Consider the following 101,651-nt stretch of genomic DNA (forward strand, 5'->3'; position numbering starts at 1 on the left):
TCTTAAAACTGCTTCGCACAACAGAGGTGGCCAGATAGATGGCCATCCATCATTCAGGGGTAGCCGTGGCCACCCATGGCCACCGTGTAGCTACGCCCCTGCTCCAGAATACTACAGATTTTATCAAACGCTCTCGCAACATGTTTTCTGAAACATCTGCTTTCCAAGCTTTCCTGCTCTGAACATGTAGTCACCAGCATTGTTGTTATGCAGAGGTTGTATTCAGATTGTGAAAGGGAGCATGGAGGGGAATCTTGAGCGAGTGGCCCACTCTGACATAAGCACACCCGCTGCCTTTATTACAATCCTAATGACATACTTCGCACTCTGCATGCTGGGAGCTCGACTTCAGGGGGTCCATCTCAAACGGCTGCAGGAACCAGCGACGTGTCATCAATGCGCATCAATCGCCGGCACAACACGAAATCCTTCCCCTTCAAAAAAAGAAAAAATGGATAGACGAAAGAAAGAAACAGCCCTTCAGATAATGTCTTTCATGGTTCAGTGGCCTTACAGGGGTTCCTTCTGCATGGCCCTGAAATGGGCAAATTAATAGTTGCTTTGGAACAAATTGGAATTACACCCCTCGATGCATTAATGTCAAGATGCAGGCCAGATTCCCTGACAGGGTGAGGAGAAGAGAAGCCTTGTGAGGCAATGAGATACTAAGATAAAACAGCATCTACAGTCTTTTTCTCGCCCCTGTGGTGTGTGAGAATGGTTAAATGACATGATGTGCACTGTGAGTAAAGGACACAGCAGAGCTGAATATAGAGAGCGTTATGTTAAGAGTGCCCACCGGCGAGGGCACTCTCTCATGCTGAAGACATGAGAATCACATCTACAACACATCTATCATCTGAGAGATGACTGTAATGTTTTCATTATCAAATCATTACGCTCAGTAACATTTAAAAACAATGACTTATCACTCAAAATTGAAAATCTGTTATCATTTATACCCACCATGGATCCACTTTCATTACATAGAAAAGAGCAACTTGGGAATTCTGCCAAATATCTTGGTGGACATGTTAGGTACAGCATCAATGACAAACATAATTCTTAAAAAAAAAACATCACAAGTCATGTTTATTACGAATGTCATGTTTTTAAAGTACCTAAATACAGACTCTTCTTGAATTCAAAGTGAGGCAGATGAATTGTTCCAACATTTTAACACACACAGCACATACATGACAGTCTCACAGAGATGTGAACGCATACGGTTGGATGATAACACTGTCAATGATAAAAGGATGGGTTGAGCTATACTTCAGTTATAAAAATGAGATTTGTAAAAAATGATAAAATAGACTTTGCTCTTACCATTAATATGTAATGAATTATCAATATACCACGAGAAACAAATCCTGCCAATATAATTCCAAGTCTGTGAAGACGTATAATGCACTGGTGTTCAAAAACAAAAAACAGATTTTAATGTGAGAGGACAGACATCGATACAGTACAATCTCAGCATAGAAAAATATGTGAAACATTGCTTGGAGAAAATCTGGACACGCGAGACCAGTAAGATTTTATATCACGAAGGATATTCAGGTCCAGGTTGCGCAATAGAAAATGTCAATTAGTGTGCGAAAATAACCTTTAAAAATAAGGGGCTTTCACCGGGCACGAATTGCAAGCCAAAGAAAGCAAATCTAATGAAGGAAGAAACAGGGCTCATATGCAGATCAAGGAACAGATGTGTCTTCAGGTAATGCTGCAATACTTCAAAGATCATTTCCTTTGGTTGAGCTCTGATATCCAGAATCCACTCATGAGATCTCAAGCTGATTGACTTGACTTACTGCTGAGTCTATACAGTTTCATGTATATTTTGTAAATATATAGAGATCATGGAGTTGATTTTAGGCAAAAGATTTAGGCTGGTACAGAAGTGGCAGTCTGTTTCATATGTGAACGTCATTTTGCTTCCTGCTATTCAGCGGGAAATGCGGTGATGCCATTGACTGTGTAGACAAGAGGTGAGGTAATGCTGAGAATTACTCAGTTCAGGATCTCTCGCTCTTTAATTTCCTCTTTCACAGGCTCTGCCTCGACATCTCGTGGTTCCTCCTCCTCCTGCAAAATAAAGGGATGTAAATCAAACGCATATTAAAAAGCATATTTTGAACATATAAAACACTTTCTTAATATGCTTTTAAATGCTTCAGTTTGAGTCTGAGGCGTAGCAACCGTTAGAACATTCATTGCTTAGAGCAGTCATCGTCAACTGGCGGACCGTGGGCCGGATCCGGACCTTTGCTTCGTTTCATCCGAGACATTTAAAATTTGGACTCTTTCAGTTGTTTAAATTGAGCCGCGTGTCTACACAACGGAGAATCACATCACGCGTACTCTCAGGAACATTTATGTAATTGATCTTTTGTCGCTATATCCTGTGATATCTCTTAGCTATTAACGAGCTTCATTTGAACCCTTTCCGCTCCGCGTGCGCTGCTTTTCTCCCTCCAAAGACGCGCCGCATGAAGAGCAGCAGACACTATTTTAACCACACTAGTGCAGACACGCAGAGCAGATAATTGGAGACACAACAGTAAACAAAATGCAGCAATATTAAAGTATTTGTTTCTGTCAGTCTGTTTACTGTTTGCTATATGTCTCCAACCTTTCAACCAGATTTGCGATATTTTATGAACCATAACGTTTTTATCTAGCCTGCATTTATCATTAGCATTATTGATCAGCATGTAAACATTTGTGTCCCTGTGAAAACCCAGGCTAAATTCTCATAAACGAATTAATTATTAAATAACAAGCATCAAAGATTAATTTCAAGCATTAACTAAAATTTTGATCTTTGAAATGGCATTATTCAGTCAATATTGAAGATATTGTTGTTATATTTTCACAGAATATTCTGTAGGATGATTTTATGTAGAAAACAGTAAAAAGACTCGCTGGGTTTTCACAAGCAGGATCACATTTTGTTCTAAAGATAGAAGTAGTTCTGGTATGAAAGGCATGGAAAGGATAATTTAGTAAGTAACTTTGTTTTCTGTTTATGATGAGAGCAATTTAATTCTTACATTAAATTTGTTGTTTATAGCTTTTTTATTTACAAATATTAATGATCAGACTTAAGAGGGCATTCCCCTAAAGCCACAGAGCCTACAATACATACATACTGTGGATATCAAAATATAAAATAAATGGCCTGATAAAAGATCATACCTTTTATATATATATATAAAAGTGGGCTAAGTGGGCTAAATTGATTAAATATTTACTTTTTGTTATTTAAAAAAAACATATTGTCCGGACCTCCGTTTGGAAGAAAGTATAAAGACTGGACCTCTTGGAACTTTAATTGAATACCCCTGGCTTAGAGGTTGCTCTTCCATATTTCTTAGTGATTTTATAGAGTTCTCAGCTGTGTTTTATTTAAGCATCAACAAGAAGAAATAAAAATAGAACCAAATGAGATCATTTTCAAATACATTTAGAGTATGGAGTTGTAAAATGATTGTAGATTGTCCAGGTAAAATAATCTGAATTTGGGTAAAAGTGATGAGACCGTTTCTGTTCATAATGAAATCTTCCATAATATTGACTTCAGATTGCAAATGTGGCATATCTGATCTTAGTTTGTGACATTCTGACAATCTCTTCTGAAACTGATTTCAAGACGTGAGATTTTTGGTACTGTATCTGAGAGGCATGAGACTTAAACAAAAGTTCTCACATCTTACATCCTTATAATAAAACATAAATTGAACAAACAATAAAAAATCCAATAGTGTAGTCTAGGCTTAAGTTGAAAACCTGCTAATTTTAGCATGCCTGCCACAGAGAACAGAGAGCAAACGTCATGCCAGAGTCACTTACAGACACTGCAGATTTAGAGGGCACGACAAACAGGAAATGACGGCCATCTCAGCTTTTAAGTGAGTCTGACAGATGCAATTATCCCCTCCTCCAAAGGTTAATAAACACATCTACGCACAGCAATGTGTGGTGTCCTGACCACACACTACACGCCAAACAGCCGAGAAACGCATGATGATTCATGCCTTTACTTACAGACCAGGTCAAGAGCACGCACACACATCGAGAAATCTCATGAAAGCATCTATTGTTTCTTTACTTAAAGCTCTTTATACATTAACAGAAACTAAATCCATGTAAAGTAATAACCTAGTAGTTAAATAGTAATTACACGGTAATAAAGCGTGACCGTATTGTAAGTACACCTAATATAGACCTTCAATTTTCTATGAAATTTAACATCGGGATTGTGATACACGAGGGGTAAATGTTGGCTTCAGCAGCTGTCTCAGCAGTTAATCTGAAGAGACAGCTTTGCCTTATTCAGCAATGTCTCTCCCATATGGGTCTTGTCTCTGTCTGCGGATGACTTTTGATATGCGGCTAGACCTTTATGAAAAATGAGTTACTTTTTCCTGAACTCTGGGTACTTTGCCGTTGCCGGCCTGTGGGGGGATATAAATCTCACGGCGGGACGACGCCTCATGAACCTCGCTGCCGGATCGGCCCGTGACATCCACCAAATCTCTCTGACAAGCCGGCCAATTTTCCAATTATTTTTGGTGCCATACGTTATCATCAGGCCAGTCAGCACTTAAACGGGATGCTAACAATCTCGTAGCGCCTTGATTGAGCTTTTTCACACTCTCATGGACACACATGGACATGACTTCACACACTTGGACCCACAAGTCATTGGCGGTCTGTGATTAATAGTGTTTATCCCCGAGGACAGGGTGCTGGACATGGCGTGTTACGACTGGTGGATTACTGCATAAACTTAGTTCCTATGAACTGCTAACACATTCTGATGCACTACAGATACACGAGGAGCTTGGCAGCTGGGAGAAAGCACGTCCTTTAGGGTCATGCATGTGGTACATTAAACAGTCATGTTGATCTAAGCGAAAAAAAACCACAAATGTGAAAAGGGGGAGAAAAAGCAAAAACGTGAGTTGTTTTGACCAAATACGTAATTTAATATATTTAGACAACATTTGGTGTTATTGTATTAATTACCATAATAAAAATAATATTGCATCAGATATTAAGTAATTAATAACAAATAATACAGAAATAATAAATAATTAACTGCAAAAAAGTATACAAAACTTCAAGACACACAAGACAACCTGCCTCAGTCTGACAATACCTTTATAATATTACCATTGTCTGCTAATGTTTAGGCAACAGTTATTACAAACATAATGATATTTCATGTTAGGATAGTGCTTATAAGTAAAAAAAATAATTAACATGATATTAATTTAACTCCCTTTTCAACTGAAAGTTATGCACAAAAAACAAGTAATTGGACTTTTGACTCGGTCCCTTAGTTACTATACAGTAGCCTATTAGCCTACTTCCTTTTGTGACAACTAGCCCCTGTCTCCTTTATCTGTTCACCTGCTCAGCCTGAGGACACTTAATAAAGAACAACACTCCCACAATACGTCCATGCCCAGTAAGATAAAACGCTTTCCTGAAAAATAGTGATATGTACTTGTCAAAATAAGAATAATTCCAAAATGTGAAGTTCCTCTCCATTCTGTAGAGCTCCCATTTCAATATTTTTAAACAGGGTGCTCATTTTGCTGACAGTGTGACATTTGCTTTGTGAGGCAGAGACATCGTGGATAGGCTGGCCCTCTGAGGGCCCGATCATGCTGACAGGCAGCAGCTTTGTGGGATATCTCCATCACTCTCCTCTGGGGAAAGCTGGAGCCTTCATTTCTGCCATTCACTCTCCATGCAGCAGCCAGCCCTCTGGCTACGACTTATACATGTATGATAATGAGATGCCACATTCTAATTGCATTTTTGATTTTAAAAGGGCAAAAAAAACGTTGCTAAAGCGAAATGGTGTGAGCGGCAGCGTGAGGGAGAGTTTAAGCGAGCAAAGATGAAAGCAAGCGCGTGGTCCGGACCCTAGGTGGCAACAAAGGCCTGCGGTGTGTTAATGCATCTGAGTCAAAGACCCCAGCGGCACAATAAACCCCCCCTTTCTCTTATCCTTGCCACCCACACAACATGCAGCAAACTTCATAAAGTGGGATTAAAATAAAGCTGTGTTTAAAAAAATGATATATAAAGAATTAAAAATGTACGACGCCGCGTTTACTTTAATAAGCTTTAGCATCCTTTATCAAGCTGGCACAGTCCTCAAAGAATTAGCGGGCTAATTAGCATGACTTCTTTCTTTATTGTGTTTTCTGCTTTCATTGTATTTATTTGTGCGCGTGTAAAATGTGCAGAGCGCTGCCTTTATGTGACGGAGGGAAAGAAACAGCTTTTCGGTCTCCCGCCTGATAGGTGCTGGCGTGAGCCTGCAATCCCGCTTGCTCCGCGGAAGATGGATTGATGTCCCACAACGATGATGAAAACACGCAGCATGTAAGGACGCTGGAGCAACATCTACAGAAAATGAAGCACCTTGGTATAAACCAATGGGTGTTTTTAGGATGTAGAGGAAGGGATGGAAGAGAGAAAGAGAGCGCTATCAGACCCCGGATTATTCATGACCCCTCCGAACCATCTCTCTTCATAGAAACGAAGGAAAAAAACATTTGCTAGGAAAAAATAAGCGAAATTAAACTTTTTCTTGAAAAAAGTGGGGTCCAAAAGTTTTAAACAGATTCAATATATTCTGCACTATTTGTAGGTCACTAAATAAATGAATGAATACATTTAAAATAGCCTAAATCCAAATAAACTTGTCATTGTTGGCAATTTGGTGATTCAAATGGAAGCAAGAAAATCTAAGCTTTTGTCAAAGATGTACGAATGATGCACATCCCTGCTGAAAAAAACCCCCAGTAGAAACCATTAAAGGGGTTGTGTTGGTTTTAACGGTTTAAAGGGGTATTGGAAACCATTAGAATTTCTGTGATGGTTTCTATTGGGTTTTTACGGTAATCCAATAGAAACCATCACAGAAATTCTGAAAAACCCATTAGCTTTTTTCATTAAAACCACTACAAAATTCCTTTTTGTACCCTACTGAAAAAAACAATAGAAACCCAACAGAAACCATTAGAGAAATTCTAATGGTTTCCATTAAAATACCATTATGAACCATGGGCTTTTCCAGTAAAACCATTACAAAATTATTTTTTGTAGCGTGTTTTGGGCATTATTCCAATAAGATTTACACATACCAGTAGAACCATTATAGTTTCCAATAAAACCAGTACAAATCCCTTACAAAGCATTAAAACCATTATAACATCTTTAATGGTTTCTATTGTTTTTTTCAGCAGGGTAGTGTTTTGGGGCATTATTCCAGTAGAATTTACCATCCCACCGATAGAATCCATCACATACCATTACAGTTTCCATTAAAGTCAATACAAATCCCTTTAAAACCAAAACAACTTCTTTAATGGTTTCTATTGTTCTTTTTCATCAGGGAACCCCCCTGCTCAATAGAAACCATTAAAGAAGTTATAATGGTTTTATTGGTTTTAAAGGGATTTGTATTGGTTTAAATGGAAACTGTAATGGTTCTACTGGTATGTGATGGATTCTATTGGTGGGATGTTAAATCCTACTGGAACTATATTCCCAAAATACACTACAAAAAGGCATTTTGTAATGGTTTTAATGGAAAAAGCTAATGGTTCATAATGGTATTTTATTGTAAACCATTAGAATTTCTGTAATGGTTTCTGTTGGGGTTCTATTGTTTTTTTCAGCAGGGCCTTCCCAAAATGGATTTAATGGTTATAATGGGAATTGTATTGGATTTAATGGAAACTATAACGGTTTCGGATGGTATGTGATGGATTATATTAGTGGGATATTATCTGGGAGACGGGAACCAATAGAACACCATTAATGCTATTAAAATAATGTTTAGTAATGGTTTTAATGGAAAACGCTAATGGTTCATAAATGGTATTTTAATGATGGTTTCTATTGTTTTTAAGCATGCAGGGACACTAAAAAGTTATGCATGCATAATTTCCAACCAAATGTTCATGCTAATAATTTTATAATGGAATAGCAGTTTTACTAGGGTTCCCATGCCTTTGTATATCCCAATCTTGTCCGTTTGGGAGTTGTATAGAGAGCTGACAGATATTTACACGAGTAAACAACTTGACTGCAATGGTCTACGAGCACATATGCAAGGTGTGCGTTTGTGTACGCGTTTCACTGTAGTGGAAATGACACGATCGCATTCGGTCATAAACACTTGCTTCATTAGGCAGCCGAGGCTGTGTGTTACGCGCTACATTGAACCACCTCTGGCCCCATGGTCTTGTTCTCTCACACACCCTCTCCCAGCAAAACCCAATCACCAGAAAGCACAATTAAATTTCATGACTATGCATATTTGCGCTTCACATTTTCATTTATTACAAAGGGCATTCATTAATCTACCTTTTTTCCCAGAGAATGGATTTTCATTTTAGTGAGGTGTGACAGATATTGAGGTGAACTTACCGAGAGTTGGCTAATTAAATGAACAGTAAAATGCGCAAGCCTGAGATTTTTCCTTTTTAATTTTTTATTCACATCTGATAAGAGCCGGCGCTGCGAGGAGGTGTGGCACATGGAGAGATTGGTACTTTCTCTCTGTTTCCAATTTCAGCTGTTTCAGGTAAATTATTAAATCACGAATAAATGGAAGTGCTCAAACTCAGTGAGAAAACTGGTCGCTGTGAACGGGGGCTCTTAAATGGACATACAGCAGCTGAAAACTAAACAACATCTAGCATAAAAGCAGATGCAATAAAGAGGGCACTAATAAAGTAGTACTAAAACACGGACTCGCGGGCGAAAACAAATGAGCCGCATCTGAGACTGCAGCGTGGTGAGTAATGTTAAGCACGCGCGGTGAACCCCAAGTGCACCCAAGGTAAGGTAGGGTTTTTTTTAAGTGGAAGACAAAATTAGAAAAAATCCAGAGTTCAAAACAGCTGTTTTAAAAAAATAATAATAAGTAATATTTCTCCTCCATATCAACGGAGGTAAAAGGGCACATTTGGTTGCATTTTAGAGCGCGCTCTGTGGCAAAAGTTCACAGAGGTGACACGCGCAGACGTCCTCAATGTGCAGGAAACACAGAGCCAACAGCCCAAATGGAGACAGTATGTGGATCAATCAAATAATACAATGGAACATCGACAAGCCTTTTCTGTATGATACACTCGAGTCAACAAAACACTATTCTACATTAATTTACCCCCTGTCCTCACCTGTGTAAGGAACCTGGAACGCTCAGGCTGACTAAATCACCTTACCGACCTACGGAAAGTCTTTTCGAACCAGTCACAGAAAAGAATGGAGAGCTCAAGAGGGGCCTGACTATGTGTGTGTGGCCTTCCTGTTATGAACAGCATGCAGTTTGCTGATCCCCATTAATGTGATTTATAGCATCACAGGGTAATGCTCCTCTAAGGCTGCATTTGTTAAACAGTGTGCAGGTCTGTACGTGTGCATATGGGAGTGTGCGAGAATCCATTCTGGAACAGATGTGTTAGTATGTGTGAAGACATCCCCATGTACGAGCATTTCCCTTTGTCAGCAGATACCGGGGAAAATCCTATCAAATATAGGTAAATTAAATAAGGCCCTACATCGTCTCTTCACTATTCTGAGCAGCACTGAGGTCAGAGGTTTATACACACTCTTGTCATGTCCAGTGTCACCTTTGAGGGGTGTGATTAGGTAATTCCTGGTTCTTTATTAATAATGCATGCAGAGGCAACAGTCTCTCTACCCTCCTCACTACATTCTCGTTGTCGCCCGGTGGACTGACAAGCTCGTATTTATGTCATGTTTTTTTTATGAATGGAGGCAGTAAAACCTTCTGTTATTTGATTTCTTGAAACTAATTTGGATTAAAGACTGAGTGAAGTGCCTTGAAATGCGCAGCTTTGTTAGATGACTTGACATAATTTCCACCGAAACAGGAATTTAGGGCTGGGACATATTGAGTGGCTTCTCTACCCCGATAGCAAAGGTACGTCTGTAAAATGTCTGCTAAAGATCTGGAAAACATCTGCTAAACGTCTTAGAAAAGGCAGTTTTGCCTACGTTCTAAATCATAAACATCTTACAGACATCTTCTATGACAGCAGACGTCTCGGAGACCTTTTGCAGATGAGCCAACAGACATCTTCCAGAAGTAAATGCAGGCATCAATGTCTGCCAGATATATGTGTGCTATTAGGGAGGTGGAGCAAAACTACTTGCAAAACAACTACATTGACCCCCAAATATCTTCCGCAGTGTTCTCAGTACCCTCGCTCTTTCAAAGCGGTCAACAACAAGATCTCAAAGCAGATAACATACCAAGTTCAACTATAAAAATGACCAATGAACTAGACTGCAGGTGCTTCAAAAGATGGCCTCTCTGGGTTGGTGGATCTTAAAGGTTCATAGCTTCTGTGGTAAATTGGATCATTTTTACCAAAACATTACAAAAGCCTTTGACCGGTCCACCCTGTTACCAGGTTGTGCCATAGAGGTGCATTGAGCGAGTTATTAAAACCCAGTAAGTACTGAGAGAAAGTGACCAACGGGACAGCTGGAATTTGCCATGTCATCTCCAGGGTCCTGTTTACTCAGTAAATTGGCCCCTGAGAGGGCAGGAGGTGTCCGGCTTGCCTAGTTAAAGTGATGGACGTGACTCTAGTGCATTGATTTTCCCTTTGTCACTACACTCTCTCCATCTCGCGAGCAGGAAACACAGAGATAACTTCTCTCAGGACCCCGCTACTCTTTCCCGAACCCCAACCTTTGGTGGTACACAACTACAATAGCTCACCCTACTTGACCTTGGCTATCAGACGTCCATTAAACACTTTTTTAGTTTGCCTTAAAAAATGTGTGTGGCTGATGTGTATGAGGTGATCTAGAGGAGGTCGGCTATGAACTTTTCTATTAGACTGTTACGAAATGTACTAGTAAGGTTTTTGCCCTTGATTCTGTCAGGTGGCAATCAAACGTCATCCAGTCTGATGAATAATGATCTCAATTTTCCATTACAAATTTCATTCCATGGTAAAGCAGGCAGAGTGAGGGACTTCATTATGTTCATTAGCCAAACTTAATTAAGGCTGTTTAGCGGGTCGGTCTGTCAAGGCTTTGACTGATGGCTGCGCTTGTAAAGGTAATCGTCTCCAGAACCAAAGCTTAACAGCAAATCAAATATTAACAGGCCCACAAATAACCGCATACTACTTTACAGCATGTGTTCATGATTGTAAAGTGCTTTACGGATAAAAAAACACAAAATAAATTAAAACAGCCCCTAAGTAAACCTCAAGGTCAAGAAGTGGCCTTTTTGTTGTGCTTGCACTTCATCTCGGGCGACAGAAATACATTCGTCTAAGTGTTATAATTGCCGCAGTAAGAAGGTTGACCCAAAGTCTAGATAGAAAATCAAATTAATTAACAACCCCCAAAAGCCGTCCTAAGGCATGTTCTAAGCGGGGTGCGCCCCGTGGCATTTCAAACTCACCACCATGCATCTGCCGGGACGTTTTATCACGAGGGTGAGCTGCGGTGACACGCGGGTGTAAATAAAGCTCAAACAAGCCCCTCTCCACCACCTATCGGGTTCTCGAACTAAAGGCCATCCGTATATTATGACAGGACTGTCATTTTATTACCCAAATCAATTCGGCGGGGCTTTGAGGTGACAGCGGAGGGATGTGGCCTTCGTTGGCCTGGGGGTTATCTAACGTGCGCAGGCAGGAAAATACACAGCCCGCGTAATGAACTCATCTCAAGCTAATAAAGACTTTATTGCGGATGAACTGATAGTAGCGCCAGCCCTGTATGCCTGCGTGCTCGTAACTAATGAAAATGAGCTTTTTCTTGTCACCCTTTTTTAGGTGGGGAAAGCGAGGCAAACGTAATTAAGTGATTTAATAACGCAAACGTCTTGATGCAACAAATCATCCACCAAGAATCAAGTTAAACAACATTTTTTATTAATCAAGACCTCAGAGGCAAAAACCCATTTATGGTGACCTTTAAAAAAGGCAACGAATGCGAGAATTTCACAGAGAGACAGATAACCACACGGCAAGCTCGGGAGTATCTCGTACCCTTCAATCAACAACCGCGACACCCACGGATCGGCCTCACGTATAACGGTCTGCAGTATACGGCGAGTCGAGAGCCTGTCGGTTTTGATTGAGAGGCTGAAAAGAAAGATGGTTGGATCCTCTCGCTTCTTTCTCTCCCCCACTCACGCAAGGCTGGAAGGGATAACAGATCGCCTCTTTAGTCGCACGCTGCCGTTCTGTGGTGGCAAACCAAAGCATCGTTCCCCTTTAATGTCGACCCCCCACAATCGTGCGTAGGAGGAGAAATGCAGATGAAGCTGGCTGCATTTTAAGATGGCATTTCAAAAAACATCAGGACCGACTACAGGTAAAGAGGTCTCAACAGCAGATTACTGAACTTACAGTACTTAAACACAGCGCTCATCTCCGGAGAGCTCTTTGGTGCCCATAATGGAATCAATTATGTTTCAAATGGCAGCCACAGTCAAAATCATTGGCACAGTCATTGCAATTTTAGCTGTGATGGGTCAGATGTGTCTGTATTTAAAGGCAAACAAGTGCAGAACAAGCTCCATATATTTACTTTATCACTCATTTAGGATACAAATTATTACAATTAATTAAGACATTTTCAGTTTAAAATAAAATAGTTATTTTTTAATTATTATTAAAAATAATAAAGAAAAATATCGCTGGTGTCCATCTAAAACCTCGTATCTCCATATTTCGTATTTTTATTTTTTGCCATAATTCATTATTATGTTAATTAAGTCATCCTTTATGTTTGTCACTGGGTTTTGCATCAAAAAGTATTAAAACCTGCTTGTCAACTTTGAAAACACAGTATTTAATCATTTAAAAAGTAAAGTGTTTTTTCTATTTCCTGAAAAATGAATTTGGACATACAAGGTTTCAGAAGGACAGCAACGGTAAAATACAATGTAATCTATAAAAAAATCTTAAATCAAAATTTTGTCTAAATATCTAAAATAATAGTATCTGCCAAATAAATGTAACTGCCCCTGCAAAACAACAGACACAGAATTTGACATTTTCAATTTAATCCTGAATACTTTCATACCCGTAAATTATTGGATGCACAGCACATTTTTTTGTGACTTTGATGTAGACGTTTAGTTTTGAATTAGTTTTGCCCTCTACCTTGTGCAACCATCTGCTTGCAGTAAAAATAGAAGAAATCCTTTATGTTTGTTACCCAGTGATTATGAAAGATAGGTTACTCCTTATGGATTTTTTTATACTGATGTTTTGTTTTTTGTATTATGTGTTTTGTGTTATGTGTGTTATTGTGTTTTTAATAAGAAGCTAAAGACACATTTCCACAGTAGTGGACAATAAAGATTAAACTAAATAACTAACTAACTAAATTGTTCTTTTGCCCATCCTGTCATCACTCCTTTAAGTCTTACTTTTAGAAAGAACATAAAACGACGACATTAGAAGCAACCAGAAAAATCAAAGCAGGACAGCAGGACAGCAGAAACCAGGCGGCGAGAATGAGATAAGACAACAGGTCCAACTAAAATCACACACAGCATGTGTTAGAGAGAGAGAGGTAGAGATGTGTGTGGCCTGGATTTCATGGGGAATGTGTGTGTGCGTCTGTGATTAAACAGGATTGCGTCTGGTCTCTGAAAGTCCCCGGAGAGATGCTGGTCTCACGGCTGGCTGTCACCGAACGCATTCTAAAGGCAAAGACTTGTTTAATCCCTGTGGCCCTGGTGCACCTCCCACTGTCTAAAGCTCTTTTCTCTGTCACCACTCGCTTTCCTTCCATCGCTTTTGTTCTGAACTGCAAAGCTCTCATTTTGCAGCAGCAGGTTACCGATCTGCAGCTTTTCTTCTACGCCTTTGACTTACAATAGCACTATTTACAAGAGATACACAGCGCACACAAAGGGGGTCTCGCTGCCAGAACGTAATTCTTCAACGGTCGATTTTATGAGCGAGAGATTAGGCCGTTTTAAATGTATTAGAAACAAATGTGTTCAGCGTCAAAAGAGCCTTTTATCTGCGAAACTTTAAAAAAAGACTAAAGATAGTTTAATGTTTAATTCATATTTTAGCAAATATTAGACAATTAGAATGGTTCAATCATTACATTACAGTCAAGACAGTTGCATGACTTGCCAAATAGTGTTGTGATCGTCTCTACGGTAAGCGTAGAGTGCAGATACTAAGATACAGTAAATGGCAACCATCCGCCAATGTTTGCATTCAATCACGCTCTCTGCTTTAACCTTTTAATTTGAATCCTGAGCAATAATTCCACTTTCCGCCATGCAGTCAGACCTCCGTCATTTTTCGTCTTTTATTTTCTCTTCGGCAAACATCAATTAACCCCCATTTTCCATGCCGCTAAAGTCTGGCTAGGCTGGACTGCCCATTTAAAGATAAATTGAAAAGCAGATGCATTTATTAACTTAATTAGGTTTCCAAGAAGACACATACCGCTTTTTATTGCACTGTAATTCAATAAGAAACAGACATTAAATGTTTGGGAGAACAAGAACGCGCTTGCTATTTTGTAAAAGTAATATCAAAATATCAATGAAGGTCTACATCAACTGTGACTAAGGTAAGAAAACAGCTGAGAAGAAAGGTTACAAAGAATATAAAGAAATAGTAAACCAAGAAATGAAAATTACTCCAAAATGTACTCACCCTTTTGCCATACTAAGTTTATATGATCTCCTTTCTTTAGCCAAACGCAGTCAAAGTGTTAAATAACATCCTGGCTACTCCTAGCTTAGTAATACTACTATGTAGGTCCAAGGTTTTGAAGCTCCAAAACACGCATCCATCCATAATAAGTAATCCATAGAGTCAAGTGAATAAAAAAATGCCTAGGGTGTACCCCTAGAATGACTGTGAGTAAATGACAGGCTAATTTATATTTTCTGGTGAACTAATACTTTAAAACAGTGAGACTATCTGAACAAATGTGGAAAAAAACCTTTTTTTGGTGTTCTAGGATAGTTTTCTCACAAAAGATACGCTTGAGAATTTGGCCTAAATTGCATATGAAGAGGCAACATTGCCTGCAATTTAAAACAACCTTCACATCAGGTGTGTGCCTATGATGTCCTATGATGTCAGCTCGCTGTTTTAGAACATATCTATTATTTTAAAGCTCAAAAATAAATGTTCTAAAACCAACTTAACTTCCGCACACATCCACAAAGAATAGAGTCCCTATAGATTATTTCTTAAAGCGGCCGTGCAACGGTGTTTCATGCATTCTGAGTTATTTACAATGTTAAACGTGTTGTCATCTCATGCTTGACATGGTCAACTTGTCAAAAAACGAGTTGGACGTATGGCGTAGTATTTCTGTGCTCGATACACCTCCCCAGCGTTCGTACAGGTTTCGGAAAGTTTTTTTCGAACACGAAAATCCGTTTCGTAACAACTTTTCTTAGTTGACGCGGCACGCCCACGCTTCAACCAAGAACAGCGGGAGAAGGAGCATGCGCACAAGTCACTTTCACTTGTGTGCAGGAGAGAGAGAGCACTATACGTTTGCGAAGTTCAGCTGTATTTGTTTGTTCACTGCATTTGGGTGATGAATGTTGTATAAACGGTGGATATAACGCTGGATTTGGAGATCGTTTGAAACTGATAGATGGAACGGCTGTCCCAGCGATAAAAGATGCCGGACATGAACCGCATGCGGTAAGTGAAACTGATGTCGGAAATAATTGTACAGCTGTATCTGTCTTTTATAAATGTGATCAAACTAAATACTCTACAGACATTTGAAGGTCGCAATACTATTCTGTATGTACTCAAGATTAACACGAGATATGCAGAAACTGTCTGATATACGGCCGCTCTAAACAAGCAAAAGTACATTTGTAAATTACATTAGCTAGCAAGTTAAAAGTATGTCTAGCCAGTAGCCAATATTATTTTGGGTTATCAGTAGAAGAGCCGTTACATGACAAAACTTAAATGCGACAAAGTTACACAACCCATTCAACAAATTGTTTATTTAATAACAGTAATATATAATAAAATATGAATATAAATTAAATTAAATAAAAAAAAAATATATAGTTATATTTCTACACTAGCCAGACCGATAAACAAACACATACTGCGAGTTAACTTCGGGCCAGGCGTGTGCATCCAATGAAACCTTCATCTGTACATAAAGGAATGCTAAAGGAGCGTGAGAATGTGTCTCAAGTGAGAGGACAGGGAATTCATGCTGCACTCTCCTGTCTACACAACACTTGACTCTCACCTTCGAAGAAGAGGTGTCACATTCCTGACAGATCCATCCGTAGCCCGTTTGTTTGGGTGACTTTTTCAGGGGAGGGTCCAGACAGCCAAAGTGATAACATAGCAGACACTCATCACACCTACAAGGAACACAGGCAGCGTATTAGCAGCGAGAATACATTAAAATGCAGCTGCCGTGCGATCACGCACACACTTAAATATTCTGCCAAGAGGGCAGTATGGTCCTAACCAGGCAGGTGTGATAGATGGTGACAGAGCCATTCGCTGTCAGGTAACAGATGCTTAATAGATTCAAAACACACGGGCACACAACCTCTCACACGGCCTTGTACAGCCTTCATAAAACACGCTGCTCGATTGGGTCTGCTGAAATGGGTTTCAGCTCATCCTGTCGATAAATCTCGATAGGACTTTTATTCCAGAGTCACCGTGTCAAGAAAGACACTGAAGCAGAGTCTTTAGTTATAGGTCTGCTCATCTGAAGTAAGTCTGTAAGAAAGTCATCTCGATTGTGATACTAGTGCAAATGTTATGCTAGTATATGAGTGGCCGTACAAGCCAAAATTCATTCTAGTCTTCTCACACGCTCACATTCTCCTTTCACACTTATACATATCTACTCTCACACTCACACATTTTAACGCTCACATTTATACATTTTTCCTCTCACACACTCACATTTTCCTTTCGCACACATACATGTCTACTCTCACACACACATTTTAATGCTCACATTCATACATTTTTCCTCTTGTGCTCACATATTTTAACGCGCACATTCTTAACGACAATAAACAATAAACTGCATTTTAACAATAACTTCAAACGCAAATACCGTTATTTGTATTTATATTATACAGTTATTACTATGAAATGTTTATGTTATGTTATGTTTGCTGTCTGTTACTAGAGTGCGAACCGAAACAGGGAAAATGGCATTTAAATTTGCTGCTCCCACTGCATGGAACAACTTGCAAAACAAGTTGAAACTTAGTGAGCTGATCTAGATGGATGTTTTTAAAGTGACGTTAAATGAACTGGAAACAGAAACTTTTTGTAGGTGCTTTGTTTAATTTTAATTTAAATGTAATTCAATTTGTTTGTGTAATGTGTGTATGTATGGATGGATCTTGCTTATGAACCCACATGTGCTATGTTGCTAAACTCTTGGCCAGGACGCTCTTGTAAATGAGATTTTAAAGGGGTAATATGGAATACAGTACATGTTTTTCTGTGTCTTTGGTTTGTTATAAGTTGCCCATGCATGTATTAGACATGTAAAATTACAAAAATAAAGTGTCGGAACAAAAGATGCATTCTATCTAAAAGCGAATGCTCACCCAGACCTGCCTGAAACTCCTTGTGTAACCACACCCCCACAAATCTACGTCAGTTGGTGGTATGATTTGACTAAGACCACCCAAATGTATATGCAAGTAAGATGGGCGTACCTGTCAGTACAATTGATTTGGAACCTGATATTCCAAATATGGTAAGAGGCGTTATATTTTCGTCACACGCTTGCAGTATTCGACCAATCACTAAGCACTGGTTAACTGGCCAATCATAGCACACCTCGCTTTTCAGAGCGATGAGCTTTGTAAAATATCTTTGCGTTTCAGAGAGGCGGGGCAAAGAGGAGATACAAACATGCACGGTATGTGTAAAATACAGCGTTTTTTAACCTTAAGTCGTATATACACATTGCATTACATCTCAAACAAGCGAAAATATTCGTTTTAGCCGTGTCATATGACCCCCTTAAATCTCAATGTGCATTTCCTGGTCAAATAAAGGTTATAATAATAAAAATTACAAATTTATATATAGTTTACACACATGTACACACATGTTTATTTATCTAAATGAGGACATAGACTTCTATTGTTTTTATACACAGCTAGTTATTAATACGATAACCAAACCATAAACCATACTCTAACCCTAGCCATAAAAGAAAACGTAAAAACTTTTTTTTCTTCTCAAAGACAAGAAAACTTGCCTTTTTTTGTCAGGTTTTGCTCACTTTTGGGTACAAATTTGTCACCAAAATATGTTGGGGATAAACACATGTATGCATGCACGCACGAGTGCGCGCACACACACGCATACAGTATATAGCAAAAGTACTGTATATATACTGACTAAAATTATAAACGCAACACTTTTGTTTTTGCCCCCATTTTTCATGAGCTGAACTCAAAGATCTAAGACTTTTTCTTTGTACACAAAAGGCCTATTTCTCTCAAATATTGTTCACAAATCTGTCTAAATCTGTGTTAGTGAGCACTTCTCCTTTGTCGAGATAATCCATCCACCTCACAGGTGTGGCATATCAAGATGCTGATTAGACAGCGTGATTATTGCACAGGTGTGCCTTAGGCTGGCCACAATAAAAGGCCACTCTAAAATGTGTAGTTTTACTGTATTGGGGGGGGTCCGAAAACCAGTCAGTATCTGGTGTGACCACCATTTGCCTCACGCAGTGCAACACATCTACTTCGCATAGAGTTGATCAGGTTGTTGATTGTGGCCTGTGGAATGTTGGTCCACTCCTCTTCAATGGCTGTGCGAAGTTGCTGGATATTGGCAGGAACTGGAACACTCTGTCGTATATGTCTATTCAGAGCATCCCAAACATGCTCAATGGGTGACATGTCCGGTGAGTATGCGGGCCATGCAAGAACTGGGATGTTTTCAGATTCCAGGAATTGTGTACAGATCCTTGCAACATGGGGCTGTGCATTATCATGCTGCAACATGAGGTGATGGTCGTGGATGAATGGCACAACAATGGGCCTCAGGATCTCGTCACGGTATCTCTGTGCATTCAAAATGCCATCAATAAAATGCACCTGTGTTCGCTGTCCATAACATACGCCTGCCCATACCATAACCCCATCCGCCACCATGGGCCACTCGATCCACAACGTTTACATCAGCAAACCACTCACCTACACGATGCCATACACCCTTACTGCCATCTGCCCTGTACAGTGAAAACCGGGATTCATCCGTGAAGAGAACACGTCTCTCCAAAGTGCCAGACGCCATCGAATGTGAGCATTTGCCCACTCAAGTCGGTTACGACGACAAACTGCAGTCAGGTCGAGACCCTGATGAGGACGACGAGCATGCAGATGAGCTTCCCTGAGACGGTTTCTAACAGTTTGTGCAGAAATTCTTTGGTTATGCAAACCGATTGTTGCAGCAGCTGTCCGGGTGGCTGTTCTCAGACGATCTTGGAGGTGAAGATGCTGGATGTGGAGGTCCTGTGCTGGTGTGGTTGCACGTGGTCTGCGGTTGTGAGGCCAGTTGGATGTACTGCCAAATTCTCTGAAACGCCTTTGGAGATGTCTTTTGGTAGAGAAATTAACATTCAATTCACGGGCAACAGCGCTGGTGGACATTCCTGCAGTCAGCATGCCAATTGCACGCTCCCTCAAAACTTGTGACATCTGTGGCATTGTGCTGTGTGATAAAACTGCACATTTTAGAGTGGCCTTTTTTTGTGGCCAGCCTAAGGCACACCTGTGCAATAATCACGCTGTCTAATCAGCATCTTGGAATGCCACACCTGTGAGGTGGATGGATTATCTCGACAAAGGAGAAGTGCTCACTAACACAGATTTAGACAGATTTGTGAAAAATATTTGAGAGAAATAGGCCTTTTGTGTACATAGAAAAAGTCTTAGATCTTTGAGTTAAGCTCATGAAAAATGGGGGCAAAAACAAAAGTGTTGCGTTTATAATTTTGGTCAGTGTATATATACAGTATATATATATACACTCACCTAAAGGATTATTAGGAACACCTGTTCAATTTCTCATTAATGCAATTATCTAATCAACCAATCACATGGCAGTTGCTTCAATGCATTTAGGGGTGTGGTCCTGGTCAAGACAATCTCCTGAACTCCAAACTGAATGTCAGAATGGGAAAGAAAGGTGATTTAAGCAATTTTGAGCGTGGCATGGTTGTTGGTGCCAGACGGGCCGGTCTGAGTATTTCACAATCTGCTCAGTTACTGGGATTTTCACGCACAACCATTTCTAGGGTTTACAAAGAATGGTGTGAAAAGGGAAAAACATCCAGTATGCGGCAGTCCTGTGGGCGAAAATGCCTTGTTGATGCTAGAGGTCAGAGGAGAATGGGCCGACTGATTCAAGCTGATAGAAGAGCAACTTTGACTGAAATAACCACTCGTTACAACCGAGGTATGCAGCAAAGCATTTGTGAAGCCACAACACGCACAACCTTGAGGCAGATGGGCTACAACAGCAGAAGACCCCACCGGGTACCACTCATCTCCACTACAAATAGGAAAAAGAGGCTACAATTTGCACGAGCTCACCAAAATTGGACAGTTGAAGACTGGAAAAATGTTGCCTGGTCTGATGAGTCTCGATTTCTGTTGAGACATTCAAATGGTAGAGTCAGAATTTGGCGTAAACAGAATGAGAACATGGATCCATCATGCCTTGTTACCACTGTGCAGGCTGGTGGTGGTGGTGTAATGGTGTGGGGGATGTTTTCTTGGCACACTTTAGGCCCCTTAGTGCCAATTGGGCATCGTTTAAATGCCACGGCCTACCTGAGCATTGTTTCTGACCATGTCCATCCCTTTATGACCACCATGTACCCATCCTCTAATGGCTACTTCCAGCAGGATAATGCACCATGTCACAAAGCTCGAATCATTTCAAATTGGTTTCTTGAACATGACAATGAGTTCACTGTACTAGAATGGCCCCCACAGTCACCAGATCTCAACCCGATAGAACATCTTTGGGATGTGGTGGAACGGGAGCTTCGTGCCCTGGATGTGCATCCCACAAATCTCCATCAACTGCAAGATGCTATCCTATCAATATGGGCCAACATTTCTAAAGAATGCTTTCAGCACCTTGTTGAATCAATGCCACGTAGAATTAAGGCAGTTCTGAAGGCGAAAGGGGGTCAAACACCGTATTAGTATGGTGTTCCTAATAATCCTTTAGGTGAGTGTATATATACATACACACATTTTGCTTTATGTATATTTATATACAGTATATCTCTTTTGATTATTTTGCAATCTAACATTTTACAGTATAAATTTACACAATTTTATAAATTACAAAATCACAAAACTATTACAAAAATCACAAAACTATTTATGTGGCCTAATTTGTGACAGGACAGTTGCAAAAATGGCAAACTAGTAAATATTGAACCTGCTCATAATATTTAGCTTGATCTCCTCAAGTTGATCAACATGCTTTAAATGTAAACTGCAATCCGTAACTTTTTTGCGGTAAAAACTCATCAAAAAACAGTTATTGACCGACTACATGAACAATCAGTGTTAAACATTTTCTCCTTACCTTGCGATTTACAACAGTCTGCTTCTAACAATTAAAAAATTAGAGCTGTCAGGTCCGATTTTTCCAGGACACTAAGCAGTTTTTCAACACAAATAAAAAGTAGTACGTAATAGTTTTATTTTTCAAACAGAGATGTCGATTGAAAGGCTTAAGTTACCCATTGCAGCTTTACGCATCTCTTCACTGACCATTTTACTCCTGTGAAAAAGCCAAACAGTCTTTAAAACAAACATGTTCAATTGTTTTAATTTAAACACGTAAACTGTTTAATATATTAGATTATCGTGAGGAACACAAAGTGCATGCTGCTTTTATTTAACATGCAGAAGACGACATTGCTGAGCATCAACATGCCCTTCACCCTGCAGTCCATCTCCTCTCTCCTTCCTGTCCATAATTAACTAATTATGTTGTAATCAATAGAGTAGATTCTGATTTGGCAATGTAAATCAGATAAGGCCGATAAGAGCCGGGGAGGTCAATAGGCTCCATCCCCATCGTCATCTTCATTACGGGAAGAAGAGGCACAGCGGTCTTATCAGTAAGTCCCTAGGATGAGGGGAGACAGAGAGAGAAAGACAGAGAAACAGGTGCCATTTTTGCATCCAGGTACATGAGAAACAACACCAAGAGAGATTTTTGTGGAGGCTGGGATGTTCTCGGTGTCACTGAACCTAGTGCTGTGTGACGTGGAAGCCCTTTTCAAACTCAGCATTTGAAATCTGTGATGTGCCTAATTAAAGGACTCGAGGTGATACGGCTCAGTGCTAATGAGCATAGAGTCTTATGTTTAAGATACCTGTACACCTTCTGTCAACGTCGGACTCCTACAATGCCGGAAAAGGCTAACCGGATCGCATTAATATGGTTTTCTGGCCATTAATACAGCATTTCATTGACAGTGCAAATGCAGTCCTGTTTTTTTTTGTTTTGTTTTATCACCACCATCTATTAAGACAAAAATGTAGCGCACACTATTTGAAGTTTGATGGGTTTACACGCTTTCAAGAGTTTGATCGAACACCAACGATAAGCTGACAATGATGCCGGCTCCTCAGCAGTATAACATTAGGCTGAACATACTTCACATTGTTTTTCACCAAGCAACCAAATAAACTTCTGTAGTCCTATGGGAAACACTTCAAGGTGCCTTTGCAGAAGAGAATGAGCCGACTCTCACCTGTGGTTACTATGCCAACCTATTATTTTCCCTGAGCTGGAGAAAACCACAATAGGGCAGTCAAAGACAAATGCTTCCATGAATTCCCATCGGATAAAACTGCCCTGAAACCTACTAAGATTTAAAGACTCGTTCACTTAGTATAATACACCGGTGACCATGACTACTCACAATTGAAGCTGCCACTGCCTGTCACACAGAGGGATAAAGAGAAAGTCTAACTATTTAAAAGAACATATAGTGTATTTTATCGCTTTTTTGTGATATTACAATATTTACCATGCCACACTCAAGTCCACCAAAACCATATGCACGAAAACCAACAGAATAAAACCAAACACATGGTATTCCAAAAGCATTATGGTTATGATATTCCAATTATAGCAGAGCTTTAGCTAAATACACAGACAAGGTCTGAAAATATATAGCAATTGATGTGAATAGACGTGAATTCGTGTCGGGCGACGCAAATTGGATGACGTGTTTGCCATCAACGCGTGATATTGGTTTCAATCGCGTCTTTCGCTCAAGTTGCATAATTTTAAATTGAGCAAGATATTCACGCAGAAAGCTTATTGACTACTATGGTGTGAAACGTCCGGGTGCACGTAGACATTCCACGTCGCGTGAGGTATTTATTCGCGCGAGTGACACGAAAAACAAGTAACCCCGCAAGTAATAGAGAGCGAGGAACGCAACGCTTTGAGTTTGGCGTGAACACACAGTGAGGTCCTTTAAACATCAACAGCATGCACAAAAATAACATGGTGGCTAATTTGTAAGAATTTGTACGATGCGAATTGCACAAAAATGTACGATTATTTAAAAACGCAATACTGAATCTAATCTAAACCTAACATCACTGGCGTGAAAGCAAATTATACAACAACGCATGAAGATCGTACAAATTTATACGAATTAGCCACCTTGTAAAATATATTCACTCATTTTTACGGAGATTGTGTTGAAAAAACTCATATTGACAATATACAAGACATTCTGAAGGAGGAAAATAACTTAAAAAAAATCTGCTCTATTACTCAGAAAAAATATTAAGTGTAATAATTATCTTAGCAAACAAACACCTCATCTCTTTATCTGATATGATTTTGTAGCGGCAGTCATTTCACAAGCTCATTTAAACAGTGCATACTGCTTGTGTGTCGGCGTGCAGGGTTCCTGTTTTTAATCCATATATTTATTGTGACAGAGCAATGTGAAAATGGCTTGCCCTCGGCGACAAACTGTCAACTCGAAGCTGCTTCCATTACATGATCCTCCTCTGAAGTGAGAGAGAGAAAGAGAGGGAGAGAGTAAACGAAGAAAAAAAACTACTGAAAGACACCCAGCAGTATCCTCACACTCCATTATACCCTGCAATAGAATCTGCCTCTCACTTGTTAGTGTGTTTTACTTCCTTTTATTATTTTGTACATAAAAAAGCTGTTAAATACATCAGACAGCTAACAAGAACATTGCACGAGAAGATATTGCAAGATGAGACTTTTATTTCGGTTTAAAGGACATCATTAAAACAACACAAAAACTGATCATTATCCCACATTTACTGCAATACTATCAAGGTGACAGCGCAAACACGCAAGAAAGAATCACACAGGGCAAGAAAACGAACACAATTACGAATCTAACCGCAAATGCATTTTTTTCTAGGTTATGAGTACAAATGCACACAAAGACACGTGCAAGCGCTCTCGAACACATCCACACATATATAAATATATACAGGGCTGAGCAGGCATATCTGCGCAAGAAAGGGGAATTTAAATCACCCTAAGGTTTTCTTGTGAAAAGAAGACAAATGAGCAGGAGTATGTGAGCGCAGTCCTAATGAGCAGACTGCTATTGTTGCACACAGTTGCCGATTGATTTCATATGAATCCCCCACTCTAGCAAATAAAGAAAGAGTACGAGACTCCCCAGCTTCCTGCGGGGGGAAAAGTTTAGGACCTGCGGCAGCCACGGGAGGCTTGCGTTTTATTAGCGTAGTGCGCCCCGATTCGCCATTTGCTTCTTTAATTACTTTGCCTTAATGAACCTTTTGTCACATTTGTTGTATATCGCGGTTTACCATCTTTGAATTAAAACACTGCTCAGTGATGCAGACCCAAGCAGAGAGACAGTCAGATGATTATGCTTAATTGGAATTCAGATTGACAATGACCAATCATCACAGGAGCTTCGATGTCATGGTTCTGTCCCATCTTGTCTTGCTTTTCTTGAAATAAGTGGCGAATCATGACAGAACCTCTTGTTTTGTGTGGAGAGAGAGACATGTTATTGTGATCATGACATAACATGCGCTCTCTCCGGTCTCGTCTATGGCCCCGTCCCTCTCGTTCTCTCTTTTAGCTTCCCGCCTGTGTCTCATTACCCACACCTGCCCATTGTTATCTTCTTTGTTAGTTCCCTTATTTAATGCCCTTGTGTCTGCTGTCCTGTGCACGTTCGTTTTGCTTCTACGCCTTGTCTGTCTGTCTGCCGTGTGCAACAACCTGGTGAAGTATTCCTAGCCTTGTCTAAATTACCCTGTCTTGTTGCCGTGTTTATTTAGTTTAGTCCCAGTCGTGTTAAGTTTGTTTAGTTTCTTGTTCTCCTGTTTTTGCCCCCACGTGGGTAGTGTTTTGTTCTGTCTTATTATTTAGTCCTGTCCTTGTTACTCCATCGTGGGTTTTTGTTTTGGTTTATTTATTAAAGTCTTGTTTATCAACCCCTTAACCGCTGCCTGCATCTGGGTTCTCCTCTTGTCCACCCGCTGATCGTGACATTCGACAGGAAGCAACCTTTCAAAATGATTTTTGTAACGATCTACAGACGATCGAAGAACTAATAAAGAAATAACTATATGAAAACAATTTTGTCTTCGTGGCTAAAGGGAACAAGTAACAATTCTGTAGTGTGTAATAGTTCCAGTCCTTGATTCTGATTGGTCAATACCTGTGTTTTATTCGCTGTTTTTCAGGAAATGGAAAAACACCGTAACGTTGCTTTTTAAAAGATTTAATACCGTGTTGTCAAAGTTGTCAAGCACTATTTAATACTTTTTATTGTTTAGATATTGGCAAAATATCACTCATAATGTGTGACTAATAATAATTATTTATGGCAAAACATTAAAATCACAAAATATGGAGATAGGTTGAAGGTTTCAGAAGTGATAGATGGAGAAGGTTTCAGAAGGATAGATACATTTTTTGGCTTTAATATTGGCATTTTGTGGGTAACCTTATTATAAAAGCCGACTGTTTGCTTGCTAACGTAATTCTCCTAAGTGACGTCTACACTCCGGCAACCAAGATCCGCCCCATTTTAATTCTGATTGGCTAGTAATGTTTGTTTGGTTGAGAGTGAAAGCTGTGTTCCTCTCATACCATTGGTATGCGAACTTATGGACTCGAACTGATAAAAAAGAAGCTTTTTAAAATGTAATCTTTTTTTAAGTAACTCTTTTTTCCGCAGTCAAACGCCAAGCCGGAGATCTTTAAAACTTTAAGCCCTGCAATAATAGTATAAAATTTGGCTCAGTATTTATAATACGTTAGCCAACGTAAATTTGGCACATTTAACCCTGCTGGACAAAAACAAATCAAAACAATACAATACAAAAAAATCACAGAAATTCTAATTTCCATTAAAATACCATTAAGAACCATTAGCTTTTCCATTAAAACCACCAATAAAATCCATATATGGTTTCCATTAAAACAAATAAAGCTCCCATTATAACCATTAAATCCATTCAATTTTCTATTCTGTTTTCAGCAGGGAAAGCTGTCAATATTTCCATGGAATTTTCACATTTTACATTACATTTTCCTGGTAATCCGTGTGTTTTATGTCTCATTTCAAAAAGGTTTGTTCTCTATAAATAAAGAATACATTTAATGTGGGGTTGCGTTGAGTTGCACTAGATGCTCATTGAACTAGGCTCATAAAACAAAGACATTCCAATGCAAAAGTAAGAATCTGAGCCTGACTTATTAAACCAACAACAAAGCAACCACCCAACACGAGGAGCCTCAAAACATCTTCTACGTCACGGGCTGGCATGTCATTCTCATTCCACCATGCTTCATATAGCGCTCAAGCGCCGACTCGTATCTGCCCTGCACATTGCCCTTACGGACCCCGTCACAAAGTCCTTGATGTTATCAAAGCAATTTGGGTCTGCTTTAATCATTGGGAAAATTGAGCCGCTCGTTTCTCTCCACCCCTCCAACTCAGACGCAATCCAATCACTCATAAGAGTGTCTATTGATTGATGTAATCTTATTGGGATGTGAGGTGAGGGGAAAAACACGATTGATTGCTTTTGTCTGTGACACATGTTGCTCTGGGCTAGCGATGCGTATCTCCTTTCATCTACTGTTTAATCTCTAAGAGGAGTTCTTAGAGACCCCCTGGCACGCTCAGGCTCCCTTCCCGTCGTCTCTCTCTTTTCTCTGAGCAGGGTGAAAGCCCGGTGGCTCTGTTGCTTGATCTCTTCTTATCCTTCCACTTATAACTCTATTTCAGGCCGATGCTCCTTTTAAAGCCTGAGCCAGTCAGCCGGGTTCAGAGCAGACGGCCTTCATCTACGCAGCACGTGACAGCTCTGTTTAATCAAAAGATGTTTTAATACCATAATGTACAATTCTAGATCTGACTGGATAAAAGTGAAGAGGGTACATGTAAGTAAAACGGCTCCTGGCTGGCGTGCGTGGAGTTTTACCGATCATTAATGCCACGATTTTAATGAGACATGGGCAATCGCCAGCATCAGATTTCTGGAACTTTTAGGCCCGAAAGGAAATTTCAAGGGGAGATAGCAAAGGCCACAACAGTAAAATCCCCACTGAGATTATTATCAGTTCTCATTAAAATTATATTGCCTTTTTAGCAGGATTCCTACAACTATACTGAAGTATATTATGTTCACATGAGTGTTCACATGTAATCAAAATTGTTCCTATTTATTTTATAACCCATTTTGAGGAAAATAAATTAGTTTATAGATTAAGTTTTATAGTTTTATAGATCCAATCAATTTACAGTGAAAAAAAGGCATACCCTTTTTTCAATATTCTGTTCACTCAGAAATACGTGACACTATTGATCCCAACTTCCGGTTCACATGCACTTACTGTGGTAAATAGTAAATATATCTATAGACTGTGTCAGAATTGCTACAGTTTAATTTAAGAAGTCTTTCTAAAGTTAAAAGAGGACTAAAAAACTTACTGTACATCATACCACATCTTGGAATATAAGAAATATAACAAAAAACTAGGAGGTATGCTGGTGAAATATCTAGAAAGCATTTAATCATCTGCTGGGGAACATCTTGTTTTAAGGCTTGGCAGAATTATTACAACATACCTCTCTATTGACCACTTCGCAAGATATAAAAACTGGTCCAAAAGCACTTCTGGCTTCATTTTTATTTATTTTATTGTTAAACTTTACTTAAAAACTGAAACAGGAAGTTCTGGACAGCGTCGAACCAGAGAGGTTTCTGTTTTCTGAAGTAGTCTATTACAGTGTTGGGGAAAGTTACTTTTAAAAGTAACTAGTTACAATATTGAGTTACTCTATAAAAAGTAACTAAATACGTTACTTGGGTACTTTTTGTGGAAAGTAACAAAGTACTTTTGCGTTACTTTTGCATTACTTTTTCTCACCTAATTGATGCTCATGCTTCCCCAGACTTTGCTGTTCTTTAGTGTTTAACACTGTAATGCATTTAACAATCCTATATAGCCTATAACACACCTTTATTTTCTTTAAAAAACACATTTCAAATATTTCCTGACCAGTAGTCCTCCACCTCATCAGAGCTCTGCCTACTGTTGACACTGCTAACTTCGGTGTCACTCTCCATATTTATTGTGTTTTGACAGCGCGGCTAGTTGCACAAGATGGCACCGGTGAGCTTTTGTGATGGCAGAGTAGTTTCCAATCGTATAACACTGTGTGGGAAAATGAGGATTTTTGGCTGGCAAAAACACCGGCCGGTGTTTTTTTTCTTTAATTTTAAAGTAATATATACGCGATATGACAGATCCTCTTTGCATTGCGAGCACTTCGTTGAGCCAAAACAACTCGATAGTGTTATACGAAATTATGATTAATCTAACATATAATATATTACTAATATTATATAATATTATTTTGAGGGGAAAATGACATTTAACATATTATGTTGTATATATGCTGGTATTTGGTGAGGAGACTAAGAGATGACAGTTGTTTCCTCTCTTTCTCCCGTGCTCCGCCCACTCCCCAACCCTTCTTCTAACAGTGACCATGCCCATTTAAATCTGCAGATCTGTCTGTGCGTGCAGCGCCACAAACAGTCGAACACTGCAGCACTGCAGACATGGCAACGCTGTCTGACTAGCGACTGTTTCTGCGCAAGCATGTGCGATCTTGTCTACGCTACTTTTAATTCAGAATTTCACTTCTGCAGTTAAAAAAAATGTTCATATAAATCAATGATTAGACTGAAAAGTAACTCGAGTTACTTGAAAAACAAAGTAACTCGAGTATTGATATGTAAATTTATAAAGTAACTGCGTTACATTACTTATTACTTAAAAAGTACGCTTATTACGTAACGCACGTTACTTGTAACGCGTACCCCCAACACTGGTCTATAACAAGTTGCACCACTCATGTCTAACACAAATGGTGCTGGCCTATTACTGTGAGTACTGTAAGTTTTATATTTAGCATTGTAAATTTGTTTCCATGCATGAGGTATACCCTTAGCAAACACCATTCATTCCAAACACCATGAGTATCTAACAAAAATGTCTCCAGTGTCATTCAAGGACATCTAGAACCAAAGTACAAAACAAGGAAACAATCAAGGAACACTGGTACACTACTGATAAGATAGCTAAAAGACCATTTAATAGCAAAATAAAGATTATTTTGTAAATGTTTAAACATATAATTAAAGGTTTTATGTTGAGGGATTACTCTGCATGGGAATTTTAACTGGCACTTTTGTGGATTAACGTCCTGCCAGTAAGAGCAATTTTCACAGTGACCTTAAAAAAATGCTTCGGTAGTGGAACCCAAATCTCTCGAACAGCGCTCTGTTTAATAGCTAGCTATGTTAACTACACATTTGAATGAAACTGAGTTATGAAACAAAGAGTTATATAAAAATATAATGTCACCTGCGACAAGAGTGTTGGCTCATCAAAGCTCAGATTCAGTCTTATTTTCTCATAACCAACTTTCAATCTCCACATATTGAAACAAATGAAAGGGATAGTTCACCCCAAAATGAAAATCCTGTCATCATTTACTTACCATTATGTCATTTCAAACCTGTATGACTTTCTTTCTTCTTCAGAACACAGAAGGAGGTACCGAAAACACCTAAATTTTGGTGTTGGTACCCGAACAACAACGATTGTACCCATTGACTTCTCAATGGTTTAGTTTCCATACAATAGAAGTGAATGTGTACTGCCGTTGTTCTTTAAAATATCTTCTTTTGCATTCTGAAGAAAAAAGAAAGTCAAACAGGTTTGAAATGACAAGAGGGTGAGTAAATCATGAAAGACTTTTCATTTTTAGATGAACTCTTTGACCTTACGTAATGCTTTCTCCAAACAGGCCAACGTTTCTAAAAATGACAATTTGACAGATATAAAATTCCTCATTCTTGTACTTCATTTACCAAACTGTTTCAGACTGTTGGGTGTAACACTGCGACTATAGTTCTTTGGCCCCGTGCTCTCACCCAAATGGACACCACAAACACGGCAAATTTATCACTTGGGTCCAGCGCAATTACTTGGGGAGCCACCACGTGACAGGGATCAATGAGGCAGAAGGCGCTCGGCCATTGACTGCCGACCGTGACAAAGTGCCCCCGTGGCTTTTCGTGAATCCCCTCTATTGAGAAAGTGGATTATCAGCCTTTGTGAGCCTCCCTATTTTTGATTTACTGTTGAGGTGGGAACGGTATTATTAAGAGGCCTTTGTTTTACAAGGAGGAGCGGCACCGAGCGGGCCCGCCGCTAAAGTTGGAGTGGCAGATTGATGCTCTGACAGAGTAACTCCTCTTTATTATCTCATTACCAACCGGCTCACTCATTCATTTACTCTCGTACTCACCGCCAGTAAGGCCAGGTGGGGACACTAACTTTCAGGCTGCTTGCTGGACTTCTCCGAGTGGTCAGTAGGGGTCCACAGTGTGTCGACTTTTTGACGGTCTCTGCGCAATTCCTGCACTTCTAACAGCTGACGGTCACTTGTGTGGTTTGGCCAAAGCTGATTGAGGTTAAACCATTCGAGCTGATTCCGGATCAGCTATTAAATGCAAACGTGCCCGTTTATATTAAGCGTCCTACAGTTCCTTGACTCAGCTCTGGACACCATCCAGACAGTCTGCTTTGGCACCGGCGTATGCAGTCTACACACTTCTACCAGGCTTTTGCTAATTAGTTAGACACCTCTGGGATGTGCGCAAGTCCTTTACCAAATGCACAAAGAGGGAGAGGTGCCAAATACACAAGAAAAGAGACAAATGCACACACACGTTTTCCGGACATGCTGCAGTAAAACCGGGTAGGATAAGACACCGCTTAATAGAATTTAGCTGCTTCGCTAGTCTTCCCACACGCTGCAGCCCCGGCTCTTGGGTTTTCTCTTTTAATGGTGGTGGGGAGTCTGAACGGGGGACAAAAAGGAGTGAAGTCAGCAAAAACAAAATGCCGCCATTAAATCATCTCGGTGGATATCGTGTCAGGACTGTAATAGGAAAGCCGCTCATCATCCGAAAGGTTACCGCTCTTCCAGAACATCCTCCTCCCCCTCTATCCACTCCCCGGGTTCAGACCGAAACGTGGGCCTTGCTGTTCATCCCCCAAGACCCCTCGCACCAAACCACTGGACTGAGTATGAGCGATTGGGGCGCTCAGGTTTTGGTCATGCCGAAGTGATTCGATCTTTGTGGTTCATGCCAAGGCTTAGAGATTCGGTGGGCCACAGAGATATAGCTTGTCACTGTTGTTGTCGTAAAAGCACAAATGCTAGTCAGCTCGCTAGCAGACACACTGGGCTTTTTGTTATGCCGTTAACTAGATTTCCCCATGAAAGCCTTCACTCTCTGGCTTTGGAGAGCTGGCTTGGCACGTGGAGAGGGAGACTACTGATGGGGAAGAAGGGAGGGAGTGTACTGAAGAGGGCAGATGAAATGAGCGAACATGAGAGAGGAAAACAGAGAAAAAGAGAGAAGGAAAACAGAAAATAAAAGAAGAGATGGTCACTAATTGAGATTGTGTACAAAATTTAGAAGAACTTCACACTAAATGTATGGTTAGATTCATTTATAACCCCAAACTGGCCAAAATGGCAGATCAAAAACTATGCTGTACACATAAAAATTATGCAGTTACACATCAGGATTGGTTTGGTTCTTAATTCTGTGGAAACAGCTGATTCAGTCCTTGTCTACACTATACATCTTCGTTTGAAAACGCATCCTTTCTCTTTGTTTGGCCTTCTGTCCACATTGAGATGTCGTTTTTGTCAACCAAAACAATGATTGAGTTTTGATAAAAACAATCCAATTATTGTAAATAAAAGCCCCCTTCGTATTGTAATGTGAACATGGAAGCTTTTAAAAAACAATGCAAGATTTTAGTCATGCGATGCAGTTATGACCTATTCAGTCTAAAGAAAAATGGTGGACTGCAGTTGTTTTCAACATATTTGTTTTGGCATGATTCACGGTTTACATTTTCTCTCATTTTATCGTATGATGTTAAAGTAATAGTTCACCCAAAATGAAAATTCTGTCATCATTTACTCCCCCTCCCCCTCTTGTCATTTCGAACCTGTTGGACTTTCTTCCGCAGAACACAAAAGAAAATATTTAGAAGAAAGTTGGCAACCGAACAGCACCTGCACCCATTAACTTCTACTGTATAGACACAAAACCAATGCAAGTGAATGGGTGCCGGTTAAAAACATTCTTCAAAATATCTTATTTTAAAGTACATGAGAGAGAAAGTCATATAGGTTTGACATGACAAGAGGGTGAGTCAACGATGACAGAATTTTCATTTTTGGGTGAACTATCACTTTGCAAGCAGCAACAGCTCCACCTGTTGGTCTGTCTGTCCATTCAAAAAAACGTTGGCAGAAAATTTAAAAAAATCTCACAAAGCATGTTGAATTGGCTAACATTTTTACTAATGCGCAATACAGGGACATAAGCATTTTAAAACGTTTCAATGTGGCTTTGTAAAGCGACACTATAGAACTTTTGCTGTGGTTGATAAGCGCAATTGTCTGTTACCAGTGTAGTAAATAATGTCGCTGTATAAGCTTCCCCGTGGGCAGCTCAATACACATGAATATGTTTACTAAACTGATGGAACCGGCGAATGAAGAAACGCTGTTTGGAAACCATATCGCACTCTTCCGCAGGCAGGGGATGGGCGGGCTGTGTGCGCCGACCCGAACACAGAACTTACAGAGTGTGGTTGTAGCCTTTATGAGGCTTCTCAGGTAGCAGCGGCAGCAGAATTCGTCCAGTTAAGAGTTGTTCTACCACTGAAATATTTTTAGAGACATTATTTTAAGTTCGAAAAACTACAAAGTGTTGCTTTAAATGTATTTGGATTAGTGTTGACAGAGTCTCAGATCAGTACATGTAAACAAGTTATTTTTTTAATGTAGATACCCGGTATACCTTGTAAATCAAAGTCAGTGTTTTTCCTAAATGGTCAGTTCTGGTCAGAATAAGCTGCAAAAGGGACCAGACTGAATGCCAATGGTCAAAATTTTGGCATTGAAGAACAAAGCCCTGGTTGACTCTCCCTGGCAGAACCGGACACCGATGCATCCCTAACGATAACCAAGAGACAACATAGCTGCTGGACTCGAACACCAACCTGCACGAGCCATTAACTAGCCCGACTGAGAATCATTCATCATGATAGCAATGAGGTGAAAAAGTCAAGAGTTTATTAAGGCCTGCATGATGCAAACGCCTCTGTGCTAAGACAACACTCTCCCAAATAATGCACAGTTCAAATTCACACTTTAAATGCAATGCCACATCTCATCTCAAGACACATTTATACAAACTATAAAGCACAACTACAAAATCAAAATGTCATATGTACAGTACATGAAACAGAGTAAAATTTCATCGTAAATTCAGTTCAAAATATTCAAGTACAAATTAACGTTTTAAACAAAATGGCAGCACAGCGTATGCCAGAAACACTTAAGAAAAAAGGCAGAAGAGTTCAATACTTCAGTAAGCTGACTTAACAGACGTCCAGTAATCTAACAGGCTCCATCTACTAGCATTATCTCCACAAAGCAGATGCAATATACGTGCCCCAACAAACACACACACACAGTACGCAATGAGCTAGGTAAGACGGCTCAGTAGAACAGAAAGATAAAGCTCTGGCTGAAGATACAGCAGGGTGAGAGGTTAAAGGGCAGCTGAAGTCATCCAGAGATGGAATAGATGTATAAATCCCAGGAAGGAAGTATTGCGTCTGCTCCGGTGCGAGTAAGCAGTTTGAAAGGGCATGTGGGGCGAGGCTGTCCCCCGTGGCATAAAGATAGAAGCCACAGGATACCGTCATCTGTCAGCCGTCCTGCCTCGGAATTAGGCAGCTAGGCTGTCAAAAGTGCAATAGGAAGGAGGGTTGATGGTTCAGATACCAACACAACCCATTGCCAACTAAATAACTTTAGTTTTAACATTCTGTGATGTTATGGAGTGAAACAAGTTATATTTAGGACGGTCAAACAATTAATTGCATGCAGAATAAAAGTATGTGTTTACATAATATATGTCTGTGTCCTGTGCATATTAATTTTGTATTTATAAACACAAAAACATACATATACATGTGTATATATATATATATATATATATGTAGGAAGTATTGAGATATATTTATTTATATTTACCAATAATTGAAATTATATATAAATGTTATATTTTTCATATTCAATATATACATGTATGTGTGTGTGTTTATGAATACAAAATGAATATGCACAGTAGACAGACATATATTATTAAAACACAAACTTTCATTCTGGACACGATTAATCACAATTAAAGTCCTGTGAACCGGAAGTTGAGTTCGTTTTTACTTACGTATTTTGATGCATTTCTGAGTGAAATGGAATTTTAAATGAGAAAACAGTTTGCGTGGCTTTCGTATTTCTCTGTGATTTGATTGTATGTATAAAAACATACGTTGCATTTTGAAATGGAACTGGCAACAGACTGACATTTGAAGGGGAGGAGTTAACGGATGCTCCGCCCAAGCTATCTAACATACGTCATCTAAAATGAATAGTCATTACAGGAAGGAAGTGCATTTTCAGATTTTAACTGAAGATTATGAGGCCACACAATTTTTAAAACGAGAATGGCCCACACTGATAAACTATTTACAATAATCGCTGCTGTATATCATGTAAAAATAGGCATTGTAATTTTTTATTTCACTGGGACTTTAATCGCTTGACAGCCTTAGTTATATTTCACCTCAAAATAATATAAAAAACACATTTTAGTTTAAAGAAAACAAAGCATATTTTTCATAAAACATAATTTTCTGCATTTTGATGTGATGATTTTATTGAAATTTAGCACAACATTGCCCTAAATTATTATTACTTTAATACAAATTTTTTTTACTATGTAATAAGAAAAAAACATATTTCGATTTTGTGGTGAAATATGACTTGGATATGTTTTTGTGAGATTCACCCGTTTACAAATACTACACTTCCTGAAAACTACAGTGCTAGTACAGATATTACCATATTAACCTATATAACTGCACCACAACTAGTAAAAATTATGCTACTGATTCTAATTTCTACTTTTACCCATTGACTACACATAGCATAAGCAAAAGACAGCAGAGTCAAGAAACAAAAGCATTAAGTGAATTCACAATAAAAAGAAAGTAAGACAGGGAACGCAGCGTTGAGAATCACATGTGACTCAGTCAGCACAGATCATGTGATCAGAGGGTTAGTAGTGTGTGCCGTTGTAGAGCCAACGTGAAAGAGAAAGTCCAGAAGGCCCGGATAGAAGCTGGGCCAGATGCCAGTGAAACGCTAGCAAAGAAGGTGGAAAAAGGCCCAAAATCTTAGATCCGAGTTAATCCGCAAGCGTCACTGTTCATGTATTCCAGTATAGCACCCTACAGGCAAGTACCTCCAAACTGGCTAACTGAGTATCCTTACAGACTTAAATCCACAAAAAGTCCTTTCATAGTGTCCGATGAGGGTTGTTCTTCCCCCAACGCAATTGTTCATTTTCGAGTCCACATTTGATCGTCTTTTCACAAAACTCGAACGGACCATCATTTAACCATGATCAAGTCCATGGCACGGTCCGCTTTGGGTAGAGGACGATCGAAGGTGGCGGTCAGAGGTGGCCATCTGTGACTCCTCCCCGACCCCAACGCCGCTCTTCAAACGAGATATTTCCCTCTCTCTCTCCCTGTCTTTCTCTCATCTGTCCTTTGCTAGGGAGGTGGGGAGGAGATGCTGCCCGGCTCTCAAAACCTGTTCAATGCAAAGATAGAAAGAGTCAGGCCAACACGCCTCACACCACAACCGAGGCCAAATACCTGCTAACCTGCTTAGCAAAACATTGCATATTTATGTCTCCTACATCAATGCATTGTCTTGAAATACTTGTAACTTTCACTTACCCTGACAAGCCACTCCAATTATCCGAATACGGCTCGGAGTTGGCGACTGTTTGTCACTTCTATTATGTAAGTGTCAATTAAAAGTCTCTCTGCGTGTATTTCAGCGTTACCATAGAAATGTTACGGCATTTAAAAGCATGACAGCATATGTTAAAGACAGACAGTTGATCTGAATCGGTGGCTTATGTTTAAAACAATCCCGTTCATAGAAATCAAGACCTCATACAAGGGGCCAAGTGATGACGGTAAATCAGACAGCTCATTACTGCCGTACCAAGTGAGCAAATACATGTGGCAGCCAAACGGAGAGGGCACCGTGAAGCCATTCGCACATGCATGGCAGAATCTTTATAATGAAGCTTGAACTTTAATCATGAGGACTATAACCCCCCCAGATCAAACATGCTCTCGCGAGCACAGATGCTCAAAGCCGCGCGGCGCGAGAGCTTACCCACCTCACTAGGTTTTCATTGTCGCCCGGTCCCTTGCAGGTGGTGCACTCGGTCCGCGTGTCATCGGCTTTGGGCTTTTTCTGCAGAGTAGACTGCCTCTGTCTGCGCTCCCGCGGCGACGGTTCCTATGGAAACGCAAGCTATTAGAGGCGAGCGCCGTGTGTGTTTGAATGAGGCTGGTGAGTGGAGAGGCCTGAGATTGCTGTGTAAACATACACAAGCTGTCGTCCTTCATCACGCTCTCTAAATATTAGAGGTAGATGAGTGAAATTGACAGTCATAAAGAAGCGTGTGTGGGGGGGGTGAATGCTCACCTCAATCTTCTCTTCCTCGCATATGGATGTCCTCTTCCTCTTCTGGCCTCTGGTTCTCTGGTTTGGGCAAAATCATTATTACATAATTACATATAATGGTATTGTAATACTGCACTTTTAACTTTTACATTGTTGAATACAATTGGTACAGTAGATTCTTTTATTTAAATCCTTGTGGTTTTTTGGATTTTGCTGCTGTCCTTCAGAAACCTCGGATGTCCAAATTCCCTCTTTTCAGGAAATGGAAAAAACACTGTTCTGTTTAAGCGATTACATACCGTGTTGTCAAAGTTGACAAACACTTTTTAAAGCGGCCCTAACACACGTGGTTTCTGCCAATCTCATATTAATCTTGAGTACCTATAGAGTAGTATTGCATACTTCGTATCTTCGAAGAGTATTTAGTTTGGTCACATTTATAAAAGATAGATACAGCTGTACGATTATTTCCTAAAGCATATGGCACGTGCGGGGGGGAGAGGGGTAGGCTGAACTATGCACGTGCGCACCCATTGCCAACAAAACACAGACATCAGTTTCACTCACCGCATGCGGTTCATGTCCGAAATCTTTTAGCGCTGGGGCGGCTCCATATATCAGTTATCCAATATATCCAACGATCTCCAATTCCAGCGTTATATCCACCATTTATATAACATTCATCACCCAAATGCAGTGAACAAACAAACACCTGAACTTCGCGAAAGTATGCTCTCTCTCTCTCTCTCTCTCTCTCTCTCCTGCACACAAGTGAAAGTGACGTCTGCGCATGCGCCTTCTCCTGCTCTCCTTGCTGCCGCGTGGGCCTGCCGCGTGCTTACTACGTAAGCACAGAAATACTACGTAATACGCCCAACTCGTTTTTTGACAAGTTGACCATGTTAATCATGAGAAGACAGCATGTTCAACATTGTAAAGAAGTCAGAATGCATGACACACCGTTGCACCACCCCTTTAATAATTTTTATTGGTTATATATTTGCAAAACCCAATGAAAAACATAAATGGTGACTAGCAAAAATAATTTATGGCAAAAAATACATTTATGAAATATATTTAAAATATGGAGATACTATGTTTTAGAAGGAAAGCAGCAAAATTTCTTTTCAGTTTTCATCAATTATTTAAAATGATTGAAATTATTGAAGGGATAGTTTACCCCAAAATGAAAATGTATTTCTAATGTCATTTCAAACCTGTATGACTTTCTTTCTGCTGAAGAACACAAAAGAAGATAGTTTGAAGAATGTTCATAACTAAACAACTAAAACCATTGAGACATTTCTCAAAATATCTTCTTTTGTGTTCCATAGAAGAAATAGTCATATACAGGTTTTAAATGACATCAGGGTGACTAAATGATTACAGAATTGTTATTTTGGGTGAACTATCGCTTTTTGAGCCACTGAAATAAATTAGTAAGATTTACATTAGAAATTGCCTAGGTCTGAGATATTTAAAAATAATATATTCAATATGATTATCAATAACATTTATGCATTTAGCAGACACTTTTACCCAATGATATAATAATAATAATGCTGTTAAAAAGTCCAAATCCTCCAAAAAAAAGAAAAATGACAAAAGTGCAAGGGGCAAGCTATGACCTATTGTCCCATTTCAGCTTCTCATTACACTACCATAACACAGTGTCTACAAAATTTATTGTAATTTCTTCACTTCCCAATTCACATTCAATGATAATACACTGGTTTATTTACAAAACCACCAAAACAAGGTTGTTTGCATTGTACACAATGCCATTGACTATATTGGGAGTGATTTGGTTCTGTCACATTGCAATGTGCTACATGTGTCAGATTACACTATAACACACACACCAAAAAAACAAATAATGCCAAAAGATCAAATAACGATTTCGAAGCATCTTCAGTCCTATCATAAACAGCAAAATTCGATCTGAAAAGCCACTCAGGTGGATTGTGTGTGATGTGGTTTAACCCATGTTGAACAGAACAAAGTTTACCGCTCTGTAAATAAACACATCAGCTGGAGACTCGCTGCTCACTGTAGCTGCTACAGATGTCAAACAGTGGTGCTTCTCTCTAATCCAAATCTCTCATTCAATCCGGCTCCCACTCGTGTGACAGAGGGATTCAATCCTTTTGTTTAGAGCCAAGACTACAGCCTCAACCAGTGCGTCCATAAGGCCATTCTGCAATTGGGTCACCCCTATCTGTTAAATTGGATTTTGGTGTGTGCCACGAACCGCGATCGAGCTTCCAAACTAAGTTTTCGTGTTCGCATTTGTCTTGTCTACCATCAACAGACCGACCCTTCATCTCCATCAGCGGCCTATCGACGAAAAACCAATGCGCAAATCAAATCAAACGTCTGCGCCTTAATGCAAACAGGCGTACGGCGGTGCCAAGCTGGGGCTTTTTAAAAAGGGAAGAAAAAACGACAACATATTTAAACAGATTGTGAAAATAATTCCATCTGTCGCCTTTGGCTTGCCACCACATGGCAGATGGAACACTTATCATTATAAATGCTAACTGCTTCCGCACTGCCAACTGGCACTTAAATGCCTCTGCCACTTCTCCCTCGATGGTAGCACCAAACAAAGGCTCTCATTTATTTCATTATTCCTTCATTACGGCAGACTCGATTAAGGTAATCTAGATCGGTGGAGAGCTCGCGCCGAGAACCTCGACTTTGTGGCGCTGAAGCGCTGTAAACAGGGTGAAGGGCTGACGCAAACAGAAATCTTCGCTTGGAACGGCACGGGCGATTCGGCTAAAACTAACTTTTTAATTAAGCACTTTGCATTGCTGCATCTTTAACAAGCATTGAATCAATTTTCACAGAATTGGAAAAACTACTGGTGCATACCGAGGCACTGCGGTGATTCAAAGACTAATGGCTTACGATTCGGGATGAATACGCAAAATAATAATCAAAGAAGCTGTCTGAATGAATACTGTACTACCGAGTGCATTTTTAGATTTTAGCACTTTTAGGTTTTAGTGCAGTTGCAACCCCAAAGCCTCTATGATATTGTGGTTCCTAGACTTGATTCTGGTTTCTTGTTCAATGTACAGTAACTTTATGGGATGAAAATGATCTCATATGCCACAAGCCCGATCGTATACAAAAGCAATAGCCAGAAAACAGAAAATTAACCATTAAAGTATCAAATTTCCTCACTAACCCAAGAATTACGTGCCAAAGTTAAAAACTTATGGTAGACAGCGTTGCATAACCTCCAGTGCCCTCTGGCTTTTAAAAGGACACATAAAGCTTTTCAAATAAAATTATAAAAAGTCTGAACAAAATCTCAGTGTGTGTCTGTCATGAGAGCCATTTCAGTTTAGCAGGAGGGCCAGGACTCAGTAGCATTAAAAAAGTGCTGCTCGTTGGCGAGCGGTGCGGTACCGCTGACTCCTGAACGGACGGACGCGGGGGGTCGATCAGCCGGCCGTGATAAATCAGAACACAGCTTTACAAGGGCTTGCCACTACCACACTGACTGGTTAAGGGTATTAAAAATGCAAAGCAGGGCACTGGCACACGCTGGAGTGCAAGTGAAGATAAATTCTGCAGTGAAGCATCTTTCTTTGGCTAAGTTTAGCTGGAGCTTCCGAGCAAAATAAAATCCTTAATCCAGCCTCCCTCTGCCGAAGCCTTCGCATCCCATCTGGGCACGAGTCTCAAAGACTAAAAGGAAAACACATTAACCCTGCCTGGCACGCACTCAAACGCACATACGCATAAATACGGCAAAGAAAAATGACGTTCGTCCGACAGTCATTCTTTCACTTATTCTTTTTTGTTTGAGCTATTTTGACAGCTGCCAGCCAAGGCAAGCATCCGCATTGCTGCGGAAGGCATAAAAACAGTGCTTTACTTTCTAATTTGGCTTAAAACGAGCATGGTGAGGTTTATTGACAAAGCTTTAAAACAAAAGGTTGAAAAAGACAAAATGAAGGAAGGCTGGAGAGCTTGTCGTTTCTCCGATAGATATCTTTTGTCTTCCTTAAGGGGATCTGGGCTGCCGGAGCGCTATCGCAAGATCAGAGAATGCTGGACAGTGATAAGTGGAAGCCACAGAGAGCCTGAAAGACAAGCCCTATCTCAAGTCTGAGAAAACACACACACAAAGCTCAATATAGGGCTGGCACAACTAGCGGTAATGCGCACATTACAAAAGCATTACAGGCAATAATGCTACATCCTAATATGTATACGTTTATCCAAAATCTAAGGCTGCGCTGCTTAACAGAGCAATGCACTGCAGCAAGCCAACCAATGACAAACAAGGTGAGATAAAAGTTCATTACAAATGTACTTATAAGTACATTTACTAATGAGCGGTATTTAACTACCAAACCTGTATGACTTACTTTCTTCTGCAGAACACAAAAGATACTTTGAAGAATGTTGGTAACCGAACAGTGGCGGCACCAACTGACTTGCATTGGTTTTGTGTCCATACAATAGAAGTGAATGGGTCCCGCTGCTGTTCGGAAAACAACATTCTTCAAAATATCTTCTTTTGTGTTCTGCAATGAAATAAATTCATACTGGTTTGAAATGACAAGAGGGTAAACAATGATAGAATTTTCATTCACTTTAAGCAGAGAGAAATTCATCTTGTACAATGAGTGTCTATGAGACATTCCATCATAGTTCCTAATGAAGTCCCATGACTATCGGGATCCTGCCTAAGGCAGTTCATTGGATTTTTTTTACAGTGTGCCAAACTCTGAATAGTGTGCATAAAGAGGACTTTTCCAGTGGGGTTTTTACTAATAGTGTAATTATGGCTGTATCCCAGTTTCAAGGTAAATTTATAACACTAAAGATAATAGAGTGTTTAGGTTGTTTTGACCTTGTATCTCATACTGATAACCTTAGCTAAAGCTCAAGAGACTGAAGAACAGGTCAATTAACTATTTTAAGTGAGAAGCAAGAATCAATTTCAAGTCAATGAATGACTATTTCACTTGAGGCGACAGTCAAACCGTGAATTAGAGGGGGGGATTGAGGTGCAAACTGAGTCCAGGAACTTCATTTATACCAGTGCTTGGATTGACTTGAAAGCTGAACAAGGATGTAAGTGACAAGGTAAGCATGAGAACCTTTCATAACCATCTTATTTTTGAATGGAAACGGTCAAATTGGACACAGACTTTGGTATCGTTATTGACTATGTCCATTATAGAAGCCCAAAATTCATCATATGTGTATAGGTGATGTTAATACTCACTGTCCCTCTCATTTGATGTTTTTTGGGATCTGGGCTCATTTCTTGAGGGATAAATTTGATCGGTCCCTTGATCTGCCTCCTGGACCTTTTAGTTCCATCCGGTAGCGTCTCCATGGCAATGTCCGCTTCGTCGCTGCTGGCCTGGTCACACTCAGAACATTGCCTGGAAAAGGACGAGAAAGAGAGCGAGTGATAAAGGAGTTCTGCTGCTTTCATTTGACCTTATGGATTTCTCAATCGGGAGAAATCATCGAGATGAGAAAGTGGCTTTCAAGGTCCGTGTCAAGCTTTTGAAGGAAGCCGTGGAAGCCGATGCCTTGTATTCGTTCCAACAAAAGGTTTGTTAAATATAACACACAAACAATATATAAAATTGGAAGTGAAGGAATAGGTGATTCTTTAGTGAGAGCAAAAGCTTTTTGATTATACAGTATTACTGTCTCAGGGGCAGGCAGTTGCCAGTAATTAGGTATGACTCGGTCCCCCGCACCATTTTATCTTTCAAATGCTTTCTAATTTCCATCCAGCAGCGCGGAACGACATCACGCTTTCTTATTCATGGATTAAATGAATTACTCGAATCAGCAACGAAAGCATTGGGTACAGCTTGACAAATAAACAAAACGCAGAAACGCTCACGCACGCAAACGGTGGCGCTCCACATAAATTTTTCAAAGTGACAGTTAGTATAACCTTATAAAAGTAAACACAGAAAGACTTCTGGAGTATTACTCTTATGCTGTGTTCTCACCAAACGCGAATTAAGCGTTTGGCACGAGTAAATTACATACAAAGTCAATGCAAAGACGCGCATAGACGTTTGAGGCGTTCTTCCGTGCAAGTTGAAATTTTTCAACTCGAGCTATGAATTCGCGCGAAGAGTTTTCGCGTCCTTCACGCGAAAATAACGAACTTTTCCCTCGAGTAATAAAGAGCGTGGAACGCGATTGCTCGCGTTTGGTGTGAACACAGTATTAGAATTCAAACTTTATTTCGCTTCAGATCAAAATTTTGACTTACTTGTAGTTACAAGACACAAGTGTGGTAAAACATCTGAACACTTCCAAAGTACATTTTATAACGTTCACACTCACTTAAAAGATCAACAAGATGTAATATTTAGTCTATGGCTGGTAGATCTGAAATTCTTTCATCGGACGCAAGCGCCTAGTTCGAGGTTAACATCCGCTCTGTGTTTGTTTATCGGTCTATACAATATAACAATTTATATTATACTAAATTTATATTCATATTTTAGTTTATACTATTTGTAATCTAATATACAAGGACTCTGTTGTCTACCAGAAGTTAAGTTTAGGCCTCATAATGTTTGTTTATGTTGTTGCCGTTGAAACCATCCATATGATGTGTATGCTAGTGTTCACCTTAAATATGACAATATTAACTTTAATATGGAAATACACTTAAAATGTACAGCTAGGTACACAGACCAAAAATATGAATGATTCCCACTTATTTCCACCCTTGTCCAATGAAATTCTAGAATAAAAGCACCCCCTCCTGCAATTTCTTCTACTTCTAACTAATGTTCATAACTGTAAGAGTAATGTCTACTTTAATTAAATACATACTCTACCGTTCTAAAGTTTAGGATCACTTAATCATTTTTCCCACATTTTAATAAGCAAGCAAATCAAGACTGTGGAATAACATGAATGTAGCTATGGGAATTATATTTAGACTGATCGAGTTTAGACTGTCTAACTTTAAACTGATATATTATATAAATGTAGCCCCCCATTGCTTAGAATTTGAAAAAAAATACTCTTTGCATTTCATCAATCACCTTTGACCCTGGGATGCTTTTTAAGTTCTCACCTATGCTAGGCTCTTATTAGCTGCTTTTTTTGTTATTCAGCCAAAGTTATGCATTTCAAATAAAATGTTACGTTTATAAAATACTGTAATGTTGGTACAATCATACTTTTTCTAAAATATGCTTCCAAACGTTCAAGCATACGCCTTTAGATGAAAAGTTGTTTAAGATCATGAGAAACATTTGAGTGAAGTGACTCTAAACTTCTGATTGGTCGCATATAGAAAATATCTCCCACCCCAACATTCTGTTCCAATAAAAAAGACATGGGGGATAAAACTACTCATCATGTGATTTTATCCTGTTGTGGTTCTCTCACCAGTAGCTGTTTTTGGTCTTCTTCGGCATGCGTGTGAGGGGAGGGTCCAGGCAGCCCAGGTGGTAGTGCATCTTACATGTGTCACACAGCAGTAAAAGATGCTGGTCCTGGTTCTTCTTACAGATCCCACAACTGCACACAGAACACAAATCACTTCATATTCATACTGTAGCAATTCATAGCAGGCAAGGCTAATATTATATTTATATACTAAAATATAACTTTAAAGACATTATGAGCAAAGACATTTTTTTACAGATTTTAGATATATATACTGTCTGTGAATGATTTGAATGAACACAGTCCAGGGTGTTGTGACTGATGCTTGACACCTGCTTTCATTCTGTACAGTATGCTGTAAGCTAACCTGTAGAGCACAGCAGGAAGGTTAGACGACTTCCCTGGTGATCCTCCCTCTTTCTTGCTCGGCTTTCTTTCTTTAGGGGCTTTCAGAACTACAGGAGAGTTCAGTTTCTACAAAGAAAGTACAGCACTGACATTCAGCCACATTTAAAAGAGACACAATCATATCTGACCTTGGATCTTCAACTTTCTTTGTACATAGTGTGTATATACTAATGTAAATATGGTGTATACATTTATTGATACTGTAGCAGCAAAAAGCCTGAGATGGTGTTTGACAAGAGGAAGAATGTTTCTCTATTTTCTGTCTATACATCTGAGCATCATCGTTTCTGTCTGGGTTAATTAGAAAAATGATCTGGTAGGAGCCGGTCGCACGGCAACACAGACCAGCTTCCCTCCAGAGCTGCTCTAATCTGGGTGTTCTCAGTTCAGTGTGCCCATGGTACCGGTTCCTATCCACCGCACCACAGGGATTAGAGCGGGCCAGAAGGCCGAGTGAGGAGGTGCCAGGCTCCAGACCCTGCAAACTCAGGAGGACTGTCCAATCTACAACATTTCATTGGATTTGTTTTATGGGGAAGAAAGGTGTTTGCCTAAGAACACACAAAAAAAGAAAAAGCCTGAGAAAAAAAGCCGAACAGGCGGCCGGCCATCTGCTGAGGGAGCCAGACAGATTTTGCTGTCTCGCATAGATTGTGGAGATCCCTGTGGTACTCTGGGAGGGTCACAAAACTGACGAAATTTCCAACGGGGCGGCATTGCCTGGGGAGTTCAAAATGACGTTTAGGTTTGGCATATAACGGGCACGTGACAACCTGAGCTGAAAAACAAGCTATAGCTTAACAATGTATTGAAAGCTCAGTAGATATTAGAGCAGAAGACCCAGCATTGTGTGGTAAGACGCTACACTTGTGTGACAAAAAAATAGGAAAATATTATAAAAACTAAATACAAAAATATATTTATATTGTCTAAAAAAAGTTTTTTAATGACCTGGAGATATTTACATACTTTAGAATTGGTGTGAAAAAGTAGAAACACTGTGTAGTGTCCAAAGACAACATTTTCAAAGGCGATAAAATCCCTGGTCTCGCAAAGATACTTTAGATTTTTCCACTCCTACCCCAAAGTGCTCTGTTGAAACGTCTCCCTCACCCGGGGTGGCACGAAAGACGAGAGCGTCTCTCGAGAACATCAATAATTTGAGGGTTATGAGAAGACGCCATTGACTGATAGGGAATGAAAATGTAGTAGATAGATGACACAAAAGAGCGGGGTGCCTTGACTGATGTTACTACTTAAGCGGCGCACGTTTTCTAATTATCTGATTTATGACCATCATTGCAGATTCACTGGCTCGCTCTTTTCAAGACCACTCGGCTCCCCTAGCCTCCTTCTACCTCTTCGCTCCATTATTGCGGTATTTATCTGGTGAGAAGACATTTTAAGAGTTCTTTTTAATTAACCATCTTACACACTCTCTAAACTGGCTAACCGGTTATTCGACGCAAATTAAGTTTTAAGCAGTCGCACGTGTGTTCATGCAAATGGACACTGTGTGTGAGATAACAACGTGTGTCATAGTCCTGATTGACATGTAGTTTTAGGTGAGGACGGGGAAGGGTGGAGGCCTTTAAGATGTCCCGTCTTCCTCTCATCAAAGTCACTCGTTCTGTGATGATCACAGTGATGAACAAGGTGACAAAATACAGGCGACTCCTCTGTGACACCCTCGCTCTCTGTAACCCCACTGCGAACATGTGTGTCATAAAAACACCAATCCACATTTTTAGATAGGCCGAGCAAGGTTCATTTTAACCGACTTGACTATATTTATAAAAAAAACCCACAATCCCGTTCACGGTTGCCGTTACCAATGGCATATTTGTCTCGGAGCATATCCTGCTAATTGCCATTCTAAGTACAGACTGTTATTTAGACAAAAAGAGAGATCTAGCGAACATTTCAGACCTTCACATTTTCACACTCATTAAGTGACCGTCACCCATGGCGACGCACCTTGGTGATGTGGTTACCATAGCGAGCGGGGGAGAGGTTGGCGGCTTTTAGCTACCGAGTCAGGGCTGAGTGCATGGCCAATGACAGGTCAATCAGTTAGCGCAAATGAAAGAATTTCGCAAACAGGAGGCCCATTACAGCGAAGAGAATTACCTTGACGTCGTCTACCCTGTGGGGTGCTGCCTACAATCTAGATTTCTTTCAATCACAGCTCATTACCCAGGTGCAAAAAATCCAGGGAGAAGATTTCTGCTCTCTTTAAACTCTTTCTGCTATGAAGTCAAAAGGGATTCTACGAAAACACACTTTGAAAGCTAGTTCCGCATGATGGTGTCTGATAACCAAACTCTGAGCAAGAACCGTTGTTTATGACACCAAAGAGTTGTTAACTCAGATCGCTTCATGGTTTATTAACTTGGATGTTAATAAGCTGTAATGCTCGATAATATGCGTAAATGAATATAATCAACATCGTATGAAAAACATGATGCACCATGTGTTCATTTGCAAGGCAGTTCGATCTACTATCTAGGGTTGCACAGTGTACTGGTGCTACGGTAGCATCGCGATGCTAAAGCTACCAGCAATGTCGCTCAATGTCGTAGTACCGTCAGTAATGTTGCATATGCGCATTAAAGTTCATTTGAACACTTACATCTGCCTTTTTGCAGTGTGTCTCTCCTAAATGAATCAGAAAAAATGATTCAGTGAGTCATTCATCAAGATTTTTGCTTCACTCTTGAAAAAAAATCTGCCGTTTTGAACAAACTGGTTGAATGATTAAGTGACTCAGTAAAAAAAGGCCGCCACTTACTGGTCGTTTCAGGTTCACATTTAAAGTAGCCTAACTTTCCCTTTATAAACATTGCTGTATAAATGAAATTTGTCGCACATCTGAATTACACTACCGGTCAAAAGTTTTGGGACACTTGAGTGAAATGTGTCTCGTTATTTAAAAAAAAAGCTTTTGATCTGAAAGTGTATGCTGAAATGTCTGAAATTAGTTTAGTAGACAAAAATATAATTTTACAAACAAACACGTTGTTTTTCATGACAAAACTAACATTTTATTTAATAAAAAATGTTTTTGAAATGGATGACTTTGACTGAATAATGAAGAAAGAGCGTCCAATAAGAGCACATAAAAGATGGGAACTGCTTTAATATGGTTTAAAAAGCATCTCAGGGTGAGAACTCAAGGAGCTGCTTGATAAAATGACTAGAAAACATTTCTGCAAATTCTAGTCAAAAGGTGACCACTGAAGATGATAAAATATAACACGTTTTAATTAATTCATTTTTTTGTTACAACATAATTTCCATAGTTCCCTTTGTTTTATTTCATAATTTTGATGAGTTCATTATTATCTAAAATAGGGAAAAATATGAACAAATAAGTGAGTAAGTGTCCAAAAACTTTTGACTGGTATAGTATAGCTCCCACGTTTTACTACAGTAAACTTTAAAATTCCTATAAAATAGTGCTTTTTAATCTTTCCATAGTTAAGGGATACTACAGTTTTTGCTACAATTGATCCGATTACTATAGTTAATACCACAAAATATTGTAGTGTACAGTATAACAAAATTTACTATGGTAAATACAAAATGTTTCGCTTGTGTATTAGGAAATTTGGTTTATTTTGGAGATTTCAATTATGAACATGGCACAGCATTGTGATACTACTTGTATCGTGATACTTCAGCTGGTATAGTATCGTACAATATTTTTATGATTCCGTGACAACCCTACTATGTACATACCTGTATACTTCAAAATTCACAAAACAAAATTCTATCTCCCGTCCACCCAGCTTTTGTATCGAAAGTTATTCATTCTAAAAGTTAGAAACGAATAACAAAAATAATCTGCATAAAGATGCCAAGGTTCCAAAACCAGACTGCTAAATCGGTCACAATGTTATCTAGCTAGCCTTCAGGGACAAACAAAATGCTACCAAAGTGACAAATATAGCCCCTCGAAAGCATCCCAGCGCGATCGGTACGCTTGAGGGCAGTGGTTTATATCAGAGGTTGTTTCTGGGAGGGCTGGAAATTCACTGAAGCTGTGACAGATAGATGAGGCGTGCAGCTGGATCAAGGGTAGGATGGGGCGGAGAGATGGAAGAGTTGGAATGAAGATGGACAGCGGATAGCAAAATGAGGTGGTTGAAGGTAAGCCGTACCTGTCCAAGGATCCCTCCCATCATGTTCCATATGGCCTGGCCCTCGGTCCTCAGCTGGCCATTGACATTCTGCAGGTCCTCCAGAGACTCGCACAGCTGTGACAGATAAAACCGCAGCAAGGCGGGAGATGAGATAAGACAAGGACAAGCTAGGCGGCTCTGCCCATTACCACACATACACACACAAATGCATACAAGAGTGAACATATCCACAGGCGTACATGAGTTTCAGTGGTCAACAAACTTATACACACATTCTATACAATTTGTGGTTGTGTAGAAGAACAAATACTACACTGACCAAAAATTACTTTCTTATTTATTACTAATAGATTCGTAGCATGAGCGTGATATACAATGACATTACACTTCCTATGCCTGCCTCTCACACACACATACGGCTGTGGCATTTCTCCGTGCAGGGTCCACTCTCAGCTCCAGACAGTAGATAAGCGTCAGGCAGGCGTTTGATAAAGACGATGATGAGATGAAACAGTGCAGAGGTGAAGTTATTATGGGTGTGTGAAACGCAACTACAGAGAGCCGTCTCTTATCTCTGCTGTCTGTGAAGATGAGGCTTCTTGTGGGGTGCATGAGCTAACATTTAAAAACCGTTTCCTCGGTTTACTCCACATACTCCAGATTAAAATGAAAAACCACAGTAGTTACACATTTGTAATGTTATTACTTTCACAATAATTACATAGATTACGAGCCTTAAACACATATAGTGGCCCCATTATGCATGTGGGCACTAATAAAACCACTATATCTAGTGTCCCTTAGGTGTATCCTTTAAGAGATTAATAACTTTTTCTAAAAAGTTTTGTTTGGAAACTATGCTTGTGCCATCTATCTCATCAAAAAAGAAATGCCTCCTGATTAAATATGTAAAGCAGTGGTTTTCAACAGGAGGGCTGTGACCCCAGCTGACTTCCAAGGGGCCTCAAGATGACTAATAATTTAAAGAGTAAATCTTTTGTGATTTTTAAGGCCCTTCTTTGGTTTATGGAGTGTCCAACAACACGTTTACGTACATACAAGATGCAAAAACACTTTTATTTTCTAATAATAGGCAGTTATTATCTTACTTATTGACTGACTCTCAAATGATTTGTTTGGTGATTCATCCATCTAATCCCTTCCTTTCTGTCAGCCCACTCTGACCTGATTGATCAGATGGTCTGCTGTGATTGGTCTACCGAGTGCAGTGTCGCAAATGTAACGTAGGCTGGCAATACACAGAGTGACATAAATCTGACCCGGAACTGAAATTAGAACGGCAGACGACTCGTTTGCGTGATTCAGAGTCGACTCCTTTTTTCCCAAGCCAATAACTTTGTTATTCGTTCACTTTCGGCTTTACAACTTGGCAGACTGCTTACATTCACTCACAGCAACATTACACACTGCATGAAATGTAATTTTAAGGACATTGTAATAGTTAGCCCTTAAAATGAAGACAAAATACTGAAATAAAAAACAAAAAACCAAGATAGTTCTTATATTTAGCTATTTTTATAATGAATAAATGTTTTACCAGTTAATGTCGAGTTCTAAAATATTTTATTGGGTAGAAATTGTGAGTTTTTGTGAGTGGGAGGGCGACCTTTGAATATTGCTGAATACGACGGGGTCAAAATACTTGGAGTCAAAAAGGTTAAGGGACAGTTCACCCCAAAATAAAAATTCTGTCATCATTTACTCACCCTGAAGTTGTTCCAAATCTTTATAAATTTCTTTGTTCCGATGAACAGAGAGAAAGATACTTGGGAAAATGCTTGTAACCAAACAGTTCTTGGCCACCATAGACAATCATAGCAGGACAAATGACAATGGTAGGCAAAAGTGCCTCAGAACAGTTTGCGTTCCTACATTCTTCAAAATATCTTCTTATGTGTTCAACGGAACAAAGAAATTTATAAAGCAAAACTATGGTAGTCAATGGTGACGTGTATTAAAAGATTCTAAGGGTATTTTCACAGCAGAGGTTTTGGTGCAGACTGAAGTTTGTTTCACTTTAACAGACCTGTCTGGGTTACAGCCCACATGGACTCCACTAAGAGTTGCTTGACGTTTCTGAAACACTCACAGTAGTTCTTGCAATAATGACGCAAATGTACTGCAGGACATGGTTAATAATGCAAAAAAAGACTTGCGTAGGAGGTGGAATCAAACCCAGGTCTCGACCGAACAACTACAACCAACGCCTGAATCTGTTACCAACTACACATGCTTCAGTATTATCAGATCTCATTTCCATCCGACTCGGACAACTGGATGTGTCATAACTTTTGCAGATAAGCAGTCAGCTTTCCACTGATGCTGGTTTTCTCTGCATATCTTTTTAAGGCCGTCGCTGTGCTAATGCATGTTGAGTGGCGTAATTAACAACACACACTCCATTAATAACGCTTAATACATGCGGCGCATAAAGACTGGATGCCACATTAACTCCCGCAACTTCCTCTATTCGCTTTCATTCTATTCCTTATAGGGCCAGATGAGAAAACACCATCCAAATCTACTCCAAGAGACCACGTTTAGAAAGACTGAGGGAATGAACCGAATAAGAAAAAACAGAATGTTAGTCTTCTGTTGTTGCTGTTATAGTATGGATGTTCTGTACTAGCTTTCATTTTCATTGTATGTAACAGCAACACAAATTTTTGAAAACTCTAAAACTCTATTTACTGCTACTTTTTGCTACAGTTTATGCTAACAATAATAACCTTGTGTTCTACAAGACATCTTTTTCCTCTCCGCAGCTGGCCTGCCACACCATACGCAGATTTCACAGTTACATAGTAAACGGAAAGACTGAAGCATAATTGCTGTTATTTAGTAGTTGTTTAGTAGCTTTTCCATCAGCTCAAGTGTGCTGTTATTTCTTCGTGTGCGTGCCTCCGCATAAGCACCGATGGCGAAAACAAATCTGCTTTGGTCACGTGCTAAAGTACGAAACAGATGCTTTGAGAGCCGAGTGTTAGACGGACCTTATTGTACTCCATGTGCAGCTTCTCCTGCTCGCTCTCCAGCTTGTCTTTGAGGTTCTTCTGCTCCACGATGTTGTCCTGGATCTGAATCATCCTCATGTTCCGCTCTGAATACCAATAGACATGAACAAATCGATACAGAGATTGCTATCTGGTACAGAAAAGGTATATCAAAGGAAGATTGAGGGAGAAAGTTAAAGGGAAAAAACAGAAGCGTTGGGAGAAAAAGAGAAGAGAATGTGCGCTGATAGAGGGTAGGCCTCCTGCTGGAACCTAATGGAGTGTGTGCCCAAGGTTACTCCGCACATCTGCTTTTAGCATCACTCATCTGGAGGGCAAGTGCCTAGCTGCAAGGCTACAGAATGGGATGCGTGTCTTGCACTCGCTGTCTGATACTGTGGTTAGATTCAAGCACGTCAGATCCGCGATCAATGCTTAAAATGAAAAATATTTTCAATAGTGTACGATCAAAATTAACTTTGATAAGATGATGTGTGTAATTTCAACTTGGTATATCAAAAAAGATTGAATTGTTTCCAAACAAGTCAATAATCTAAAAAAAGTTTACAGTTATGAATGAAAACTACATCCAAATCAATGGCCTGATCCTTTGTATAAGAACAAATTAAACACTAAAGCCAAAGCAGCCAATAGCAAATGAAAGTCCAGAAACTCATACCCAGGTAGTAGTTAACAAAATCTGCAGTCAGTGCAGGCTGTTTGTGTTTACGGCGTCCATCCACGCTTGCGCTGGTATCGGATGTATCCACAGGGAAGATATCTGTGCTGATACCCATTAGCTCGGCTTTACGCATCAGCTTACGAATGGCTGAAGCACTGGAGGTAAGTGGTCGGGGAAGCTTTTCTCGGGGGACCCATGCCTGAGGTCGAGTGTTTCGGGACAGCTCTGCCTTTGCTCTGTACTGCTGGAGACGTGTGGTGATTCGAGCCTATGGGACAATAAAATCACAGACGTTCCAGAATAAACGTTAGTATATTGACGCTTCAAAGCAACTGCATAAACAAGCGTTCCTGCGCATGCACGCTTTTGTGGCCCTTAACTTCCAGTACACATCCGCAAGAATAGAGTCCCTGTAGATTATTTCTGATAACAAGCTAAAAATACAAGGAGTAAATTACATTAGCTAGCAAGTTAAAAGTATGTCTAGCCAGTATATTTTTGGGATACCTGTAGAATAACAGTTACTTAGCTAAACTTAAATGTGACTAAGTTAGACGACCAATTCAACAAATTGTTTATTTAATACATTATTATACAATAAAATATACAAAAATGAATATTTGTATAAATAAAATAAAATATGAATAGTTATATTATTAGCCACTAGCCAGACCGGAAGTTAACGTCGGGTCAGATGCGACTTCAGAATAACTAATCATTTGAAATTAGACAAAATGAGCATTGAAACACATTTAAAAAAACTAAAAACCAAGACATTTGTTGTTATTTAGCCATTTACATAATGACCAATTTTTTTTCCAGTGAATGTTAAGCTTGAAAATACTTTATTGGGTAGAATTTATGAGTTTTTATTTGGGGGCGCTTTGAATATTGTTAAATACAATGGGGGGCCTTGGAGTCAAAAAGGTTGCGAACCCCTGGTCTATAGTGAAGACTGATATACCACATGGTTGCATCTATTACTATGATATCGCAATACATATCATACAATCAAAATTCAGTTACAATGTGAACCGCACTTGTCAAAACTCTAACTCTAGCCAAAACAAAATAGAAACCTCATCTTGAGACATCCTTTCATACCAGACTACAAAAAACAGGCAGGATAGACTGTCGGTTCTCACCTGAGCTTCAGGCGTGAGTTGTTTCTCTCTCTCCTGCAAGGACACTTTGCAGTAGGACTGCAGGGCCAGATAGTTCTTCCTCTTCCATTTCCTGTCGAAACGGTCAGCGTGCTGCTTGCAGTAGGCGAAGAATGGATCTGCAATGTCCTGTGGATAAAAAATAAATCAGGGCTTTAGATACAGACACCCAATAGACCCAAATTAAATCTTAAATCCTTGTATAATAAAACCCACAAAGGAACGGCCAGTAGTAAACAAACTGACATGTCAACAATAATTGCTGGCTCAGTCCACACATGAAGTGAGACATGATGGGTCATCATCATTGTGCCCTTGAATAAGACACTCAATCTCAGGTCGCCCCAGATACACTGTCCTTACTATTACAGTATGTCCCTTTTAAAGTTCCAGTGTATTCAATTTAGCTGCATCTAGTGGTGAGGTTTTGAATAGCCACCAACGACTCACTCCACCACTCCCCTCTCCCTTTCGGAGCAGTACGGTGGCTGACACAGGACTAAGATATCGTCACTTTTTCGCTTCTTTGCCAATAAACATAACGTATTTACGAAACACGCTCTGTAGAGCAGTTTGTCCATTTAGGACTACTAAATTTAGAAACAACATGGTGAATTCCATGTAAGGGGACCCGCTGCGCATGTAGACAGAAATAGCTCAATCTATGGTGATTAAAACATAACGCTTTATTATGTAAGATCTTTATACAACTATGAAGACACAGTTATGTATATTACATTGCATTTATGTCAATAGATCATCCAAAAAATGACACATTGGAACTTTAAAGCCTTTTCATGCCAAAAGCGAATCTTCATTGCATGTTTTCAGTGCATACAAGATCTGAAAACACACTGACAATAACATTTGAGCTGACAATAACAAGTTCACACTGCAGAATATCACTTACAAGCAATAAAAAAACTAGTAAACTTGCACTCTAAAATCAGTTTTGCAATTTGAATAATCTTTCAAACAAATGATACATTTCATATTAATAATAATAAAACTCAATCACGAAAAACAATAATGTTGTGTTCTTGATATTTCCCTGATTAAACCAAACACAGATGTCTGCCTTGCAACTCCTGCATTTATAAAATAATCTGGTTCAGAACGAGGTCTAAAAGATAAAAAAACAAATAAACCTGGCTTTGGTGCAGGACATATTTTAATCTAATGTTTAAGCCTTTAAGAACACAATCTCCTTGTGATTTGGTATTCAAGTATTTTCCATCTTCTCAAATACCTCATTACTGTTCCCGCATCACAAAGGCTCCACATTCAATTCTGCGTGCTCGTGCACCCTCGCACCTGATAATTCTAATGTATGATTTGATTATGGGAGAGATGGGAGTATCTCCTGAAATACAGGCTCACATCTTCTGGCCGGTGTGATAATGACGCCCCGCGCTCTAGAGTTTTATGGCCCATCGGCGTCTGTGCATTCTCCGATAGCTGTGACAAATAGTTGTCCGCAAAAAGCCTGTAACAATTCCCCTCCCTTTTAAAGGACAAGCTACATTTCGGAGCAGAAGCTGGGGGAGAAAGACATTGATATATTAGGCTGGTGGATTTTTTTCCAGGAATGGAAGCGAACTGCAGGTCTGCCTTTCTTAGAAACACAATCTATATCATCAGTTCTATATAAAAGCAACGTGTGGCTCACATCTCTGCATCTGACACATTAGCAGCGAGTCTACCGGTTTCACCCCTCCCTCCAGAGCGGATAGAAGCGCAGCCATTTTCCCTCATCCGCGGAATGGTTTAGGCTTAAGGTATCGGGCTGGATGATATCAGCCCCTTCACCTGTTGATATGGGGCCTTTTGCACAGCTGACTGGATTAAGTGGATTGCGGCGAGTAGGCACTTTTCGTCAGTGTTTATCTGCGCTGAACGACACCGTCATATGCTTTTCCAATACGGACGGCATATATGAGCCATGTGGCTGATGGCCTGTGACTGCGTCCTGGGCTGGGAATTTGTTCGAGTGGTTGACCTCGTGATCGAAGCCCTCTCTCCGCGCTGTTTGATAAAATCACGGATTTTAAATTCAGACACACATGTGAAAATTCTGGTATCGATACATACCAGATACAGTGTCAACTTGGTAGGAAAGAGCTGGAATCAAAACTTCCCCACAACACAGAGAATTAAAATCTTTCTAACATGAGAAAATTAACCAACACAAACCAATCCAAAGTTTGGAAACACTTGATTCTAAGAATGTATGTTTGATCTTGTAAACCTTTCAGATGATGATGATGACAAACTCAGAGCAGTTTAAGTGTTGTTTTACTATAACCCCAGCTTCTGGTATAGCAGACTAATGGCCTCTTTACACAGCAAAGGTGGCACAGAAACCGAATCTGAAGTGGCATAAAACCACGAAAATGTGTATTTACACAGACCGTTAATGCGGCATAAATGCATTTACACAGGAATTAAAATTATCCGAAATAATGCTGAACATAACCACAAAAGCACAGTTCTAACAATATGCTAATAAAATAATGTCTTAAATTAAACTATATAAACTCCAAAAAAAATACTGACACTAATAATAACAATGCATACTTTAGGATAAAAGCAATATTAGGCTATAAATGCAACATTTTTAATGAATTTCCTAGCTAACAAACACTCCATAGAAATGTGTTATTATCGGGCACCTCACCGCATATTGAAATTGTTTTAAAGAGCCAGAAAGTCACTGTCGACCAGGTAAATGAACAGTTCCGGTGTTCCAGCAAATGTTACCAGATCGTTGTCGTGTATGAAATATTGTCCTCAATGAGATGCGTTAGGAAATATAACGACAAAATCCTGCATTTCAATCCTAGACCGATGAGACACAAATGATTTATGCTCCAAGGGCCGGGCATCTGTGCACAAGTGCTACTGTCCCCACTCCTACTGTCCTCATTTTACGATCTGGACCGAAGCACACTTACATTATTATGATGCGACTGTTTTGAGGTAAACGGTAAGAAAAGCCCACACTCTCTCATCACAATATAGAGTAATGTTAAGTTTGAGAGCTATTCAACCAACTCCTGCGGAACTGCGCAGCACTGCATTATTTCCGACAAACCTAATATTTGAAGCCGTTTGAGACGTGGTAACAGGTCTGCATGTGATCGTGTCGCACGTATCGGAAGGTTTTTTCCTTAAGAAGGAGAGGAGCTAAAGGAGGAATTTAAACAATTCATGTCATGAGTTCAAATAAAAAAATCTGCATTCCGCGCCTGGGATACAAACAATCATACTCCAAACATTTTTCTAAATTAACTTTAAAAAGAAATGTAACGAAATAAATATAATTTGCCATTTAAAACTCATCTAAACTATTTTAATGGCTGAAAACAGTCTCAAAACTTACATCATGCATTCAAACTGCGCCACAGCCTGCCTGAGTAAACAGCCACAGCACAAACAAAAATACTCCAAACATTTTTCCTCATTAAATCATTTTATGAAGAAATGAAACGAAAAATTTATGTTTGAATTATTTAAAAAATCCAGGATGGCGTCTGAGTAGATCTACATCATCTCGCAGCACAAAGCACTGCATGAGAAACAAAGTGTGGAGTACAAAGACATAGAATACAAAGAGAGAGTTGTGGCAGATGATTGCAGAACAGCTGGGAAAACAGGATGGTACTGTATGTACTCATTTCAAAACGAGGTGTACAAAAGAGACCAGCGCAACCGCGTTCCAGGGGGATCCCCCTCTGTCTTTTCGCGATCCCACTGCTGGAGATTCACAGGAGAAAGAACTGAAACACAGGAGTTTCACGGGAGAAATAACAAAACATGAGGATGGCGGAAGATGGGCGTGAAAAACATGAGACTCCCGGTCAAAACGGGAGTGTTGACAGGTGTGCAAGAAGACGCAGGCAGAGAGGTATGACAGCCTAGCGGCAAGGGATAAATGGAGAAATAAGGAGAGCGACAGCAGGCTGTATTGTTTTGCAGATTTTTTACAACAGATTAAAGGCGCAGTTCTTAATTAACAGCGGCCGCTAGCATTGTATTATAGATTTGCCACGAATCGCTCAGTCCAAACACGACAGTGGCAACCACAGTACAAAAAGATGTCGTTCTCATGTTGACGCAGGGAAGGGCATTAGAAAGACTGTAGAAAGAGCTATGACTTATGTATTACATAAAATAAACGGTTTGTGGATTTTAAGTTTAAAAAGAAGGATAAAAGTCAGACAGGAGCCAGGACCTGCGTTAATATAATAAAGACTTTACAGCAGAGACGCGTTAAGACCTGCGGTTCTAAGGCTTTTAGCAGAATATCTATGGAGATACTTTCCAGCAGAGAGAGACGTTGGAGAGAAAGATCGTCTTAAAATCACCCTCGAGGAGGTTGCTTTGACTCAGTATGTGAGTAACATACTAACATACCAAGATATGTTGTTAATGTAATATTAGCTGTGTGACGGAGCAGTTTTGAGGGTCATTGTTTATCTGGAACCGCTTTAATATTGTACTCGTCCAGATACTGGAGAGAGAGAGCGAGAGCGCGTTGGAGCTGAAACTGGAGAGCGAGCGAGAGCGCGTTTTACTTTTTTACTCAATGATGAATAAACTTTCACTTAATCTGCAGGTCACATGCGTTCCGCACCGGAGAGCACGATCCGTACAGATCACAGATCTTCCCGCGATCTGTTTCACCATGATACCGCAGCGGAGAGGAAGAGGAAACGCGTGTTCTAGAGTTGTTTGTCCGTTTAGGGCTGCTGTACAAAACATGGCGGCGAATTCAATGTATGTAGGCCCGCTCTGTATGTAGATATAAACAGCTTATTCTAAGGTATTACAAACATAATGGTTCATTACGTAAGGTCTTCATACACCGCTGAATAAATAGTTTTGTATATTATATCGCATTTCCATCAATAGATCCTCCTAAAAATGCCGTATTGTTCCTTTAATACGCGGACTCAGGGCGCAAGGTTTCTGTGAGTGACAAATTTTTAGGATGACGAATACGAAAAAACAGCATCTACAATATAAATAAGTAGAAATGTACACACAAACTTCTCCTTTATAAATAATTTATAGAAAGAACCCTGATCATTAGAAAGCGGGAAACACAGCAGAATTATAAAATCTAACCACAGAAGACAAGATCAGTCACATGATCGATTGAATTAGGATATTTCAAACTGACCTCTTCCGCTGCGGCCTCAGACAGCAGCCCTTCCCGTTGCGCACATGTCACGTGGAAGAACGAGCGACACATTCCGGCATCGCAGCTGATACAGACGCCCGTGCGTGCAAATCGCGCATCTTCGCACAGACTGCACTCCTGCAAACCATCAACCCAAACAGACTGTTATGACATACTAGTACATGTGAGTAACAGCAAACTTTAACAAAGAAAAACAACACGACATGCAGGTTTTTATATCACACAACATTTGGTTTTATTTGTCCTAAAGCTTTTTGCTGTGTTTCATAGTGAAGACAGGAAAAACTTTGACATGCTGACCTCAGTTTTCATTACCTACACTGTAATTATTTTAGATTATTTCTATATTCTCAAAGTGACGCAAAGTAAACTGCAAGCTGATTGTGTAACAGTAAATAAAAATTGTCCTCAACACAATTATAATAATCCAACATTCATTTACAGTATAGTTCTATACTTGAGATAAAGTGGACAACAGGCTCTAAAAGCCCATTTGACTTTCTCCAATTACTGAAGTTCAAAATTAAAATAATAATAGCCTTTCTGCAGGAGTCATTTCTTATCAAATGTACAGCACAAACCATTAAAGAAAGCTGTTCAAGTGCTTCTAACGTAATTTGCTTCCCAGTAAAAGGAACCTCTTCTGACTTACTGACACATAAAATAATGTCAGATAGAGTAAATGTCAAAATGTCTACAGTCGACAGAATTCCTAGGAAGAAAGCGAAAGACATCTTTTGCTCTAAGAAAGTCAAGCACTTCACTTTCATCAGAAAGCCGATGAATTTTGTCTGAAAAAGAATGTGACTACACACGTGATGTCAATATAAATAGATTTTAATACTAATTAATATGACCTTTGGCAATATTCAGTGCTGGAGGTACGTGATCGTTTATTTTTTTAGTTGAGTTATCTTGTTTCTATGAGTTAGTAACAGTTATAGTTGTTGACACTTGCCTTGGCTCCGTACTTCGAGTAGTTCATCTCTGTGAGTGTTACCGGCCGCAGTTTGTCGATATCTCCGAACGCGACCCCCGGAACGTAAAGTGCACATACCACGTGCACCCACCTTTGACAGGGCAGGAATATAAAGTTATTCATCCCTATTCTTCACAACTTCATGTGCTGCGGAACCCAACTTGGACAAAGCAGCCCCCCTAAAACTTGACTACTATTCACCAACTATATTCCTTATTAAAGGAGGAAATCCTCAATAGAGGATCAAATGTGCTCTAACCGGACCATTTGGTGTGGCAAAATTTCAAATGCAGACTTTGGGAAGGAGAATCCGAAGTCCAATATAAAGATATCCATCTTTGGTGAGAGCACGCTCCACACTTTAATTTGCTGTGTTTTTCATGCTCTAGTGAAGTAGTAAATTTGGGTGCAGGCGGGCTGAGGAGAACTATCACTGATAACGTGGCTTGAGTCTTCACGCTTCAGGTGCCTCTCTCTTCCCCTCTCTCTCTCTCTCTTATCCCTTCCTCCTAAACCTGCCTAATGCTTTTTCTCTGCTTCACTGTTTTCCGACCCATCCTGCACATATCAATCCCTCTCTCTCTCTTCATATTTCCAAATATTTTTCATATGCATAGCACCTTCCCAGCATCTTAGCTTCATAAGGAACACTTTTAAAGGGACAGTTCATCCAAAAACTCTGTCATCATTTACTCGCCCTCAAATTGGTCCAAATCTGTATTAATTTCTCTGATCCGATGAACACAGAAAGATATTTGGAAGAATGCGTATAACCAAGCAGTTCTTGGCCACCATTGACTACCATAGAAGGAAAAATTACTATGGTAATCAAAAGTGTCCCAGAACTGTTTGCTTTTCTGCATTCTTCAAAATATCTTCTTTTGTGACCAAAGAACTGAACAAAGACATTTATAAAGCAATTTTTACTACTGTTTGGTTACAAGCATTCTTCCAAACAACTTTTCAGTGTTCATCAGAACAAAGACATGTATACAGATTTGGAACAACTTGAGGGTGAGTAAATGAAAACAGAATTTTCATTGTTGGATGAACTGTTCCTTTAACAAACCTTTCGGTGAATATACAATTACAACAAGCAACTGGATAATTAAAAGGCTTGACAAGAATAGAATGAATCTGCTAATCATGATAAAATGTCAAAACTGTTCAAACGCTAAATGCACCTCCCAGCGTCGGTCTCCTTGAAGATTCCATCCTGACTCGGGCAAAGTTCACAGCTGGGAGTGATGCCGTTCTTGCAAGCGTCACAAAACCACGGTTCCGTGGAGTTCTCTGAGGCCGAGCTCATGATAGAGTCGCTTTCGCCATCAACACCATAGCAACCTGAGAAAAAAATCAAATGTTCAAGAAAAGCTGAGCATTCAGAAATGACACACTAAACATTCATCTTACCAGTAGCCGACAGTACAATATCTTGGACAGCTATCAAATTCTTACATCATCACATTACCTGCAAAAGTTTGAGGTTTGCCGCCTTTGCTAAACATATTCCCACAAAGCTGATAATAAGCCATTTGATCAAATGGTAGCATCACAAGTCGCAGGGCCAGTGGAAGCATTTTAATGCTGTGCCTTTAATTTCCTCAGGTTGCCAAGACAATTACCACGTTGATCAGGTCACCACGATGCTTATTACGCTCGGCAAACGTGCTCCATGCCATCAAAAAGGTTGGCAATCTTCTTCTCACCACTGCAGAGATAACTGTTTCTAATACAGCAAACCAGCCCCCGGGCATTGAGGAAAAGAGAGAGAGACGAACAAATACAAGTTCAGGTCTTTGCATACTCCACACAAGTAAAGTGTGCAGAAAATGCTCCTCTCAGAGCAAAACCAAGATTATTTTTGGTTTATGGTGACAAATATGGTTTGCAAGTGTAGAACTTGGAAATGATAGATATTAAAATCTGTGTTAAAGAGACAATTCATCCAAAAATAAAAATTCTCAAAAAATTTGACTCTTTCTTCCGGGAAATACAAAAGAACATATTTTAAAGTGATAGTTCACACAAAAAATGAAAATTCAGTCATCATTTACGCACCCTCATGTCATTTTAAACCTGTTTGACTGTCTTTCCTCTGCAGAACAAAATAAGATATTTTGAAGAAAGTAAACGAACCGCCCGGTAACCATTCGCTTCTATTGTATGGACACAAAACCAATGCCAGTGAATCGGTTCCGGTTACCAACATTCTTCAAAATATCTTATTTGGTGTTCTGCGGAAGAAAGTCATACAGAATTAAAATGACAAGACGGTGGGTATGACTGAATTTTTATTTTTGAGTGAACTATCCCTTTAAGAACATTTCTAACCAATGGGGACTATTATGAGGCTTTTCTTACTTTCATCTTGCAGTCATATTGAACCGGAAAGTAATAAGTGCCATTACACAGCCCAGCCCAACTGTTATTTTCTTAAAGAAATGTATTACGGCAACAGATTGATGTGTATTACTGGCTGGGTTTAGAACCAAGGAACCGGAGCTCCCAACGATCGGTTTGATGGTTTAACTGAAGCGTCAAGCAAATCTCCGATGTACCTTTTGAACTCCGATACAAGGCTGGACCTGCTAAGCCACAGGGTGCTGGCTAATATGAGCTAAAATGGAAAAAAGTGATGACTATGGGAGAGCTTCATAATCCCTGAGGGGAAGATTATCCTCGACAAGCTCGGCAGTTTAACAGCGACCCGGGGAAGGGTGTTGACAAAATCAAGGGAAAACCTTTTAGGGTGCATCAAGATTTAATGGAGAAAGGTGCGGGATAGATTTAAAGACTTTTTACTATTGTGCGTATGACTATAATGTGTTTGGAATCAGGCAATCACATACTGGTGGCATGTATATGTATGGTATGTCTATGAGGGGCCGTTTTGGCCTTAATTATTGAAATGACTCTTACACACACTCATGATATAAAAACATTGTTCGAACTTAGTGAAATTCATTCATAAGTATTAATGAAATACCTCTGACAAACACTAGTGAAATAAAACATCAATCGACCTTAGTGAAATTCATTCATATGTATTACTGAAATACTTCTTATAACCACTAGTGAAACAAACACATTGATCTGCAATAGTGAAATTAATTTATATGTATTAAAGAAATACATCTTACAAACACTAGTGAATTCATTAATATGTATTAATGTAATATGTTACAAACACTAGCGAAAATCATTCACATACAGTATATTACTGAAAAGTCGTTTATAAACACCAGTAAAAATCATTCACGTGTATTACTAAATAAGCTTTTAACAAACACTAGTGATATTCATTCCTTATGCATGCAGCATGCTAAAAAGTGCACTACTGAGGCAACATATTTCAGGTATAGTTGATGAAAGATTTCAGTGTAGTTGATGAGAGCGGATTTTACTTGAAAATGAAGCTGCACCCTCATTTCTGTTTAGTTCGTATTGAGCCCCGGCAAACTTTTGTAATACATCTGTTGTTGTGTCGCAAAATGTAGTTTTAAGAGTTCGTTAGAGCACAATGTGGTTGTTTAAACCTACAATCTGAGGTTGAATTATAAAGGCGCGACTGTTTGAAAATGTGCTCCGTCGTTTTTGTTGGTACGAGGTTCTGTCAGTGGTCACGAGTCATGACCCGCTGAGAAAAGTCATATCTGGCAGCTCCTGTAACTTTTCGCTGGTTCTGATGTCTGTTTGTAAAAGGTTATTTAGTAATACATCTGAATGATTTTCGCTAGTGTTTGTAAGATGTATTTCATTAATACACATGAATGAATTTCACTAAGGTCGATCGATGTTTTTATTTCACTAGTGTTTGAAAGAGGTATTTCAGTAACACATTTGAAGGAATTTCACTAAGTTCCATCAATGTTTTGTTTTTATTTCACTAGTAGTAGTAAGAGGTATTTTAGAAATAAGTATGAAGGATTTTCACTAAGGTCGATCGATATTTTTATTTCACTAGTGTTTGTAAGAGTCATTTCAATAATTAAGGCCTAAACGAACCCTCAGATATGTCCAAACAATGACTATTTTAACAAAGCTGAATAACTTAAATTGCCTTTGAGTTATTCCTTGTCAAATTATTGCGTCATCACTCAGCAGAGATGTTTTTAAAGCTTTTTTACACTAAATGCTACAAGTAGATTTATTCAATAGCTTAAATATTGGCTAAGTCAGCACACAAAGCAGGACCATTGGGAGAAACAACAGAAGTCGGGGGCAAAGGAGTGAATGAATAGTGCTAATTAAAGCCCGCGGGACCAGACAGATGAGTAAGAAAAAAGACGAGGTACGAGCTATGAAAAGCAGCTGCCTTGATGTAAAGCAGCACAAGTGATTCACTGAAAAAGTACAAAAAAACACAATCATTTTCATAACCAGCAATGCGTGGAATAAATCCTTTCCTCATTAAGGGGTGAGTGAAAAGAAATATGATTAAACAAAAAATTAAACGAGATAACATTTTAATTTTATTCTGTGAAGTTGGATTTGTTTGGGGATGAAACCACAGCGATTCAATAACAGCATGCTACCTTTAAGAACAAAGACTCAAATTAAATGTTTTTTTATTCTGGAGGGTTGCAAGACAGAGAAGGGAAAAACGGCATGTAGCTATCAAACAGATTAAATCCTTCTCTTGTGATCATATATTATTCATTTTACTCTTGTGAAATAACATCATGATTTATAATGACACCAACAATCTTACATACCATTATAGCATTTTTGGCAATTGGTCCAAAATCATGCTCCTCATAACTGCACATGTAACAAAGTAACTTCTGTCTGGCTGTGATTGTTGCATCACAAGGCAGTTTTATGTTTATTTCAGCAAGTACTAAAAGTGTTCATTTTAGCTGTTTGAAACCTTGGACATGGGTAGTTGTAAATAAGCCGCACATGAGTCCTATTGTGTGACAGCAAAAATGAAAAAATAACAATAAAGATACATCTCTCTTATGCTATTTTACATTATAAATATAGATATCAATACAAAATAATATATTATTTACAGCTTGTTTTCTAAATTTTTGCTGTCACACCATAGGACACATTGGACTGTTTATTGGTCAACTACCCTCTGTGATACCAATGTGATGATGTGACTGGCCTGCCACAAATCCAGCAAAATGAATCATACATTCTGACCGGGTACAATCTTCTTTGAAGGCCAAAGAAACTCAGGCATGAGTGCCAAAAAGTGAACGTTTGGAAGATCAGATAAAGCAAAGTAAAAACTGGTTTTTAACCCTGAGCTAAATACCTGAATTCATTTAGGAATAAACCATCTGTATGAGCTCTGTCAGGTGCACCAGTGTGAAAACAGACACATGCAATACAGCAGGGGTCTTCAACTACTTTTCTTTGAGGGCCAGATTGCAAAAGTATAAATAGGATGCGGGCCAGTTTTTTTACGATATTCTCATTTCTTCTGTTATTTATTGCGTTTTGTTCCTTTTATACTGTTTTTGTTGCTGTTACTTATAGGCCATGATTAAAACATGCACACAAATATTGCATCCAGTATTTGAGCCTTTTCATGATATTAAATTAAAAGGGATATTGTCTTTTTAATTGTATTTTATATTCCTTAATGCATTACTTTACCCAAAAATTGCTACTAATTTACTCACCCACAGTCCTCCAGTACATCGAGATGTGGGTGGCATTGTTTTTTCAAGAAGATATTTCTGAAGATATTTGGTTGAATTAATTAAAGTTAAACCAATAAAAGTAAAAAACGCAAATACATTCAACACAAAAGTAATCCCTGCCCCTATAAATTATAAAGCGAGTCAATTGATCTGTGCAAGAAACTGAACGCTATTATCACATCTTCGGGTGAATTCAGATCGCATTCATGTGCCCCACGCACTTATAGGGCAGATCCTTTGTATAGTGCGAGTTCTGGGGGAGATGAACAGCTGTTTTTCGTAAATATAGCTGTTATACATAATGAATGCAGTAATAAAAACAACACCGTTTTCCCTTATCTCAGACAACCGTTAACGTGGTGTACCCTTCCTACAGTTAGCCTGCTTTTAAGGGCACAAAACGCGTTTTAGAACGCGACCTATCACGTGCGCAAACCGATTGCCTGTGGCTGTGCAATGCATTGCTGATTATAACGTTGTAAATAACATTTAGTTTCTTGGACTGACCGATCAAATCGCTTTATAAGACGTAAAAAATTATGAGCCGCGGGAATTACTTTCGTTTTGAATGTAGCAGCATTTTGGGCTTTTAAAGATGTGGCGTCTCAGGAGGACGTGCATTTAAAGCACACCGTTCTTAAAGTCTCTCCACTTATTTGAAATGTTAAGGCGGGCCAGGAAAAGATGATTGGCGGGCCGCATTTGGCCCGCGGGCCGCCAGTTGACTAGCCCTGCAATACAGAATGTTTCAGCAAACTTTTTGTTAATATTGTTTTTAAAGAGAAACCTATTCATAAAACTAAGCCTAATAAATAGTTTCCAAACTATGAAATGTATCAAAAGAACAGTCCTAACTATATGAAAAATACATGTTAACGAGTCACTTTTTCAGGTTTGTACTAGACCAAGGAGCTGCATTCAACCACACAAAAACCATGAGAATATCAATCAAATAAAATATTGGCCTAAATTTTTTGGAAAAACTTATAATAAAATAAACAAATAAGTTTAAGTCACTAAAAGTATAATATAAACAAAAATAAAACTAAAAAAATTAATTACTTATATAGCAACATAAAACATATAAAAACAGCCTAAATAATAAACTGACAAAATTGCTAAAATAACTAAAATTAAAATTAAAACTAAAAAATTCTAAAAATAAAAGCTAATTTAAAATATTAATAAAACTACACAAAACTATTGAGCAATTCCAGCTTTAGGTACAGTATGTGATTTTTGCGTAAAGGATGTGACACATAAACTCAGAGAATGTATTTGTGATCAATATACTGAACCATCTGTTTACTAAACCCGTGTTGATAAAGTTTATACATCAGAAAAATGTCAGTCTATACACAAGTTTTCGATTTTCAAAAGGGGAAATAAACATGCTTATGGATGTGACAAAAAAGGACACGGTTTTGGGGAGGCGACAAATTTGTAGGATTTCTTTGAATTAAAATGCACAAACCTGAAGCAATTATACCCAACAAATGGAGAAGGAATGCCTCTTCACAGAACTTAAAATAATTACTTTATTTTTATTATTTATTTTTATTATTATGTTATGGATGTGACACCACTGAAAATGGCACTTACCTGACTATAAAAAATCATGCACTAAAAATAAAACAAATGCTTGCTTTCAAGACTTGAAGAGAGACCTGAAATGGGCATCTGAACCACCAAATCTTGACATCTGTGCTATTAGTATGGTAAAAACTTTGGGAAAACTATATATTTTCATGGTAAGGTTGACATTTTCATGGAATTGCCCTATTATGTTTTGTTAGGAGAGCTTACGAAAGCTCTGGATTCTAAGTTGTAAAAAGTGTTTCTCCTTAGACAAATACGTAAATTTGGGTCTAGTGCAAATTGATCGTCCCAGTGCAATGTTGCTTTCTGCCTAAATGAGGGTTGTGGCTTGAAGGAATACAGCAAGATTTTGGCCGTAGCTGTATCTCTTCTAACCTAACCCTAAATGATGTGATGCATCAAGACGTTAAAATTGTGATGCAATATTTTACCAATAACCTAGATTCAACATGACTGAAAACACCAATGTGTTTTTACACCTACAAGTAGAACAAGTTCATTTTAGTAAATTAAAAAACGGATACCAAAGTTGCGGTAAGCGTTAACTCAAGACAACAAACTGAGACAAAGCAGAAGACAACATAAAAAAATATTCTCTGTGGACCAAATTTGACAAAAAAAAGCTATTTAAGCAAGTATCCAACTTAAATGAATTGCACATGTTTGGGGAAATAATTAACTTTACGGTCCAGAACTCATTAGGGTCTTACTGAAATCAATAGCGGCAGCATGGTAATTGGTGTTCCAATGAGTGCAAAACCATTACTGAACGATGTGATGCCTTTTATTGGGGTACGGTTTTAATAAACTCACTTCACTGGATAACAGTGACGGCCGTTACAACATAGCCAGTAAAAATCCTCTTTTTGGTTTAATGAACTACTAAAAGAAATAAAAACAACAAACAAGTTGGAGGGAGACAAAAGGATTCATAATTAGTCTGAATAGCTTTGTGGACCGAATCAAGTATCAAGTAACACTTCTTGGTTAATCTTGGATAATGAGGAGCGTGCAAATTGAGTTTGGACCCGAATGGAAATTGTGTGAGCTTTCTCTGCGCTCCGCTCTGATAGAGTCTTTCCCTTTAGAGTTTGAGCGAGGCCATATGCGAGGTCAGAGCCTCCGCAGACTGCCGAGCTTTAGAGTCAAGCTGTGAGACACTTGTGTGCATCTAAGGATGACAGCTCGTCTCTTATCTCCAGTGCTGCTCTCGTGGCCCCTTTGCTCCATTACTTTATCATTCCATTTTTCCTGGCTCCTTCCCAGAACATTTCCGAATCTCGCTGCCTAGTGGCGTTACCCAAACACTGCAACGTAAAGCAAAGCTGCCACTTGAACTTTCCCTTTGCAAATAGCCAGATAAGAATCTAAATCCCTTGTTTCAACGGCCACCCATGCCCTCCACAGCTTGAATCGTGACATCCCACAGTGGCGTGCGAAAACCAGACTCATTTTATTGCATTCAAAGCTCTGAAACTCTGGCCAAAGCAGTCTGACCCAAAATAGCTGACGTGAAGGGACAGCAAATCACTGGTCTGGGAAAGGAGAGACTAACGGGTCAAACCTTATTTTTGCCTTTGTGATAAGCACATTGTAGAAACTCGTCTAAAGGTCACCTTTTCAAACTAGCGCACAAATTTCAAGTGAGCGTTTGTGACACGCTCCGCCCCACCTCCTGGACCAACCAGCCCCTTCCCACTTGGACGAGTGGTACCATGGAACAGCTGGGACTAGCAGGTGGCAAGTGACGGGACCAGGTCAAGAACTTTGCTCTGAAACAGCTGTCTCAGCGCTTGGATGCTGCTGGCATTCCCCATCCTGATGTGGCCCATGGGAAATGTTATTATTAGAATTTGGATCTTGGTTCAATTTACACCACTGTGATTCGGATTGTTATTGAAATCACTGTAAAGTAGCTGGTTTTATTTCAGATTTTACATTGGCGACCCAGCACGATTTTCTTAACTGTACACAAGTAAACAAAAATGTCCTGAAAATGAAACATCGAAATGTATCAAGTGTCTCTGCAAAAAAAGACATTTTACACTCTTGACAGATGATAAATAAAGGTGGTCTACACAAACCATGGGTATCTTTGTTGCAAGTGAATGTGTATTTATTGTTCTGAATCATATTTTTTACCTTTCAAATTTTTATTCTCGAAAACCATGAATAATGGAATCAAGAACTAGGGTTTCATATAGCCTGTGATGATAGATATCACCAGATGAGAATCAATACTAAAGCACTGCAAAGCACTGTAATGACAATCCATTAAAAAACAACATGCAAAGTCTCACAACTTCAAAAAGTATTAAAAAACAATCATTAGTCTGAAGATTTATATCCCACCATCTACACTACACAAAACATGCAACACAGCCTGAGTGTGTCTACACTGAAGGCATCAAAACCGCAAGAATGTTTACTAACACAACCACCCATCTCTTAGATCCACATTTGCTCAGTAAGTATAGCTATGGTAATATCTTTAAAGTGACCATCCTCTCACATGAGAGAGGGGAGAATGCCTATCTATCTCTCTGCTCTGCATTCCACATATTTTTGCTAGCAAAAAACTGACAAGAATATACACGTTAATAAAAATAAAGATTATTTTTGAATGGACTTGCCTAAAACAAAAACTTTTTAGTTGGCAAGTTGCAGAATTGCTTGAGCCTTATTAGTGTAATATGAAAAAGAGAATAATAATGGTAATATAAACTAAATTCATAAAAGTTTACATAATACACACTGTCAAATAACATAACAAAGCAAAGAAAAAAAATCAGGTAACATGGTCAAAGATCCTTTGGAAAATGCATCAAGCCATGTAATTTTCAGCAGGATATACCTATACCTATATAGAGGTACCTATAGTGCTCTGCATGCATATATTTTCTTAGCCTGCCCCCTTTTAACCAGCAGCCACTGCTGTGTGCTGTGATGAAGGGACGTAAATGCAAGTACTGTGAAGATGTAATTAACTTGATGAAATTAACAGATGAAATCTGTTGAGCAAGCAGGTAACTAAGTAGTCATTTAGCAGATCCTTTTATCCAAAGTGACTTGCTTCTATTACAGGGACAATCCCCCAGAGAAACCTGGAATCATATGCCTGGCTCAAGGACACTGTTCATTGTTATTCCTTACAGGACTCGAAACAACATCCTTCTGATTAAAAGCACTAAAATTTTGCTATACCACAGTACATAAAACGGACACAGCTTCTGTTGTTAATGCGACATAGATATGTAGAAAAACTCTTCAGGTTTTAACTCATTTTCAAGCTAATTCAGAGCAAAACATTCAGGATACATAAAATTTTTAAAAATGCATAAAAAAAGATAAAAGTGTTTTAATAAAATAGTCTGGCTATAACATACACAAAACCAAAGAGTTTGGTTCCAAAATGAGATAACTCCATTTTTAAAAATGTTAAAAAAACATGTTTTTTATTGTGCATTTCAATTAATATCAATCAAACTGCAGTTGGTTTGTTTTGATTTAAGTCATAATAACAAACAAAAAATACAGCTAACTAACACAATAAAACATGATAACATAATAAAAAACATGATTTTTGAAAAAATTTAAAAACGGAGTTATCTCATTTTGGAACCAAACTCTTCACAATCTCTGACACAAGCAGAAGAGTCTCAATGTCTTTCTGAGTGTGTCAAACTACACCTGTGATGCTCTTACAAATCAGCAGTGTAATGACTGCACAAAAACAAGCGGTAAATAAATAATTAAAGAAAGAAATCAGTGATTAATTGAAAATTAGTGGTGACATATCGATCCAGTCTGCTTGGCTGCCGTTAAGCAGGCCTGTCTGAATGAGACGCCCGCCGCTAAGAGACGGTTTAAAGAGTAATTGATTTTTGTTTCCATTGAGCCGCAGTCACAAAGAGCTAATAATGTGGGATGATGAAGATCACTCTCCCTTCAGTATCTATTCTCCTCACTCTGTCTTGACAACGCAATCCTGTGTACAAACCGGCTGCAAGCATGTGCTACAAAACAAACTCGAAACAACTGAAAAATTGTTTAAGCTTTCACTCTAATCTCAAAGAAAATACCTCTCTTAATCTATCAAAAACGTTTCGTGAAAGCACTAGAATCGGAGAAACTGAATATTAAAATGCATTCAATAGCTCATTTTTCAAAACTTTGTGCAAACATTTGAGATCAATATTTGAGCTGAGTCCTCGGTGGCAGGCAGTCGAGTTTGGGATTTTACCTTCATGCACGGTCACGCCACAGTTGTCACACTGGATGATCTCATCCGCATCTTCACTGTTGTCTCCAAGACACACGCAGCAGATAAGGATGTGCTCCATCCTCTGGGAGCTCCACATCTGGGGCCGCTCCAGCAAAGAGTCCTGAGGAAGAAATGAATAACTTAACAAGCTAACTCCAGTTCGAGTGGTTTCTTCTAAACTAAAGCTAATGTACAAACTAGGTTTTAGATTCAAAAATTGGGACACAAAAGCACACCAGCTCTGAGGTTGGAAGATTAGCCAATCCCATAAACCGAATTTCTCAGATAAGCCTATTCTTTTTTGTATGAGCAATCTGATGGTGTACAAGACAATGACTAGATTTTCTGAATGCTCAATATTCATTTGCAAAAAATAAGAGAATTCAATTTATCGGCTTTTTGTACAATTAAACTTTTTTGGACAAATTTGCTTAAAATGAAAAGAGCAGCAATGTTCTGACACAAAAACACAGTTTATGCAGATCTTGCAAGTAGTAAGAGTATTAAAGGGATAGTTTACCCAAAAATGAAAATTATTTTCATTTACTCACTCTCGAGTTGCTCCAAATCTGTATAAATTTATTTGTTCTGATGAACACAGAGAAAGATATTTGGAAGAATGCTTGTAACCAAACAGTTCTTGCACCCCATTGACAACCTTAGTAGGAACAATTAACAATGGTAGTCAAAAGTGCCCCAGAACTGTTTGCTTTCCTACATTCTTCAAAATATATTTTTTTGTTTTCAACAATTTTCCTAGTATGGTAGTCAATGGTGGCTGTTTGGTTACAAACATTCTTCCAAAAAAAAACTAACCCTCTCTCTTTCTCTCAACAGGTATTGCTCTAGCTTTTGCTGAAACTAGTAACTTTGTATTAGCACCTATTGTATTATTGCTCCTGTATGACATATCGCTTATTGCTCCCTGAACTCTCTGTAAGTCGGTTTGGATAAAAGTGTCTGCTAAATGACTAAATGTAAATGTAAATATCTTTCTCTGTTTTCTTTAGCTCAAATAAATTCATACAGATTCGGAATAAGTTGAGGGTGAGTAAATGATGACAGAATTTTCATTTTTGGGTGAACTGTTCCTTTGGGCAGATCTTGCAAGGAAAAGTATTAAGCAGGAAGAGATGAGAGCCGTTTAAGATCCTGGAACTAGTAGCCAGAGTCAAATAAACCAAATGCTAGGAGCAATACTGAAAGGAAATTAAAAAGACATTTTTAATGAACAACGAAGTTGCAAATATAAAGAATTCTTAAGTAACGGAAAAAAAATTAACGCTCCTTCACTATAAACTGTGCTGGTGACCTTGTGCTCTACATGCAGACTGTCTCAGCTATTAGTGGCCTGCAAAGACTGGTTAAAAAATATCTTCTATTGACAAGTAAATGTATCATTATAATGACTTCTAACCAGCTAAAATCCACTATTCACGCTCATGAAAAATGCATCAGAAAAAGAATAATTCAATGCAGGATAGTTTAATACATGTTTGAGATATGTTATCAGGTGATATTACCTCATTGCCCTTCCCATGCGATGTGCTGTGACTGTCATTGGTCTCCTCTTCATCGAATGCCCCGGTGCTCTTGCCTGCTTTTTTCTTTGGCTTCTTCCCTTCCTCTTCGCTATCGCTGCTACTGGATTCATTCTCATCTTCATCATCGTCGTCGTCATCGTCGTCGTCATCATCATCATCATCATCATCATCATCATCAATGTCATCTTCATCACTACCCCCATCCTCCTCTACCTCACTTCCTCCTTTCTCCTTGCCAGATGTCTTGCCTTTCTTTTTCCCTGCAGTGGGCCTCCAGTCATTGTCATCCTCGCTGTCATAATCATCCATTTCGTTCAGCTCCTCCATCGTAGTAAAGTCCAGCATTGGCCGGTTCCGCCGCAGGTTCCATTTTTTAGGCTCTGAGGAGCCTTCCTCGGCTGTACCGCTACCGTTGGGTTCAGACTCTGAGGATTTTTCTGCTTTTCTGCGGTTCCTGGAGGTTCCTCCTGTTTCTTTGCTGCTCATCTCCTCTGAGAATGACAGTTCCTTGGCTTTCTCCTCTTCCTCTGTGTCTTCATTTAAATCTTTGGCCTCCTCTTCATCTATGCCCTCCTCGTTAGCGGACCCGACGGCATCCGAGTCGCTTTCAGAGCCCGCGGCACTGTCCTTTGAACCGTCCTCATCGCTTCCATTCCCAGTACCGTCTGAACCTGTCAAAAATGGATTAGAGATCAGCATCATTACATGCACATAGGGTTTTTTGTTCAGAATATAAAACAGTTAATGTGATGCAAAATATAAAACTGAAATAAATGTTACATGTGTAGTTGGTAATGAATAAGTTAAATAACTTCAAGTTATTTATGCACTTTAATACAACGTGTGACAATGATTTATTGTCCAATCAGAATAATGTGTCACTGTACGTTTTAGTTCTCATCAGAAAGTTTCTCATAGAGAGCAACTTTAAGACCCAAAGGGGTCAAAGTGTTAGAATTTCATTATCGGCTGCACTTTGTAGACAGGGGCTTGATGGGATAGCTTTGTGTTAACCTCCAGTCTGTCATGGTGATATGAAACCGTCGCTTATGTGACTCCAGTATAAGTAATGCATTGCAGGAGGTCTTATCAAGCAAGGCAACAGTGATGAAGGTCTCATCTCCACCGCAGCTGTTTCCATGACAGGTGAGAAAATCCAAGCAGGGGGCAAGTCTAAAATGGCTTTCTGCAGTATGAACAAATAGCCCAAAAGTTCTAATAGTAACGATAGTAACTACTAATAAGTGGATCAATTTGATAAGAAGAAAGAATTGAGGAAAAATAAAAAGATTACCTGACGCATCTCCTACTTCAAAATCACTGTCGTCTGAGCTATCATAATCCAAAGCTTCCAGCAAAGAGTCGGCCAAAGGCTTTACCTGTCGCCGTTTCGACCCACGATCCACTAAAGAAAAAACACTTTGTTATTAACATTAAACATTTAATTACTTAAATATTGTACTCAAATAAATACTCAAATATTGTTATCCAGCCAAGAAATGCAGCTGCCAGATATAAAGAACAAAATATTTTTAAATAATTACACAACATAAAATCCAAGTAGAGAAAGTATAAAGAAAGTATAATTTAAAACACATACAGTAAAATAATTCTTATATCATGAATTGATCAATTCTCACAATTTACAATTGTTTTCTTTTCTTTAGCAGGACATAATAATATTTTTTCTTATGGGACTAAAATGTTTGGAATATGCTTGTTTTGGTTTCAGTTACATGCTTTCTCTCACAAACCAATAGTTTTGCTTCAGAATATATTAATTAAGTCTCTGGAGTCATTTAAATTACTTTAATGATGGATGTGCGTGATTTTTGGAGCTCACCATTTTGACACTCATAACACATGACAGCCTTTTAAAGGAGTAGTTCACTATAAAATTAAAATTTCATGATAATTCACTCACCCACACGTCATACATTCCGTCCGTGTGTTTATTTCTTCTGTCGAAAACAAATTGAGGCTTTTGAGGAAAGGTTTCCAGGGTTCTTATTCATATAATGCACTTAAACGGGGGGCTGTTGGTGGTTGGATAAGAGTGTTCTCTAGGGGCGATTGGTCATTTTCCAAGAAAACAAAAAATATACTTTTTAAACTTAAATATATGGCTTGCTCTGCCTCGGAGGTCCTCCAGGATGCCTCAATTTGTTTTCGACAAAAGAAATAAACACACGGATGGCTTGTATGACATGTGGGTGAGTGAATTATCATGAAATTCTAATTTTACAGTGAACTCCTTTAATATATATTTTTTGTTTGTTTTTTTTAAATGAAAAAAGGAAGTTATATACATATGTAATTGTATGAAGGTGAGTAAATTACAAAAAATGGGTGAATTTAACTTCATGTATTCTTTTGGAAGTTTGGGACTGCTTATCACAAACCCTTATGTAATGTGTTTATACCTGAGCATATTTACCTAATTTTTATCTTGCAAAGCATGCAGATTAAAGGAACTCTGCTGACATGATCAAACTGTAAACATTGTCTCAAGCACAACCTCTTCAATTTAACTGTATTTAAGTCCACAAGCAATATTAGAATAAATTGCAAATTGCAATTGATGTTATTGGAGTCAGATTGTGGCTTTGTTTTAGGACCTAACGTCGGTGAGCTTTCAACTAAGGCAGTCGTGTTTTAGCATTAGTCAACGAAGTAGTATAGGTCACACACACACACCTCAACTGACACGGCACGTGCACAAAACGTTCCCTAAAATATTGCAAATGTTTGTGATGCCCAATATAATGCTGTATAGGTAAGCAGCTCTACCTATTATAATACACTGCCTCTTTATTTTTAGCTAACGTTACCTAAAGTTACTTTAATCTAACATTAACGTTACACGTTAAACGTGTAACGTTACTGACATGTCTTTGACATATGCAATGTTTTATGCTTATAAAACTGAAGGATGGAGTGAACTTCACATCAGTTAGCCAGCATGCTAAAGCACCAATAGCCTCTTGATACCATCTATTCATGTTTACGACATCATTTTACAACACGCGTTGTCAATTCTAAAGATGAAACAGTTGTACTCTTTCGTTTCTTTTTCAATATGTATTATATAACAGCAATAGTTACTCACTTTATGGGTTTTTGCGTTTGTATAGCTTGGACAAAGGTACAACGAACGCCTCCTCAGATCATGTTCTGCGTATTACGTCGGCGATATTGTGTATCACGTGTACACATTTGGCTGACGTTTAGCCCGCAGAAACCATAGCAACCCCTGCATCACTTTGAGCAGTGATACAGCCGATGGAAAGGCTACAACCTTCAGGCTTTAAAAAAAAGCGTAACGGTTAATGCTAACGCCCTGGCTTTAGCGGAACGCAGGAAAGGAGACCAGCTAGTTTTTTGAATGGATGTCAATGGGTTTTGTTAGCCGTTACGTATTACAGACCTTTCCATCTCCCTATAATAAGAGTATATCTGATACAGCTGATGTTTTGGAGTACTATGGGTTTTTCACGTTAAATAACCCGTTTTGTTCGTCATCGAAAGAACACATTACGTATTAACCAAATAATATATTTATAATTTGTATATTCCTTAGCTTGATTCCAAGCTTCCTGTTTATTCTTGATTAAACATTGATTCTTTTTCATTATAATTCAAAGCCATGTTTTAAGTGATAAAAAGATAAAAGTGTTTTGCTATTTTCATGAATTTAAGAGGTTTTATTTCACACTATTGCAAGTGCACAGTGCTACAATTTACATTACATGCATGCATGCCCACTAAACGCATAAGTTTGATGTTGTACATTACCAGATGTGCCACAACACTATCAGGCATGTCTTGACTAATCTTTTATTTTGATAGAATGACAAAAATCTGGTTCTGGTATACAGCTGTGGATCCATAGCTCTAACTGACATACTGTAGTGTTATAAAGTGAAGCTACAGATATTTACCAGAGGCAATGCTCAAGTAAGATGGAAACATACACATATGTTTGATTTAATTATTACACTGATTTATTTTTACTCTCATTAATTTATACCCCGTAAGATCTACAATGCACACAAGCTGTTCATGTTTAAAGTCTTTATTCCAATAAATGTCATTAGTTTTAGGCCTGTCTATGACATTTTGAAACTTCACACAGAAAGTGAAGTTCAGTGCGTTGTGAAAATAATTTATTGTAATTAAATGTAATGTTTTATCACATTTCAAAGTTTGTTCCAGTCATAATTATGTTTCAGAAATCTTTTTTTGTGTGTAGCCTATACATTTATGACACATCTTTGTTAAAAAACAAAACTGCTAGAACAAATATATAACTAAATATTTAATTAATACCAAAAAACAGCTTTTGAAGGTTTTCAGAACAAACAGCATAACACAACCAATACTACAACAGCAGCAGGAAATCACTGCTTTGGCTTGTTTTGAGAGCGAGCCTTGTTTCCATTGTCCTCCGTTGACTTTGCCAGTTTAGCAAACAGGAGACGATTAAAATAAATGAGCCTAGATTGATCCCGATACACAGCGAGGAAAAGACTGATGGGTAAAGGCACACGCAAGGGATGATTACGACTGTCCTTGGCAGATGACAAATGGCACTGTATTGTGCTGGAAAGCCACCGTTTTTTATCCCTTGGCATCAAGACACTTTTGGAATGTCATCATAAGTATCATCGTCACCATCACTGTCGCCATTCTGTTGCCAGCATTCTCAATTGTAGATGACATTTGATATTGCCAATGGATGAAATGAAAGAGGAACGCTTCATATTAGCAGAAGGAATAATTGTGCAGCAGCGTATTTCTGTCAGTGTGTATGAGAGAGTATTTATTAAATTCAAAATGCATGATTTTGGGTTGGTTGATATATGCTATAATAATGCATGGTTAAAGCATTTACAATCACAGCATATATTGTACAGTGTTTAGGTGTTATTGGTTGTTAACACGGTAAAAATATATCGGTGGCCCAGCCACATCTCCTCATATCATTGTGAATCCAGCATGCGGACCTTGGGATATAAGAATGAAATTGCTTGAATGGTACAGTTTCCTCTCCTCTGTCTATGTATTTCTTGTAAGAACCTGTAAGAACCTGTCCTTTTTAAAAACATTTAAAAATGATACATTTTGAATTCATGGGGTATTTAACATTTTGATGATCTTTATCATTGCAATGTTAAAGTATGTAATTAGTCCTATTCAGTAACTATATGAACATCTACTTGTGAAGATATTCATGTAAATGGTGATGGAGCTGGAGGCTGTGAATTGAGAGATCCTGCTCGAGCACAGATGAGCCACACAGAGATCTTGAGAAACTGTCCTCCTGCAGATATCTGTCAGCTTGATGAGCCAAAAGACAGAAGCAATTACATTAAGATCAAGAAAAACACAAGGTTTAGGAAATAAAAACATTACTATAAAGACATACTGTGCCACACCAGCTTTAAAACCTCATTTGAAGAGGAGTAATTGCATCAGCTATTATTTATGAACCATAAAGAAGTATGTTACGGTATGCTTGCATTGATCTACTGCCTCCTCCGGTTTAATGTTTTGCATTTAAATTGAAATATTTATCCATTCGTATGGTGTAAATCATACCACACCGGCCATCGTTTATCTTTGCTGTGGTTTCCATTGCTTTTCCTCACCGGAGCGTGCGGTTGGAATTGAGTGAATTTGATTATAAACACATTGCCCATGTGTGGAGATGTTAACTCTGTGTTCTTAATGTTAACCCTCCGTGTGTACGGCTGTGCTAATTTAATCGTCATTCTTATGATGATTTTCTCCTATGAGTCAGACAACCCATACCAATTTAAAGTTCAATTGGAAATTGTTATTAATTAGCAAATTGAAGTCTCAAAACGCTCTTAACATCAGTAGAATTATTATATAGAACATATTTTTTCTTGTAGAGACAGTTTCAAAGCAACAACATTAACAAACGTTACTACACGTGCACGCTTTTGTGGGCCAAACTCTAACTTCCGGTACACATCCACAAAGAATAGAGTCCTTGTAGATTGTGTATGATAACAGGCAAAAGAAATAACAAGTAAATTACATAGCTAGCGATTTAAAAGTATGTCTAGTAAGTATTATTTTGGGCTAGCAGTTGAAGAACCGTTACTTGGCTAAACTTAAATGTGACAAAATGAAGTTGCACGACCCATTCAACAAATTGTTCATTTAAATGCAATTATTATACAATAAATATTGATATAAACTAATATTATTGTGTACTAATGTATTATTAGCCACTTGACAGACCGATCAACAAACACAGACCTGAAGTTAACTTCGGAAATGCAAAATGTAGGTAAATGTTAAACAATATAATGATAACAAAACAGCTTCAGTTTTTTGTAATATAAGTCCTGATCTACATAAAGTAGCATCCAGAAATGTGATAACTTCTCATGATGGTATACAGCCTGGTGAATGATGATACTATTGACTTCACTTGTATCAAAAAAATAAAGAAATAAAAAATGTTTGTTGCATAGCCTGCATTCAATAAGTAGCCAAAAATAGTTCCATATTCCTCATCCATTATAAAACCATGCTGGTCAGCCGTTGCACCTAATGACTCCCACGCGATGGTGCTAATTTTCAGATCTCTTTTATCTAACACCTGCTAATTGGCAGTCAGCCTAATGTGACTCCTCTTTGCGACTGCTTTCTGCAGCTGCTAGCAGTTACTTCAAAGTTAAACTCCTTCTTCATGTGGATTCTGTTGTTGTCCAAAGAGAACAGTGAGGAACATTCCTCGGGACATTGTATAATGTTTGACTTAGCGGCCATGCTCGTTTTGATGAGGTTAATAGCATAGATCCTCCTGCCCATCTTCCGCTGCCATGCACAGATGAAAGGATGGCCACGCATCCATGTAACACTCCCTGTCCAGAGCCTCGGGCTAGTTCTCTTTTACGTGCGTTTCCATATGAGCCGATATTCTGCTTTAATCAAGTGCCTCCCCTGCCTATTTCACTCCGCTATTCTTTGAATTAGATACACTGTGTTTCTTCTTTGAAGTTAAATTTGTATTTTATTTTTGTCTCCTCAATAATCACATTCACATTTTTACATGTAAAAATGAAAAGCCCTCATCTTTACCGAGGTTTTGATATAACTTGAGGATTCATAGAGGTATAGTGCTGGGTGTCTTTAAAATGTGTGACGGAATAAAGACAGCGTTTGAAATTTGTACCTAACACCAGCCCAGTTTACAGCCGGTATCAAGATCCATTTTAAGCGATCCAATCACAAGTTTACTACCACAAATTCAAGTGTAAATGGTTTGTAAGTGAATCACTTAAACCACACACAAGTGACTGCATCCATGAATGCATGTGACAGTATTGCATTTGTACTGTTATGTGAAACATTGTGATGTCCCCTAAATGCATTTTACTAAATGTAAACTCACCACGTATGACTGGATCACTTGAGACAGATTTAAATACCAGGTGTAAAAAAAATGTGTGTTGTCAAATCGATTAATCGTGATTCCCAAATTACTGTTTGTGTTGAAATAATATATGTGTGTGTGACATTTATATCAATATATCTATATGTACAGTATACACATACAGAAACATACATACATTTAAGAAATTTGAGTAATACTCTATATACTTTTTTATACATTAATTGCTTAATATAAATGTATGTGTATTTATGTAAATATTTGTTTTATATACACACATGTATGGGTGTCATTTAAATATACATGCCACACACATATTTATAAACACAAACATTTATTTTGGAATCGATTAATCACAATTTGACGGCACTGGTAAAAATATTCCTTTAAAAATTATCTTGACCTGGTATATCAGAGCCATAAAGCTTCCATTCCAAATGACAAAAGACCTCTTTAACCTCCTGTTAGTATGTTAAAGACCTACTACCATTAGTATGGATCCATCTGATCCACTCATGGTTCATCACAAAGACACAATTCCATAAAAAATCATCTCGCTGTAGCCGTGCTTGAACTAGCCTACCTCTCACGCAGCCATTCACCCTTGCTACTTTGTATGCTTTGATGCTTCAATCATATTCAGCCAATGTGGCCACTCGGATGACCAACAGAAAGACTGGAAAGCATATGTCTGACAACTTTCAATTTCCCTTAAAAATGTGCGACTATTTATAAAAGTTCTGGCCACTCTCTCCTTGGTGCAGTAGACAGAGCTTCCATTTCCCTGATGGATTGGCTGTCATATTCCGACAGTGCAGTGCTTCTTTTAGTTTATAGACGTCTCTGTGCTCCTGACGCCTCAGCGTGCGCCATCGTTTTTCTCTCTTATCGTCCCGCTGCTTTGCTCGGCTCCTACACATATAAACACAAACAAGCAGCTAGGGAGGAATATCATTACATTTTTTTTCGGCTCGGAAACTTTTCCTCTTATTGCTAGTCACTAACTAAGCGGCGCAAATGGAATTACTTTTCCCTGATTAAATCTCATTTCATTTGGTTTTGTTTTGTGGGATCTTTCTTGAGGAAGTTAAAGGAGCCATTCTTTTGCTGTTTTTGAAGCTTTGATTTTGTTTTTTGGGTGTTTAACAGTGGATGTTCATGTTTCTAATTTCAAAAACCGCTGTATATTTCAAGTCTATTGTTCACCGCTGTCCCTCTTCTAACAAAAAACGACTGGATTTCTTCCGGGTTTATTTAAAGTCCTTCCTTCCGAAACGCTCTGATTGGTAAAGCTGACCCAGTCTATCGTGATTGGTTCCCTGCTTAGAGCGTGTGTCTGAAGATGTCCCACCCTTACCATATCAGCGAGCTTCCGCTTCTCGGGCTGTTGTGATTGGTCGGTGCCCCTCTCAGTGCAAGTGTATTCATAAACTTCGGCTTTTAGCAATAAACAGTAACAATGGCGTCAACTTCACTTCATCAGTTAAAAACATGCGGATCGATCGAAGTGTAACGCATGTCTGCTAGTGCATGTGCAAACGTCAATCTTTGTTAGAGATCGCGAATTTTTTTCCTACTATGGCGAGGGAAATGACACCGGACCGATTGTTGTCAGACCGGTTATACTGTATTAATTAACACTAATAGCAGAAGCGTCAGTTTTGCCTTTTTATATTGGACCTAAGTTGGATAATAAAAGCAGATTGACCAGGAGACATTTGCAAGCAGGACTTCAAAGGACGTTTCATAGAAGTGTTTTAGAGGTATGCGCGCATACACACACACGCACGCACGCACACACGCACGCACGCACGCACGCACACACACACACACACACATACATACATACATACATATCAGCTTTCACAGCCGATGTTAAAGCTGTTATTTGACCGTTGGTTATCTTAGAATGTGTGTAACTGAATTCTTATTACCAGCTGTAGGACCGTGATGAAAGTGAAAGGAATTAAGCGCGCAGCTCAGTCAAATGTTTACAATCTCTGATAACCAAACACTACTCCAGCAGCTCTTCCTCTTCTCTAAGGAAGACCTCGCCCCTTTTTTTGGCGTATTCCTTTGGGCGGAGGTTAAAAGCACTCGGAATAGTGACATCATGTACCCGGGAAGTAAAGGGCTGTAGTCCGATTCCAGTCGTTCTCTGTAGTCCTTGAAAAGCGAATTCTGTTAAAGACAATATCTCGCTTGGCACTGAACTTTGAGCTTTATCATTTTGAAGGTGTTGTTTATGCTCTAACAGCAACATTACACACTAACTAAAAGTTGAAAATGCGATCGCGGGTAATGGGACCTGTGCGTTCAATGTTTTGCAGGTTGGGTGACAGCGGCACTATATGTTGTTATTAGGATCATGAAATGCTAAGTAATGCATGGGATTAAAAATATATATTTTTTGACATAATAACAGTTTTTTTAGTTCAAACATCTGTGGAGGAAATGCAGCAGGCAGTAGCGGTTTTTGGCACGGGCGAACCGGGCAGCTGCCGGGGAAGTAGTATCTGACTGCAATGTCCCTGTCCCAAATGGCACACTTGCGGTCTCGTGGACTTAAATTACGTGTTCTCGCCAAGTCTACAAGTCTGTAGGGTGTCCCATTTGTCTTTTTAGAGCTCAGAAGTCTGTTCGCGAGCGCCTCCTTTGTACCCTCGATGCCCGCATTGACGCAGACTCCACTGAAATCCCCTACCCAGGAATCCTTGCGAGCGCCCAATCACAGAACGGATGGGAGGAGTGTCATGGATGTCAGACATATACGTAAACATGACGGATACATTTTTAAATGTATGTTTTGATAAAATTCAAAATTAATTTATTAATTAGTTACTTATTCATATTATTGCTTATTTATTTTATATTATGCCAGCTATTCAAGAATAAAAACTTTTAATGCAGTGCATTTTCTTACTTAAGGTAATAAGCCATGTTTTGTTGTAGATCTATATCTAGTTGTCTCTGGGCTCTGTAAAGCTAAACAACACAGCTTCTTTATTATAGAGAAATATTAAATAACAACATATATGCATATTAAGAAGTGTATACAGAAGAATAGTGTATACAAATAAATACATATACATAAGTTGGATTTACGTCATTACAAATGAATGCATTACAAACATAAGTATCTATGTATAATGCTCGGGTGGTATATCAACATATGAAATACAGGACAATAAAAACCGGCAGCTCAAGTCCCAAATAACAACAATGGGACAACGAGTGGTCGACTTCACGCTGCACTGCGCAGACTGATCAGCGAATGACAACAAAGTACCGCGAGAGTGATTAGAAAGGACCACTTGCTCTTTCCGGTGTGATGACCTCAAGTCTGTCCCAAAATGCACTCCCATGTACCCTTGTGGACTCGTGCCTAGTGCCCTATAGGTCTGCACTTCCTGACGTCATCAAGTGAGGAATCAGAGGAGGTCCACAAGACCGGAGTGCGCCATTTGGGACAGGGCCAATATCGGAGGCTGCACTCTCAGGACCGCATTTCTGGGGACGCACTTCTAGGACCCTGCGACAACGGAAGTGACGAGTCGAGTGCATTTCCAGAATGGACGACAATCAGAGTGTGAGTGTCAAATTTGAATTAATTTTTATCAGTTCAACATTAAAAACATTTTATTTTAAAGTTAATGTAGCCAAAGTGAGTTGCTAAATAGTCTTGAATGCAATATATAGCCACAATATAAGCTTCTAATGCTATAAAACGAGTTGTAAGTATATTCGTTTAGCGAAACTGTAGCACGACTGGCAATGTTGATTTTGTGATTATGGGATGATTATTAATTCTAGACCTAGCCAGCACAATAAACTGTAGAACTCTTCGTTGTGAAACCTTGTTAATTACTCATTGTTTTCCATTTTAAGTAATTTAAATTAATCTTAATGTTTTAATTGTCTCGTGCTCACAGTCAATTTGTTAATCCCATGATACATGTCTCTTCATTTTGACACTGTTTCTATAATATTGATTGTTACATTTGACATCATAATAATTGACTGTTAAAATACCATGTGCTAGATTTTGTAATGTACTGTGTAGTCTATTCAAGGACACAGCTCAGTGCAGGCAATAGTATGACAAAAGATGATTAAATAAATTGGTCAAGTACTAGGCTTCAGCCTAATTTAAGTCTATTTATTTATATTGTGTTTTTGTGTGTGTTTGTGTGTGTGTTCAACTGTTCAGTTGTGATTTTAAATAAACACAATCTTAAATCTGCGCCCAGAGTCATCATTGTGTCTTCACTCTGTACTTGAAATGTGGTTGATCTAGTGACTAAAAAGGGAATACCATGATATCTTGTTTATTTTTGTCATTATATTATGCTAGTTAGTCACAATAATTACTCAACATTCAGCTGTTAACAATAAGGTTTAATTGCATGAAATATAGTATTTGTGTGTAATAAACCTTTTAAAAACTAAGTAATTAGAATTGGGTGGATTTACTGTCTTAGTTGCACTTTTTTGGTCCTCAAAAACAAGGGTCCTTGGTATTACGGTTCTCTCCTAACTCCGATTCGGTACGTGGCGATGTAAAAACCAATTAGGGTCCTAGAAGTGCGGCCCCAGAAGTGCGGTCCTGGGAGTGCAGCCTCCGATATTGCAGTTGGATAATATTGGCCAGGGGCGGCATTTTTTCATGAACATGGGGGGCAGCACGAGCAGTTAAAAAAAAATCCTCTGCGCCGCCACCACGAAACGGTTTTCTATTATCTATCATTTCACTGTGTGTGGAATTGGCAAATTGGCGCCCCTGCTTGCTGAGAAGGTGCCGTTTACAGAAGCTGTGTGAAATGGCTAATAAATAGGTAATACAAAACGATTATGTGGTCACCATTAGTGTTTTCACGATGCGTCATCAATCAATACTGCTGACTCGTGAGTGAAGTTCAGAGTAGAAAATAATTAATTATACTGCACGTGGTGTTACAGCACATGGCTATAGCGATTCTGGGGTGTGATCGACTTGCATTAAAGAGCTTTATTTTCACAGTTATTTCTAAAGAAGAATCATTTTTTCTCCAGCAAAATCTGCGATTTCCATTAGGTTCAATAGCAGTGCTTAATTTCAATGCCTCCAACATGGCCGACTTCCGGATTGATGACGCATTCGAAAACACTCTATTGGTTTAGTCTTGACTTCTGGTTGTGTTGGGGGGATGGGAAATCTGTTGATTGTCGAGTGCCAAATAAATACAGAGATGGACTGGAAAAGGTCAAAGCCATCAGGTGCCCAATTTAGAAAAAAAAGAAAAGAGGAAGAGGAGAAACGAGCAAAAGATAAAGGTATGCAACTATGTTCTCTCTGTAGCCTATGATTATTACGGTATCCATGTCATGAATGAAGGGCTAGTGTTAATTGGTGGGTATAACTCTTAAGTTTGTTAGCCTTTTTGCTATGATGCTTGCTATGCTTATACAACAATAATTCGGTTTTATCTCAACAAACACGAGATCACCATAATATTGTGCTTTACAACAAAACTGTTACAAGTTCAGTTATTATTTATTTCCATCAGTTGGGTTAACGTTAGGCCCTGTAATTAGCCAACGGAATTTTCAAATCTGTGTAATTATAATTTAAGTCGGACTACTTTTCAAATTGTATTTCATAAACCAACATCTCAGACGTTATGTCTTTCAAAGCAAAAAATGACTTTCTGTTACAGAACAGGCCAGGCATTGATTTCAAACATGTCCACTGTAGAGGACATCAGGACTTAAATCATGTTTATCAGGCATTTTGGGAGACACAACAAGTGAATATGGAAATGAATTATACATCAATATTCCTATGAAATATTATATATTATTATTAAAATTTTGCCAATTATTACACTTATTTTTTCATTAAATGTTGCTCCAAGAACACATTAATATGCAAATTAGATACAGTGTATAGATACATTGCATTGAATGGGAATATTAATGTATGGCCATTTTACCCACATATTGCATGAAGTAAAATGGTGTATCAATTCAATCGATTATATCTTTCATAACATAGTTGAGAATCTTCTTTATTCAAATTTTGGTTACAAAAAATCCTGAAACCCAAAAAGTTATTGGTGATTGAAAAAAAAATCCCATATTTTTTGCCTATACATATAATTTCATGTAATTTTATTTTTTAAACAACTGAGTCCTAGTGTCCACTACAGAGGACATAGCATAACATATGAATAAAATATCATTTTTCAAAAATGTTTTTTTTACCATTTGTTTCTTATGCTCTAAACAATGTGATGACATGAAAAAAAACTAATTGAGAAATATAATTTTCACTTATGTTGTTATAATAAAATATAACTGTTTGTGCAGAATTTTGTCGTATTTTTTTTTTGGGGGGGGCGCTCGAAGGGGGTCTTGCCCAGGGTGTAATTCAATGTAGAACCGCCACTGGCAGCAGGCCAATGGCATCCTTAAAATTAAAGTGGCAGTTCACCCAAAAATGAAAATTCTTTCATCATTTACTCACCGTCTTGTCATTTTAAACCTGTCTGACTTTCTTCTGCAGAACACAAAATAAGATATTTTGAAGAATGTTGATAACCGAACATTAGCAGTCCCCATTGACTTGCATTAGTTTTGTGTCCATACAATAGAAGTGGAGGGGTTCTTTTGTTCGGTTAAACAACATTTTTGGGGGGTAAACTATCCCTTTAAAAGACCACTATTTTGTTTTCTTTCATAAAAAGGAACTACATGGGTTGAACTACAAAATAATGGGAGTAAATATTTAATAAATTGATGGACAGCCCTTGTTGGTATGTGCACGTGTACTGTATGCTTACAAACTTTAGCATGCGCAGAGAGGTAAAGCATCAACTATTGATCGTTTGGCTCCTATAAACACGTGCTGGTCTGTTTATCTGTTTATTTAAGTTTATCTATATGTATGCCGGCGCAGTAAATTACTCCACTCGTGCGCCCGTGTGTAAGCTCATGTATGTGACCTGGTGGACATTGTCTTCCTGGTAAATCTCGTCCCTCCTGCGGGCCTCTATGTGAGAGTGAGCTTATCAGTGTCGACCAGAGTCTCCCACATTCCCAGCTACCTCTGTTGCCTGAGAGGAAAATAAATTGCACCCATGCAGTTAATAAGAATGAGAAATATTGAGTGAGACCCACACAACCATTACAAAGAGCGAGAGAGGGCGGGATAGAGAGAAAGAGAGAGAGAGATGTTTTGAAATTGTCTAAGATAAATTTAAGTGTTGGCAAACAATGTTTTTGGTCCATGAAACGAAACATCTTCCCATACTGTCATTTTCTTCTCTGGTCATAATGAACAATAAGTTGCAGTTCAGCATCAACAAACCAACTACACGCATATGTACTAACCGACCTCCCCCTCTGCCAACCAAAACAAACACTTATTTCCATCACATTACGCCGGAAGTGTCATGGGTGCATATTGAATTCCCTTCACCGATGTGACTGTGTCTATGACAGGTAATTACATATTGAATGCTCTTTTTTGTTCATTCGTTTCCTGGAAATGGAAATCCATCTTTCGCATGGTGAGACTGTGTCAATAAATTTCATTTTGTATTTACGGGTTCAAGCGTTACATGGGCTATCAGAGGCAGGGAAAACCGGAACTGTCTTTCCCTGATTTATAGTAAAATTGTGTGAAATTACCTTAGGGATTTTTATTTATGGCTATAAGCACTACATTATGCATAGTGCTCTTAAACTATAAACAGCCAGATTGTGATATTCAGATTAGTCCTCTTTGTTTGTTTTCTTTGTGGTTTTATGTATGTTTCTGCATGTTTAAAATATAGATGTTTGGTAATAATAATACGTATAGCTCCTGTTCTTGTCAAGGATTGGGGGAGACAGAACCCAAGCGCAGGCAGGTGAAGGGTTAAATAATAAACTTTTAATAACAAATAAGAACAAAAACCCCACGATGGGGAAAACAGTCACAAACAAAACAAGTAAATAAACTGAAATACTTCCCGCAAGGGGGATAAAACAAACATGATGAATAAATCCAAAATAATAAGTCCAACACGAAAAAAGGAAAGTCCACAGCAAACCGGAATGAGGGATCCGGAACAAGAAGGTGAGGCAAACAAATACTGGAGGACAAGCAACATGGACCAATGCAAAGACGAGGGACAAAGGGAACTGAGACATTAAATAAGGAAACATTAACGAGGGATAATTACACAGGGACGGTGAGGGAGATGAAACACTAACGGAGAAACAAGGGGGCGGAGCTAAACGGAAGACAGGAGGACACGCAGCGAAATGTCAAAACAAACCGCCACGTGTCTCCACACAAGACGAAACACACACACAAGACATGGTACTGTCACGACCCTGTCCACAAGACACGAAAACTCAGAATAAGAAGGACAGGACCCTGACAGTACCCCCGCTCCAAGGGCCGAACCCCGAACGGCCCAAGGGGAAAAAATTCAGCGGGACAAGATAGACAAAAACGAAGACAGACACCATACAGACAGAACAGAACATGCTTCTGCTGACAGAACTACGAAGGGGTTGGGGTTAGACAATAAGAAAAACATTAACGGGAAGGGAGGGGGGAACGGGCTGGAAGAAACGGGGAACACTAAACTGGGGTGGGACAGGGGGATGTTTCTTAGGGCGGGACGGGGGCTTGGGAGGGGCAGGACGGGAAGGGACAGACATGGCTGGGGAAGACTGGGACAATAACGGCTGGACAGGGTTGGGTGCCGACTGGAAGGCCAGGGGAAGGCCAGGTGACAAGGACTAAGTGCCGGCTGGAAGGCCGGCTGGACAGGGCTCGATGCCGGCTGGACAGGGCTCGACGCCGGCTGGAAGGCCGGCTGAGTCGTCGGCTGGAAGGACAGCTGAACCACCGACTGGACTGCCGGCTGGACCACCGGCTGGACTGCCGGATTGGACACCGGCTGCACCGGCTGGACTGACAGCTGAAGCACCGGACTGGACGCCGGAAACACCGGACTGGACAACGGACTGGACGTCAGCTGCACCGGACTGGACGTCAGCTGCACCGGACTGGACGCCGGCTGCACCGGACTGGACGCCGGCTGGGACGCCGGCTGGATAACCGGCTGCATCGCCGGCTGGATAACCGGCTAGGTTGGGTTCCGTGCCTCACTCCGTTGCCTCTTCTTTTTCAGCCAAGCCACCCGTCTGGTGGTCGGCTGGAGGAAGGAGGTGAAGGGCACGGCTGGCTCGGGGTTGGAGGCCTCTGATGAGGACCCCCAAGACTCTCGCCTCCCCCTCTTGCCACCAAGGCTGGCTGGAGGTGAGGCTGCAGGGGGTGAGGTGGACGGTGTGGTGACACCCAAAACCTCGATCTGCAGGGTGTGGTCTTCGGGGATAGTCGCCAGCCCCGTGAGAGGCTCTGCCATGGACGATCCCCTGGGCTCCTCACAATCCATCGCGAGCTGGACCTGGTCCACGAAGCTCAGGGGTCTCAACCGGTGCATCTCAGCTGGCTCGAAGGGTTCATTGAGGCAGCTGTTGAAGATTACCTTCAATTCTGCCTCGGTGAACCCCAAGTAGCGCGCGGTGGACAGGAAGTCCATGGCGAAGTCCTTCACGGGGGCCCCTTCTGACGGAAGCCAAACAAGAGGTGAGCCTGGCGGTTCCTGAATGCCTCGTCTGACTCCGTCAAGCCTGCTGGGTTCTTTTTTTGGTCTTTGCATTCTGTCAAGGATCGGGGGAGACAGAACTCAAGCGCAGGCAGGTGAAGGGTTAGATAATAAACTTTTAATAACAAATAAGAACAAAAAACCCACGATGGGGAAAACGGTCACAAACAAAACAAGTAAATAAACTAAAATACTTCCCGCAAGGGGGATTAAACAAACATGATGAATAAATCCAAAATAATAAGTCCAACACGAAAAAAGGAAAGTCCACAGCAAACCGGAATGAGGGATCCGGAACAAGAAGGTGAGGCAAACAAATACTGGAGGACAAGCAACATGGAACAATGCAAAGACGAGGGACAAAGGGAACTGAGACATTAAATAAGGAAACATTAATGAGGGATAATTACACAGGGACGGTGAAGGACAGGTGAGGGAGATGAAACACTAACGGAGAAACAAGGGGGCGGAGCTAAACGGAAGACAGGAGGACACGCGGCGAAATGTCAAAACAAACCGCCACGTTACTCCACACAAGACGAAACACACAAGACACGGTACTGTCACGACCCGTCCACAAGACACGAAAACTCCGAATAGGATGGACAGGACCCTGACAGTTCTCCCACAATGGCAATGATCTTACCACATTGTATATATAAAACATATTTTAGAGGAAAATTAGCCATACATCTAAAAACGAACTTTGATCTTCTATTTTTTAATGATAATGATAATAATCAATAATGTGATGGCGGTAATGCATGTAATGAAACTATAGGTAAGCTTTGGCTCTGCGTAAATGAAATGCTGCATCAGAGCTGCTCTGCAGTTTTATGACAGTCAAAGCACGTTTCGTTTCATTTGGCTGCACTTGGAATCATAGTCACTCTGCATAAAGATGGTTATAATATGTGCAAGAATGACAGGGCCATGCAGAATTTAGTGTGCAAAAACAGATATACGAAAGAGGACCAATCACAATTAGTTATGTTTTGACTTTTTAGGGCCATACTAAACAGGGCAAAAAAGCACAAGAGCGCTATTACTATTTCAAAAAAGCGCCGATCAGTGGAAATTTTTGTGGGTGATTTATCTTTTTCCCATAAAGACCAACTCAATCTACCAAGACCAGCGCAAACTAGCCCAGGGTTTAATACATGCTTTTTTAGTGTTAAATAAAGACGCAAATACTAGTACAATGATGAGTGCAAACCTTAGTAAATCATATTGTGTGATTCGTTTAAATACCCTCCTCCTAGTCTTGGAAACTCCTACAAATGCATATGCAATAAAATCATTCGCCAAAACAGCTGTGTCCACACCTTTTTGGCGCTAATTTTCACTGTTGATGCGTCCGAAATCGCTTACTTCCATACTATAAAGTAGGCGAAAATGAGTATGAGATATGAGTAGTATGTCCGAAACCTATATGCAAAAAAAAGTAGGCGAGAAATACCCGGATGGTCTACTACTTCCGCCGAGATTCGTGAGTGTGGATCGGATAGACAATTTTCTGGCCCATGATGACACGAGAGCTGAGCAACGGTCAAATTTCAAAAGTAAATCAAATAAATATAGGGGAAAACTTTAAGGCAGATGTCCGTTTTTAATGTAAATTTCTCGTGACTAAATTATGTTTTCATAAACGCTCACGTAAAGGTTGTTGTTAAAACGTCATAGGTCAAAGAGCATACGGGTCACATGACCATAAAACATGGCGGACGCAGTATGTCCGAAATGTATTCCCACTCATACTACGTATATAGAACGTACTGTTTTAACGGCCGATAGGTAGGTACTTATTTAAATTCAGTACATACTGTCACAGTATGCGATTTCAGATGCAGCGTGTGTCTTTAGTAAATACCGACAGTAGTTTTTGTTTACGCCAAAAATGACGTTTGCGCTGCCGCAAGCTGTTAGTAAATCTGGCCCTTAGTTCTTAAAAAATACAGTTCTCAAAAACCAAAAGTAGACGGTGCAGTTAAGACTGATATTGACCATAAATTAAAGTTTAAATCAATTGCAGAAGTTTAATACTTTGAGTTAAGGTTCTAGAACTCCGTTCAGAAAATCAATTCAGTTCTGTCTTGCAAGCACTGTAATTAAAGCAGTTTCTTAAAAAATCATGGCGTATACTTTATCATGCCACACATCACTAACAAATATTGGTAATAGTTGGTGCTTGTTTGTATGTCTATGTGCTTTCAAGTGAATTGCATTTCTGTCAGTGATTCTATGCATTTAATTTGGCTGGTGTGTGACATCCCAGCAGGTGCATACTACAGAAGAGACTGCAGAACTGTCTGAATCACCACTGCCGTGCTGTCAGAGACACAGTCTATGTGCTTTTAATTAGATACATGCCACAAACATCTCTTTTTGCAGTGATAATCGCTAATAATCGCTGTGGTGTGAAAAATGTATTTAGTTAGCTTACATGTCCAAATGTCTGAGACCAAAAAAACAAAAAATCAAACTTAAAATATGCATAAAGAATTCTTGTAAAAGGAAATGAAATATTTTAAGTGAGTACATTTTTTATATTAACCATGTTTTTGTACAAAAGGTCAGATTCCCTTGCAGAAATCTTTTTTGAGGAAACACAAAAACGGAAACCAGCTGCTCCCATTATATGCTTACCATGTCACCTGTCACCTGTGAGAAAATAAATTCCAGCTATTTTCGGATTAACAGTGTGCCAACTCTGTTGCGCTTCTTCAGTGGATTGCAAATGATACATTTTGTTGACTACCTGCATAATTTTCTTAGATCTTTGTCTTTAAAGCATGTATTAATGAATACAATACATTGCTAACACACTATTAAACATAAAACAAACCATCATTAACACTAAATCATCATCATGGAATTATAAGGTTTTATCTGCATACTGAGCAGTATTGAAATAACGAGTTTCAAAGTTTTTTCATTCAAAAACTTTCTGTTTTCTAAAAAAAGTCACAAAATATACAACGTTAAGAAAACACATCACATAATGTAAATAAGTTGTCACAGGAACCTTATCATTCCAAGGTGATGAAGTATCAAGATCAGTTACACAATACTGAGAACTTGACATTTGTTTATGTCCTCTTATTCTAATGATGTAGTCTTTCAGCAAATCTTGTTAATTTACACATTGAGAATATTTCATCGCATCCTGTTTCAATCCAGTAAATTTCACAGCAAACGTTACAGTACATGAAAATAACTCACATCATACAACTTGTCCTGCATTTATTAAATGCCCTCAGATCGCTGTGTGGCTCTAGTCAAAGTGCGTTGTGATATACTGTACTCATATTCATTTCCTCCTGATTATGTCAAGTTGATGGTAGTGATTACCCTCATTTACACACACACATGCGCGCACGCACGCACGCACGCACGCACGCACGCCATGGGTTGCTCATTGCAGAGAACATCATAAACAATTTACACGTCATTAGCTTTGTTTTGATCATATTTGTTTGACAAAGTGTCTCGCTGCCTGGCAGGCAGGCCTGTTATTTGCCATATCAAGAGGAGCACAGGGAAAACAGCCTGTTGGGATATGAGGCATTAGCTTGTGTGATTAATTAGCATTCATCTGTCTGCTAAAAATTCATACATGCTTTCTTCATTTTGAGCGTTTACATTTTTAGAAGCGAATTTCATAAAGTCTGTGTGCTTGTATCACTCATCCCAGATGTCCAGGACAAAAGTGTTTACAACTGGTAGCATGTTTTCACACTTTTATTGTGTTTTCAGTGTGTGTGTGTGTTTTAGCGTGTGTTGAGGGCCGTAACATAATGTGGAAATGTGAAATCGTTCAGGTTCTGTCATAGTTGAGGGTTTCAGATTGCCTGCAGAGGGCACTGTACATTAGAGCAAAGAGATGGAAGGTGATTTCTCTAAACTACTGCCACATGCCATCAAACCACAAAACAAACAAAAACAAACAAACAAAAAGTTCGTTGTTTTTTCATATCACAACTTAATATGCAAAAACTGTAAATGAGCCATATAAGTAGGTAGATTCTCTCAATGAGCAATAAAGACTGTGGTGCTATGAGAACATATTTGTTTAAACATCCTCACAAGTCAGATATTTTAAAACTGTCCTAACCAATGGCGTGAGTTTGGGGGCAGAGCTAGCTGTTTGCCAAACTGTTAAAGGACTACCAATACTAAAATTAAAGGTATAATGCATAGAAAAAACATAGAAAAAACATACTTTGTGCTCGAAGTTATAGTTGACCCAAAAATTCTTCATTTTACTATTGTATGGACACAAAACCAAGTCAATGGGTACAACTGTTACCAACATTCTTCAAAATATCTTCTTTTGTGGTCTGCAAAAGAAAGAACGTCATACGGTGTTAAATGACATGAGGGTGAGTAAATGATGACAGAATTTTTATTTTGGGGTGACTTATCATTTTAATATCAAAAGCAAACAGAAGTTGTGGGAAGGTTCTGTAAATACAGATCTTGGTGGTAAACGCTCTGAAGGCTGCACTTAAGCTTTTCTCCTGGCAACCACCGCCAAATCAGGTATCTGGCAGAAAGCTTAAAACTGCACATTGTCAGAGTGAAGGTGGTTTGAGATTCTTTGTATTGTGTTTGTGTTGATAGTGGGGCTCTAAGTGACGGTTCCCAGAGTGTGAATCCCCAGGCTGGCGGTGACACAAAGCTAGTCCTGGATGAAAGGCTGAGGTTGCATTCTGTACTCGACTACCCAGCCAAACCGCCCCCAATACAAACTTCCTATTACAAAACACTGACTTACAAAACAACATGCTTTCTGTGTGCAGTAATGTACCTTGATATCACAATTCAATCAAGAGTGTTCCATCAAAGAACAATGTTTGTGTTTCATTAAGAAGAACAGTCTTCTTAATGAAAGATATTTTGGGAAATGTCTCAGTGCTTTGCGTCCACAATGGAAGTCAATAAAATACATTACGTGTCTTACCAATCCAAATAGATTTTGGGGCCATACTGCAGTTTGTCCAAAAACCCAACAATAGCCCCCCAGTGCACATGTAAGAAGCTAAGTATAAACCAATTCCCTGTAAACGGTTGACATGTTGGGAGGCTTTAGCCGTCTAGCCGATATCAGAGACGATTTAGCTTCTCCTATTCCTCTGCTTGGCAAGGTATGATCCTTGAATAAAATTCAAGGCATGACAGCTATCACGCTGCTATCAGTGAAGACCCCAGATCAGGGGTGAGTGCGGGTGGCCCGCGGGCAGCTTCGGCTCTACAGATTTTAGCCATCGCCAGACATGCACCACCCACAGGAAAATTAGCAGGCCGGGAGGGGAAATGACCTCAAATGTTTGAGATGTCCGTCCAACGCTGACGGAAACATCGGGAAGAAAAACCTCAGAGGCCATATGAACGCTTTGCTCTGATTTATCTGTCCTTAAATGCCTGAAGGTGGAGAAGCGATTTCCACCTTGTATTTGAATAATTCCCCCTTCTAAAAAAAGTCCCAGGAATATTAAACTAAAATCAGCAGAGATCAGAGAAAAAGGATTATGGCTGAGCAGTAATCAGAGCGTCTCTGCTGCAAGTTTTTTCCTGAACGCGTGAACTGAATCTGAATTGACACTGTATGGGAGATTCACATGTGGCTCATGCAGTGATTGTGTGATAGAGATGAGGGCAGAAAATGCCTATAACATTTAAAGAAAACAAACATGCTCTAAATTTATGATCAAAATTATAATTCAGCCGGGGTTGTGATTTTACCTCCATTTACTACAATTAATTTGTTTAAAATAACATGTTCACACTTTTACCTTCACCTATATTGAAATACTACAAGGAGGATTTTTATACCTTCAGCATTACAACTAAGCACATTTTTGTGAGTTTGTTGTCATAATTGTAGTCCTAGCCTTTCCTACAGGCATCACACCTTGCCAGACAAAACAAGAACAGGATGATATGTCAAAACATGTTTGTAAAAGTACTGTATTTAACTTGATAAAATGCCTTAAAACATCATTATTATGTGAAATGCACACACCACGCAAAATGTGATGCAATGCATGGGCCAAACTTGTCTGTAAAGCATGTGACCAAAAAGTAGGACCTGTACACTGTAAACAGGGACTAACAGGGACTAAAAATTGTTAGAACATTGCACTTTCTTGGTTCAATTCACTTCATTTAAAAGCGTACTTATATGTAAGTCACATGTGAGTTAAATATTGTAACTATTGTATTTGTAGCTGTTATTTATTTCATTGATTTATATGTTTAAGAAGAATCAATGCTTTTTCTTGCCAATGCTTTTTCATTGCACCTGTTTCTGAGAAGAACAATTAAACAATGTTCATAAATGAAGAGGCTTGGTTTTGTTTTTCAGTTACAAAGATGTCCTCACTTTTCAATGTATCCAGTAGCTTTTATAGGATTTCATGAATGTCTTGCCTCAGGGTAACAAATCTTTATTACTTACATAAGTAATTTACTGTAGATGAAACATAATTTTAAAACATTTATAGCCATGCACGTTATTTGTATGTCATGGATATTTACATAAAAAGTGGAATGGATATTCCTCAAGTATACACTAGGTCACACATGTACCATACTGTACTATATAAAATAATGTCTGATTTTAGGTTTTTGTTTTCTAAATGTTATACTGTCACGGTTGTGTTATAGTTTTGTTCTGTGCTCTAGTTTGCCTGTGTTTATTCATTAGTTCCCTTGGTTGTTAATTGCCCCACACCTGTTTCTGTTCTCCCTGATTACATTCTCCCCTGTATTTAAGACCTGTGTTTTCCTTTGTTCAGTGTCCGGTGTTGTTTTGGTTACTTGTTGGGTTTACGTTTGTGGGTTTCTTAAAACAACGCTTTTGGAATTACTCTGGTGTCGTGCGCGGCTGACACGTGACATATTTTGTTACCCGTATAATATTATGGCAATCGATGCTATTTACACTAAGGGAAAATGGCAGCATTTCTTAGCTATGTGCTATTTACACTAACCGAAAATAGCTGTATTTTCTTTGGATTAAGTAGAAATAGTTAGATGTTTAGATAAATAGTGGCAGATAACGTTACTATTTGCACCTCAGTATTGTTGTGCATTAAACATTAAGCAATAATAACAGATTGTAAATCATTATATTTTCACAAGTTATTAAAATGATGGCAACTTATTGAGATATTAAAGCCCTAAACCTACCCCTAACCTTAGCCTAAACTTTATGAAAAAAATGAATTTTTAGTCTTAAATCAATTTTATTGAAAACAAATGCCTTTATGATCTGTAATGTGATAGAAAAAGATAAATGAATGTTTTCAGCAAGAGGCAGATTTGAATCCCAGTCTCCTGTGCCAAGCTATACAGACTTTACACCTTACTCCACTGGAGTCGCTGTTTAAAATGGTGTCTACACTTTCTCTATTCCAATCACATAGTGGTGGGCGGAGCTAACGCAAATAGTCTCTGCCAACAAGCGGGCTATTTTTTGTACTGCAGTGTAAATAAACACTTCGTAATATTATCCATTACATTACATTGTATAGGCCATATATGTACATTATTACAAGGCCAAAATGAAATTAATGAAATAAGTTGAAAAAATACATTTTCATCTCAGCAATATGCTACATGTAGGCCTACTGTAATGTACCTGTGCAAATGGCAATAAATACTGTAAACTAACGTGAAATGTATTGATTGAAATTTAATGTAGTATGTAACATTTTTCTTTTATATTATTCTAATATTGATGATGATCATAGTTTATTTGCTTGACAAAATGATTAGAACCATTTTGTAAATCAGTTTAACGTCAAATATGCCACACTTTGCATTTTTAGGGTGGGTGTCAAACCACCGACTACACCAGAATACTAACACACTGTATTGTATTGTGTATTGTTTATCTGTGCCTTTGTCACTTTTCAACCTGTATGTGCATTGGAAGCTTCTGTCACCAAGACAAATTCATTGCGTGTAAAGCAAACATGGCAATAAAGCTCTTTCTGATATGATTCTAAAGGTTGAGTAGCCCCTTGTCATACATTGACACTGTAGTACTAGCCCAGAGTGCTTAAACATCTTATAGATACTTGCTGTGCGGCAAAAGGTCCAGTGCGCTGCTCAAAATTATTCAGAACTAAATTCATCTTGGAGAGCCAGATTGATCTATCAGAGCTTCACTGTTGACGTGGTCTAAACCCTGGCCTGTGCATAAGATGCTAAACGCCTGCTCTCGGGGTGAACGGTTGTGCTGAAATAAGCAGCTCACCCTCCATCAGTTTAAAGGAGTCTTTCTCCACTGTGCACCCAAGTCATCCATAACAGGACAACTGCGGCAGCCATAAACAAGGCAAGCAACCCTGGGAAAAGTTGAGCAAAACAGAGCGTGTCTATTTGAGCGATGGATAATGCATTCACTCCATCACGGGCTTGTCAGTGTAGCATTTCTCCCAAGATAAGAGTATGCTTGATTTCATAAAGCCAGAGCGCTGATTGGATAGGGGAATTGTTGTCTGTTTGGGGGGGGGATGGGGGGGGTGCAAATGCGCATTTTACAATCTTCTCCATTGCTTCCTATTAATTTGTTTGGATTTTTCTTGTATTCCTCAGGGTCTGCAGCTCATTAGCAGTGATTAATCGGTTAGCGCCAACGCTGTAGACTTGCTGAGCCTCCATTTTGAGCCGGACCTTGTTCCGGAGTGTTATACTTTCAAAGTTAAAGTGATAGTCCACCTAAAATTACTTATACCTTCCTGTCATTTCAAACCTGTATGACTTATTTTGTTCTCCAGAACACAAAAGAAGATATTTTGAAACAATGGCGGTACCCATTCACTGCTATTGTATGGATGGACACAGAACCAATGCAAGTCAATGGGTACCGCCACTGTTTGGTTACCAACATTCTTCAAAATATGTTCTTTTGTGTTCTGCTGAAGAAAGTCATACAGGTTTGAAATGACAAGAGGGAAAGTAAATGATGACAGAATTTCATTTTTGGGAGAACTATCATTTTAACTCAAGTTTCTTACGGAAAGGTAATTCAGGAATCTTTTCTAAAGAATCCATTACACTGACCCACAATATAATTTTCTATATAAAGGCACCAGCCTCTGTTTTTATGCCTTGCCTACAATGTTTTATTCACAATCTTACTCTTTGTTTCCATCTCTTAACCATGCCAAAAAGGACACTGTTGTAGCAAAGTTCACTAGGAAGGAAAGTATCACAACACAGCAATATCTCCTAAGTGCTCTCTGCTTACAACAAACTCATCCTTTCAAATCTAAAACTCAGATGTCCTCTTCAAAATCCACCTCAGTCCTGTGATGCACAGCCGCCAATGCCTTCCACCGTACACATCAGAGTGAGAGAGAGTGCACAAAGAAAACAGGGAATTGAAACAGCTTGAGAAAAGAGGACCAGGACCAGGCAATTTTCTTTGCTCTTCGGAGCAAACATGCACATCGCTTTATGATGAGAGTTAAATCGAGGAGGTTAATTGAAAAAATGAGATAAACAAAGCCCCTGAAACAGCACAGAGGAGATTGTGCCTGCCAGCTCAAATGGGCCGCCACCATTTCAGCTCGGATGCTGTTTCAGACTGCACTAGCCTGATAAAAGAATCTAGTTTAATTGTCTTGCTGTTTCTTCGACTTCATTTTGGTCCAATTATGAGAAGAAACTGTCTGACGGACATTAATATGCACGCACTTATAATAAGCAGTGGTGCGCTTTAAGAGTTTGCCGATGAATTTTAGGTCTTTCTAATTAATAAGTATTGTTTTCTTTACAGCTGAAGAATGCAGAAGCACAATTTGGAGGGCCAACATTTAGATTTTAGTTCATGTGTACTTCTGAGACCATAGTATTTGGTACAATTTTATGTATAACAATTTGTATTACTTACAATAAAACCGAATATGACCAAGGTAACACTTTTTTTCTACTTTTTCTACTGTCGCTGCATGTCCTTCTGAAACCTTGGATGTCGAAATTCACTGTTTTTCAGGAAATGTAAAAAATGCTGTACTTTTAAAATGATTAAATACTGTGTTGTCAAAGTTGAAGTTTTATTGGTTATACTGTATATTTGCAAAACCCAGTGACAAAGGGTGAATAATACTAGATTTATGACAAAAAAATTAAAATCACGAAATATGGAGATACGAGGTTTCAGAAGGACAGCAGCGTGTTTTAAAAGTGACTATTTATTTGTGTCAGTGATATATTTCAGATAATATAGACACATTGAATAATTTCTTGAATGGCAATGTGTCCATTTCTGGACAATGTACAATGAAACACTAATGTATGGCCTCTTAGATTTCTTAAAGCATGTTAATCTATCCATCCTTTTTTGGGAGAGAAGGGTGAGGGGGGTTGGGGTGAGGTGAGGTGAATGAGGGTGGGAAGCAAGGATGGTGAGCTTCGTATTTGTGTTAACTAATTAACATCCATCCTTCATATTGTCTGGATGAATGCGCTAAGGGGGAGGAGAGAAAGACTGAGCTAAATGCCATGACTCGTGCATGAATTTCAATTAGTCCAATCAGCCATGATTTTCATGCCGCTGTCAATAATATGTATAATTGTGGGCTTATCTATGTTTGCCACGCTGTTTGTGATTTTCTTTTGCGATACCCAAAGGAGTGAACTGTGCTGCCTGCAGCACAAACTGAAGAGTCAGCAGGAACTTGCTGTCTATCCTGGGCAAGTTCTTACACACCATTTTAGTGGCTTAGGGTGGTACTGGAGTTCTCATTTAAAATAGCCATATTGACACTTTACTCCTCTGCAATCTGTCAATGTGGAAAAAGAAAGATACTTGTTTGTATAGAAACTGCGCCCTGCGACACGGGAAATTATAGGGTAGACTGGGGGTCAGTTGTCACTTGGGAAAGATGTCACGCGGGTGATATTTAAAGGGATAGTTCACAAACATAAAAATTCTGTCATCGTTTATTCACCTTCATGTTGTTCAAAACAAATAAAATGTGTCAGTGATTGACAGAATTGTCATTTTTTGAGTGAACTATCCCTTTAACTTTAATGTCCAAAGTCCAATCACACAAATGTGTGATTTTGTATGTTTTTGGAAAACATATAAGCTGTTTCAACTGTATTTTTTTAACAATATTTTTGGGACTTTTATTATTTTATATG

General features: G+C 39.0%; 1 protein-coding gene across 2 annotated transcripts; it reads right to left on the minus strand.

Annotated features, from left to right (window-relative positions):
• Positions 1-1,064: 1,064 nt before the first annotated feature.
• Positions 1,065-76,622, minus strand: phf14 (PHD finger protein 14). Of its 2 annotated transcripts, XM_057354882.1 has the most exons (18): positions 76,519-76,622; positions 74,704-74,814; positions 73,389-74,080; positions 71,845-71,986; positions 61,527-61,686; positions 60,322-60,433; positions 59,343-59,480; positions 54,140-54,286; positions 52,992-53,262; positions 52,313-52,419; positions 49,317-49,412; positions 45,113-45,219; positions 44,746-44,877; positions 42,590-42,752; positions 37,357-37,413; positions 37,046-37,167; positions 16,312-16,429; positions 1,065-2,088 (listed from the first exon to the last, which is right to left on the minus strand). In XM_057354882.1, coding segments are annotated over exons 1-18 (2,751 nt in total). In that variant the 5' UTR covers positions 76,520-76,622; the 3' UTR covers positions 1,065-2,013. The 2 variants fall into 2 exon arrangements, with proteins under 2 accessions (XP_057210865.1, XP_057210866.1); XM_057354883.1 differs by lacking the exons at positions 1,065-2,088; positions 16,312-16,429 and adding an exon at positions 34,792-36,441.
• Between the last annotated feature and the right edge of the window lie 25,029 nt (positions 76,623-101,651).

The sequence above is a fragment of the Triplophysa rosa genome, linkage group LG16, assembly GCF_024868665.1.
Source record: "Triplophysa rosa linkage group LG16, Trosa_1v2, whole genome shotgun sequence".
Lineage (NCBI taxonomy): Eukaryota > Metazoa > Chordata > Actinopteri > Cypriniformes > Nemacheilidae > Triplophysa > Triplophysa rosa.

Excerpts from the sequence above, each read along its gene's own strand:
- phf14 (XM_057354882.1), bottom strand. Across the intron at positions 44,878-45,112 it reads CTTCCTGCTGTGCTCTACAG|TTGTGGGATCTGTAAGAAGA; the intron begins GTTAGCTTACAG and ends TTCTGTGTGCAG. Across the intron at positions 42,753-44,745 it reads AAGACCAAAAACAGCTACTG|GCAATGTTCTGAGTGTGACC; the intron begins GTGAGAGAACCA and ends GTCCTTTTCCAG.